Raw genomic sequence first — 141,106 nt, 5'->3', positions numbered from 1 at the left:
TTTATCCTTTGGGTTAGAATATTTTTGGAAGGTGAGCCAGCAATCAGTCCTGGAGTCAGTCCCTATAATGCCATAATTATAGCTATAACACATGGAGTCATTCAGTTAGTCTTGGGTTGGGATTTTTTTCAAGTCTAGTTTATTGAGGTATAATTGTGTTATTTTTCCCCCCCCAGTATGGAGATTGTTGAACCTAGGGATGCTCAACCACTGAACTACATCCCCAGCTCTTTTTAAATTTTTTTATTTTGAGTTAGGGTCTCACTAAGTTGCTTAGGCCTCATGAAGTTGCTGAGGCTAGCCTTGATTTCACAATCCTCCAGGCCGCTGGGATTACAGGTATGCACTACCATACCCAGAAAAATTCATCTTTTTTAGTTGTCCATTTCTATTAATTTTGACAAACTTGTGTCTTGGCCAGCATGGAGCCTATGTTCATCACCTCAACAAGATCTTTTCTTGTAGTTAATTATCCTGAGTTTTTTAAATATAGTACATTTCTAACCAGAAAGCTTATGTTAGAGTCTTTGAATTTCTTTCATTTCTTGCTGAAAAGCCAGTTGAAATTACTAGAAACTAAAGTCACCTTTGGTGTGTAAACAAAAGGAGATTTAGAACTTGGAGTGATTTTGCATGTTTGTAATTCAGTGATTGCAGAGGCTGAGGCAGGAGGATAAAAAATTCAAAACCAGCCAGGGCAACTTAGCAAGACCCTCTCTCAAAAATAAGATATAAAAAGTGGATGCAGCTTGTGGTAGAATATTTGCCTAGCATATATGAGACTCTGGATTCAATCCTCTGTACTGCCAAAAGAAAAAAAAAAAAAAAAAAGAAGTGATCTGAGTTTTCAGGTGGTCCCTGGAACAGCATCAAAGAAAAGTTAGGAAGAGCAGCTCAGAGAGAAGGGGCTGTCCTTGGGTACCAGGCAGGGAACCTAACCTGAAGTGGCGATCTTTTGAACCTCAGGGCAACTGTGTAGAATTCAGAGGTCTCTGTGTTTGAAGATTGGAGTGCTTCTGTAGTGTTCTTTCAGGTCAGAATATGTTCCCTGGCTCCCTTTGGGACCTTCTACTCCTAGATGCAGGCCCAGAGGGAAAGCTGTTGCTGTAAGCTGGCACCTACTCAGGTCTAGAGCCTTTTTCTTGGCTCCCAAATGAAAATCAACTCTGCTTCTGACTTCCTTCCTCTTGAAATGGACTTGCTAATTACCACTCAAGGTGCTTTACTCTTTGTACTGGGTATGGAGTGATCCAAAGGGATTTCTCATTGCTTTGTAGGCTGCTGAATTTAGTAGCCAAATCTATTTAAGGAATTGCCTTAATTATTTCACTCTCCTCCTTTAAATTTAAGGCTTTATTACAAAAGTGTTGCTGACAATGACTAGGTTTGCTTTGTTTTTCACTGCATCTGAAATTGAGTTTGGTAGTGATTTAAATGCATGCATGTTCTTTTCTCCCCTTTATTTTCTGTGTGCTTTCTTGCCCCTTAGGAAACCCAGGTTGACAAGAACTCAAAGTGCCTTTTCTCCGGTCTCCTTCAGTCCCCTGTTCACAGGTAAGGGCGATATCTTTTTCTTCTAACATCTGAAAGCAAGAATATTCTGAGGCCTGTTAGGAAATATATTTGCAGATCCATCACAGGGGGGCTTCAGGCATGTCTGCAGTAATTTCCTCCATTCCATACCACTGGATTTGGAGTAAGGCTATTTTTATGGTGTGGAATATATTCTTGACTTTGGATGCTTTAAACTTGGAGGTAAAGGCTGCTTTTTGGTAATTGAGTGGCCTTAGCAGTTATGCAGCTAAAGCTTAGTTCAGGGTCATCACAAATAAATTAAATGTTTAAAGTGTAAATTTAAATTTATAAGCTCACAATGCATAAAAGACTCTCAAGTCATATAATTCCCATCCATGCTTCCAAGAGAGTTCATAGATTACCTAATAAAAATGATCCATAGTATCTGATCTATTTTTAAAGACTTTGGGCATAGGGGATTACATGAGCTCTTGTCTTACCCATTTTAGGGGTGAGCAATTTTTGCAGCTGTTAGAGTTCTTCATGGTGTCTAATTTAAGTCTCTCCTCTTGCAGCAGGGAACACAGTTGCTAGAGTAGTAAGGCTGTTGAATGTCCTGTGGGTAATGGGTAACTGCTGCCTTATTTTACGGGAATTTTTTTTCAGATAGGGAAGCCTTCTGTTCTGTTGGTTGGATGTTAAGCTCCTGATTGAATAAACTATTATAGCAAAGGTCTTTACCACACCTCAACTCTCAGAAACTGAGTATTCTTCTTTTTAAAAAGCTTCTCAATTACAATCACTGGTTGTAAAAAAATCCCAACTTCAAATTATTTTGGATTGGGCTAGGGATGTGGCTCAAGCGGTGCGTACAGCCTGGGTTCGATCCTCAGCACCACATACAAACAAAGATGTTGTGTCCGCCGAAAACTAAACAATAAATATTAAAATTCTCTCTCTCTCTCTCTCTCTCTCTCTCTCTCTCTTTAAAAAAATTATTTTGGATATTATGTCCCTTAAAAAGGTGTTTGGGGAGGGCTGGGTTTGTGGCTCAGTGGTAGAACACTCGCCTAGTACATGTGAGGCACTGGGTTCAAGCCTCAGCACTACATAAAAATAAAAGGTATTGTGTCCATCTACAACAACAAAAAAAAGGTGTTTGAGGGCTAGGGTTGTGGCTCAGTGATAGAGCGCTTGCCTAGCATGTGTGAGGCACTGGGTTCAATCTTCAGCACCACATAAGCAGATAAATAAGTAAAATAAGGGTGTTGTGTCCATCTACAACTAAATACACACACACACACACACACACACACACACACACACTTTTTTTTTTAAAAAAGGTGTTTGGAAGAATTACGATTTGGGAATGGATATTTCTGGGAAGATGGTAAGCAGACCAATAGGACCCCCAATTGGGTAGACTGTGATGAGCTGTCAGAACAAGTGAGTTGGTATCTGTGTAGATATCTACTATAGTGGAGAAGGAGGTCTCTGTTCTTATTCCAAGCCCAGAATTAAACAATTGTATCCTGAAGCCAGGTGCAGTGGCACACACTTGTAATCCCAGCTGCTCAAGAGGCCCAGCCTAGATAACATAGCAAGATTCTGTCTGAAAAAAAGAAAGAAAGAAAAAGTTTGTATATTATTAGCAGTGTGTCTTTTTAGCTAATAGTTATTTTATTCTTAAAATAAGAAATGCACACATTTTGTAATTTTAGGTTCAGACAGCCTTGGTTCTGTTGAATTATATCTTTTATTTAAGAACTACATTTATAACCTACACCTCTTTATCCTGCCAGGAAAGAGACTTCTCTGGGCCTGTTGCACTGCTCAGGGCAATGAGGCTGTCAGTTATCAAGCTGTGTAATGAGGCCAGATCAGCTTCCTGGAACTTTTCTTATTTTTAACCCCCTTTAGTACTGGGCATGGAACCCAGGGCCATGGGCATGCTAGACAAGTGCACTAAACTATACCTCCAGCCCTCTGTTTATTTATTTTTAAAATATTTTTATTTGTAGATGGACACAATACCTTTATTTATTTTTATGTGATGCTGAGGATCAAACCCATTGCCTCATACATGCTAGGCGAGTGTTCTACCACTGAGTTACAACCCCAGCCCCCCCCTCTGCTTATCTTAGTGTTTAAGAACTTTGTTAAGCTGGGCGCAGTGACTTATGCCTGTAATCCCAGCAGCTCAGGAGGCTGAGGCAAGAGGATTGGGAGTTTAAAGACAGCCTCAGCAATTTAGCAAGGCTTCAAGCAACTCAGTGAGACTCTGTCTCTAATAAAATATAAAAAAGATCTAAGGATGTGGTTCAGTGCTTAATTGCCCCTATGTTCAATCTCCAGTACCCCCTCCCCCTCTAAAAGAAAAGAGAACTTTTTGTGTGTATGTGTGTTTAGATTCTGAAAACCTGCCTCCTGGCTTTTTTTTTTTTTAAGTTGTAGATGGACACAATACCTTTATTTATTTTCTTGTGGTGCTGAGGATTGAAACCAGTGCCTCATGCATGCTAGGCAAGCACTCTGCCACTTAGCACACAATCCCAGCCCACCTCCAGGCCTTTTAAAGATATTGGCCACCTCACTTTTCTCAACCTGAGTCATTTAAATACTAACCAAGGGGCTAATTCAGCCCTGAATGAAAAGAATGTGTTGGAAGTAACAGCTCAAGGGTTAAATTTAGGGAATTTTGAGTTCTGATCTGTAGAGTAGACTTCAGAACCTATCCCTGGCCATTAATCTGCCTTAGAAAATACCCTTCATTTTCTGGTGACTTAGTGGAGAGTGGTTAGGTAGAGTTGGGTGGTAAGGAGTAGAGTATATAGCAAAGAACAAACCTGCATGACATGCTGGCAAATAAGGAAAACCATGAGCCACCCCCACCAAATTCCTATACCCTCTAAGCTTATCTCTGACTTACTAACTGAGGGAGTAGTTTTAGTGTTATAAATCCACTTTCAAACTTTGTAACCTCAACTATTAGGAATGAATTGATAGTAGGTAGACTCTGTTTTAGGTGAATACTCTGGGAAATCTAGTTGTGGAAAGCCATCTAGGTGAATGTTGGGACCTTCATCTGCATGCAGCTTCCCTGCAGTTAAATTTACTAATGTTCAGGGGTGATTCTAGCCCCTGAACAGCATTAGGTTTTTAATTTTTTTTTTTTAAGGATAGAAAGAGAGAGAATTTTATAATATTTATTTTTTAGTTTTCGGTGGACACAACATCTTTATTTTATTTGTATGTGGTGCTGAGGATCGAACCCAGCGCCCCGCGCATTCCAGGCGAGCGCACTACTGCTTGAGCCACATCCCCAGCCCCCCAGGTTTTCAATTTTTTAAGAGCCATGAACCTCTAGTCAACCTTGCTTGCCCTTTTACTTTCCTCTGCTGCTGGCCTCAGCTTTGGCAAGGTGCTTCTGTAACACGCTTGCTCCATGAATCCTTCAGGTGAAACAGTGTCGCTTGTGGACGTGGACATTTCTCAGCGGGGCCTGACTTCTCCACACCCTCCAACTCCCCCTCCTCCTCCAAGAAGAAGCCTCAGCCTCCTAGGTATAGTTTCCTCCCCTATCTGCTATCTTTCTGTAGTGGGAGGGTGAGATTTAGGGCCTTGTTCTTTGTCAGGAGCCAGATAAACTTTTGAGTTTCTAATGATGACTCAATTATTTCCTGACCCTTTCTCAGCACTCCTGTCATTTCCCTAGGCATTTAAACAGGTCTCTTACCTGCATGCTGCAATATTTACTGCCCATTTGTTAATTAGCTTTTCATTTATCTTGCCCTGAATCTACTGCTATTGAGATGCTTTAGGAATATCCTTACTCTCCTGCTTTCTAAGCAGAGCAAACCAGATTAAGATGATTGTCATCCTCTGTGCAAAAAGATGGGGTGAAGGTCAGGCCAGCTTGCCCCAGAGGGCAGCCTGATAATCCTTCTCCCTTTCTTCTGCCTTCACCTCACTCATTCTGTGCTCATTTTTCTGAACCTCTTTGCTTTTGTTCTCTCTTCTAGATGATATCAGTGGGACGCTGCCTACATCCGTCCTTGTGGCTCCGATGGGGTCTTCCCTGCAGTCTTTCCCCCTACCTCCGCCTCCTCCACCCCATGCCCCAGGTTAGCTTAGCTTAGAGACAAGACTCATAAAAGTTGAAGGATGGGAGAAATCTATTTGTGGAAATAAATATGAGAAAGCTTAAATCTTTTCCCCTTTGGCTGGACTAGAACTCCTTAGAAATGAGGCCGAGAATTGTTTTTTCTAACTCGTTACTCTGTGGAGGTGGATCTTGAGTTTTTTTTAGGAATAAAAGACTATTGTATTTTTTATCTTTGCTACTATAATACTGTTTTGTGATACTTAGGTAGATATCACATAAGAAATTGTATTAATTTCAGAATAGTGAGGAGGTTTAATATGTTGCTGGTTTTCAAAATTCTGTGGTTTTTCTAAACTTTTAGTATTTACTGCAGCAGCCTTGTAAATAAGTTTTCAATTAGCAATAATCACGCCTCGGATAAACCTCATTGGCTACGATACTGCCACTGCGCAAAGCTTGCCTTGTAAATAAGTACCGAGCATTTAGTGGCCCATACCTGCTTTGCTAGCCTCCAGTACCCAAGGAATAAAATGAATGAAATCAGCATTGTTTTCTACTTGCCTGGCAAAATCGTTACTCTTCCCGGGCAAGTAAGCAAGTCACTATTTCCAAGGCTGCTTTACCGACACTTCACTTCGAGGTGGGAGAAGTTGGAATCGCTCTAGGCTGGTGAAGCCCCTGAAGTAGTCACCTTAGTCAGGTTAGTGGGCAGCTCCCTTACCCCTTTCCAGGGGTTAAATGCCCCCACCCATCCTTCACAGCTTACACAAGCCCACACAGCTTTTTGTTCCAGCCCATCCAGCTCTTTCCCACTGCTTTGGCTTCCACCTTTCCAGCTTAGCTTCTAATGCCTTGCCCCTCTTCAGTTAGCATCTCTTTTTGGGGGGGAAGGTATCTGTGGGTGGGAGCAATAATGGTAAACAAATGACCCCCACTTTCTTGCTGTGCAGATGCGTTTCCCCGGATTGCCCCCATCCGAGCAGCTGAATCCCTACACAGCCAGCCCCCGCAGCACCTCCAATGTCCCCTCTACCGGCCTGACTCTAGCAGCTTTGCAGCCAGCCTTCGAGAGTTAGAGAAGGTAGGTGTTGCCTGAGAAATGGCAGCCCACTTCTTCTTTCATGTCCACGTTCTGTGCCAAGATCCTCCTTGTTTTTAGAGGAAGAGTAGTTTTCTTGCCTTCATATTTACAGTGAAAAATACTGTGTTATTTTTGTTAATTTTACAAGAGATTTAATAAAACTGAATTTGAAGGGGAAAATGTGAACATGATGAAGGAAGGTTGTAGAGAAATGTACAACTTAAATCTTTTCTGTTTTCTTTTCTTTGGAAGGGCCTTGGTAAAGGAATTGTAGAATTAATTTTCCATTGCTTTGAAAGCCTAAATGTATAATGAGCTTGATGATTGTTGCTGACACTTGCAGTGGCTCTTGCTTACTCAAATATTTTGGAGATGGGGGGGGTTCTCCTTTGCTAAGATGGATTGTGCTGAAAACATTGATGTTTCTTAGTTCTTTTAACCACTTGTCTATTTCTTACCTTTGATAGTGTGGTTGGTATTGGGGACCAATGAATTGGGAAGATGCAGAGATGAAGCTAAAAGGGAAGCCAGATGGTTCTTTCTTGGTACGGGACAGTTCCGATCCTCGTTATATTCTGAGCCTCAGTTTCCGATCACAGGGTATCACCCACCACACTAGAATGGAGCACTACAGAGGTAAGAGATGCTGATGTTTCCCCCTTTGCCTTTTTTTACCTTTGCTACCTGACATTTTCAGAAGAAGGATTTATAAGAATGGAACTAGGAATAGGGGGCAGAAATATTATGAACTCATTGAATGTTGATATAGGTTTTAGTCTTTAGAAAAAATGTTGGACAGGTGGTTGGAGAGGGAGAAGAAAGATTCTTCCTTCCATTTATGTATTTATTGCAGTACTGGGAATTAAACCCAGGGCCTTGTACATGTTAGGCAAGCACTTTACCACTGAGCTTTATCCCCAGCCCTGAAGTTCCATTTTAAAGTCTCCTCAGCATCTTGTCTCCTAAATAGGAAGAACAAAATTACTGATGAGGCTTCTGAGAATAGAGATAGTAAAATTCTTTTGATAGAAAGTAAGAAATAATCTAGGACAATTAGACAAATTCTCCTAAGTTTTATTCATAATTACACTTACCATCCAGAGATCCTGTGATTTCTTTGCCTGATAGTGACATTTGTCTGAAAGTCACTTCCTGTCAGGCAGCATGGTGATGACAGTTTTCTCTTTTTGTCAGGTTTGTATTGTAGTCTCTTAGGAAGTTTTCATTGGAATGCTTAGAATTTGTGTGATCCATGTGCTTTAGACTCTCTGCTGTCCTCCCAGTGATACCTCTTTCTTTGTGGTCAGGTGGTATTTTGGATACCCAGAGTATCCATGAGCTGACTTGTAAATATAGCTGTTTGGATCCATATTTATATTGAGACAGTTGTTTTTGATGCAGGCCTGAAACTTGTGTTGGTCACTGGTGGTACATCAGAATCCTTGCATATACTACAAATAAAAAAGTATAGAGAATTTCGGGGAATTTCAGGGATTTGTCTTTCCTGTCCCTCACAGTTTTCCCTCATGTGCTCAACCTTAAAAAAGCTCTGCATCTCAAGAGCCTCTCATGCTCCTCTCAGACACCATGGTGTCTTCCCCAGTCTCAGCTTACAATTTGTTGGACTTATTTGCATTTGTCTTGTGAGATAGGAAGTAGCTGTTTAGGTCAGCGTGGCTGTGATTTCCTCTGCCCACCCCCTACCTTAAAGGTGCATGAAGAGAAAAGAACTTCAAAGACCTGAGAATGAATTGCATAATGAGGAAACTGCTGCCTATTTCCCTGCTGTTCCTAAAAACCAAAATGAAGCTGGGCCTGGTGGCTTACACCTGTAATCCCAGAGGCTGGGGAGGCTGAGGCAGGAGGATTGCAAGTTCAAAAACAAGATGCTAAGTAACTCAGACCTTGTCTCTAAATAAAATATAGGGCTGGGGATGTGGTTTAGTGCCTCTGAGTTCAAATCTCCAGTATCAAAACAAAACAGACAAAAACTAAAATGCAGGACAAAGCATTTCAGAGTGCTTTTTTAAACCTATGAAAATTAAAATGAATATGTTAAAGGAGTGATAAATAAATGCTTGACCTTTAAGTTTCTGGTAAGTGAGACACCAGAAATTAGAACTCTTGCAAATAGTTCTCCAATTACTTTTTTTTTGTGGGGGGGATATACTGGGGATTGAACTCAGGCATTCAACCCCTGAGCCACATCCCCAGCCCTATTTTGTATTTTATTTAGAGACAGGGTCTCACTGAGTTGCTTAGTGCCTGGGTATTGCTGAGGCTGGCTTTGAACTCGAGCTCCTCCTGTCTCAGCTTCCCAAGCCTCTGGGATTATAGGAATGTGCCACTGCACCCAGCCTTCAATTACTTTTGATTCAAAGAGACTTCTTCCTTGAATAAGTGGAGTTTTTAATAGTAGCCTTGTAGGCCTTTCAGTTGCCAGTTTGCAGTGGCATATTTATCTTTATCTTTTAAGTGATACTGTAAGAGTAGCTAGAGGGACTCAAATCACAGTTCCCTAGTGGTGTGATTAATACCCTTATTTGTATGGTTTTTTTTTTTTTTTTTTTTTTTTGGTCTTTTGAAATCTAGTGCTTTAGTTTTTGGAGTTTTTCTTTTTGTTGTTACTGTTGAAGTCGTGGGATTTCAGGTTCCTTTTTGTCTTTTGGATTCTGATATTTGAAGTAGAAACTTTGTCACACACTGGGGCTTGGGATTTTAAAGAAGGAAAAGACTACTGGGCATGATAGGTAGCATATGCTGTAATCCCAGTGGCTCAGGAGGTTGAGGCAGTAGGGTCACAGGTTCAAAGACAGTTTCAGCAACTTAGTGAAGCTCTAAGCAACTTAATGAGATCCTGTCTCAAATTGAAATATAAAAAGGACTGGGGATATTGCTCAGTGGTTAAGTGCTCCTGCATTCAATTCTTGGTACCAAAAAAAAAGGGGGGGGGACTTAGATTTTGGTTTTCTGTGCCTAACACACACATGAATGAGTGAGACCCATGAACTTCTATGCTTGTCCTTACTTAGCTAATCTGTGAATGCTTGAAGACTTAGATCTTTTTTTTTTTTTTAAGGTGTAAATGGACACAACACAATACCTTTTTTTATTTTTATGTGGTGCTGAGGTTCCAAGTCGGGCCCCACCCATGTCAGGCGAGTACTCCACCACTGAGCCACAATCCCAGCCCAAGGACTTAGATCTTTTTAACAGGGATATCATTTAAACTTGGTTTTTCTATTGGTAGTCTTTTCTTATAGTCTTTATAGGATGTGTGTGTATTTTATATACATATGTACATATCTGTGTGTGTGTGTGTGTGTATACACACACATAAGCATATAAGTATATATGTATATATATAAATATAGCAAGTCTGTGTTTTAAGGATTAAGTTCATATTTGACAAAATCTTTTATTATAATGTTTTTCGTATTTGAATTTATTATTAATAAAAACCTTATAAGGGGCTGGGGTTGTGGCACACTGGTAGAGTGCTTGCCTCACATGTGTGAGGCACTAGGTTCGATCCTCAGCACCACGTAAAGATAAATAAACAAAATAAAGTTTTTTGGTTTTTTTTAAGACTTAATTCATGTCTTATTAAAGGCAACATCTTTCTTCTCATTGGTTGTGAGATAAGAAGGAACAGGTGACTTCAGGAATCTTGAACCCAGCTTGCCCACAAACTATGTCCTCCTAAAAGTGAGAATCAGTGTAAAAATGTTCAAACCTTCTTCTTGGATCTTTCCAAACTAAATTTTGAGGTTTTTACTTTTTAATTTTCCAGGAACTTTCAGCCTGTGGTGTCATCCCAAATTTGAGGACCGCTGCCAATCTGTAGTAGAATTCATTAAGAGAGCCATCATGCATTCCAAGAATGGAAAGTTTCTTTATTTCTTGAGATCCAGGGTTCCAGGTAAGGTTACAGTATTGATTGTTTAACTTAATGTCAGTATGATCCAATATAGTATCCAAATCCCCCCCCCCCAAACAAAGGCCACACTTACTTGAAGCTTTTTCTCCCTGGCTATTAATAGCACCCCTGTTCCTACAGATTCCAGTGGTTAATATTCTCCTTTAGTATATTAGTTCTACAACATAATGAGGAGGAATCTTTGCTTTTCCAACAACCTGAATGAGAAAAGTGTTCCCACCTTTGATGTCCAGGCATCATATGAACATTTGACATTCTGAGATGTCTTCTTGTTGCTAATCCAAGCATCTTGACATTTACTGTGAATCAGAGCAGTGAGAGCTCTCAGGTCATTTCCACAGGAACAGGGAAGGTAAGATTGAGTGTTCAACAGAAAGGCAGTGGAAGGATCCAGGAGGCTAGATTCAGTTGCAGTCTGTTAAGGAAGTATTTGCTGTGGATTTGCCTTCATTGTGCTAAACTTGCTGTCAAAAAAGTAGACATTTTTTGTTGTATCTTGTTATCTCTACTGTTGTTAAAAACAAAGACTTCTCTCCATTTGGTAGCACTGGACTATTCAGCCTTGCTGGTGTGGTTATGTAGGCTTCCTGCCTACTTCATCTGTATAATCTCTGTTGGAGGGGGAAAAGGGATGGTATAGAGGAGTCTGCTTTTATTATCATTGGGTAAAGTGACAAGCACATTAATGTGAGAAAATTGTAGGATACAAACAGAACTTAAGATGAGAACTTAATGCTTTCCCATTGAATCAAATTAAGATTCTTAAATAGGGTGCCAAGAAATTGCTCTAAAATGTGGGAGTTGCCAGGGAGCTTGGGCAGAACATCAGGAATAGGATGGAGCCAGGTGACAGGATGTTTTGAATAATCTTGGTGATTTAAATAAGACATGACAAGGTGTGAACTGTTTTAATTCCCACTTCATTTAGTATTTGCCTCAGTGCTGTCAACACAGTCAGGTCTCATGTAGTTGACTTGGTTAAAAGGAAAATTTAAGGGCTGGGGTTGTACCTCAGTATCTTGTCTAGCACATGTGCGCACTGAGTTCGATTCTCAGAACTGCATATAAATAAATAAAATAAAGATCCATCAACAACTTAAAAAAAAGAGGGTTTGTGGATGTGGCTCAGTAGGAGAGCACTTTGCCTGTCATGAGCAAGGCCCCAGGTTTCTTGTCTAGTGCTGGAAAAAGAAAATAAAACCAGACACAAAAGGAAAATTTAGGTTGGATTCAATGGCATGTGCCTGTATTCCCAGTAAATTTAGGAGGCTGAGGCTGGAGGGTCACAAATTCAAGGCCATTCTGGGCAATTTAGTGAGACCCCGTCTTAAATAATTGGACAATTAAAAAAAAAAAAACTGGACAATTTCTTTAAAAGGCTGGAAATGTAGCTTAGTGTAGAGCGCCCCTGGGTTCAATCCCCAGCACCTCTCCCCACCAAAAAAAAAAAAAAACAAAACTTAGAATCCTTTCTCATAGGAATTGACTCTGCTAAGCAGTTTTTAAAGTTTGTAGCTTTGGGAGGTATTTATTTAACAAACATTTATTTTGTCATTTATTGTAAAAAATAAGCCACACCACTGCCCTCAGAGAGCTAATAGCCTCAAAAAGACAAAGGCAAAAACACATTCAACACAGAACCAAGCATCACACTGATTGACCAAGGGCAGGATAATAAGTTCTGCTTGTGGAAGAACCAGGCAACTCTCAGATAGTCGTCTTACTCTAGTCTCTCTCTGCTTGCATAGTGTTGAGAGAATTGTGGACTTTTTGCCTCCTCGAGAATAGCTCATTTCATTCTACAAATGTGCCCCATTTTCAGAAATTTAAAGATTCTTGACACTGTAGTGAGATACAAGTGTAGCTTGCTACTGTTAATATTACGAGATACTTGGTTAGTTTCTTAATTTAAATATCTCTAGAGCCAGGTGCAATGTAATCCCAGTGTCTGGGAAGGCTGAGGCAGGAGGATTGCAAATTTGAGGTCAGCTTCAGCAGTATAGTGAGGCCCTAAGCAACTAAGTAAAGACCCTGCCTCAAAATAAAAAACAAAAAATGGTCTGGGTGTGTAGCTCATTGGTAAAGCTCCTCTGGGCTCAATCCCCAGTAACCTAAGTAAGTAAATAAACAAATAAATAATTAATATCTCTAATTTCTTACAACAACCTCAAAGTTAGTTAATAGATCAATCTATTAAAGAAATATATATTTATTTTGTCTGTTACCTGAAAGGTAGCACTAATTAAATTGAAATTTGAGCTTGCTGACATTTTGGAAACTAATGAATATAGAATCATGTTTATTAGTACTGATTACAATCTGGCCCCATTCATTTCACAGTTAGGAACTAAACCCCCAACACTACACAGCATTCTCAATAAAGAGAATGCAGCTGGTTTGGCACAAACCTCCACTGCTGTTAGAGCAAACTCAAAGTACACATGGCCTTTCAAGTTGGGAAAATCTTCATCTGTGAAGTGCATGAAGAAAAAACACCTTCTAAAAAATTCACACTTAAGGAATTGAACTTATAATTACTTGTTCAATGTTAATGCCTTCCCTGTAGACCAGGGTTTCTCAACTTGGTACCACCCTCAGCAGCCTTGACATTTTAGGATGGACAATTCTTTGTTGTGGGGAGGTGTCCTGTACATTGGGGAAAGTTAAGTAGGATAGAATCCCTGGCTCCTACTCACTAGGTGCCAGCCAGTACCATTCCCCCTCAAGTTGTAATAATCAAAAGTATGTCTTCATATGTCTCTAGAGGCCAAAATCATCCCCAGTTGGGAATCATTGCTATATGCCACAGAGTTAAAAAAATTTTTATGGAATCTGGAGCTAAAATACCTTCACTCCCTGGCCCTGATTTAAATACTAATTGTATGATCTTAGGCATGTAACTGAAATCTGTCCTGCCTCAGTTTCCTTAGCAGAAAAATGGGGATAATAATAGTACCTATTTTACAGGATTGTTTTAAGAAATGCAAGAGATAATTCATGAACAATATTTGAGACAATGCCTGACACACAGTAAACACTCAATAGATGTTACTTTTTCCTTCAGTCGTCTCTTAAGATGTAGTATATCTAGACCTCTTAGTCCTGTAAAGGAGTCACTACTCAAGATATATTTGTGAATGACACTCTAGGTGGCCCCTGGGTAGCCTTTGTTGTTAATTTTTTCTCTACTCAATTACTAGGTTCTCCAGGGCAAGAACTATCTTTCCTTTTGTTATTTTATTGCCTACTAGTAAACTAAAATATTTGCTGATGAGATATTAAGCCTGTTCAGAAAAGATTATTTCATGGATGCTTGTGAAAAAAGTCAGGACTCCTTTCCTGGGGATTTGTGACCAGAGTCTCCTGGCTTCTCATGAGAAATGGTTTATCCTTGTCTTAGAGGCACACAGTGCTCCACTGAAAGGCCTCCCTTCTTTGCCCTGGTTACACAGCCCCCTCTAGCAACTCTCCTGAATGTTTGCAAATCAGTCTTACTCTGGGTTTTCCTTCTTATACCCATTTGTTTAGTATGTGAATAGTGCAGTAAACCCTCTAACCCCAGCAGCCTTCATTCAGCCTATGACCACTCCTGCTCTATCCACATTATGTGTCCGCTCCCTCATTGCCTGTTAGTATTTTCTGTTAAAGTTTACTTTGTTGAAGAATAACATATATAAATGCATAAATCAGATTTTATGTTTTGTCCTTATTATTTTGGAGCAAACCCCACATATCATATGCAAATACTTTGTTTCTCTTAAAGATTATTATTTTTTCAAAATCTTATTTTAGAATATCTGTATATTTATAGAAAAATTACAAAGATTAAAAAGAAAAATTATAGAAATTCCATACAACTCCTTGCCTAATTTCTTCCACTATTTACATATTATACTAGTCACAATTATGTTTGTCACAATTAATAAGCCATTATTAATAAATTATTAATTAATTCATATTCAGATTTCTTTTTTACCTAAAGTCCTTTTGTTTCAGAATACCTTCCAGGCTACCAGATTGTATTGTTAGGTCTTTTGGTTATGACAAGTAGATAATGTCTATTTAAAAAACATATTCGTACTCTGGTTTCTTTTAAGATCATATGAGTCTTTTGCCTTTTACTAAAGATTTCTATGGAGAGGAAAAATTCTGGGGAAAAACAAACAAATGTGTATTTAACCATGAGTGGTGATTACACATGTGTAATCCTCATCAGCCATGAGGATTACACATTCCTGTAATCCTAGTGACTCAGGAGGCTGAGGCAGAAGGATTGCAAGTTAAGGCCAACCTTGGCAACTTAATGAGAACCTGTCTTAAAATCAAATAAAAAGGACCTGGGATGTAGCTCAGTGGTAAAGTACCCCTGTGTTTAATCCCTAGTACTGCCAAAAAGAAAAAGGAAAAAAAGTATATCTGTGAGATCATTATATACCTAAAATATATAATATGTGTGTGTGTGGGGGGGGTTGTACCTGAGATTGAACTCAGAGGCACTCAACCACTGAGTCACATCCCTAGCCTTATTTTGTATTTTATTTAAAAACAGGATCTCACTGAGTTACTTAGCATCTTGCTTTTGCTGAGGCTGGCTTTGAACTCGAAATCTTCCTGCTTCAGCCTCCTGAGCCACTGGGATTACAGTCATGTGCCACTGCACCCAGCTAAATATTGACAGTTTTTGAAGAGTAGTACGATCATTATTTTTGAGAATTTTCCTCAATTTAAGTTGTTCTAATTTTTTTCTCTTATGATTAGATAGATCAAAATTATGCATTATTATCTGGCTGGGGTTGTGGCTCATTGGCAAAGCACTTGCCTTGCACATGTGAGGCACTCAGTTTGATCCTCAGCACCACATAAAAATGAATAAAGATAGTGTATCCATTTATAACTAAAAAAAATATTTTTTAAAAAACTATACATTAAAGTCATAATCCCAAAAAGCCCCCCAAACAAAACAAAACAAAAAAACTCAGCTTTTGAATTGCATATAACAATTGGTTAATGTCTCTTAAATTTTTTTTTTTCTTTAAGAGACTGGATCTTGCTATGTTGCACAGGCTGATCTTGAGCTCAAGCAATTCTCCTGTCTCAGCCTTCTACATAGCTAGTAACACAGGGGATGCCACTATGCCCAGCAAATCTATTTTTAATTTATAGTTTTCCTCTTCCATCTCTTCTTTGTTCTATTTATATATTTAATTTTTTTGAGGAGGTGCTGTGAACTGAGCCCAGTACCTCATGCGTACTAAGTATATATCATTGAGCTACGCGCCCAGCCTATATTTAAAACATTGTCCTGTCTAGAATTTACCTGTTGCACATGGTATAGTTTAATATATTCAATTGTCCTCTGAATTTCCTATAACATAGTAATTGGATTCAAAGACTTGACTGACTCAGTTTGGATATTTTTGAGGTAAAGGGGTGCAGTACTTTATAAGTGATAGATTTTTCTTTCTCCTTTTTAATTATAAAAGAGAAAAGCACACAAATCAAATGCATAGTTTAATTATATAAGATGAACACCATTCAGGCAGAAGAACTAGAACTCTGCAAAAATCCTTCCGTGAACCCCATTCTAATCTCCCTCTGCCATTACTAGTAAACATTTCCTTTTTTTTTTAATTTAAAATTTTTTTTTTAGTTTGTAGATGGACACAATACCTTTATTTTGTTTGTTTATTTATTTAGTTTTTAATTTTTTTTAGTTGTAGATGAACACAATACCTCTTTCATTTTATTTGTTTATTTTTGTGTGGTGCCAGAGATCGAACCCAGTGTCTCACACATGTAGGCAATCACTCTACCACTGAGTCACAACCCTGGCACTCCTTTTATTTTTCTATGAATACTTCTATCACCCAAATATGACCAAAATATAATCTTACTCATTTTTAGAAATTTGATTCTTCTAAATCTTTTAATTTAATCTATAGGTTGAATTGGGCTGTTAAGATGGAGAATTTCCCTGGATTTTAGTGATTGCACACTCATAATTCAACATGTCATTCTGTCCTCTGTATTTCTTTCTTTCTTTTTAAAAAATATTTATATTTTTGGTTTTAGGTGGACACAATATCTTTATTTTATTTTTATGTGGTGCCCAAGATTGAACCCAGTGCCTCGCATGCTAGGTGAGCACTCTACTATTGAGCCCCAGCCCCAGCCCTCATATTTCTTATAAGTAGCAAAATAGCAGGAGTCTGATCCAGACTTTTTCTTTATCCTTTTCACAAGACTATAGCTTCCTAAGTAGCTGGAACTATAGCAGGTACCCCACACCCTGCTCTTCTTTTTTTTTTTTTTAAGCTTTTATTTTTTATTAAATTTTTTATTCATTCAAAAAAATCATTTTTATATTGTTAAATTTGGGGAAACAAAAAAGCAAATGAGTATTTTATGACATGAAAATTACCTAACATTCAAAACTTCATTTTTGCTGAGCATGGTGGTACATGCCTGTGATCCCTGTGACTTGGTAGGTTGAAGCAAGAGAATTGTAAGCTTAACGCCAGCTTCAGCAACTTAGTGAGCCCCTGAGCAAATTAGCAAGACCCTGTCCCACAAAAGGGGATGGGGGCTGACGTTGTGTCTCTGATTAAGTGCCCCTAAGTTCAATCCCTGGTACCAAAATAATAATTAATAAAAAGGGCTAAGGTTGTAGCTCAGTGGTAAAGTGTTCTTGGGTTTAATTCCCAGTACCAAAACAAACAAACAAACAAAAAACACACACTCTGCTCTCATATATTGTATAATTTTAAACACATCCCTTCATCTGTCATTTGTTTACCGAACTCATGGAAAATTGTATAAATGCTTTATTCTTTTTATTTACCAGTTTTCAAGATAATAAACTGATTCTGCATTGTCCTTTTTTTAAATATTTTTTAGAAGTAGCTGGACACAATACCTTTATTTTCTTTACTTATTTTTATGTGATGCTGAGGATCAAACCCAGGGCCTCACACATGTTAGACGAGAGCTCTACCACTGAGCCACAATCCCAGCCCCCTGCATTGTCCTTTGAAGGTGACATTTAAGAAAAAAATTAGGAACATGTGGGGTTTATATATACTTGATGGGAACTATATTTTGGATCTGGAGTGTCCTTCAAAGGCCCATGTGTTAAAGGCTTGGTTACTAGGCTGTAGCACTATTTGGAGATGGAGAGACCTTTGGGAGGGAGGTGGGGCTTTGTAGAAGTATGTTAGGTCATTGGGGGTATGACCTTGAAAGGGACATTTGGACCCCAGTCCCTTGCTCACTGGATGTCATGAGGTGAGCACCTTCCTGCCATGTGCTTCTATCATGATGTACTGCCTCATCATAGGCCCAGAGGCGGTGGGGCCTAGCAGCTGTAGACTGAAATTTCCAAAATTTTGGCCAAAATGAACTTTTTCTCCTTTAAAGTTGATTATCTTTGGGGGGGAGGGGATACTGGGGATTGAACTCAGAGTATTCTACCAATGAGCTATACCCTTAATCCTTTTTCATTTTTATTTTGACAAGGTTTTGCTAAGTTGCTGAGGTTGGGCTTGAACTTGTGATCCTTTTGCCTCAGCCTTCAGAGTCACTGGAATTACTGGTGTGTGCCACTATGCCCAGCTTACAAGTTGATTATCTTAACATATTTTTCTATAGTGACAGCTGACTGCACAGTGGGTTTCAACCCATTACAATTATGATTATTAAAACTTAGATTGTCCTCTCTTTGGCTAATAAAAGCCTCTGCTTATTCGTGATTTCCTTCCTTCCTTTCTTTATTGAGATCTAAGTCATATAATGTAAAATTTATGATCTTTTTCTGTTTTCAGACAGGATCTCACTAACTTGCTTCGGGTCTCCTTACTAAGTTGCTGAGGATGGCCTCTATCTTACCATCCTCCTGCCTCAGCCTCTTGAGTCACTGGGATTACAGGCATGCATCACCATGCCCAGCTAATTCACCTATTTAAAGTGTATGATTCAGGGCTGGGATTGTTGCTTAGTAGTAGAGCACAGGCATTCTGTCACTGAGGTCTATTTCCAGATTCTATCTTACCATCCTCTATCTTACCAGCCACTCACTCTCCTCATTTTACAATTGGGTTATTTATTGGGTTTTAGAGTATTTTATATATTCTCAGTATAAGTCCCTGGTTAAAAGAATGATTTGCAGGCTGGGGATTTGGCTCAAGCGGTAGTGCGCTCACCTAGCACGCGCAGGGCACTGGATTCGATCCTCGGTACCACATAAAAATAAAATAAAGATGTTGTGTCCATTGAAAACTAAAAAATAAATATTAAAAATTTTTTTTTCTCTCTCAAAAAAAAAAAAAAGAATGAGTTGCAAATATTTCCTCCCATTCTGTGAGTTGTCTTTTTACTTTCTATACTTTGAAAACCAATATTTTGATTCAGTGAGTTCCTACTGAAAGAAGATGCAACTCGAGACAAATCACCGGAGAAGTTCCACTTTATTACAAAAGGCTGTGGGCTTATATAGATCTAAGGAGAGGTGGCAGGGCTTAGGTAAATGATGGGTCACCCATTTATTGGTAAGTTCTTCCAGATGTCAGTTCCAGAGCCCACAAAATTAGTTCTTATTGGGGCTAAGGTTTCCCACTGGCGGGAGTGAGTACTGGTGCCAGCAGGAGTTTTTGGCGCCGGTGAGAAATGGAAACACAAGAAGAGAAGCACCTCAGGCGCCATGTTGGGTTTTTTGGGGTGGGGCTGCCATTATACGTTTTCCCAACATTCCTCTCTTTTTGTTTTCTTAGGAATGGGGGTGTTGTTGGTCAGATCTGGCTGCTTCCTGCTGTGCGGGGGCGGTGTGGGACCTAGAAAGGGGAAGTGGAGGAATGTTCGGGGGGCAAGTCTGGGGATACCATGGCAACCAGAAATAAAATCCAGTGGCTAGGGCTGGGGATGTGGCTCAAGCAGTAGCGCACTCGCCTGGCATGCGTGCGGCCCGGGTTCGATACTCAGCACCACATACCAACAAAGATGTTGTGTCCGCCGAGAACTAGAAAATAAATAATAAAAATTCTCTCACTCTCCTCTCTCACTCTCTCTTTAAAAAAAAAAAAAAGATGTTGTGTCTGCCAAAAACTAAAAAATAAATATTAAAAAAAAAATCCAGTGGCTATAGACACTACTTCGGTAGGGGTGAAGTCTATAAAAGTTCCTTGAAACCACAAGTTATCAATGGCATTGAACAGTTCTGGGATGGAGGAGATTGTTGGTATCAGCCACTGGTCTTGTAACAGGGACTCTATGAAGTATTGGAAGCGTTACCTCAACATGACATTACCAGCACCTGAAAATGATCAGAGTGAACAAAAACAAAAACAGGATGAGGATTAAAGCAAGGGTTAGTTTTTTGCAGGAGTTCCATGCTGGGGGACTGACAGAAAAGGCCAAGGGCTATGAGGAGGCTTAAAAGGACATAAAGGCTAAAAAATTCAGGGTGGCAGGCTAAGAGGTTCTCTGGGCTCATTGTCTCTTGATGTCCAATGGCCATTGTTTTTGCATCAGGTGAGACCTTCGAAAGAGGAGTTGGAGTCATCTTGTTCAGGAAGCCGTTGGTAATCCCTGTAGCAACATTCCTCTCTGAGGAATAGGCATATGCCCCCTTTTTCTGCAGTGAGGAGATGAATTGCTCGTCGATTCTGTAAAGCCACTTGTGCTAATGAAGTAACCTGCCGCTGTAAGGAGCCTAGAGATTCAGCAGTGGTATCAAGTGCATCTTGCAGTTTTTGTTGAAGGTCATTGGATGCCCATAGAGAATGACCTATAGCTCCACCAGAGAGTCCGAGACCCGCTACTGAGGTTGTTAATGTGAAGCCTACCAGAACCAGCAGAAAGACTGCCCTATGAGTGCGGGAAGGTGGGACCAGTTGTCGGAATTCGGCGGAAGTGTACAAAGACAGCTGAGGAACTACAGTAACCAGGAAACAGGTGCCAGAGATATTGGTCGTTGAGATACTTAGAGACCTGTTACACCAGAGGAAATGTCCAGGTTGCATAAACGCAGGGCTCGATGGGGTGCTATAGCTCAAGGAACAAATGGGTAAAGGATTCATTGTTGGTGAGTGGAAACAGATGAAGGGGAATGAAGCATTGGTGGAATAACTTTCCCACAGTGGGATGTGTGCCACGTGTAGGGGTTGTCCTTTCTTTGAGAAATTATAGGTTTTTGCTGAAATATTTCCTGCTGATAATGGGACTGCTGCTAGAAGCGGATGACTAAGTGAAGCACAGAGGAAGCACAGAAAGGGGTGGAGTTTAATAATCGGAGGGTTTGGTGCAGCAAATTAAGCCATGTGGTGGGGGGGCTGAGGGAGTTGAAGGGTCTGCATCCCCTTTGGATGGGCTATGGATAAGATCTTTGAAGTTTTTGATTCTGACTCCCTGATATGCTGGATTACTTGGATGGTTGCCTCAGGTGGCATTATCAGGGAGCGGGCAACAGTCATCCATCCTGTGGGTTTGGCTGCAAATTGTTGAGCATAGATAGCAATCTCAACATAATCCCAATGTTTGGCCTTGGGGTCAGATATGTCTGGTGTATACCATCCCCCCGGAAGACCATGTGCACCATGTCTTGTGAATAATTTACCTCGATTAGAGGCTTTATATGAATGATCCTCATAATGAATCATACATGACCAGTAAGGACACCTATTATAAACCTCTGGCCACCAGCAGCAATAATCTTCAGTCTGATCAAAAAAGAAGCAAATGAAAGGCCAGTTCCAGCTACCAGGACTGAGGGATTTGGAAGGTGACATTATTAGGGACACAGAGGTGCAGTTGTGAATGAAGCAAGTTTTTTCATCAGCTGTGCGGACCTTCTGCATGTCGTGTTCCGAGTATTGTTTTCGAAGGGTGAATTTGTACATAGTAGGGAGGGGAAGGTGAAGACCAGGCCCAACAGAGCATAGAAACTAAGCAAAGAAGGAGAATTAGAGTGTTGGGAGAGCTCATTGTGCCTTTTTTAAGAAGAATTGGGCTGCAGGGAACACCGTGTGAGTCGCAACTTGAAGGGATGAGATGGATGTGGAGAGCAGGAATAAAGGGGGAGGTTCATGAGGTGACTCTTGGAGTTCCTCTGGGATGATCTTGTCGTCAGTAGATGAGACCTCTTGATGGTATGGCTTCAACCTAGAAATGTGAATCCAGGGGGTGAGACGGTTGTCTGGTAAGGAAAGTTTGGCAGCGGTGGGAGTACAGAGAATAAGGGCCTTCCCATTTGGGGGCAAGAGGCCCTTTTTCCTCCGGGGTATTATAATAGACTAAACTCCCAGGTGTTAAGGGAGGAAAGTTTGGAGAGGAGTCTGGGTCCGGAAGAAGCCAGTCCTGATATTTCCAGAGTTCCGAGCGGAGCTTAAACAAGAGAGGTAAAGATAAATCTCGTATGAGAGGTCCTTGTGAAACAACCAACCCAGGGGGGTGTATAAGAGGTCTCCCATACATTATCTCAAAGGGAGATAGTAAAGATGGTTTCTTAGGGAGAGCTCTGATCCGAAGCAAAGCCAAGGGAAGGAGCTTGACCCAGTCTAAGTTTAATTCCATAGTTAATTTGGTGAGAACCTCCTTCAGGGTCCGATTTACCCTTTACACTTTTCCTGAAGCCTGGGGGTGATATGGACAGTGGAAATGCCACTTGAAGGAGAGGGTTTGAGAGACCCTTTGTGTGATCCTAAACTCAGGGCCATTATTGGATTGTAGGGAAGTGGGCATACCAAATCTTGGGATGATGTCTGTCAGCAAGATTGAAGCTACTGTGGAAGCCTTTTTATTGGAAGTGGGAAATGCTTCAACCCAGCCAGAGAAAGTGTCTACAAAGACAAGGAGGTATTTAGTGTGCCGTACTGAGGGCATGTTGGTGAAGTCTACCTGCCAGTCAGCAGCAGGAATATGTCCCCAGGCCTGGTGGGAGGGGAACAGTTTGGGCCTTAAAGGAGTATGAGGGTTAGTCTGCTGACAAATCTGACAACTAGAGGCTATATTCTGTAGCAAGGCTTTGTCAGAGGATGTGAGGGAGAAGAAGCTCTGTAAGAAGAAGGTCAAAGACTGAGAATTAGAATGGAATAGAGTATGGAGGAACTCGAAAAGGTCCTTGTTCTTACTGGAAGAACTAGGGGCTTCAGATGGACAGTCTAAAGTAGCCATTATATGTCCCCCAGAGGGGTCATAATTGGAAGTGGTAGTGGGGGGGGGAGGCAGAGGTGAGAGGTTCACTAGGAGGGGTCCCTTTGCTAGGTCATACAGGGGTTTGGCTAGAAGTGAATAATTTGGGATCCAGGCCCTAAAATACCCTGCTAGTCCTAGGTATGATAGTATTTTGGCTTTCATATGAGGTACCGGAAGATTAGAGAGGAGTTACCTCCTATCCAATGTTATCTCCTTTTTTCCCGGTGCAAGGCGAAAACCAAGGTAGGTGACAGTAGACTGGGAAACCGGGGGCTTGTGGGGAGATACCCTATATCCCTTATCTGCTAGGAAATTGAGAAGCTGGGCAAGGACGGTCCAGATAATCTGACGAGAATGGTGGGTGTGAGGATCAGTCCATGTAAAAGCAAAGAAATCCTGAGATTCTGAGGACAAGGGAATAGAAAAGAAGGCATCATTTAAATCTAGGACTGAGAAGTGGGTAGTAGTAGCAGGGATCTGAGAAGGGTGTAGGGGTTGGGCACCAGCGGGTGAATGGGGACCACAGAGGAGTTGATGAGGTGAAGGTCTTGGATCAGTCTGTAGGACCCGTTAGGTTTCCTAACTGCCAAAATGAGGGTGTTGAAAGGAGAGTGTGTAGGCCTAAGATACCCCTTCTGAAATAAATCCTGGATGATGGGTTCTAATCCGAGGAGGGCTATGGTTGTGAGTGGATATTGTGGTTGATTAATATTATCTTGAAATGCCCCGTAAGACAATATGAATAGGACTGCACTTAGCCATAGAGGGCATAGTTGTGTCCCAAACCTCAGGGTTAACTGGTTTAGATAGTTGTGGGAGAATGTGTAAAGGAAGTGTGTCTGCCCCTAGGAACATCATGAGGAAATGAGAGGTGGGAGAAGTGTGGGGTGATATGTGAATGGTGACCTTCAGTAGTGAAAGAAAGTATGTCTCTTCGCAGAAGGGAAATGGGACAGTGGGTCATAACAAGAAAGGAGTGTGTGAAGGATAAAAGGGATCCCTGCATATAACATGATAAGGTGGGGGGGTTTCCAGGGGAAAATCTGTTTTCTTCCTACCCCAACAATAGGAGTTTTCGAGGGCATGGTAGGACCCTAATACTCCCTCAAAACCGAAAAAGTGGCACCAGTATCCAAAAGGAACGTAATGGAGCGTCTGTCCACTAGGAAGGTGACCCTAGGCTCTTATTTCTTGATGGTAATAGTTGGGAGGGAAGGCCCAGGGCTCTGTCAATCCTCCTCTACCAAGCCCAGGAGAGGCTGGGGTTGCGAGGTGGCTGACCAGCCTCCCCTCCAGGTTGTTGAACAGTCTGACCCCCAATGTCCCCTTTGGTAGCATTTTGGGCGGGGGGGGGTGGAGGATGTCCTCGGTGAAGGACAAGCCTTAGCCCAATGTCCCTCCTTACCACATTTGAAGCAAGCTCCAGGGAGCGTCTTATTAGGACGGTGTGGTGATGACCTTCCCTGAATGACCTGGGCCAACATTTGGAATTTGGTGTTTTTGGCCTTCTGCCTGCGGTGTTTGCTTTCATCCTCCCTACCATGGAAAACCTTGAAAGCGACCGCGAGGATTTCGGTCTGAGGAGTAGCAGGGCCCTGTTCAAGCTTCTTAAGTTTGGCTTTAATGTCAAGGTAGCTTTGGGCCAGGAAATATTTCATTAAGACAGCTCTAGTAACTTTTGAAATTAAGAAGTGTGAGTTCTCCAACATCGGTCTTCTTTTTTGAGATTTTTTTGGGCTATTTTGAGTCCCTTGCATTTCTTTCTTTTCTTTTTTTTTTTTTAAATAAATTTACCTGTTTGTGTATGCATTCGAGCGTATCTACTAGAACATGACATAAGTCACTTGCATTGTATTTCTTTGTACAGTACTACTCGAGATTTCTTTTTCTTTCTTTTTTTTTTTTTAAAGAGAGAGAGAATTTTTTAATATTTATTTTTTAGTTTTCGGCGGACACAACATCTTTGTTTGTATGTGGTGTGCTAAGGATCGAACCCCGGCCGCATGCATGCCAGGTGAGCGTGCTACCGCTTAAGCCACATGCCCAGCCCTGGGTCCCTTGCATTTCTATGTGAGATTTAGAATCAACTTGTTAATTTCTTCAAAAAAAAAAAACACCTCAGGGCTGGGGATGTGGCTCAAGTGGTAGCACGCTTGCCTGGCATGCGTGCGGCCCAGGTTCAATCCTCAGCACCACATACAAACAAACATGTTGTGTCCGCAAAAAAAAAAAAAAAAAACAACTAAAAAATAAATATTAAAAATTCTCTCTCTCTCTCTCTCTCTCTCTCTCTCTCTCTTTAAAAAAAAAAGAAAACACCTCAGATTTTGATAGAGTTTGAGCTGAGTATTGCCATGTTATCAATAGTAAGTGTTCTGATCCGTGGACATGGGATGTTTTTTCTATAAACTCTTTGAACAATATTTTGTCATTTTTCGTAAGAAAAATTTTGTACTTCTTTTGTTAAATTTTTCCTAAAATTTCTCCTTTGGCTAAGATCAAGTGTAAATTTATTCCTAAGTGTTTGATCATTTTTATGTTATTTTAATTAGAATTTTCTTAATTTTAATTAATTTTTACTTATAGAAATTCAGTTGCTTTTTGTATATTTATATTATATCCTTCAACTTTGCTGAATTCACTTATTCAGTAATTCAGAAATATCTGAATTATTATATTCAGATATTATATCTGAAATACTCTGTATTTCTTTTTCTCTCTTTTTCTCTTTCTTTCTTCCAGGAATGCTTTACCACCGAACTAGACGCCCAGTCCTTTTTATCTTTTATTTTGAGACAGGGTCTCACTGAGTTGCTCAGATTGGCTTTGAATTTGCAATCCTCCTATCTCATCCTCTTGAGTTTCTGAAATTACATGTGGTCACATGTGCCAACACACCTGACTTCTATGTATTTCCTTTTTTTTTTAATTGGTTCTTTTATACATGACAGTAGAATTCATTTTGATATAGTTGTGCAAGCTTGGAATATATTTTATCCTAATTAGGACCCTATTCTTATGGATATACACGATGTATTTATATATGTACATTAGGAAAATTATTTTGGATTCATTTCACTGTCTTTCCTTTTTCTGTCCCCACCTCCCTTTCCTTCATTCCCATTTGTCTAATCTACTGAGTATTTCTTCTTCCACTCTTCCCCCTTATTGTGGGTTAGCTTCTACATATCAGCCAAAATATTCAACCTTTGGCTTTTTGGAACTGGCTTATTTCAGTTAGCATGATAGTCTCCATATCCATCCATTTATTTGCAAATATGATAAAGTCATTGTTCTTTTTTTAGATATTTTCTTTTTAAAGAGAGAGTGAGAGAGAAGAGAGAGAGAGAGAGAGAGAGAGAATTTTTAATATTTATTTTTTTTTAGTTCTCGGCGGACACAATATCTTTGTTGGTATGTGGTGCTGAGGATTGAACCCGGGCCGCACGCATGCCAGATGAGCACACTACCGCCTGAGCCACATTCCCAGCCCCTCTTTTTTATATATTGATGGACCTTTATTTTATTGGTTTATTTATATGTGGTGCTGAAAATCAAACCCAATGCCTCACACAAGTGAGACAAGTGCTCCACCACTGAGCCACAACACCAGCCCAAAGTCATTCTTTATGGCTGATATTCCACTATATATTTATTTTTAAAAACATATGAAAATGCATGTAGATGTAAAAAGGCCAAATACTCTGTAAGATTATACAAGGAAGAATGAATCTCCCTCCCACCCCTACTCTCACACCCCAGAAATTTGCATTGTCAATAATTCATTACATTGCAGTTGTTTGTTTGGTTTGATTTAGTACTGAGAATTGAACCCACTGGGGATTTATTGCCAAGCTACATTCTCAGACATTTTTATTTTTCATTTTGAGATAGGGTCTCACTAAGTTGCTGAAGCTGGCATCCTCCTGCCTTAGCCTCTCATGTTGCTGGGATTACAGGCATGTGCCGCTATACCTGGCACATTGCAGTTTTTCTTAAGTTGGACAATGGAGTTGGATATTAATAGTATGTCACTGTTAGTTGAAACTTCTTTGACCCTTGGCCTTTTATTTTTTTATTTATCTATTTTGTTTGTTTGTTTATTACTGAGGATTGAACTCAGGGGCACTCAACCACTGAGCCACATCCTCAGCCCTATTTTTGTATTTTATTTAGAGACAGGGTCTCACTTGAGTTGCTTAGCACCTCACTTTTGCTAAGGCTGGCTTTGAACTTGTGATCCTCCTGCCTCAGCCTGGCAAGCTGCTGGGATTACAGGCAATTTATGGTCACCTAGCTTTCCTAGTTTATTCTCTTTATATTTACATTTCTAAGAAAATTTATCCTCTATGTTTCTAAGAAAAAGAGGACCTAGCCAAGTGCAGAGGGCATACCTGGTAATCGCAGCTATTTGGGAGGCTAAGGCAAGAAGATTGCAAGTTCAAGGCCAGCCTCAACAATTTAGTGAGGCCCTGTCTCAAAAGTAAAAAGGATTGGGAATGTAGCGCAGTGATAAAGTACCCCTGGATTCAATCCCTAGTAATGGGGGCAGGGGAAGAGACCCCTGATTGTGAAGCAAATGTGGTTCCTGATCTGATTCTAGAATTCAGGGAGCAGAACAATCCTGGGTGTTTAGGGTGCTCACACCTGGAAGATATTTTTTTGCCCTTAACTTGGCATTTGTTGGGGAGAAGAGAAAAATAGCGGCATAACTGGGAAATGGATTTGTGCCAGGGACTCCTGAAATGAGAATTAGAGGAAAGTTGCTCGTGATTAGTGTTCCACCTCACTCTTACCTTTCAGCTACACTGGTGTCTTATCTTGGATTTCTTTCCATTTCTTTTGTTTTTGTTTGTTTTCTTTCTTTCCTCATTCCTGCAATTGAGCCTGGGGCATTTTATCACTGAGCTATGCCTCAGTTTTTTTTTGAAACAGGGTCTTCCTGAATTATCCAGGCTTGCCTCGAACTGCAATCCTCCTGCCTTAACCTCCCAAGTCAAACTGATACAGATATTTGTTACCATACCTGGCCTCTTTAGGAACTTTTAAACACTGTGCTTAAAGCTCCTTTATTTGATATCTGGTAGATTTCTTAACATTTCTAACCTCTTCTGTTAACATGTTCTAGATTTATGAGAGTGCAGTAATCATTTGCTGTATTTGGGGGCAAACAGTAAAATGGTCAGGTTGACACCAATGAATATCAGAAGGTTAATAGGTTTCAAATTGCTATTTGTAAACCTCAAGGTTAAAAATAATACAATTAAATAGGCAAGTTTATGTGGTCATTAAAATCCAAGTAAGCAAACAATCAGATAATTTTGTGTTGCTTATTATCCTGATCTGTTTAAACATAAATTGTATAGCACTATATCTTTGAGAATAAATGATTAGATACATAATTACTTTTATCTCTGAAACATTATGCTGAATTTAGCAATATTATAAGCAATCCCACAAAGCTTTCTCTTTGTTATAATACCAGTGAGGAAAAGGATAAATTCAAAGAGGCATTTGAACCCAAGATAATTTTTTTTAAAGATACTTAATATGTTAAAGAGAAATTCATGTATGAATTTTGGGGAGGGGCAGGAAGGAGTACTAGGGATTGGGTGCTTTACCACTGAGCTACATTTCCAGCCCTATTTATTTATTTATTTTTATTTTGAAACAGCGTCCCAGTAAGCTGCTTAGGGCTTGCTTAATTACTCAGTCAGAACTTATGATCCTCCTACCTTAGCCTCCCAGATTGCTGGGATTTATAGGCATATGCTACCTTATTCATTCTTTTTTTTTTTTATTCATTTTTTCTTTTAATGGAAAGGACCAACCACATCAGGATGGAAGGGCTGAAGTGTTTCAAAATAAGTTGTAAAGCGTGAGAGTGATCGGGAAGAGACTAGAACATTCATGAAACAGTGCTATAATTGTCCTGGACTACCTGTCAGAGGGGCAGGCTCTCTAAGGACAGTCCTGGAGAACCCCTTCAAGAGGTTCCCTGGGCTGTGGCAGAACCACCGCCAACTCTTCCTTAGATAGAACAGGTGTTCAAGGCAGGCCATTTTTATTGGTTCTGTACCATGAGCAAGATCTCTAAGCTCAGTGAGCCTCAGTTTCTTCATAGGTAGAATGGATTGAACTTGGAGGCACTTGACCACTGAGCCACATCCCCAGCCCTGTTTTGTATTTTATTTAGACAGGGTCTCAATGTGTTGCTTAGTGCCTCACCATTGCTGAGGCTGGCTTTGAACTCGTGATCCTCCTGTCTCAGCCTCCTGAGCCATTGGGATTACAGGTGTGCTCCACTACGCCCAACTCTGTCTCTTAAGTATAGATTTGGTTTCTTTTTTTCAGTACTAGGGATTAAACTCAGTGGTGCTCTACCACAGCTACATCCCAGTCCTTTTTATTTTTGAAATAAAAAATAAAGGATCTTGCTAAGTTGCTGAGGCTGGCCTGGAATTCATAATCCTCCTGCCTCAGCCTCCTGAGTCTCTAGGATTATAAGCATATGCCTCACTCCTAGCTTTTAAGTATAGTTTTGAGTTAAATGTTTTTAAAGGTAAGTCTACTTGCTTAGTAATAGTATAGTATGGTTGGTTTTGTTTATTGAAAATGTCAGTTGTCAGCAACCATAGAAAGGCTTTTGGGAGACAGTCGTGAGCCTTTCTTCTTCTCATGCCTTTAAATAAAATATATAAATGGTATGAAACTAAGCCCCAATAGTAGTGGATATTTTCTTTTCCAAACAGTTATGTCCACGGAATTTCTTTTGATATAACAATGACTGAGAAAATGTTTTTCATTTCTGATTCTTTCTCACAATAGTTTGCTTGTTTATCTAGTATGGTCCCTTTGTTTATTGAAACCAAGATATTCTTAGTTCCTTTGAACCTGTTTCAGTGTCTCCGCCATTCTGGGTAGAGGTGTCTGTTATGTGGTATAACCCACTGAAGGCTGAGATTCCCCAACATAGTGCCTGCTGCTAGCTTAGGGTGTGGTGCTCCCATTGGGCCTGGCTGGTGTTGGTCACCCAGTGCTTTTGCACTAAGTAGCACTAATTTCAACTTTCCCATACTACAGGAGTTGTTGTTCTCTCTCTCTTTTTTTTTTTTTTTTTGTGGTGCTGGGGATTGAACTTAGGCAAGCACTCTACCAACCGAGCTCTCTCTTTTTTTTTTTTTTTTTGTGGTGCTGGGGATTGAACTTAGGCAAGCACTCTACCAACCGAGCTATGTCTCCAGCCTGTTGCTGTTCTTTTAAAAACATCTTCCTCCTTTTTTCCTCTTTCTGTTAACTCTTTAGAAGCAGAAAGGGGAGTGATGGTGGGGAATTAAAGTTGGCTAAAATTGATTGTCCTGTCATGAAGTAAATGGCTGAAGTAATAGGCCTGTGATATTTAATCCCAGTTGTTGCTTTCTACTTATCAGTCTCTCCACTACCAGCAGGAATTAAGTGGGGACCTCTCTTGTCTTAGTCTATTTTCTGTGGCTGTAACAAAATACCTGAGTCTGTGTTTTCATAAATAAAAGTTTATTTAGCTCATTGTTTTAAGATTATGGTATGCATCTTTTTGGCTCTGGTGAAAGCCTCATGGTAGATGGCATTGTAGTAACAGATGCCATGATAGTGGCAGGAGTGAGTGCAGAAGAGGGGTTCAGGGGAGGTGCTGTTTTTTTTGTTTTTGTTTTGTTTTGTATCAGTGATTGAACCCAGAGGTGCTTAACCACTGAGCCACATCCCCAGCACCCCACCTTTTTTCCATTTTTTTTTTTTAAAGAGAGAGTGAGAGAGGAGAGAGAGAGAGAGAAATTTTTTTTTAATATTTATTTTTTAGTTCTCGGTGGACACAACATCTTTGTTGGTGTGTGGTGCTGAGGATCGAACCCAGGCCGCACACATGCCAGGCAAGCGCGCTACCGCTTGAGCCACATCCCCAGCCCCTTTTTTCCATTTTTAACTTTGAAACAGGATCTCCTTAGTAAGGGCCTCGCTAAATTGCTGAGGCTGACTTGGAACTTACAATCCTCTTGCCTCAACCTCCCAAGCTTCTGGGATTACAAGCATGCATTACCATGCCCGGCAAGATGCCTGTTCTTAAAGGAAATAATCATTCCCTAAAAACCTGACCCACTCCTGGGAGACCAATTCCTTCTAAGAGTGGAGCCCCATGATGTAATCATTTTCTACTGGGCCCCTTCTTTTAAAGATTCTACCACTCTACCTGTCATTGCCACAGAGGGTCCAAGCTTCTGACACATGACCCTTTGGTGTGTAACAAACCATATCCAAACCATAGCACTTCGGAACAGTCTAAGTTCTCACCAGGGTACTGCTAGATAATGCTGAATAAGTATCTCCAGTTCCCAGTGGGGAGGATTTTGTTCCTTGCCATTCACTGAGATCATTAGGCCTGAGATTGGCACTAGGCCCTAGGCAAAGTCTCTAGCTTGACATTATTCACTGGACTATTCTGTGGAGCAAGGCACTCAACTGTTATGTTGGGGAAGCTGGGCACAGTAGTGCATGTTTGTAATCCTAGAGATTTGGGAAGCTAAGGCAGGAGGATGGCAAGTTCTAGGCCATCTTGGGCAACTTAGCAAGACCATGTCTCAAAAAATAGAATAGGCTAGGGATGTAGCTCAGGGTACAGTGCCCCTAGGTTCAATTTCCAGTATTGGGGGGTGGGGAATGATACTGGGGAGACCTTCAGGAGGGAGAATAAATCCCTTTCAATGTGAAATATGGGAGTGCTGCTTCTGCAAATGAAAATCCATGGTCCTTTTGTAACTGAACTACTTTTGCACAATACATATATGAACTATAAAGAAGCACCATTTCCCTTCCCTGGATTCTTTTCATGAGGAAATTGTTGTCAGCTGCATTGTTCCCTCTGAATATTTCCTTTTGTTTTCATTCCTGAAGGATTGCCACCAACTCCAGTCCAGCTGCTCTATCCAGTGTCCCGATTCAGCAATGTCAAATCCCTCCAGCACCTTTGCAGATTCCGGATCCGACAACTCGTTCGGATAGATCATATCCCGGATCTCCCACTGCCTAAGTACAATGGGGACATAGGATTGGGGCAGGAAGGGGTGGGGGGTAAATTACAAATGTCAGTCATACCTGCAGGCTGCTTACACAGGCAGACATTGGCATAAAATATTTATAGGCATATCCTTTCACCTTTGCAGTATTTTAACACCTAATTCTAGAATTATTATACTGTGGCCAAAAGGCCCTCTGCAGGCTCTTTGAAGAGTACAGTGGGAATGGTAAGAGTAAGGGAGTCAGGGCTGGCTCAGAGGTAGAAGAGTGCTTGCCTAGCATTCATAAGAACATTATGTACAATTAACACTATATGTGTCCTTCTTGTTTTTTTTTTTTGACAGACCTCTGATCTCTTATATTCGAAAGTTCTACTACTATGATCCTCAGGAAGAGGTATACTTGTCTCTAAAGGAAGCGCAGCTCATTTCCAAACAGAAGCAAGACATGGAACCCTCCACGTAGCGAGGGGCCCCCTGCTGGTCACCACCAAGGGTAGGACCTCTCTGTGTTAATGTTCAGCCTTGGGCAGTTACCATGCGTTGAACCTTATACTTGCCCCTCTCTGGCAGTTCCCCATGTGATACCCCTGATCTAGGCATCTGCCCATAGTATTACCAAATCTGATAGATGACCTCCCCAAGGGGGCACATGCTCCATTTGGGAGAAATGCAGACAAACATGAAAGGCTTAAAGAATATTTGCCAAGCAACATGCCAGCTAATTACAGAATATAAGTGAGGAGGACACACCGTTGTAGCTAAATGCAGCCTTCTCTCATACTTGTCTTGCCTATCTCCTTACAAACAATACAAGGTAGGAAACGAAGCAGGAAAACAAAGGGGAAGAAAACTTCATCAAAGGGAATATAAACATGCCTTTCATTGTAATGGGCACACACTTCAGCGAGAACTCCACCTAGTCTCACGGTGTGATATGGGAATGAGGAAAAACATCCTGCCCTTCTATTTGAAGTCCTCTTTGGGCCACTGCAAAGTAAATTGCTGAAGAGAATAAATTAAATGAATTAACTGAGGAATTCATTTTTCTAAGAGGCTATTCTATCATTGCTACACTGAGTTCTCTACTCTTTTATTTTCTCATGAAATGTCTTGAAATATTGGTTTGTGCATGTGAATTCTAATTTGTCTTTTAAGTTACACTAAAAAGTTAAGGCAAGTAGGGAACAGACTTGCAGTGAGCTAATTCTGGTGGTGCTGGCTAAGAGTAAGAGTTCACGTTCTATTATCTTCTTCCAGTTCACAATGTTTTTCCTCTTACTGTAGGGTGTTGTTTCTTTTTGTTTGTTTGGTTGGTTGGTTGGTTGGTACTGGGAATTGAACCCAGGGGCATACTACACTGAGCTACATTCTCATTATTATTTTTTTTTTTTAAGAGAGAGAGGAGAGAGAGAATTTTTTAATATTTATTTTTCAGTTCTCGGCAGACACAACACCTTTGTTTGTATGTGGTGCTGAGGATCGAACCCGGGCCACACGCATGCCAGGCGAGCGCTCTACCGCTTGAGCCACATCCCTAGCCCATACATTCTCATTATTTTGAGACAGGGTTTTGCTCAGAGCTGAAGGTCCCATTAAATTGCTAAGCTTGGTCTCAAACACATGATAAGAGAGAGAGAGAGAGAGAATTTTTAATATTTATTTTTTAGTTTTCGGTGGACATAACATCTTTATTTTATTTTTATGTGGTGCTGAAGATCGAACCCAGCGCCCCGCGCATGCCAGGCGAACGCGCTAACGCTTGAGCCACATGCCCAGTCCCCCATGGATTTTCTTTAGCCATGACTGAGGTCAGCCTAGCTTTGTCTTCTCTTTGCTCCAGAAATCCCAGATCCTGCGCTGCTATGGGAAAGCATGTGAGCCAGGCTAACAGGGATTAATAGGGAGAAGGGATGACTAAGAGAGACCAAGAAATGGAGACTCTGAGAGGCTGCAGAGTTTTAAGGAATCCTGGATTCTGTGTACATTCCTTTATCATACTGTGTTAGCTTTCTGTCACTCTGACAACATATTTGAGATGAACAACTTAAGTAATTTCAGAGGTTTCCATTCAAAGTTAGTTGGCTCTGTTGCTTTTGGAGCTATGGAGAGAATGCGTGGTAGAGCAAAGCTGCTTACCTCATGGTGGCGGGAAGCAAAAAGAGAAAGGGGTTAGAGTCCCAATATACCTTTCAAAGCCACCCCCCCAATGACCTAATTTCCTTCTAGGTCCCACCTCAAATAGTGCCACAGGCTGGTGACCAAAGCTTTTAACACATGACCTGTGGGGGATATTAAAGATCCAAACCATAATGCATATCTTCTATTATACAGACTGTATGCTTTGGAAGTAACTCCTAAAATGTATCCAAGTGCTCTGATGTCTAGAACCTTGTGGTGGCTTTGCAGTCAAGAATGGGGTGGGGGGGCTGGGGATGTGGCTCAAGCGGTAGCACGCTCGCCTGGCATGCGTGCGGCCCGGGTTCGATCCTCAGCACCACGTGCAAACAAGAGATGTTGTGTCCGCCGAAAAAAACTAAAATAAATAAATAAAAACTCTCTCTCCCCCCCCTTCCTCTCTCTTTAAAAAAAAAAAAAAAGAGAATGGGGTGGGAAGGTAGTTTAGAACATGGGAGTCCACCTCTGTGACTGCTCTGCTGAAGGGTAATAGAACCCTTCAGCAAAAAGCACCAATTCTGTGAGTGTTATGTCCTAGGAAGAACCCACATAAATAGGAGCTCAATCAGAGAAAGGCCTCATGGCAGTGGAGGACTCTGAATTCATCCTACAGAAAGTAACTGAGAGGACCAGAAATATGATTAACCTAAAGCAAATAAGCCTACAATTAACCTAGAGAAAGAACCTAGTAGGCTGGGGATATAGCCTAGTGGTAGAGCACTTTCCTAGCAGCATGCTCAAAGCTCTTAGTTTGATCCCCAGCACTGTTTTAAAAAAAAAAAAGCTGGGGCTGGGGTTGTGGCTCAGCGGTAGAGTGCTCTCCTAGCATGCGCGAGACCCTGGGTTTGATCCTCAACACCACATAAAAAAAAACCAAATAAACAAATAAAGGTATTGTGTCTAACCAAAAAATAAATATTTAAAAAAAATACTAATTAAAAAAAAAAAAGCTGGGCACAGTGGCACATGCCTATAATCCCAGAGGCCTCCCAAGCCTCTGGGATTATTATCATTCTGAGATTATCATTTCTCTGTGTGGAAAACTCACCTTGAAGGCAGGAGGATCATGAGTTCAAAACCAGTCTCAGCAACAGCAAGGCACTAAGCAATTCAGTGAGACCCTGTCTCTAAATAAAATACAAAATAGGGCTGGGGATGTGGCTCAGTGGTCGAGCACCCCTGAGTTCAGTCCCCAATCAAAAAAAAAACATCTATTTTGGCAATCAAGTCATGGGCTTCTAAGATCCTTTTAACAGTACCATTATCACATTCTCAGCCAGATATGTGTGGAAGCATTTGGCTATCCAGGCTTCGTTTTCCTTTTTCTGTTTTTTTATTTTTTTGAGACGGGGTCTTGCTATGTTGCCCAGGCTCGTCTTGAACTCCTGGGTTCAACTGGTCTCCCATATCAGCCTCCTGAGCAGTTAGGACTATAGGCAAGCTCTGTGACTACTCTCCTTTTGAGATATGCTTCTCCACCTCTAGCAGCTAGGTCTTTTGTTCTATCTGGGTTCTACTCTGTTGAACTGGTCTAATATATATATATATATTTTTTTTTTTTTTTTTTTTTTTCACCTAGGCATTTGGTTACCAAGCTCCAGTTTGAAGAACCAATTGAAGCTACCATGAAAAGAAGAATAGGAAGGTTTGGGATTCTATGTTCAAAGACTATGGTTTCTCCTGCAGCCCCTGGGGCTTGGAAGAAGCACACAACCAGAGTCTGAGTTGAGGACTCCACCATTCATATCCACCCATGGTATCCCAGAACTAGATGAGCTCTTTGAAAAACTGGAAGAAGTCTCAACACTGTTTGTTTTCAGAAGTTTTGTTTTCAATATTTGCATTTCTCAGTATGGAAAACTCACCTTGAAGGCAGCTGGGTTTTGGAAGTGGTGTGAAGGGTGAGCAGGTCCAAAGAAGGGCAGGGAGGAAAGGAGGCACCATTTACATTCAGTTGGTGCCAAAGGTAGAGTTAGGGTCTTCACCATGGACTTTGCATTATGGAGGTGAAGCCAGAGAAGTGCAAACAGGATTAGAAGCTGGAAGGGAGGAGAATCTGCTTCTCATTGTTAGCTTTAGTAGGAGAGAAAGGAGGGCAGGTAGTCTGGAAGAAAAGAATGTTGGATAAAAACTGGCAAATGGCCTTTGCTAGAGGAAGTAGTGACTCCCTACATCCTTTCCTTTTTAGGGTTTAGGAACCTAACTTCAGAATCACCTCTCTTGGAAGCTATATTTATTTTGTTTTACTTAATTCCTTAAGCTCTAAGACCTGAAGTTAACCCTGTTCTCCCTTCACCCTCCTTAGTCCCTTCCTCTGAGGTAATTGTACATTTCACTCCAGTCATGGGAACATCATTCCTATTGCTTTCACCAGCTGTCAAGAAAATAGTGTTTCTCATCACCTGAGTAGTTCAGAGCTCTAGTCATGGAGTCATTCCGTGTTTAATGGAGCATGCTTCCAGATTCTTCATGGAAAACTCTATCTACGATTTAGGAGTCAGCATTACCTCCATATGTCTGTCAGAGAGTGAGAGGGAATGTGGAGGAAGGTGAGAAGCAAAGCTATTGTGCTCTTCTTAGAAGAAACCTTGAATGTACCAGCCTTAATGGGATTTTCTTAGTTCAGGGGAAGAGAGCGTCATATCTTGTGTTTTTAGGTTTATCATTGTCGTGCCACTTCTATGACGGGAGGTAGCAAGGGCTTCTTCATTTTCCTGCATTCATTCTAGCAACCCAGACATTTCCTGAGTCAGTTTCCTTTGCCCTCCATTCTTTGGGAAGTCTTGTCAGATGCTAATTTGAGAATTGCCTGTTTTCTAGGTGAATATGGAAGGGGAAGGAGAAAAACTCAGTACTTTTCAGTTGTCTTTAAGTTTTTTGCACCTGATCATTGTCAAATCATAAAACATTGTGAGTTTGCTTTCCTCCAGTTATTCTATGGAGAGGTTTGCTATTGAGATGTCATAGCATAGTTGAGCTGTTGGGTCTTATTACTCTTCTACAGGAAGTGTTCCACCAAATGTGGGTCCCCTGTGCTTATTTCTGCTTCAGCTCACAAGATAAATCACATTGTCAGGTTTGTGGTCTGCTGATAGTTTGGGATGAGACTCCAGTGTCTTAGTAATTTATAGGACCGCCTCATTTGGAAGCACTGGCCTTTGACCTTATACCCTGCATAGAATGTCCAGTCTTCCTTCTTGTAGCTGAATATAGGGGAAACTTGAATCATTACCTGGCCATAAAGAAATGAGCCCAAAAGTGAGCTTTGCAGCACAAACCTCTCCTATTTCTGATATGTCCTGTGGTATACCTTTTTTCTTTGGCCTCCAGGGAAGTATTACTAACTAAATAAGATTGGGATCCCAGAGTTCAACTAAACCTCCAGAGTCTTGCCTCTGGAGGGTAAAGTCACTCTCCATCTTATAAAAACAGTCACTCCATTGTAGAGCCTGAAGTCTGGAATCCATTGATGTTCTTTGAGTGGCTAATATGCAACTGCCTGGGATTGTTTTTCTGTCATTTTAGCCACTCGTTATTATTAATAATTTTTTTAAAATTAGAGTGTATGTGGCTCTGGGCTAGATACTGTGGAAAACATAAGAGGTAGAAGACATGATCCTTACCTAAGAGAGCTTTCAGGTAACTGCCACACATGAAGCAACTGGAGAGCGACTCATTGTGGCAGAGAATCATCACGTGCAGAGTGGGTGAGTTCGGGGGAGACCAGATGGTCTAGGAAAGCTCTGTGGCAGTGAGGCTTTGGGTTGTAGGCGGGGGCAGTACCATGAGAAAAGAAACACATGAACAAAAGCAAGGAAACAGCAGTCTGTGTGGCGTGTACTGAATAGTGCGTAGCCCTACTCGGAGCAACGACATTAAAAAACCCTATTTCAGTGCAGTGGTCGGGACTGAAACTTCATAATCTTCAGATAGGTCTGGAAACTGAGAGATTATAATGATGAGGTTAGAAGTCAAAGCCAAAAGTTGGCAGGGTGCCTGTACATTGCCCAGGACCTCACTATTCTTGTCAGCTCAGGCCCTGTGAGGGAAGCAGAGCCCCTATACCCACTATGGTGCTGGGGTTTCCACTGGATAATTCATACACTCAGGTAAAAAATCAAACCAGCTATGAATGGCCTCACCTCACCACCCACCTTCTCTGTCCTCCTTGGAAAAGTATTGAACTCTGTCCATGGTCCATCTGTGCTTAGGCACTCTCAGACTATAGACTGATCCTTCTTCAATAGATTGGGCTGCAAAACAAAACTGCACAAGAGTCTCCACCATGCATGGGTATTTGACAGCTGTAAGGGTGACCTTGTGTAGAGCAAGTTAGGCAAGGAATGAGGGTGGCATCTGGGGCAGTGACAAGTGCATGCTGGCTAAAGAGTCAGCAGAGCAGAGGGAGCAGGAGCAGGGCTAGTGGCCAGTACTTGGCCTTCACTCTTTGCCAGTGCTGTGCACTACTAATTGAAATGCACTGAAAAGAAGGAACTCATTCCTTTCTGGTTGTTACAAATTAAAGTCACAAACTGGGAAAGGCTCTCTTCTCTAGGGACCCACTGTTGATTTCTAAGTTGTTTGATGTTAGTATCCTCAGGCCCTGCTTGTGTGACTTTCACCTATTTATGACTGATCTGCTGTAATCTTCCTCAGGACAGGTGTGAGCCAATGTGAGCTAGTGACAACTACTGCTACAACCTGCCATTACTTGAAATACGTGTGCTATGTTGAGAGCACAGGAGTAGGAGGGTGGCACTTTAGTGTGGGGGGCTAGATAAATGCCTGTCACTGGCCCTTAAGGAGCTTAGGACCATTGACAATAGCCTTGGCCTGGTGCCCCACCTGTGAAGATGAAGAGAATGTAGCATCCTGCAGTGGGAGCCGTGTATGTTTATGCCAGTCCCTGAGGAGAGAGATTTGGCAGGGAATTGCCTCTGAGGTTCCTCCTCCTGCCGCCTTTCCTAATTTTCACTTGGGCTGATTGTGTAAGGCTCTTATTGAGTTTGGGAGTGACGTGGAGATAGCTGCACACACTCCTCCAGTGTATACCCCAGGAGGATTGGGGGGGTCAGGAGTGGTCAGAGTACCCAGATCCAGGTATAAGAAACTGGAAAGCTGGAAGTGCCCTGGTGAGCCAGCCTTTTCAGCCCTCATCCCTGAGCCCCCAGCAGAGTATAGCCTATTAAGCACCCTAACTCAGCAGGAAATGTGGATAGGAGGAGCTTTCAAACCCCCAAGGTGAGATCTTTCCCTTCCCTGTTTCCTCTTCCTTAGCTTTTGAGCCTGGAATTTAGAGAACCAGGCTCCAAGATGTAGCTCTGTGGCTCTTAGAGGGAAGTCTACAAGTCTGTTTGAGTGTGAGTGTGTGTCTTCATTTGCCCAAGTCTTGTCACCAGTCCGGGTGTTGCAAGCATATCCACTGGAGGAGGCTGGGATTTGTTTTCCACTTCTAAGAGAATGACATGCCCCCTGTGCATAGGGGAGGAGCTTTTGAATTAGACATTTTCCCTATGGGAATCCTCTTGGTTTGGGTTGGTGGGGGGTGGATAAGTAGTTTTTATCTCTAATCGTCAACACAGCTGTTCTTACACTGAATTGTGCTATTGCATACATGTAGCCATCTTTCTTTTCACTGCAGCAGTGTTTATCAGTAGTTCAAAATGATTTATTTGCTCCTGGGGAGTAAAACCTTTTTTATTAAAAAAGAAAAAAAAAAAAAGAAAAAATTGCCCCACTATGATAGCTTTAGGATTATTGGACCTCAAAGGTCAAGTCTGCACGTCCCTGTGACATATTCTGTTTTGGCACTGGAGGCTTCATGCTCAGCCCAAAATGACAGGAGGGCTTGAGCAAATGAAGAACAAAGTCTTGGGGGTAGTGAGATGGGGTTGAACTACAGAGACAGGCACTGGGGACTCGGGTACTGCGGTTAAGAAACAGGAATAAGTCGCATTTAATATATTGATTCTCTAATCTGTCAGAGAAGGACCTTTATTCACATGCAAATTTCATATCATCTTTGTCCTTTTCATTGATTGGCCTTCCTGATAGGTGTCACCTAATTTCTTCCTGTCTCCTTTTCTGTCCTTTTTGTACCTTCCCCCTTCCCACTCTCATCTACCTCCCGGGAAGCCAGTCCTGCATGCTAAGTGTGTGACATGCCTTCACTCCCATTTCATCTTCAGAGGGTTTTAGAGGGTACCTGGAACTGCTCCCTTCCCCTCTCCTACCCCCTCCTCCAGAACATCAAGGAGCATCAAGGGGCAGGCAAAAGGCAGCCAGCCATGATGGGAAGACATGAATGTCTGGTTGCAGCTGGACTGCGATTGAAGTTGCTCCTGGAGATAGTGTGTGAGGAAAACGGGACACTCCTCGTCAGAACCCAGGGTGATCGTGTGCTGCACACACAGCTGCGCTCAGAGCTGCGTCCTCAGCTCCCTAACCAGTTCAGGTGGAGCGGGCAGGCTGGTCTGATGACTCCATCCCTGGTGCTCTGTTGAGGGAGGACCAAGGCACCGCTCTGGGTAGGCCGGTCGTTGGGGTGCCCCAAATTGGTGCTGCCCATGGCACAACCACTGCTATACTTTTTGGTTGTTTTTAAGAAACTCAAGAGGGGTGTCATTCTGGGCTCTTGTGGTTGCCAATTTTTCACCAGACACCCCTGCAACCACTCTGTCCTCTTAAGCCACCCCTGCCCTCCTCCAAGCCAAAGTGTGGCCTGGCTTTTGTCTTCCCATTTGGTTTTCCTCCTTTTCTCTCCCTTTTTGTGCTTAATTTATTAAAATAGTTGCTGTATAATTTATTTTCATAAATATAAAAAATGACTAAATGGTTAAAATAGACTTGCAGGCCAATCTTAAATTGGGTGGGAGGGTTTGAGGGTGGGATGGGGAGAGGGAAAGCTGTTTTGATATAAACAAAACAAATGCACTTTGGGTGTGTTTTGGTATTTTTCTGGGGATAGAGGGGGTGGGTGTTGGGAAGTCCCTGTAGATTAGTTCCAGAATGAGGTGTCTGTATATACTGTATTAATAGGCATGTTTGACTCTTGTAAAGGGACATTAGTAGCTGCTGCAGGTCCTGTTTGGAAATCCCATGTACAATTCCCAGTTTTTTGTAAGTGTCAGTGCGGGAGACATTTGACTCTTGTGTTTGTATCTCCTTTTTATGATTGCTGTACCGACCCATGTCTTTTTGGGGAGGGGAGAAAAGAGATTTAAAATAAAAATGTTTAGAAATTATCTCATGTTATTTGGGTCTGTGTTTTTCAATCCCTTGCCCATCTTAGGACTCCTCACCCACCCCCAAGAAATGGCAGGAGTGGGAGCTTCCTGTGATCTTAGCTGAGTAGTGCTGAGCTTATCTGAACTAGAGATGTTAAAAAATTTCTGAAGTTTTTGGCCATTGCTCAAAGCTGTCTTCTCCCTTAAGAAGTATAAGAGAGGGCTGGGGCTGATTCTCAGCAGTAGCACTTGCCTGGCATGTGTGAGGCACTGGGTTTGACTCCTCAGCACCACATATAAATAAATAAAATAAAGGTCTATCAACAACTAAAAAAATTTTAAAAAAAGAAGTGCAAGAGAATTCCAGAGAGCTCTCTGGGCAAGTGCCTTCTTGCCTTGGGTAAGCAGTGGGCTGGGCTCTACCCAGGGCAACTTCACATTTTTCCATGGGAGTTTGGAGTTATTCCTGGCATTATCAAGTCTGGCCAACAAGATTTTTCAAAACTTTAAACTGCATCCCTCCTACTGTCTTTCTAGCTCATTCCCTCACGGATCTGGCATGTTCCTCTGGTTTATACCAGTATGTACTTGGAACCACTCAGATTGCCTGTCTTCATTTTCCCACCTGGACTTTGTCTTCAGGTTCCCTGCCTACAGGGCCAGTGTACCACCTTGATGCATTTTTGTAAATGGTCTGCAAGTTCCCTGCTGCATTTGAAGCATGCTGAGCAAGATGAAACTCTGTGTGTGAAGTTGTATTTTTCAAGACTTATCAGAAGCCCCAGTCACCTCGTTCCCAAATCACAACCCCATGTTAGGATGAAACAGAATCCTGTCAATTCTGATAGTCCTTATATGAGAACACTTCTTGATAAAGTTTTCTTCCCTCTTCAATAAGTGCTTCAGTGAAGTGTGAAAAACATTACAAGAGAAAATGTTTCACTTGGTATCAGGTATAGAAATAGCAGCCATTTGGAGCAGGCAGTTTATCACAAGGGATCCTTGCTAGCAGTACCTGGACCTAGCAGATGCCATCAGTCAAGAGTAGTGTGTACAGTCTTGCAAATAAAGATGTTGGTTTATATCATTTCCACTTGGCATCATTCATATTAGTGAGGACTGTTGGATTTGTTTGACTAGTTCGGTACTAGTTGAACTTGAGACATAAAACCCATAGGATGAGCAATCTTTAGAGAAACAGTAGGCCAAGTTACCCACTTCTGCCTTCTTCACCGCTACCCCACCTTGAAACCACCTTCATTTCTTGTGTTCCCCACCTGTGCCTTCTAACTACCTTTTTTTGTTTTGGCACCAGGAATTGAACCCGGGGCGCTTAATCACTGAACAACATCCCCAGCTCATTTCTTATATTTTATTTAAAGACAGACTTTTTATATTAAAAACTCACCCTGAGTTGCTGGAATTACAGGTTATCCACCACCACTCCTGGCCCAACACCACTTTTTTTATAAATTTTTTTTTAGTGGTCAATGGATCTTTATTTTATATGTGGTGCTGAGGATCAAACCCAGTGCCTCACACATGCTAGGCAAGCATTCTACTACTGAGCCCCAACCCCAAGTCTTCATCATTTTTATTCTATCACAAATGCACTTCTATCTCATCTCTATAGTTGAGGCTCATGCACATACATACTTATAAGCACATGGCAAATAATGGTGTAGAAGATTTCCCTCTCCATTCCATGTTCCCATGATTGAAGATGAGATGTTCTTAGTTGCTTTCAACCCCTCATAGTATGAACATTTTTATTATTTATTTATTTATTTATTGTACTGGAGATTGAATGCAGGGGTTCTTAACTACTGAGCCACATCCCAAGCCCTTTTTTTAATATTTTATTTTGAGTCAGGTTCTCTCTAAGTTGCTGAGACTGGCTGAACTCACAATCCTCCTGCCTCAGCCTCCTGAGCTGCTGAGATTACAGGTGAGCACCACCATGCCTGGCTAGTGTGAGCATCTTCTGGGTAGTGATTCTGATGCATATTTGTGCCACATGGTTTTTGAAGCAGACTGTTTTCCCATGAGGCTTGTCAAAGGCACAAGAGTTCATTCCAGCTCAGGAAAGGCCCTACTGGGTTATTATTGATCTCTAATGGGGCCCTTTCCTGAGTGATTTTCAAGAGGATTTGTGCAGGGTTATGCTATGCATGGATCTTTATTGAAGCTGCTTCATTACCATATCCTTATTTGAGCAATCCTTCCCCCACCCCTTGGTACAGGGAATTGAACCTGGGGTACTTAAACACTGAGCCACATCCCTGGCCCTTTTTATTTTTATATTTAGAGATAGTCTCGCTAAGTTGCTTAAGTCCTCACTAAATTGCCGAGGCTGTCTTAGAATTCATGATCCTCCTTCCTCAGCCTCCCTAGTTGCTGGGATTAACAGCAGGTACCATCACACCTGTTTACCCAGACAATTTCAGCAATTTCCCAACTGGTCTGCTTGCTTCCTTTCCCTTTGCAGTCTTTTTAAAAGATCTTGAAAACTGAAGATGTGCTATGTCACTTCCTCAGGATAAAATCTTCAGTATCTTACCTAGAGAAGACCTAAAGAAGAACATATCAACTCAGCCTGCCTTTCAAGGCTATTTTTCCTTTCCCTGCCACACATGCTGCAGTGTGTGACCAGAAACCCCCCAGACTGATCTTCAACCACCCCTTCAACCACTTCCTTCAGATTGTTTTCTCTGTCTGGAGGATCCTTACCTGTTACTGTCTCTGCCTGCATAATTCCCGCTCATCTTTCAAGGCCTTGCACTAGGATCACTGGAATTTTTCACAAGTCATTTCTAGCCAAACAGATGGCTGTTTTTACTGTGAAGCCATGTGTTCACTACCTGCTTGCACCACGGTGACCTCTGGAGACACAGAGTCTGTATCCTGTTCATCTATCTCCTATCTCCAGAGCCTGGAACAGTTTAAAAGATGTGCCTCATGGTAGGTGAGTTGAGGAAATAGGATCAGCCCTCTTTCCCAGGAATGTTGCTTATTTTCCTTGTTCTCTAGTCAAGCCAGTCCTTGAACTTAGGACACGGGACCTAGTGCATACCGGATAACTTGATTGTATAAAGGCAGGATTTTTTTTAGTCACAAAATGTCAGTCTTCTACAGGGTTTTCTCAAAAGGTTGAATCAGTGGTTGGAGTAGGAGTGTGAATGATAGGAGACAACTGAAACAAGATATTCTGGAGGTGGGAGGGAACCACTTCCTCCTGGTGTCATAGAAGATAACAGAACTGTCACTGCCCTTTGGATGGAAGATACTGCTGATCTAGAGTCAGCAGGCTTTGTCCAGTGACCAGAAGTCATGGCAAATGCCCACTGCTTCCTCCTGAGCTCTCATTTATCAGAAGCCTGGTATATAAAGAGAACTCAGCCCAGGCACCCTTCCACTTCACATCCCTGACTCCTTAGCTCATCCCATGGGTGTCAAGGCCTGGCTTTTCCCTTACCCCTTCTGAGAAAATTGGTTTTATCTCTGTGCCTTTAAGCTGCAGATTGAGGGGTGATAGCATAACTGGAGAATGAGAGAGTAGCTGTTTTAAGCTGGGTTACAGCTAGTGGTGTTGATTTTTGCAAGAGATAGACATTGCTTTCTCCTGGATGTGGGGCCAATATTTCTTTGATTGCGGTGCTATATGTAGAAGTTGCATGAGCCTGATTTTAGACACAAACTCCTATTAGAGGGGAAAGTGGGCTCTGTTTCTTGCTCACCTCTGTAATTCCCCGCCCACCACCTAGTCCAGCACTGTGGCTAGCACACAGGAAGATGCCTCATGAGTGTTTGGTCCAGACCAGGAGGAGAGGAGGCAGTGGTGAAAGATCCTCTGGGCTGGAATACTCTGGGCCTGAGTGGGGGGGTGAGGTGGGGGCAACTATATTGGATGGAGAATGTACATGGTAAAGATTTTTGGCAATGCTGGCAAGGGAAGTACCCAGCATTTTATTTTATTTATTTTATTCTTTTTATTTATACCTTTATTTTATTTTTTATATGGTACCGGGGATGGAACCCAGTGCCTTGCAAGTACTGTACCACTGAGCCACAACCCCTACCTAGTACCCAGTATTTTAATGTATTGTGAAAGGGGAGGAGGCAGTAGGATACAGTGCAGTGGTGCCCATTCAGGGCAGGAGCTTTATGGTTTGAATCACTTGGCCAACTTTTTCACACCTGAGACACCACCCTCGGCTCTCAGGGGTGGGTGGGAAGAGGAGGTGGTAAGGACAGCAAACTTCTCAGATGCATTCAGGGCTCCTCCTACACCTATCAATACCCTGAGAGGACCTGGCCCAGGACTGGCTGGCTACTGGACTTGGGGTTCCAGCTCCATTACCAGCTGGTTATGTGATTTTTCTTTTTAAGTATTTTTTTAAAGTGTCGATGGACCTTTATTTTATTTATTTAAACGCAGCGCTGAGAATAGAACCCAGTGCCTCACACATGCGAGGCAAGCGCTCCACCACTGAGCTACAACCCCAGCCCATGGTTATGTGATCTTCAGCAGTTCGATGATTTTTTTTTAAATTTGTTTTCTCCTCTTTAAAGGGGGGGAGAATATTATTACCTGCTCCATGTGTGAGCAAGTGAGATAATGCCTGCAAAATGCTCAGTACATCTTAAGCACTCAATAAACAGCCACAAGCAATAATCCTGAGCGTTGTAATTAGAGGTCTTTTGAAAAGAACGACCAAGAGCTTTCTGCTTTCCCAAAGGCAGGAGGGAGGACGCCCAGACTTCTGGAGCCGCTCCCTGGAGGCTGCAGAGGGGCTGGCTCTAGGAGGAAGGGAGGAGCTCGGGGAGGTCCCGCCAGGTAGGGCGGGTGCTGGGGCTGACGGCGAGTGGGTGGAGCCGATGAGTCCTTGGGCCTCTCCTGCCACCTAGCGGTCCTCTGGGCTAGGCCACCCAGCTGTCTCTCCAGGTCTGGGCGGTGGGCGAGGCAAGGCTTAAATAAACAGCATCTCCCGTCCTCTTCTGAGGCCCCACTATATGCCCTGCCCCCTCGGGATCCTGGCTCATCCCACATTCTTCACCTGGCCCTGTTGGGTGGGATAAGACCCCTCTTTCCAGGTGGAGGGAGAGGGGGAAACCTTTGTTCTCTAGGCTCCCTGGCAGAGTAGAGAGCTTAGGCAGGCCCTCCCATGCCGTCCCTACCCGGGGGGCTGGTGGATGCCATCCTCTCTCCCGGCCCCCGCTAGCTAGCTTGACGACTGATAGTGGGATACGTGGGGACCCAGGCTGGCTCAGGTCGGCCTTTGGTTCTATTTCATTCTATCAGTATGTACCGTTTTGTGCATACAATTTCTCCGGAAGATTTTGCCCTTTGTCTCCAGGACCACAGGAGCAGGGATAGAGACCTGCAGTCCAAGGCCAGCGGGGGATGGGGCGCGCAGACAGCTCTAGTCTGGGTTTCTCATCATCCTTCTCCCTGCAGGGAGGTGCCACCCTGTGAGGAGGCTGCCTGCAGTGATGTCCTCATTGCATCATGTCACTCCTGTTTCCAAGGTGGCTGTGCTTATTTGGGGAGGGGTCTGGCCCCTGTGTGAGAGGCTTTGGAAGGAGGCTAGGAACCACCAGAAAGAGACACATGTTGGGCTGTTAATCCAGGATCAGGCATCCACAGCACCTTGTGTCCACCCTGCTGCCCGCCGACCTTCCCACCCTGACACCCACTCTTCCCCTCTCAGCCTGGCAGCCTCAGCTGCACCCGGCCAGGATTGCATCATCGTTGGCTTTGTTCTCAGAGCAGCAGGTGCAGGAGTGGGGCCCACAGCCTGCTGCCCCCCTTCCCTCTCATTGCCTTCACTCCCTCCTGGGTAATCCTCCTCCTTCCTCCCTTCCCAGACCCATGGCACCCCGGGATTTGTCAGCCTTATCCAGGGCTCTCTCTCAGCTCCCCAAACAGAGGGAAGGAGACTGGGAGGCAGGGAGGAGAACCAGGCTGGAGACTGCCCTCCATCACTGTGTTCCTCCCAGAGAAACACCTGGTTGAAGCCAGGGTATGGCCTCCCAGAATTGGGTAACAAGGTCAGAAATTGTCACCTGCTGATTTGAAACTAATAATAATCAACAAATTAATTACTTCAGCCTTTATGAAAGGTATTTAACTTCTGTTGGTCATTTATGTGGACCAATAACTTTCTACCCACTTATTGTCATTCCTGGTTTACAGAGAGGAAGCTAGAGCATAGAACACTTGCCCAAGACCATACAGCTACCAAATGGCAGACCTTGGAGATATATATATATATATATATATATATATATATATATATATATATATATAAGAAACATTTTCTTTATTCATTCATTTGTTGAAGGGCATCAACATGTTGGTTCCATGGCTTAGCTACTGTGAATTGAGATGCTATAGGGCTGGGGATGTGACTCAAGCGGTAGCGCGCTTGCCTGGCATGTGTGCGGCCCGGGTTCGATCCTCAGCACCACATACAAACAAAGATGTTGTGTCCGCCAAAAGCTAAAAAATAAATATTAAAAATTTTTTAAAAAAAGAGATGCTATAAACATTGATGTGGCTGCATCACTGTAGCATGCTGATTTTAAGTCTTTGGGGAATGTATCATGGAGTGGGATAAGTGTATCAAGTGGTGGTTCCATTCCAAGTTTTCTTTTTTTTATTTATTTATTTTTAGTTGTAGATGTACACAGTATCTTTATTTATTTATTTTTATGTGGTGCTGAGGATCAAACCCAGGGCCTCACACATGAGAAGCAGGCCCTCTACCACTGAGCTACAGCCCCAGCTGTAGTTTTCTGAGGACACACCTTGGATTTGAATTTTTGTAACTCGAAGCTTCACCAAGACAGGGTTGGAAAATTCAATGGTAACCAGACTTAGACATTTTCTTTAAAAGGGGCCTTTGCCCAGGGCATTCATTAAGAGATAAGAGTATCTTTTTTTTTACTTTATCAATGAGGTAAAATAAGATATACATCAAGTGACCTGGGCTGAACCCTGATGCCACTCCCTGTTCCCCACTCTCCCACCTGAGACAGTGCTATTGCTGCAAGTCCTGGTCTATGTCAGGAACAGACAAGCAAGAGCTCATTGGGGGTCCAGCCTTCCATAAGAGGAAGTACTGCAAGGTTGCACACATCTACACCAAAGGCAGGAGATGATGAATGATCCCATCACTTAATTTTTTCCAAATATTTGAGAAATATTGCTTAGTCCATTAGTAAAGTTATTCTTCACATGAAAGGAAAATATATTTGGTCTGTTTCAAGAACTCAAATCCATTCCTCGTCTTTAAAGGAACTCTGCTTGTGAAGTTTCCTGTGGTGGTCCTCAGGGTATGTTGATAAAATAGTATTGGGGCTTAGCAATCCAGCCACCATGGTTTTGGCTATTAGGAGTCTAGTCCTGAGAACCAGCTAAGCATCTGTGAGGACAGACTGTCCCTGACCTTGCAAAGCCCAAAACCAGAATTTAGGCTTTGCCATGCAGCAACTACTTCAGAGCTCAGCATACGTGGCTACTGTTGCCACCTCCTGTTTTCTTACACTTCCTAGGCACAGAAAGAGAACCAGAGGGAAGCCAAAGGGAAAGAATGGAGCCTGGCTTCCATAGCCAGGGCCCAGCTCTGCCAGGGTCTGGAAGAGGCCAGTTGGGGGGAGGAGGGGAGGGATAGACATGCTTGCTGGCTGGCACTCTTCTGTCTCCAGTCTCTTTAGTTCAGAACAGACTTCCTCTGAAAGGACAAAGGGCCCCATTGACCCCATAGCCTTGTGACCCCACCCAAGTCTGCCATCCCCTCCCCAGGCAGCCAGCAGGGCCCTTGGGGAGCAAACAGGGGGCATGAGGCTGCTTAGAGGGCAGGCAGGGGAGCTGAGAAAGGGTGCAGCCAGGAGGGCGGGGAAAATAGGGAGTGCATGGGCAGTGCCCACTGGATCCCCATCAGGGGTGGCCAAGTGTGAGGGACTTCTAGGACTCTTGGCTGTAGTCCCAGGAGCAAAGCTGCCAATACCTCACAGAGCCAAAACATGGAAGGACCTGAGGAGTCCAACTTCAGTCCCCAAATGAGCCTCCTGAGAGCTGGGGGCCTCGAGCCCACATTCCTGTCTTCCTGCCTCCAGCTTGCCCCCCCACACCCAGCCTATAAAGCCCCCTTTGTCTGGCCCACGGAGGATCTTAACTCTCCCACCCTCTGGTGGCTAAAGAAGAGGCCAGGGCTTGGTGAGAACTGGTGAGGCCACCTTCATGCCAGCCTGAACACTGGCCTGAAAGCTCAGGCGTCCCCAGGGCTGAAGACTCCACCTCTGCCCTGGGCAGCATGCCTGCCTCTCACATGCCTGTTCATGTGATGCCCCTTTCAGTTTTGCCCTGCCCTATCAGGGGCAGGACACAGGAGAAGTGGGCAGTCAGGAGCTACCCTGTTGGGAGCTGTCGGTGGGACAGGGATGCCACTTCCTTGGGCTTCATCAGAGAGGTTGCCCCACAATCCTCAGGTCAGGTTCCTCTGGGGTGGATCTGGGGGTTTAAATGCCCCTTCTCCAGTAGTGGATCAACAACAGGTCCATGTCCTCCTCCTGCTTGGCACATGACTGGAATGGTGGGCGACAGGAATCTCTGTTCTTGTTCCCCACCCCCAGGCGAGAGCCTCAGAACACATTTGAATATAAGCTGGACCCTGGCAACAAGGAGTAGCCCTCCCCTTGCTTCACCCAGGAGGGCATACAGTGTCTCCCTGTGTTCCCGGCTGTGGGTGTGCCTTGCTTCTCCCAGACAACCTCTGAAGTGACCTAAGAGACAGTAGGTCTGGGCCATGGGGTCAGCTCTGCCACCCAGCTACTTGGTGACCTTGGACAAGCCCCTTTCTGGCGCCTATAAAATGAAGGGTGGGTTCCTTCTGACTCCGATGACTCTCAGGAATAAGAAGAGGGGCTCCCCTTGAAGAGAGTCTTCTCTCCCCTGCCCCCTAGACAGGCACAAGGGTGGAGGCAGCAGGAGCTCTGGACATATGAGGTCGTGTGTGTACTGTGTGTGAGACTGAGCGTGTATGACCCCAAGTATGTGAGTGAGTGACAGCGTGTGAGCGGGCAAGTGTGCTCCTGCGTGGGGGGGGGGGGGCTGCCCCGGGGTGGGGGAGGGGGCGGGCGGAGGGGCGGGGCCTGCTGGCGGGGCGGGGCCGGGAGGGGGCTCTGGCGGCTGCCACCAGGCGCTTCTTGCGCGCGGTCGCTGGTGCAGCTGCCCCTCCAGGGCGCATGGAGGGGCCGCTGCCCCCTGCGCCCCCGGGGGCCAGCGCGGCGACGACGGCATAGTCCGGCGCAGCATGGAGCAGGTCAGCGCGCGCGGGGCGTGGGTGTCTGTCTGAGAGCAGAGGGCTGCGGGTGTTGTGACCGGGTGAGGGTGGGCGCGCCGACAGCAAGGGGACCCTGCCACATGGGAGGGGTTAGGGCGCGGGAGCTCTGGGTGGGGCCGATGTGACACGGAGCTGGTGAACACACACACACACACACACACACACACACACACACACGCGCGCGCGCGCGCGAACACGCATACACACTCACACACACAGGTGTGTATTCCCCCATCACTGACATTCAGGGTGGCGCGTGCAGAGGGTGCACTTCCCACCCCCTCTTCCCAGAAAGAGAGCACCCTCATTTAGAAGCTCCCATTCCCGTTCGGGAAGGTCCCAGCCCCTGCGCTCCGAACCTGGGCTTGAGGTGGGTGCAGGTTCTACAGAATGAAGGGTGATCAGAATGAAGGGTGATACCGGGTGGGGGATGGCTACCTGCCATACAACTGCGCTGCCCTCCAGACCCCCCAGTGAGACCTCAAGACACAGCTGCCCCTCCCCCTCCACATCAAGGGGCTTTTCCCAGCCAGGCTCCCTCCTTCCCAGTTACGGCAGCTGCAGCAGCTGCTGCCACCATTTCATGGCAGTGAGAAGATGGGGTGGGCTGGCTCTTCTCATGCGCCCCAAATACACAACTGCAGTCCCAACAAGGAGGGGGCTGCCTTTCTTTCATGCAGGCACTAAGGGTGCAGAGCTGGGCGTAGTGGCCCCCCCAGTCAGAGTTCTCATCTCTGAAGACAAGCCCAGACAGTCCCCAGGGGTAAGGGGGGGGGGGAATCTATCTTGGCTTGAAATCTCCTGCTGTAGGAGGACAGCAGATGACAGGGGGCAGAGTGATCTGGCTGTTGCTCCTGGGGTGGCCTTGCTTTCTTCTCAATTTCCACTTGGAAACTGGGGTGGCATTTGGGGTGATGAAATGGGTTTTTCTGTTACTAGGTGTGCCTTTAAATGCTGAACAGACCCACAACCTCCTCCTTTCCTTGCCCCAAGCTCTTTGAGCGCTGCTTAGCCTAAACTAGTGGCCAGTTTCCCTGGGCTCTGGGACCCCTCCCCACCAGAGCTCAGGCCTCCTACACAGTGGTAGAGGGAGTTGTGCATAGGATGATAGTAAGGAGCCAGGGGATAGGGTGATCCTAAACTCTGGGGGCTTGGGGAGAGGCACCAGGGAGGCATGAGTGTTCTGGGCATCTTCCCTGAGTTGAGCGAGATGGTTGGGGTGGGGTTGTGGGCTGCTCTAGTCTCCAGGCCTGTTTGGCATCTTGGTCATTAATTTAAATGACCAGTGGCAGCTCCTTGGAATACTAGACCTGGCAGTGGAAAGGGGACTCAATTCCTCATTATCTGAGTGGAACACACAAAAGCAAGGGGTGGGGCGTGCCAGATGCCTCTGAGTTGCCTATTATAAAATAATTAATTTTATGTTATGTGACCTTCACCTAAATTTAAAAATAAAAGAAAAAAAAAAAAGTAGGCCTAGGGGCCACCACTGTTTCCTGTCTCCTGCAGCTAAGGGGCCCATGTGCCCCGTCATTAGCCTTTACCAGCCTTCCCTACCTGTCCTGGCAGTCAGTCACTTTCCTTTCCCACAGGACAGACCAGACCAAGCCTGCACCCCAAGCCCTCCACTGAGAGGAAAGTCAGGACATCCAGCTCCTGTTTTGGCTCCATCAAGAATCTCTGGGAGACAGTGCACACCTGTAATCCCAGCTGTTTGGGAGGCTGAGACAGCAGAATCACCAGTTCAAATCCAGCCTCAGCTGGAGCTGGGGTTGTGGCTCAGCGGTAGAGTACTTGCCTAGCATGTGTGAGGCCCTGGGTTCGATCTTCAGCACCACACACACATAAATAAGTAAATAAATAAAGGTATTTTGTCTGACTACAAATATTAAATATTTTAATTAAAAAAATCCAGCCTCAGCAACTGCAAAGGCATTAAACAACTCAATGAGATCCTGTCTCTAAATAAGATATAAAATGTGGCTGAGGATGTGGCTCAGTGGTTGAGTGCCCCTGAGCCCCTGAGTTTAATCCCTAGTACCAAAAAAAAAAAAAAAAAAAAAAAGAATCTCTGGGAGATCAGGCAAAGTGGCTCAGGCCTATAATCCCAGGGACCCAGGGAAATGGCAAATTTGAGGCCATCTTGGGCAATTTGAGACCCTGTCTCAGAAAAACAAAAACAAACAAAAGGCTGGGGAAGGCTGGGGATGTAGCTGTAGCTCAGTGCTAGAGCATCCCCTGGGTTTAATCCCCAGTACTGAAAAGAAAAAGAAAAAAAAAGTTACCAGGAGGCCTTGGATATGCATTCCCTTTCCAGATTGCTGTGAAATCCCTGCCAGCTATGCCTAGGTTCTTTTTTTTTTTTTTTTTTTTTTAAAGTGCTAGGGATTTAACCCAGGATTATTTTACCACTAGGCTATATGCCCAGTCCTTTTTATTTTTTATTTTGAGACAGGGTCTCACTAATTTGCTGAGAGCCTCACTAAATTGATGAGACTGACCTTGAACTTTCCATCCTCCTGCCTCAGTCTCCCTAGTGACTAGGATTACAGGTGTGGGTCACCATGCCTGACTCCTTGCATGTAAATTTTACCTTGTTTTAAAAAATAAGAAGGATTTTGATTATCTACATACTTTGGTATGTATGGATGAGGTAAGGTTATGAGAAATGGCTAGAATGTATGCAGAAGTGATTCCAGTGCAAAATCACACACAGTGGGTCTCCATCTATTCTGTGTCCATGGATTCAACCAACTGCAGATTGAAAATATTAGTAAAAAATTATGTCAGTACTGAACATTAGAATTTCTTTCTCATCATATCTTTAAAAAATTTTTTTTAGTTGTAGACAGACACAATACCTTTATTTTATATATTTGTTTTTTTGTGGTGTTGAGGTTAGAACCCAAATGCTCAACAACTGAGCTACAACCCCAGCCCTCTCATTATATCTTTTCTGAAAAAAAATTTTTAGTTGCCAGGTGCAATGGTGCACGCCTGTAATCCCAGCGGTTCTGGAGGCTGAAGCAGGAGGATCATGAGTTCAAAGCCAGACTCAGCAATGGCAAGGCATTAAGCAACTCATTGAGACCCTGTCTCTAAATAAAATAGAAATAGAGCTGGGGATGTGGCTCAGTGGTCGAGTGCCCCTGATTTCAATCCTCAGTACTGGGGGAAAAATTAGTTGCAGATGAATATAATACCTTTATTTTATTTATTTATTTTTATGTGGTGTTGAGGATGGAACTCAGTGCCTCACATGTGGTAGGCAAGTGCTCTACCACTGAGCTACAATCCCAGGCCATTGTCATAAACAATACAACAGCTACTTATACATTTGTTAGGCTTATTTATTTATTTAGGAAATAGGGATTGAACCCAGTGAGCTACATCTCTAGACACTTTTTTTTTTTTTTTTTTTTGAGACAAGGTCTCAAGTTGGTTAAGGCCTGGATAAATATCAGAGGCTGCCTCAAATTTGTGATTCTCCTGCTGCAGCCTCCTAAATCCATAGGATTATAGGTATGGAAGCTCCACCGGGCTGTATTAGGTTTTATAAGTAATCTAGAGATTATTTTTTTTTTAATATTTATTTTTTAGTTCTCGGCGTACACAACATCTTTTGTTGGTATGTGGTGCTGAGGATCGAACCTGGGTCGCACGCATGGCAGGGGAGCGCACTACCGCTTGAGCCACATCCCCAGCCCATAGAGATTATTTAAAGTACATGGGAGGAAGCTGGGTTTGGTGGCACACATCTGTAATCCCTAGTGGTTTGGGAGGCTAAGGCAAGAGGATTGTGAGTTCAAAGCCAGCCTCAGCAAATTAGTGAGGCCCTAAGCAACTCAATGAGACCCTGTCTCTAAATAAATTCTTTTAAAAGGGTGGGGATGTGGCTCAGTGATTAAGTGCCCCTGGGTTCAATCCCCAGTACAAAAAAAAAAAAAAAGTATGTGGGTCAGGACTGGGACTGTAGCTCAGTGGTAGAGCACCTGTCTCGCATGTGTGAGGCCCTGGGTTTGATCCTCAGCACTGCATAAAAATAAATAAAGATATTATGTCCATCTACAATTAAAAAAAATTTTTTTAAAGTATGTGGGTAGATATGCAGGTTATTTGCAAATACTCATATGCTCCCCCCCCTTTTTTTTTGGTACCAGGGATTGAACCCGGGGACGCTTAACCACTGAGCCACATCCCCAGGCCTTCTTATTTTTTGAGACAGGGCCTAGCTAAGTTGCTTAGGGCTTTGCTAAATTGCTGAGACTGGCTTTGAACTTTTGATCCTCTAGTCTCAGCCTCCTGAGCTGCTGGGATTACAGGCGTGCACCACCACACCAGGATCTCTCTGGGTTCTTTCCAGAAGTCCTAGGATAACTCTGAGCACAGTAACCCCGCCTTCCCCCAGCCTGCCCCCTGGATTATGAGGCCCCACAGGTGTTGACTCTGATAATCTGCAGTTTAGAGGTGCCAGGCTCCTTTGCTTAAGGCCCTGGAGGACCCCAGCCCTGCGCCCGCTGGTGTTTTCTGATTGTGCGGGCAACGTGGTGTGTATGGTGTGCTTGGGAAATCAGAGCTGCTTTTCATGACACTGGGGAAGCTCCTATTTTAAGTTTCCCATGTGCTGAGCCCTCTTGTAAAGCAAAGAATCCTTTTATAGTGCAAGAGCCCTCCCTGATGCGTCTGTATGGTATGTGTGGATTTTGGCATGTAGGGTTTCCTGAAAGGGGGGTATGTCTGGAATCTCTCATGGGGGTTGGAATTGCTGGTGGAGTGGGCACTGGGATGGAAGGGTTCCCCCCATGGTTGGCCCTACCCCTCTTTTCTCCCCATCCAACTCCCATCACTCTGTCCAGGGCTGGCTCAGGGCCAGACAGAGGAGAGGGGAGCAGCTGCTGGGGATTTCCAGAGCTTCCAGGGGGAGGTGGGAACCACTCCTGACCTACTTCCTCCCCTTCTCTTCCTCTCTTTCCTTCCTCCATGTCCCCCTCTTTTCTCCTCATTCTCTTCTCTCTTCACCTGTCCAGAGGGGCAAAATAGAGAATGGAACAAACTCATCCTATGTGAAGTGATGTATGGGGACTAGGCAAAGTCTGGGGAGGCCAGTAGCAGAAGCAGGAGGAATCAATCTGCACATAGAACCATAAGATCTAGCATCCAGGAGCTGGAAGGGACTACCTGGCCTGACCTCTCCCGGAGGGAACATGTTGTGGTAGAAAGAGCAAAGGCTTAACATCAGACTTTGCTTGAGTCCTGAATCCCAGCTGGGAGATTCTATACAAATTACTTAACCTCTAAAGATGGTGACGTGTAATAGGTGCTCCACACATTTTGATGCCTTTCCTCTCCATCTTGAGGTTTCTAAGCTCCTGCTAGGGAATGTCATGGTCCTCATAGGTCATCATTTAGCCTTGCCTATACATGCTTGCCCATGCAATCCGTATCACTGGCCAGTGGCACATAGGAGCCTGCAGAGATGCAGTCCAAGGTCTTTTCCTCTCTCCAAACCATGACATAGTTTCCCAAAGATGAGTGTCCTGAGGGACAGCATTCCCAAGTGGCGGGGGTGGGGCATCTCTCTTTTGCCTCCTGCCTTGACATAAGACCTGGCTGGGTGTGGCTCACTATCCCAGCTGCCAGCCCCATGGAGCAGCAATCTCTAGTTCCCATTGAGCCAACTGTCCAGAGGTTGCTGGGCTGGGGGATCCCAGAAGTTTGGCAGGTTCCAGTGGCCTTTGGCTCCAGGTAGCCAGAGGGCTACCTGGTGGGTAGGATGGGGATTTTAATTCAGGTCTTTGGACTCTCATTCCAGAGCTCTTTTGATGACACAATAGACCCTTCACCAATTCCTGGGACAGGCCTGACCCCTAACCTCTACCATGCTGCTCTTTGGGCCTTTCCAGGAGTCTCTAGTCTCCCTCTCTAAGGGGTGTTCAGGTAGGATTCCTTTCATGGGACTCTTCAGGGACCTGGCAAGAAGAATGAGTGGGGACTAGCATCATCCTGAGTGGACCACTGCCCCATCTAGCACCATTAAGGGTGCTCTATGAAGAACAGTTTATGGGATGCTTGGGACTGTGCCAGAGCCTGTTTCCTCCTCAACTTCAGACAATTTGCCAATTGGAGGCCTTCATCAAGGTCTAGGTCAAACACTGTTTCCCAAGGTCCTTGCATTCTCCCCTGGCTCCTGGAGGTTTGTTCTTGTTTTGCTTAAACCTATGCTTGTACCACCATTAAAGCATCTTCCCTATTACCCTTTGTGGGATTCATTGCCACCACCACCCCCAGAATAGGGGCTCATTGATATACCGGATTCATTAAACTGTCTCCACCACACCACACAGGAATTTGCATATAGTAGATGATCAACAATTGTCTCTTGACTTGATGGAACTGGATCCCAACTCTTCTGGAGATGCAAATTGGAGGAGTAGTGTTGCCTTTGGGGAAACAGCAGAGGATCTTGGGGCTCTTCAAGAACAGCTCTCCCCTCTACTCTTGCCCTCCCCTCCTTCTCCACCAGGGGTTGCTCTCTCCCCTTTCGTGAAAGGACCTGTATTATGGCCAGATTTATGGCCCTGTAACCCTCATTTCACACATTATAGACATCCCTGACTTATGGTGGTTCAATTTACCACTTTGAGACTTAACAATGGTGAGAAAGCAATACAAATTCAGTGGGAGCCATACTTTGAATTTTGACCTATTACAGGGCTGGTGATATGTGCTAGATCCCAGGCAGCTCCACCATCGGAATGACAAACAGTCTGTAATGTGCTGTGTAGAGAGGTCAGGGGTATTACATGCATTTGTGACTTATGATATTTTCAACTTGTGATGTGTTTATAAGTACCTTGCAAAATTCCACTATGAAGTGGAGAGCACCTGTCTTGTTCTTCCCTTCAGCTACCAGAGTATAATGAGTCCTTTACCAAATGTGAGCTTCAAATCAGAGGCAGGCTGAGAAGGCCCAGTTGTTTCTATCTTACAGAGGGTGAAACTGAGATTCAGAGAATGTACTTGACCTCAAAGCCAGAGAGCTACCTGGGTGGGTAGGATGGGGATTGGAATTCAGGTCTTTGGACTCTCATTCCAGAGCTCTTTTGATGACACAATAGACCCTTCACCAATTCCTGGGACAGGCCTGATCCCGACAATGGCTCTGGCCTGGGGATCCCCTAACCTCTACTATGCTGCTCTTTGGGCCTTTGTCTTGCCCACTCCCCTTCCACCTGTGTCCTCAGGCTCCCACTCAGGTACCTGCCTCTCAACCACTCAAAGAGAAATGTGCCTTGCCTGTGGCTCACCTGTACTTCCGGCTGCCCTTTCCTGCTCCCTCTGTCCTTGGACCTGTTCCACTTCCTCACTCCTGTGGCTCTTTCTTATTGAAGTCTGACCTCTGCCCCTACTGACCAGCTGAAGGTACCCTCTCCGCCCAACACTTGCACTGGCTGCCTGCTTCCCCTGGGTCTTTTTCGGTGTTTCCTCCTCTTCTTTCTGTCCATAAAGGGCTCATGCTCCTCTGGACACTGTCCCATAGCTGGTCTCCTCATTCTTTACTCTCTCAGGAGACTGAGCCACAGCCCTGGTCTCAGGCACCAGCGGACTTCCACAGCTGAGCCTCTAGCTCAAGCCTGTCTTCCCTCTAGTGTTTAAGTAGACAGTTCCTACTCTACCAGCAACTCAGCCTGAAGGTTAAGTGTGGACTTGGAGTCCAAATGCCTGGGTCCAAATTCTGTGTGGACGTGCATTCTCTGGACCTCAGTTTCCTTACCCATAAAACAATATCTATTTCACAGGTTTTTGAAAGGTTTAATTGGAATAATGCATATAAGGACACATCTTAGTACCTGACCTGTTCCCTAGACGGAACAACCTAGACAGCTGGTCTACCTGATATTTACAAGCCATGAAGTTTTTCTAGACTCTTCCATCTTCTTCCTCCTACCCAATAGGTCACCAAGTCCCAGAAACATTTGGTATTTGTTGTTCTCTGCCCCTTGCCCTGGTGAATCCTCTCTCCCCCTCTCCTATCTCCTTGCTGGCTGCCCTCTGTTCTGGTTGCCATCACATGCCAGAGGGGGCCTGGCACATCTCTGTTTAAAGTCTCTATTCAAACCAGGATAGAATCTAAGAGCCTAGGCGCTCCATAGTCACATCCCGCCTGGCCTGTTTCCTTCCTCATCTCTCCACACTTCCTGCCCACAAGCCTGCTCTCCCCCTGCCTCCCTGCCTTTGTCCATGCCTGCTCCCAGGAGTGCCTTCTCCCTGTCCCCACCCCACCCCTGACCCATCCACTAAGCTCCAAGGAGCTTAAGGCACTTCCCTGCTGGCCCCCGGCTCCTGCTTCTCCAGCCTTCCGCCACTCCCCTGGGATCTCACTATAGAGGGGTGATTTGTAAAGACCAGGCCTCAGCTAGGGAGAGAGCTCAGCCCTGTCTCTACATCCCCAGGGACAGCCTGCCCTGCTCCCCTCACTCCCTACTCCCTCCCATAGCAGAGCTCCCAAAATGCTTTTGTGAGATAAGGAGGGTGATAGGCTGGGGTAGGAATTGGGAAGAGAGGGAATATAAGGAGGGTTGTTGGTAAGGGGTATGTTCCACCTTATGTTGGGCTCTATTACCGCAAACCCCAGAGAAAGAGCACACAAGGAGAAAAATGGGTTTTGGGGTGGATGGTAGGATACAAGGAGTGGGACACAGAGTCTGAGGAGCCACAGTAGACAGGAAGGCTAGAGCAAGAGGGCCTGGAGTAGATGGATGGGAAGGGCCTGGGCAGGATGGGGGTACAGGTCAAGGTGCAGGAAGAGGTGGGAAGGGCAGCAGGGTGGGGGAGAGTCACAGTTTCTGGGAAGTGGGAGAGGGTGGGGGAGGTATGTGTAGTGCATTGTGGAGGGAGGAATTGGACTGCCGGTCAGCGTGAGCTCATTTCCTCTCATCGCCTCCTGCAGGGTCTGAGGGCATCAGGCCCTGGAAAAAGTGAGCCAGGGGCCCTCCAGGGCTCCCCGCCCCTGCCCCACAACCCACAACGTCAGTTCAGTCTGGCTCTCAGATGCCAACCCTCCCCCTTACAGAGACAGCCCTTTGTTTCCATTGGAAAGGACCCCTACATCCAGGAGGTGGCACACCTTGGAGCTACAGGGCAGAAACAGACAGGAACAGGTACTGGGTTGAAGATAATGCAAGAAGATCCAGTAGTGTGATGGTTTACAGTTAGATAGCAGGAAGGACTTTCTAGAAGTGGGAGATACTTCTGGCTGCATAAGACCTTGATGAAAAGGGGTGGAGAAGGAAGAAGAGTCATTAACTGTTCCTCCATCATTAGAAAATTATTTTCTGCTGACTGCAGAAGAATTAAATAAAGCATTTGATTTAAAAACCAGTCAGTATCTCCTTCTTCAGGCTCAAGGGAGGAGGATGGCCTAATTGTTGTCTGCCCTACCCACTACACCTGAATTCTAGACCCTGATCAAGGGGTAAAGGGTGGGGCTCGGGGCTGATCAGTGACCCCCGAGGTGGCGAAGCAATCTCTAAGTCTATTCCTATCTATCATTGGCTTCTGCCTTCTTTTCCTTATAACCTGAGAAAAGGAATACAAGAGACTTTAAAACTGCAAGAAAACATGAAGAGGGGGGCTGGGGATGTGGCTCGAGCGGTAGCGCGCTCGCCTGGCATGCGTGCGACCCGGGTTCTATCCTCAGCACCACATACCAACAAAGATGTTGTGTCTGCCGAGAACTAAAAAATAAATATTAAAAATTCTCTAAAAAAAAAAGAAGAAGAAAACATGAAGAGGAGGTCAGTGTAGACTGTAGTAGGTAAGAAGGGGGAAAACTGGAAGTTAGACAGCAGAAAGAATTTTCCAGTTCAATGAAGGATGAGCCCCTCCCTGAACTGTCTAGGAATGAGCTGAAGGGGTCCTGTTGGCAGGAGGGGAAAGCTGGCTAAGGGGGCTGGGGATGTGGCTCATGGGTATCCCACTCACCTGGCATGCTTGCGGCCTGGGTTAGATCCTCAGCACCATATACAAACAAAGATGTTGTGTCTGCTGAAAAACTGAAAAATAAATATTGAAATTCTCTCTCTCTCTCTCTCTCTCTCTCTCTCTCCCTCTTAAAAAAAAAAAAGAAAAAGAAAAGAAAGAAAGCTGGCTAAGACCCAGTATGTCTCATGTCTGTCTGTCTGTCTCTCTCCCCCTCTCCTCTCTCTTGTTACCAGGGATGAACTCAGAGGTGTGTAACCACTGAGCCACATCCCCAGTCCTTTTTATTTTTTATTCGGAGACAGGATCTCGCTAAGTTGCTGAGGCTGGCTTTGAATTCATGATTCTACTTCCTTAGTCTCCCAAGCCGCTGGGATTACAGGCGTGTGTCACCTCACCTGGCTCCGGGGCGTCTCTTTGCTCTTTGAGCCCAGCTCAGAGTGAAGTCAGAAAGGGTTCACTCTCAGGATCGCCAGCAGAGCAAGTCCGTGGGCAGTCTAGAGCCCAGAACCACAGGACTCGCTTGAGCTGGGCCAATTAGAAGAGTTGATGCACCTGCCACACCCTCTTTACCAACTTTGTGTCCCCAGCCACTGTGGGATCCTGGCGGGGACTGTGCCTGGAAAGGGACCTTCCCTAGATTGAAGGGCACCCCCGACCAGTGCACCATAACTGTTCTTGTACCTCAATTTCCATTTCCTAAAGTGAAGGCACCCTAATCCTGCATACTCTTTCTCTCTCTCAGATCCAGCGTCGCCTCTTCGTTGTCTCTGACTTTCGCGGCCTCTCTCAACTGTCTTACCATTCATGCTTTCTGGGTCTCTGTTTCCATCCATCTTTGGATGCCCGTTTCTCTCTGCTTCCCCCTCCCTCCCTCCCTTTCCCTGTACTAGTTCTAGGTTCAGTGCCCTTGTCCTCTTTCCTGGGTCCGGATCACTGTCTATCTAGGCCGGTTCCCTGGAGGCCGGCACTAGCTGCCTCCCTGGGACCACTTCTCTGGGCCAGGCTGCGTCTGGCCTCTGGCTGCGCCGCCCGCGCAGACCTGGGTCTCAGCCCGCTTCACCCTCTAGGGACCCTGAGGAGAGGCCGCGGGTGCGCCCCGTCAAGAGCGCGAGTGGTGGAGAGGAGGGGCGAGGGGGCGGGTTGCGGGGGGGGAGCTGCACTCGGCCCCGCCCCGGCCCCGCCCCTCCCGGGTCCCGGCCCGCGCCCCCAGCAGTGCCCCGGCCGCAGAGCCGCCGCTGCCACCCGATGAATGGAGTCGCCTTCTGCCTGGTCGGGATCCCGCCGCGTCCGGAGCCCCGGCCTCCCCAGGTGAGGGCGCTGGGCCACCGGAGGGGGCGCGGCCGGGCGAGGCCAGGGAACGGTGGCTGGGCCGGGGTCGCTGCGCCCCCGCTAGGCAGGCACCGCCGGGGGCACACAGTGAGGGCACCGCGGGCACCGCTGAGGGAACTCCGGCTGGTGCGGGCTGGGCAGGGGGTCGGAGGGAGAGCTGCCCCCGGCAGAGGGGCACGAACCAGGGAGCTAGGCAGCGGGCCGGATGGGCCTGGGGCTGCCAGGGCAGGGGCCACTGACCCGGACGGTGGTGCCAGGCCTCCTGCGACCGGGCAGCGGGGGCGGGAGGCCCGCGCCTTTTGTCCAGGTTTTTCAGGCGGGGCGCCTGCCGCCGTTTCCTCTGCCCGAGTTTTCGTTTTCCGTTGGCGAGGCCCCGGCACAGCTGGAGGGAGAGGGAGTGGGGGAGGGGGTTCCCGGAGCGGGACGTCCTTGGCCACGGAGGCGGGACACCCCCCTCTCCGCGCCACTCTTGCTCCCTGCTGGGCCGTACCGCACGACGGGCTGCAAGGCTCGGGTCTGCAGCCCTCCTGGGTGCTGGAAAGAGACATAGGCCCGGGACCCCCAGTTCTGCAGGCCGGCTGCCCTCCTCTGCTCTCTCCAGCTGGCTGTGGGTGGGTCTGAGCGCGGGGTGCCAGGGGCATTACTCAGCGCTGAGTTGCTTTGCTTGGGTTCTTTCATCTGCCAGCTGCTGAGGCTAGGGAAGGGCCAACAGGGGCCTCCAGCCCCCATCCCCCCTGTCAGGGCTATTCCCCGGACCTCTGAGCCTGGCAGCTAGTCCTACTGAAGCATCCCAGCACACCCCCCAGGGCATCCCAAGTTGAAGGGCTGAACCCTGTAGGGCAGCAGTTTTTCTGAGCTTGGGATCCAGGTTGGATCCAGGCACGTTGGGTCCAGGCTGAGGCCTCTTCCTTTTTTGATAGGGCTGAAGGCTTAGGGACCTTCCTCTCCAACCCTCCCCACCATGTTGGCTATGGAATCTGGTGCTTTGTGAACTCTTTCTGTGACTCTCCTGTTTTCTAGAGCTGTATGTATTCAAGTTCTCACTCAGTCAGCTTCTCTCTTCCGTCACTCCAGCCGAAGTTTGTTTCCTAATTATAAACTTGAAATTCAGGATGGACAGGGGGTGGGGGTGGAGGTCATTAAGCATGAGTCCCTCGGATTCTCCCCCAACCAACAACACATACTTCATCTCCATCTCCTTGTGTCTCCACCCCCACTGGGCCCAACTGGGGGTGGATGGCTTTTGATCCCACATGGTTCTCCCTTCTGCCAGGGCACCACTCTCAAAAGTGGCCAGCTCTCACAGAGATGTGTTCATCGGTGTGTGCTTTGAATCTTGATTATATAACCAGTCATTTCACCTCCCAACATGGCCCAAAGGCCCCCAGCCCTGGCTGCCTCTTCAGCTTGCCCACAGTGTGGTTGAGTTTGCCCCATGGTGGCTGGGAATGCCAGAGTCCATGTCCAAGTCCAGTCCAGTCCTCTGCCCTCTCCTTGTGAATGATGGGTGCAGTAGATCCCCTACGTTGAATGCTGGATTCAAGGGCCTAGAACCCCCTGTGAGTGGGCAGAGAAGGTGTTAGTGTCCCATTTTATGGAGAGGGCCTGACCCTACAGTGACATTGCCTGAGCTGGCATCCATGTTTCCTGATAGTAGTCAGGGCACAAGATGACACCTGAGAGGGAAATTATGAGGGATGTGGCTTTGGGATACCATCTGAGATGGGGCAGGCTTTTGTGAGTCCAGCTCAAGCAGAGGGGCACTGGATCTGGAAAACAGGTCTGTGTGTGACCTGTGTGTGCACAGCCTGGTGGGGCCTTCTGTGTCCCCTTATTCAGGCCAACCCTGAATTTCTGGGGAAGAAGTACAGCATTGTTGTCATAGGTGGGAGCAGGGATAAGGGCGGGTGCTGGTTAGAGCAAGGCAGTGCAGGAGTGGTCAGCAGACTGCTCTATTCTTCATTGCAGGGATGCTTAGAATGACTTCTTGTTGTGTAAAGTTAAAAGACTACAAAGCAGGAGATTGGTATAACTTACACTGTGATGGATTGTAGTTAGATACTTGGGAGAACTTCCAGGAAGAGGTTTGTGAGCTATACTTCAGGGAAATTTCCTCTAGTGTAGTGGACCAGGTGAATTCCTGTGATGTTGGATCCCAATATAGTAAGTAATTCAGAGAGATTCATATGGCATGCAGATATATTCTGAGCATATACATCAGTGCCTGGAAAAATTTATTTTAAAGAAAGGGGAGTTGCTTTAGCAGTATAGCTGATAGCTAAGAACAGGATTTATACAGATTGCCTCATTTAATGCTCACAAGAACACCACTAGGGAGATACCATTATCCTCATCTTATAGTACATGGAAGCACAGAGAGCTAATAGCATGGGCCCAGTCTCATTGCTAGTAAGTGGCTGAGCCAGGGTAGGAACCTGAGGATCTGGCTTTAGAGTTCTGCTCTCTCCCTTACTTCCTGGGACCCTCCTTGTCCTGCTGTCACTCCCACCCTGAATCTAGATTCATCTCAGACACAGCTCAAAATCAAGTCAACCTCTTGCTGGATTGGACCTTTGTCACTTGTCTTTCTGCCCGTCCGTGGAGACAGCAAAGCCCTCTCTGGTTTGCTAGGTGGGGAATCAGTCCATTTACCCCTGTAGCACCCCCGTCCCACACGTGCCCACCCACAGCACTTGGGCCTGGCTCTGTTCATCAACACTTTCCTTCCAAAGGCGCGTCAGCCCTGCTCTGCTGGCCGCAGAGGTTCAAAAGTGAGGTATTGGCTTGGTCAGGGATTTGGACAAAGCCTGGTTTTAATTATCCTGCTCTCTCACCCTCCCCAGAGAACACCATGAATAGGGCCTGTGGGAGCTGGCACTGCCTTTCCCTGGGCACCCCCACCCTCTTCAAACAACCCGCCCTTAGATCCAGGCCCCCTATTTCTTGTGAAATTGTGCCAGCTTGTCAGCAGGGCAGTGCCAGTCTGTACCAGGCGGGCATCTCCTCTCCCACTGCCTCAGTGGGATGTCAGGCTGTGATGGTCCCGGGACTTGACTTTGGGGCAGGTGGGACATACTCATCACCTGTGGCCAGGACCAAAAGGCCATCGCGTCCAATTTCCCCATGCTGCAGTGAGGAAACTGAGGCCAGAGAGCACCCTTGTCCCTCAGCCCATGGGTGGTGGAGAAGAACCCAGGTCTTCTGATCCCCAGGCTCCAAGGCCAGCCTTCTCCCTTTGTGGTTCTGTCCTCGGTGGCCCCTCCAGTACCAGGTGCTGGGACCAGGCCCTGAGAGGGAGAAGGGAGGGCAGGGAAGAAGCCCAAGTGGACAATGTGTCCTGTTCATCTCTGTGTCCCCAGTGACCAGCATGGTGCCTGGCACAGAGCAGTTCTCCATAAATGTTTGTGAAGTGCGAGTCAGGAATGGCCCCTCCCCTGGCTTCCTGGGGTGCCCAGAGCTGGGCTCTCTCTCTAGCATTGTGACCATTCACTTACATGTCAGTGTCCCCCATCAGACTGGAAAAATAATAGTAGCGACATGTACATAGTGCTTACCACTAGGTAGGTACGTTACCATCATCCTGTTTGACAGGATGATGAAGAAACTGGCACAAAGAAGTTACATGGCTTCCTAAGACCTCACAACAAGTAAGTGGCAGAGTGAGGACTTGACTGTGCCTCTTGAATGAACATCATTCCAAGTGGCTTCCATGGGTCATGTTTGTCTTGTTGTCCACAGAGGCCTGGCATCCTCCCAGTACTCAGAGAATGTTTGTTGACAGACTGACTGACTGAATTCATGAACAATGGCTCAGTGTATGGCAAAGTCACAGCCTCCTGTAACCTAACCCTTTGGAAGTCAGTGGGCCTGGGATTCTTTTTGTTTTGTTTTTATTTTGGTACTGGGGATGAAACCCCCGGGGCACTCTATCATTGAGCTAGTTCCCCAGCCATTTTTACTTTTTCTTTTGAGACAGAGTCTTACTAAGTTGCCTAGGGTGGCCTTGAACTTGTGATCTTCCTGCCTTGGCTCCTGAGTCTCTGGGATGACAGGTGTGAGCTACCGTGCCTGGGGCTGGGGTCTTGGAAGGCTGCCTGGGATGCTTCACTGAGCAAGGAGGGAGGAAGGACTCTCTCCCCTGCCCTTGTTACCTCTGCTCTCCGAGTCTTACAAAAGCCACCCAGGGCTCTCCCAGACTCCTGGCTTCTCTCTCGTTCTTCCCTCTTCTCTTCCCCTGAAGTTTTCAGGAGATGGCACTAATGAATGGGCCTGTGGGAAAAGAGGCCTTTTCCTTTTTCAGTTCTTTGGTCCTGAAATGTCCAGTTTCAATGCATCACCTTGTGGTGGAAGGTTCTGTCAAGCTGGAGTGGCCTGAGTGGTTTGGGGCAGGGCCTCTCATAGCTGTTAATTCTTTTATTTTATCTTAGTGGTGCTCAGACGGAACCCAGGGCCTTGTAAGTACTGGGTAGGGGCTCTACCACCGAGCCACATCCCCGGCTCATGCCATCAGTTCTCTGTCCTACGTCAGGAGTGCTGGATTTCCAGCCAGCTTCAGTCCTTCTGCTTTAGGCCCAGGGACATCCCCTTCCATCTCCTCCAAGTCTTAACGCACCTGGGCAGGTGCCCTGTTCCTTTTTGCTCCCCACTCCCTGGTTTGAATTAACATCAGTCAGTCACTGTCCCCAGGCCACAGTTCATCTGCTGATAAAAGCTGATGGGGATCTGGCAAGGACAAAATTGGGCTGTGATCCAGGCTACCTTCTGACACAGACAGGCCAGCCATGACAGATGAGTGGCCTCGGCCTGGCATGGGAGGCAGGAGCACCCTGTGGGTGAGTCCTGGGGCCCTACTTCAGCCTGCTGAGGTTCAGATTTCGCTCGGCCCCTTTTTCACTGTGTGGCTTTGGACAACTTAATTGTTGTAGCCTCAGTTTTCTTATTTTTTTTCCCTTCAGTTCTAGGAATTGAACCCAGGGGTGCTCTACCACTGAACTAGATTCCCAGCCCTTTTAATTTTTATTTTGAGATAGGGTCTTGCTAAATTGCCCAGGCTGGTCTCAAGCTTTCAATCCTCAGCCTTCCAAGTCACTGGGATTACAGGCATACGTCACCAAACCCAGCTTAGGCTCAGTTTTCTTATCCCTGAAAAATCCCTCAAAAGCATTGAGGAGCCAGGCGAGGTGGCACACGCCAGTAATCCCAGCAACTTGAGAGGCTGAGGCAGGAGGATCACAAGTTCGAGCCTCAGCAACTTAAGTGAGGCCCTAAGCAATTTTAACCCTGTCTTAAAATAAAATGGGGATGGGATGCAACTCAGTGGAAAAAGTACCTTTGGGTTCAATTCCTAGTACCCTCTTCCTCCAAAAAAAGAAAATTATCGAGAGGACTAAGTGAGGTGGTACAGCTAATGTGACTGATATTAGGTAAGCTCAAATATTGGTAATGACTGTATTAAACAATAATCAAAGGATGGAAATAACATCACACTTTTGGTTAATATAAAGGGTCCTTTATGGTCAGAAGAGGAAATGAGCAGGTCCTGGGGGTAGTGAGGCCTCCATCTTTGGAAGTGGGCAAGCTCAGGCTGGGCAATGATGAGGACTCTCTACAGAGAGTTCAGGCACTGGGTGAGAGGCTGGGCCCAGAAACCTTGAGGTCCCTGCTTCTGACCAGCATTGTGTAATAGGCAGCTGGAGAACTATCTCCTGGTTCTTGCCATTGGGGACCAGGTGGCAAGGGGGACAGACACCCAGCCTCTTGAGGCCTTCTAAGAGTGGCTGCTTTGGTTTGGGCTGGGTGACTCTTCAGAGGAGAGGTAGTCCTAGGAGATGGGTATGGATCTGGTGAGTGGGAGAAGACGGGGAACTATTTCAGGCCTGGAAGGGCTTGGTGGCTGAGGGGCCAAGAGGAACCTGGGTCCAAACCTGGGCCCCTGATCCTGAAGTTGGCCCCAAGGCTGCTTTGTTATCCCGTGGGCCCCAAGGGGTTGGGTACATGGTGGTGGGGATGGGGAAATTAGGAGTCCCCTCTTCCCCACCCCCAGCCTCTCCTGAAGGAGGGACCAGGGCTACTCCCTATGGCAAAGAGCCCGGGCCTGTGAGGAGCGGAACTGGGGAAAGAAAGCCTTCTTATGCCCAGTGCATTTGGGGGCGTCTGAGGGTCGGGGGAACAGTGGGGCCTTTGTCCCCAGCTGCCAGGAATCTGGCCGAGGAGCCAGCCCTAGGTCTGGCTGGGCCTTCCACAAGCAGGTCCTCTTTGAAGTGACCCTTTCAAAGCTCACCCTGAATCTCTGGGAAGAGAGACAAGCTCGGGCAAGGCAAAGGGATGACAGAGCCCCGGTGCTGGCCTCAGTGAGGCCGGCAGGCCAGCAGGAGGCATATGGGTCAGAGGAATGTGGCTGCTGGGGGAACATGTGGGAGCCATGTGGGAGGACAATCACCCGGGGTCTTGGCCACGTGGTGGTCAGCGTAGGGAAGAGCAGAGTTCATTTTGGCTCTGAGCCTGATTTCTATCAGTGTCCAGTGTGATTCTGTTGATGCTGGGCTCCTGAACTTGCAGCTGCTGCTTCTTGGTTCATGTCCTCAAGGGGCGCAAGAGCTCCTGGAGGAGTTGGGACTCGGAGCCCTGGGAGGAGGAGGGTGGGGACCTGGCCCATCTGGATGCTCCTCAGCGCCTTTGAAGGGCTGGAAAGGGTGATTGAATGGAGACCTCCACCCTCCACCACAGCTTCCTCATTTTCAATGTGGAGAAACTGGATTATTTTGCAAAAGAGAGGGAGGGAAGATGGAGGTCAACTAGAGAGGCCACGTCTTTGTGTATTTCAGCTGGAGGGAGTGGAGACCAGCCTGCCCCTGTCTCCTTATTTGCCCTATAGGGAAACTGGCCCCTATAGAAAGATTAAGCCCAGGGAATGGGGCAAAGGAGAGGGTCAGGCAAAGGTGGAAGGAAAAGAGAACAGCAGGGAGGCAAAGGTCTCTCCATGCTGACCTGCTGGAGGCCAGGAAGAGGGGGAGGAAGGAGTAGTTTTCTGTTGGTAGGTTCCCAGAGTTTGAGGAGGAAGGGGACCTCTGGGATTTGGAGCTGAGCAGGGAACAGGGGAGCCTTAGGCAGCCCAGGTGAGAACCCTGCTTCACCCTGATGCTGTTTTCTAGTTCATGCCCCCACAGCCCATCTCTCCTCGGCATCATGATACTGTACCGTCACGCGCCATGTCACCTTTCCATCAGTGAGATAATACCGTGTGTGTATGTTGATAGTCCCGTGAGATTATATCGCTTGGTGACATTCCAGATGCCTTGTTTTGTGTAAGTACAGTCTGATGTTCACATGGTGATGAAATCACCCAGTAGTACATTTCCCAGAACATAGCCCCGTCATTAAGTGATGCATGACTGTCCTTGCTGTACTTGGGAAGAGTCTTCTAATCCCCCTTTTGTCTTCCAGAGGCATGCCCCCCCTCCACTGTCCTTCTTCCCCAAGAGTGGGGGAGGAGCTGCGGGCATGAGGGTGGAGGCTTGGGGGGCTGGGGGCTAGCATCTGCAGAGCTGCGCCCTCCTTAGCTCTAATGAAGCCTAGCCCCGAGCCCCTCCAACCTGCTGCACCTGAGGAGTGTTGCAGGGGCAGCTGAGGTTGGGCCCAGAGCCCTGGGGAGGGGGAACACAGGGAATAGGGCCATACTACCAGGCTGGGGCTGCTGGTGAGAGGGAGAAAGCTCCTCTTCCTTCCCCACTTGGCCTTTTCCTCCTTCAGTGGCTTCCAGAGACTCAGGTCCCCAGTGCTAAGGAAAGATTGATCTAAGAGACCAGGTGTGGCCTGGGGGTGCTGAGAACATTCCCAGGCAGGGCTGGTGTAAGGACTCCCTCCTGCTCTCTCCCTAATTCCAGCCAGGGAGTATAGGAGGCAGCAGGGTACTGTGGGTAAGTCAGTGCAAAAGGGTCTTTAGTGGGTGGGTGACCTTGACTCCCATCCCCTCCTATTCCAGGTGCTTTCTGGCTCCTGCAGCCTGGATGAATGAGACCCAGCCCTGCCCTCACAGTGTTCCTTTTCTGCTTTTCCTACTGCCCCAAAGCCAGACAAAAACTCTCCACTCAGGCTTTATAAACATGGCTTTCGAGACTGCATTTCCACTACCTGCCAATTCAGAATGCTTCCCGGGGCTCCCCTTCCCAAAATGTTCATGTCAGAAAGGTCCCATCTGTCTGGGGAGACAGTCTCAGGGCTGCAGATACAGGCTGCTGTCTTCCTGAGATGTTGTGTGAGCCAGAATATGGTCACAAAATGTTGACTGAAGTTTAAAGATGGAAGCAGAGTCACTGAGTCGAACTGCCATAGAGGTTGGTTAAAAAGCATTTGGTGATATGATTAATCTCCTTTCCTCATCTCCTCTTTCCAAGTTTATATTTAATTTGAGGATACCCCCGCTCTGTGTTGGAGATCAAACCCAGTGCATTTCACATGCTAGGCAAGTGCTCTGCTTCTGAACTACACCCCCATCCCCCAAGTTGAGAATTCCTTTTTTTTTTTTTAATACTGGGATTTGAACTCAGGAGCACACAACCACTGAGCCACATCACCAGCCCTTTTTTGTATTTTATTTAGAGACAGGGTCTCACTGAGTTATCTAGCACCTCCTTGTTACTGAGGCTGGCTTTGAACTCACAATCCTCCTGCCTCAGCCTCCCAAGCAGCTTTGGGATTACAGGCGTGAGCCCCTGTGCCAGGCTCCACATTGAGAATTTTTTAGTGAAACACCTTCTGATCAATGTTCAAGGACCATCATGGGGTGATTACATATTTACAGACGCATGAACAAAGATCTTAAGAGGGTAAATAACTTCAATCAAGGTCATCTGAATTTAAAACCGGGTTCCAATTAGGTGTAATGACACACACCTGTAATCCCAACTACTTGGGAGGCTGAGGCAGGAGGATTGTAAATTTGAGGCCAGCCTCAGCAACTCAGTGAGAACTTTTCTCAAAAGGAAAAAATAAAAAGGACTGAGGATATAGTTTAATGATAGAGTGCCCCTGTGTTCAATTTCAAGTACCACAAAAACCAACAAATAAATAAATTCTAAAATGGGATAAAATGAAATAAAACAAAACTGGGCCTTTCTGAATACTAAGCCTGTCCTTGTGGTCTCTGCTCTATTCCTTGATAAGAAAGAACCTGGGAGAACAATGCCCACCCCAAAATGGTGGACCTACCTCTCTTGAGATGAGCCCTGAAATTCAAGTAGGGGTGGGCATAATGAAGGAGAGGGGAAGATGTGATCAACGGTGAATGTAGACTATGATTATGTTCTGCTTCTCTGTGAGTCCGTGTGCAGTTTGGGGTTTGCTCTTGAGTAGTATGGAGGACCCCAGGGCTCTATCAGTCATCATGGACTGAGCCCTTCCTACTTTGAGATACTCCAGCTCTGGGGATAAGAGACTTCACTGAGGAGATGAAGCTTGCCAATGCTTGAGAGATGTTTGCTGGGATGTCCTAACAGACAATAGTAACTTGGCCAAAGACACAGCTAGAAATTGGGACTGAGTTGGAACTCAAACCCAGGTTACTCCTAATCCTGTTTAGGAATCCCCCCACACCCCCCACACTGGAGATTGAACGTGGGATGTCATGCATGCTAATGCGTGCTCTGCCACTGACTATATCCACAGCCCATGTTTAGGAACTTTTTTTTCCCCCCCAGCACTGGCAATTGAACCCGGGGACACTCTACCACTGAACTATACCCCCCAACCCTCTTTATTGTTTATTTTGAGACAGTTTTGCTAAATTACTTCAGACCTAACTAAGTTTCTGAGGCTGGTCTTTTTTTTTTTTTTTTTTTTTTTTTTTTTTTAAGAGAGAGTGGGAGAGAGAAGGGGATAGAGAGAGAGAGAATTTTAACATTTATTTATTTTTTCTTAGTTCTCGGCGGACACAACATCTTTGTTGGTATGTGGTGCTGAGGATCGAACCCGGGCCGCACGCATTCGAGGCGAGCGCGCTACCGCTTGAGCCACATCCCCAGCCCCTGAGGCTGGTCTTGAACTTGTGATCCTCTTGCCTCAATTTCCCAAATGGCTGGGATCATAGGTGTGCCCTACCACACCTGGCTGTGTTTGGGAACTTTTTTGAGGGCAGTGCAGGGGAGGCACCAGGGATTGAACTCAGGGGCACTCGACCACTGAGCCACATCCCCAGCCCTATTTTGTATTTTTTATTTTAGGGGCAGAGTCTGACTGACTTGCTTAGCACCTCCCTTTTGCTGAACCTGGCTTTGAACTCTCAATCGTCCTGCCTAAGCCTCCCAAGCCGCTGGGATTACAGGCGTGTGCCAAGGTGCCTCGCTTGAGTAGGAACTTTTAAACACTATGCTCTACCGGTTCCTTTATTTCATGCATGTCTTATCTCTTTGTTCTTTATGAAGTCAGGAGCTGCCTTTATTAATTTTTAAAGTCCTTTGTGGACTGCTGTACTAGGTTTGTTTAGTGACTGCCATGTGCTAGGCATTCAGACTGAGTCCTCTCAAAGATTCCTTTTACAGCTGAGGAGACTGAGGCTTGGAGAGGGAAAAAACTTGACCACAGGGTCACCCAGCTGAGACCTGAACTCTGCCTGGATTCTTTGACTTCTTTCCCTAGTGTCCTGTCATGCCCATCCCCTGCCTAGTGCCAGGCCCTTGGTGACGTCCAGTCAGTAGCTTCTGAGCTCACCGTGTGTCCCATTGTGGTCATTGATGTGGAAAAGGGACCGGGGCAGCTGTGATTTGTCAAGCGCCCAGTTGTGTATCAGAACTGGGAGCTTCAGAAAGTGAGTCTGACTCTTGATGCTGGGGGCGGGGGCGGGTCAGGGATGGTGTCCTAAGAAGGCAGAGCCTACTAGGGCATTGACAGAGAGAATGAGGGGATCCCAGAAACCATACTGCATGGTTGGGATTTCAGCCATGAATGATCAGAAGAGATCTTCAGGCTTGGGGAATGCAGCCACGCTGGGGTAGCAGGGGCCTGCCTGGTGACCCAGGGCTGGGCACTGCCTTTTGTTGAATGCCAGCTCTGCCTACGTTCCAGGACCGGCAGGGATCCTCCAATCAGAGATGCCTGCAGCTCTTTATTTGTGTCTCATTTGCATGACCACACCCTTCATCCCCCAGCTCAGCTCCAGTCCGCAGAAGTGCGCTTCCTAGGCACCCGGTGCAAAGCCCGCTTGGGAAGGTGGGGTGGGGGCTGCGGGAAGGGCGCCCTGGGCTGCGAGCCTGGCGGCACTATTCATAGCTCAGGGGCCGGCGTACTTCGCATAGTTGGCGTTTCTGCCGTCTGGGCGGCTCGTCCTCCTCCCACTCCGCTCCTCTCTCTTCTTTTCCCCTCTCTCCTCCCCGCCGCCACCTTCTCTCCCACCTTGACGCCCTCAGCCAATTTTCTTGAAATCTCAAGTCCTAGCGGCCACATCGTGGCTGAGTGCGCTTAAGGAAACCGAGGTCCCGGAGAAGGGCGTGCCTTCGGGCCCCTCCTAGAGGGAGAAACTGGTAGCAGTGAGGCATGAGATGAGGTGGCCAAGAGCCCCGGCCCTGCCAGAGTACCGCACGGAGACACACCTATGTGTCTTCTGTGTCACTAGCTATGGGACTCTGGCAAATTCGTCAGTTTGCGAGTTGGGGAAGCTGTTCAGAAACTGTCAGGCTGAGCTGTAGCGGCTAGGAGATCAGCTAAAGGCAGAGGGGAGCCTGGATGTGTTGGGCAAACCCTGAGTCCCAGGCAGGGTGTGGCATGTTTGAGACCCAGCAAGAACCGCCAGGTGGCTGGAGGGGGCCGCTGGGGTGAGGCAGAGAGCTACAGGGGAGAAAGCAGCGGCTCTTCTCTCCCTTGTCCTTACTCCCTCGGTCCAGAACCCCTACTTCTGCACAAGTTCCTGCTGAGGAAGGAGTGAGGATGCAAAGAGTGGAAGCTCCCTGCTCCAGGTAGACCCTCCTGGGTCACCTCCCACTGATCGGCTTCTTCATTCCCTTATGTTCAGAAACAGTGTGCTGTGCCCTCCTGTGCTCTGTGCTAGGTCCTTGGCAAAGCAAGCATGGTCCTGGCCCTCCAGGACTCACCGCTGAGGGGGAGATATTGGTCAAATAGCCTCATAAATGCATAAACACTAACGGACATGGTGGCACACACTTGTAATCCCAGCTACTCAGGAGGCTGAGGCAGGAGGGACCATATGTTGAAGAGCAACTTAAAGAGACCCTGTCTCAAAATAAAATAGAACCAGTGCTGGGTGCAATGGTACACACCTGTAATCCCAGAGTCTTGGGAGGCTGAGGCAGGAGGATCGCGAGTTCAAAGCCAGCCTCAGCAAAAGTGAGGCACTTAGCAACTCAGTGAGACCCTGTCTCTGAATAAAATACAACATAGGGCTGGGGATGTGGCTTAGTGGCTAAGCACCCTGGGTTCAATCACTGGCACCAAATAATAATATATTAATAAGTAAAAAATAAATTTAAAAAGAGGGGCTAGGGATAAAACTCAGAGGTAGGGAGCTTATCTAGTGTGCTAGGCTCTGGGTTCAATTTCCAATACTGGAAAAAAATATGTAAACACTGATAATGAGAGGGTGTGCCAGGACCTAACCTGGTCTGAGGAATTGTATCTGGGATGTATTTTTGTATGTGAGCTGTATTTTTGCTGAGAGTTCTAGGTTGGGCAACAGTTAGACTGCCCCTTGGTGAGGTAGGGAAGGAGTTGGAGAAGGTAAAACAGCATTCCAGAAATAACATGTGCAAAGGACCTGAGGCTGGAAGGTCTGCCTAGTCCTCACAAGAACTGGAGGAAGCCAGGGTGGCCAGAGCATGGAGGAAGGGGGAGTAGTGGGTGTGAAGGCTGGAGGCGTGTCCCACAGAGCCTGGTAGTCATAATAGTAAAAAAAAAAAAAATCATTGGACTGTCAAAGACCAGAGGGTGTCACACACAGCAGCTTGGTTGGAGTAAGGTGGTGAAGTAAAGAAATACGTGGGCTTGGGAGACATTGGGAAGCAGAGCCTTCCTGATGCTGGGACATAGGACTGGCGCTGTGAACCTCCTCATTTATTAGTTCTTAGAATATGTTCCTGGTAATTTGGCCAGGCTGCTGTCCCTGCCTTTATTTTGTAATTGAACAAATAAGAAAATCCGTGTGAGCTTGAGTGATGATCTTGATGTCCCACAACCAGAAAAGGAGCAGAGCCAGTAACACTGGCAAGTGTGGCCCTTTCTCAATGCTGGGACAGCAGGCCTTAGCTGCTTCCTATCCTCACCCCTCCATCCCCTGTGGGTGAGCCTGGTGTTCTTACCTAGCCCTGGACTGGGTGGGGGCCAAGAGTTCCAGGCAGTGGGAAGGCTGTTTTAAGAGCCTTCTGCTGTTGACAAGGTAGTGCCTGATACATAGCAAGCACTCGGTTGTCTATTTCTTCTTTTTTGGGGGGGCGGGGGGTGCTGGGATTGAATTTAGGGGCACTCGATCAATCACTGAACCACAGCCCCAATCCTGTTTTGTATTTTATTTAGAGAGGAGCTCACTGAGTTGCTTAGCACCTTGCCATTGCTGAGGCTGGCTTTGAACTTGGGATCCTCCTGCCTCAGCCTCACAAACTGCTGAGATTACAGGCGTGCGTCACCACGCCCACATCAGTTTTCTATCTCTATTGTGCCAGGTATGGGACCAGGCAAGCTGATGCAGGGGTTTGGGTGTGGGCCAGAGATGATGTGTCTGTCCTTTTCTGACGACAGAGCCTAGCCTAGAAGCCATCCCAGCTCCCACCTGCAGAGCCACCATCCCCTTTATCTTTTCAGCTGCTTCTGCTGCATCACAGTTTGGATTAGGGGGAGGTTCAGTTCATAGGTAGGGCCATGTGTGAAGGGGAACCTGGGCAGGTCGGGCAGAGCTAGGGTGAGGGGGTGGGTGGTTTCAGGGGTGGGGCTGAGAGCCTCTCCCTGCAGGGAGCCCCATGTGCCCTGGGGGAGACTTTCGGAATCTGCTGAAACCTGCCCAGGGAGGGAATGTGGTCTCTGCTTGACTAGGACTGAGCTGAAAGAAACCAGTGGGTGCACCTGTTGCCTCTGACCAGGTGGTCAAATAATAGGAAGAACTTCTCGAGGGGGACCAAAGCATGCTTCACATGCAGAGTTCCCAGTCTCCTCTGAAATGAGACATCCAGCCTGGGGAATGGATGTGATGATTTGGGATAAGCATCATCACAAGCAATCTCCTGCCTCTGGAAATAACTGCCTCTTGCTCCATCTAGTCTAGACCCTAACAAGGGTCTTTGGCTTCCTCTTCAGTATACCTGGACCAAAGAGAGACCCCAAGTTTCTACTGTTGATCTATGCTTCTGCAGGGGACATATCTCTGTGGGAGGTGGGGAGAGGAGATGCTGGGGCTGAGGGCCTAGAGAATGCCATGTGTGGGGGGAGCACACTCAGGAATGAGGATCCCTGGCTGGAAGGGCAGAAGGTGTGCCAGAGTTGGGCCAGCAGGGGGCTCTGTGGCCCACAAACCTGCCCGCCCTACTGGCTGGATGACAAGAATGTATCCTTCAGTGTATGGCAGTTTCCTTGGAGCCTGTGAGGACAGGGACAGGTCTCTGCTGGCACACCCTTTGTGTATAAGGTACAATGGTAACTAAGCTTGTGGGGGGTTGAAACAGATGTGTGTGTGTGCTCCGTGGGTTAGGTCAGGACATGGAAGAGTTTTTATCTCCCTCCACCCAGCTGATGGGTGATAGGTCCCCATCAGTCCATAGACCTCCTGTGCAGAAGTTCAGATTTCTCCACAGCCTGGGAGCTTCTCCTGAGCAAGGATCCCTAGGACCCTGAAGATGACAACAGGGGCAGTGTGAAGGTGCAGACTGAGGGGTGGGAGGGACAGGTCCTTCAGGCAGGCAGTGTTCAGCTATCCTGGGCAAACTCTGTAGGCAGGGCCTGCTCCTGGTGCCAGGCAGAGTCCTGTTCATTTGTTCCTACTTCTGCTCCCCCCTGCCCTTTAGTGCTGGGGATCGAACCCAGGGGCACTCTACTACTGAGCTACACCCCTAGCCCTTTATATTTTTTATTTTGAGACAAGGTCTCACTAAGTTGCTCAGGCTGACCTCAAACTTGTGATCTTCCTTCTTCAGCTTCCCAAGTAGCTGGGGTTACAAGTGTGCACCACTGTGGCTTCCTGATTTTTTAAATTATTTATGAATATTTTCTATTATTTATATATTATTTATGAATATGGAATTTACTATGTCACACACACCCCTTTATTTTTTTTAACAGTGCTAGAGATTGAACCCAGAGTCTACATCCTGAGCCTGTTTTTTTTTTTCTTTATAATATATTGTAGTTGGGCACAATACCTTTTTTAATTTATTTTTATGTGGTGTTGAGGATTGAACCCAGGGCCTCACATGTGCTAGGCAAGCGCTCTACCACTGAGCCACAGCCCCAGCCCTGTTTTTTTTTTTTAAAAAAAAACAAAACAAAACAGGGGCTGGGGCTGTGGCTCAAGCGGTAGCGCGCTCGCCTGGCATGCGTGCGGCCCGGGTTCGATCCCCAGCACCACATACAAACAAAGATGTTGTGTCCGCCGATAACTAAAAAATAAATATTAAAATTAAAAAAAAAATCTCTCTCTCCCCCTCTCTCACTCTCTCTTTAAAAAAAAAAAAAAAAAAAACAGGGACTGGGGATGTGGCTCAAGTGGTAGCGTGCTTGCCTGGCATGTGCAGGGCATTGGGTTCGATCCTCAGCACCACATAAAATTAAAAAATAAAGATATTGTGTCCACCTAAAAAAAAAACTAAAAAAATAAATATTTTTAAAAATTAATTTTTAAGTGTATAGTCATATGGCATTAAGCATATTATGTCATTGTGCAAATGCACCACCATCCATCTCCAGAACTTTTTTTATCTTTCCAAACTGAAATTCTATAACCTTTGATTACTAAGTCCCCATTCTCCCTTCTCCCAGTCCCTGGCAACCAGCATTCTACTTTCTGTCTCTGTGGATATAAATGTCTCATTAAGTGGAATAGTACAATAATTGTCCTCTTGTGTCTGGCTGATTTCATGTAGTATGATGTGTTCAAGGCTCATCCACATTGAAGCATGTCTCAGAATTTCATTCCTTTCTAAGGCTGAATAATATCCCATTGTACGGCTCTGCCATGTTTCTATCATGTGCACATAACATTTTTGTTTATCTACTTCTCCTTAGAAGTGGAATGGCTGGATCATATGGCAATTCTATATTTAATTTTTCTCCATCCACAGATAATTTTTGAAAATCACATACCACTAGAGCATATCCATTTTTTTTTCTTTTGCAGTACTTGAGATGGAACCCAGGGATGCTCTACACCTGAGCTATATCCCCAATCCTTTTTATTTTTAAGATAGGGTCTTAAAAATTTTAAGATAGGGTCTCGCCAAGCTGACCAGATTGGCCTTGAACTTGTTATCCTCTTGCCTCAGCTTCCTGAGTGGTTAGGATTACAGGTGTGTGCCACTGTACCTTAGCAATCCATTTTTGAAAATCAAACAGCTGTTGTCTTTAGAGATCTGTCGGTACAGTGGAGGGTACAGAGGCCATGCCCTGGAGCGGTCTCCAATCTGGAGGAAAGACATAGGCCATGCATGCCCTCCAGGAGACCCAAGAGTGATGTTTGGTGCGTGGGGAGAGCTCTCATTCTTAGGGAGCTCCCAGTCTGAGGGGGAAGGCATAGCCTCTTCCATTTGGGGAGTGCACAGACAGGCCCAGAGACTGAAATGGATATACAGAGGGCCTAAGACTTCCCAGAGTCTCCTGGGTGGAGTGAACTGGGGTGGAGAGGGTCTGGGGCGGGCTCTGTCCCATGGCCGCCTGTGGTTGCCCAGCAATGACCCTGGTGTTTACTTTGTGGCTGGCTCCAGGCTCACCCTCTCCTGCAAGTGCTCATTTCCCACCATGAGCAAAGATGCTCCCCTTTGGTCTCCCCTCCCTCGGCGTCCTTGAGGCGGCCACCAGGCCTCCTGTTGGGTGGAGGTCCAGCCAGTCTGGCACTTTTGCCATGCTCCTTGCCTGCTAGGAGCAGCCTTATCCTGAGTTCTCATGTCAGCCCACTCTTCCCACGCTCCCCAAAGGCCTGTAAGCCAGGACTCTGGGTTTGCAGAAGTTCTACTGCTCTGAACAGGAAGCTCCTGAGGATCCGGGTGCTTGGGAGGCATTGGCATGGCAGGAGCCTGTGGGAGCCTGGGATTGGAGGGAGGTGTGGCGATGTCTGTGCTAGTGACTTTGCCTGGGTCTGTGAGTGCCTGGGTGTCTGGATACAAGCGTGACTGGGTATGAGACAGTGATCATCCAAAAGGCAATCAAAACCCCTGGCATTTGTTAAATCCCTACTATGTGCTCTGGGCCTGTGTGATGGCTTTGACTTAATCCTGCCAATGACCTTTGAGGTGGAAGGCAGCACCATTGCCATTTTATTGGTGAAGAGTCAAGGATCAAGGAGGTTGGGTAACACACCAGGGTCTCACAGCTAAAAGGTGGAGACTGGGACACAGAGACTGGGACATAGGCCCTGGGGTCTTGGACTCCAGAGTACTCCAGAGGCCACTGCTAACCACTATTTGGGATTGTCTCAGCCCTGCCCCAAGATGGTGATGGGATGTCTCACATGATGGGTAACCCCTGCTCAGCCTTCTTTGGCTCTGACCCACTTTGAGGGAGAGAGAGTGGAATGTCACATCCTATCCTAATCCAGGGCAGGAGTAGCCCCAGAAGGGGAGAGCATGGGGTCTGTGGAGACCATTTGAACCATCCACTGCCCACTGGTCAGGCCCAGAGCAGGGTCTCAAGCTCTCATGATGCAGGGTTTTGTGCACATTGAGGCTGCTGGGGAGGCAGGCTTGCTTGGCCGGCTCATCAGCTTGGCCTGTTGGGGCATGTCAGGTGGGAGCCTGTAGCCAGCAGTGCTGGGAACCAGGCATCTGAATGGGGCTAAAGGGTGGAGGAGGGCTGAGGAGGCGGCTGCCCTTGAGGGAGGAGACTGGGGCAGGGGTCAGAAGCGTGGGCAGGAGGGCATGTGCTGGGTATTGCAGGCCTGCATGCTTGGGATGGCACAGCCGGTGGGTTTGCCCTGTCTGTGTGTGAGGTCATGGGGCGGTTAGGAGTTGGTGTTTGGTGGTGTTGGAGACCAGTTGAAGCTTCACCAATTCTGGATGATTCTTTGGGGATGGGAGTATTGTTGGTCACCTTGTGGTTTGGGGACTACATTCTAGGAGAAGGTGCTGAGCAAGCCAGAGGAAGGAAAAGCAGGCTGAGTTAACCCTGAACCCCTCTCTTCTGCTTCCTGAATCACACTCCCTGTGGCAGTATCAGTTTTCCTTTTTGTCATATCCCTGACCCTCTGGCTCCAGGATGTTCTCCTCCCCTTCCCCAGTTCCCTGTAGCCTGGCTCCCCATGGCAATTGCAGGCTTTGGCTCCTCCAGGCCCCCCTCTCCTGGGAGGCCTGGGCCCACCCTCACACTCTTCCCAGAGGGAAGAGGCCCTGAGCCTGATGGAAGGACTCGCTTGGTGGAGGCCAAAGCAGCTGGCTGGGGGGCCTGAGTCTGGAACTTAAAGACCCCTACAGGTTTTAGGACCTGGAAGACATTCCTGAAAGAGCTATAAAAGTCTCGGAAAGAGGGCAGGGACCGAGACTGCCTTAGTCTCCAAGATGTCCCAGCTTCTGACAGGAGCAACACCACTCAAAATGTGATTGAAAGGATTAGCAAGAGGGTGATGGAAAGAGATCTGGGTTAGGGGTTAGAACCCTGGGACAGGATCCCAGCTTCATAAAAGTGAGGCCTTGAACCAATCACTTGTCCTCTTTGAGCCTCAGTTTCTGTAACTAAAAAATGGGTATTAAGAACAATCCCTGGAAATCCAGTGTTTAGAGTACAGGTCAAATGAGAACAAGCGAAAGTAGCTTCCAGTATTAAAGGGTGATATCTCTTTGGGAGATAGGGAAGACCAGCATGGGATGCCTTCCATTTGGGGGTGCAGCCTCTAAGCACTTCCCAGAGACCCTTAGAAGAAGAGGTTGAACATATTTTGCAAGCTGGACAAACTAGAGGGGGATGGGAGAGACTGCTCAGCTGGATAGTTCCTGATGGGGGGGAGGAAGCTGGGCAGGGTGTGGGGGGAGGACTCGCTGGGCAGGAAGGCTTGGAATAGAATCTCAGCTACGCCTGGTATTTCCCAGCCCTTGGCCCCCTCCCCCATGGCCCTTTGGGGCCCACCCCACATTCCTTTCCCAGAGTAAATGGGGGAGGGAGCTGGCTCCACAGCCCTAGAGGATCATTTATTCAAACCATGTACCATCTTTGAGGCCCTACTGTGTGCACCCACACCCTCCAGAAGGAAGTCCCTGCTGAAGCAGCTGGTTGGAGGAGGTACGGTGCCCTGGGGGAATCTGTTGCTTTCATGGCCAGGCCTTTCTGCCCCTGCCAACTCAGAGGGCAGGAGGTGGACATGGTATATGGCTCATCCGTTCAAGCTCCCCGTAGGCATAGCACAGAAACCCCAGGTCCCCTTTCCACCTCTCTCCTTCCTGCAGCCCCCAGAACCCTCTGCAGTCTTGATAATGTTCTCTAATCTTGAGGCATAAGCAGCACATGTTGGTGCATGGGTCACAAGAGACGACAGTCCTTCACTTCCTTAGGTCTAGGGAATGGATTGCAGCAAGAGAAAAGATGACTGAGGGGCAGGGAGAGGGTGGGGATGGAGATCCTGTGTCTTTGCTGTCCCAGACTACCCTCGATGTCCCTGACTCCGGTCCTTTCCCGCTTGCCCCCTAAGTCTCCTGACTCAGCTGTGGGCAGCCTTGCTCTTCCCGTAGGGCTTCCGCCAGGGTGGGGGTGGGGGTCCAGCTCCTGCATGGGGCCCACAAGCAGCAAACAGGAAACAGGAGAACAAAACCGCTCCCTGGCTGACACAGGGACCGCCCCAGGCCTCACCCTCACCCTTCCGCCTCTCTGTCTCCCTCAGTGATCCTACCCACCCCAGGGTCCTCCCTCTATCCCCCTTCCTCTCCCTCCACCTCCCCTCTGCTCCCTGCGTCCCCACTCTCCTCTCTCCCACTGTTCCAAGTTCACCTGCCTCTTTCTCCTCCCTTAGCCCTTCCACCTCCCCTTCCCTTTCTAGACCAAGTACCTCTCATGTGGGCCACCATCCTGGCAGGTCTTCCCTGGAACAGTGGATGACAGGATGGGGGTGGGAAGAGGGAGACTCTTGGGTTTCCCTTCTGGTAGCTCCTCCCAAAAGGCTCAAGCCTGTGACTCTTCCTCTCAGACTCCTCCTAGATTTGGGAGCCGGGATGGGTTGGAGCCATACCCATTCCTTGGCCACTGGCTAGGATTCCCCAATAAGATCCAAAATAGAAATGAGTGGCTTTGGGGTTGGTGGCCCTGTACTGTCATAGCAAACAGTGTTCTTGGTTCTTGTTTTCTTCTCTACAAATTGGGCCACAGCAATGGCCCTGGGCCACAGTGAGTGGCTGTAGTGCATGTTGTTTATAAACAGTCAAGTGTGATAGAAATGGTGGTGATGATTCCACACACACTAGCCAAAGCCCCTGCCAGCCCACCCCAAAAAGGGGAAAGGGCCTGGGAAAAGAGAGAGAGCCAGGACAGGGGAGGAGGCCAGGGCCTGGCATTCACATGGGGCTTCTTGTCTGACACATTTGGAAGGTGGGCTAGGGGCCAGCTTGGAGTCCATTGTAGGCTCAGTGGTGGCCCCTCTGCTACAGCTAATGAGCAGGGGTCATAGGGAAGATGCATAGAACAGTTCCCCATGGAAGTGAGGGGGTGGGGGCTCCACTTGTAGCCTTGGGGTATACCTAATCACTTTGGCATGGGGTGTAGAGTGGGCACAGTGCTCAGTGCTGGGCAGTGTATGTGAGAGACCTGAGTGGATGTGACAGAGATGCATGGAGTAGTGCGCTCTGCAGGACGTGCCTGTCAACCGGCTGACTGCATGGGGTGGGTAGGTGGGGTCTATGGGGGCTGTTGGGTCTGGTGTATCTTCAGGAAAATAGTGGGTATGCTGACCAGTGTGTTTCTGTGGGGTATGTGGACAGAGGATATCAGGGCGATAGGTGCGTGGCGAGGCCTGTACGAAGAAGGGAGGATGTTGACGTGTGGTGTGTGCAGCTCTGTGAGGCACCTGCAGTGCACGTGTGAATGTGCTTCTCTTCTCTGGGAGTATGAAGCTGGCTGTGCGAGTGTGTTCTGAAGTGTTCAAGGTGCGTGGTTTGGGTAGTGTGTGAGTTTTTGTGTGCGCGGGAGAGTGTCGACTGTGAGTACGTGCATGCCTGTGCGGGACCGTACAGTGCTTTTGGCGCGTGTGGGTGTGTGAGTGTGTGAGTGTGTGGGTGTGTGGGATCAGGGCGGCCGCGCACAGGGGCCGCCCCGGAGGGGGAGGCGTCTGCCCTGCGCTACTCGCCGGCGTGTCCCAGCTCCGGCGCCTTCAGCCAGGAGGCGCGGGAGGCGCGGCGCCGCTCCAGCCGTCCTGCCGCCATCCGCGCGGGCCGTTCGTCCCCTCGGGGCTCCGGGGCCCCGGGCCCGTGGCTCCGGGGGGCAGGCAGGGACCCCCGGGGTCCGCCTGCCGCCCGGGGGGCCGAGAACGCCTCCCGCTGGGCGCCGAGCAGCGGCCGTGGGGCCCCGCGCGGCACGCCCCGCTCCGGAAGCCAGGCCCGGGGCTCGCTGGGGCCGGGGCGGTGGCCGGGCACGAGGGTCCCCGCTGGCTGCGGCGCTCGTGGGCAACGCCGTGTGGCGCGTGGAGCGCGCGGGGGCCGGGGGCTGGCGCTGGGAGCGCGCCGTCGGCGTGGACTGCAGCGCCCCGGAACCGCGCTGCCTCTGGCTGCCCTACCTCGGCCACAGCGACCGCCGCGCGCCCGGTTCGCGCGGGGCCAGGGTGAGCAGGGTGGGGGACCGGGGCCAGGGCCGATCTTGTCAGGGCTGAGGGGCCAGCGGGTCACCCCCTTCCCTGAGACCTTACAGCGGTGTGTGCCTTGCATTCCGGGATTGAGGTCCTTGGACTGGGGAGTGTTTGAAGAGTTGAGAGATCGGGTGAGAGTGGCAAGGTTAGTGGCGTGGAGCTTTTCCAGAGGTGCTAGATGAGAATCGACAGTGTGGATGGTGGCCTCCAGTTGTCTCAGCCCTTTAGGTTTGCAAGCAGTGGAAGGATGGTAGGGACCTACTTGTCGTAGCGACTACGGAGCATCTAGGAGCGGTCAGGCACCGCTAACAGTGGTCACCACCCCACTTTTCCCCGAAGGAACCTTGAACACGGGGCACACTGGGATTTCCTAGTGGGCAAGGAGGCTGAGGTGGCAGAATGGGCCCCAGCAGGTAGTGAGTGCTGTCAGTGTGAGGCCGGTGGGGCTGGGGGCAGTGTTTCTGATGTCCAGGATCTACCGGGCTGGTAGGGCATGAGTCACAGTGGGCACCATGCCCAGCCTGAATACTGTGCTTTCTGCAATGACCTCTTTATGCTCCTGGGGGGAGGAGCAGGACTCCTGGGTTCTAGTTCCTAGTGTTGCCAACCCACCACTCTTGCACTTGGGTCTAATCTGTAGCCTAGGGCCATCTGCCTTTCTATCATTAGTTGGTATTTCTAGATGTCTCTTTCCTGACATGAGGGTGGCTGTGTTTGGAAATAGATTTGAGCCAGGGGAATTTAATCAGTAGTGTCCCTGGGCCCCCTGAGTGTTTCCCTCTTCTTCTCCTTGTCTCTGTGGCTGCATTAGAGAGATAGAGTTGGGGTTGTTTGTGAGCAAATTCAATTGCCTTTCTAATTTTCATTGCTGGGTCTTTCTGTTTTTATATCTATCACCTCCCTTCCCCCAGTGTTATCCCGGGTCAGAGGGGAGGTGAGGAAATATGTATGTATAATGCATGAAGGATTGCGGTTAAATCTAAGGAAGAACTTCCTATAGGGGAGTTGCCCGTTCTAGCAGGGTCTGTGGTGTCTCCTCTTCAAGCTGGGGTGTGGCAAGGGGATTACTGACATTCCCAGGGGCCTAGTTGGAAGAGGTGGAGGAAGGGGGCCTGGAAGGAAAGAACAGAGGAAAGAGAGAGGCAGAGATAAGGGAGGGGGTGCCAGTTCTGCTTGGGTTAGGAGGGAACTGTGAGAGGAAGGCAAGCCCACTGTCCTGGATTACAGGCAGGTGCCCCCAGGGAGTGGCACCCCCAGGCAGCTGGCAGCTCCAGGCAGGATATGTACAGGGTAAGAGGCGGGGGGCGTGTGGGGACCTGTCCCAGCCACTTCTCATCACCGGGGCAGCTGGTGGCTTAAACCTTAATCCAGGACACTAGCAAAACAATGGGCCCTGCAAACAGCCTCAGCTCTGAGCCTGGGTGAGGGGTGGGCAGGGGGCCCGCCCACACTGGGGAGGAACAGGGGTTTCTGTAGGAGGGGCAGCGAAGGGGCTGGTCCCCCAGGTCCTCTTCTCTCCCTGATCAGTTCCTTGCCAGCTCAGCAGAGATAGGAAATCCAGGGGATTTCAGACAGCAGAATTTCCAAAGAATTTTCTCTTTGTTCCCTGGACCCCCATGGGGTGTGGGAGTCAGTGGAGGAGACCAGGCTTTAGTGACAAGTAGGAGCTGATGGGACACCATTGGATTTCCTGTCTGATTCTGGCTTCCTGTACTGGGGTGGACCAGTTTTTGCTTGGACTCTTCTGGGGATGGGGAGCTCACCACCCCAAGTCTGCGCCAGACTGTATCACATCTCGTATTAGATCACGTGTTAGAAACTCAGCCTCCTTGTACCTTCTACCTGGCTCTGTCATCTGGGATAAGGGCTGGGTACGAGTGCTGGCTGGGCCTCAGTGGGATGTGTGAACAGGAAGGTGGGTTGAGGCTTGGATGAACTTCTTAGCATACCTGCACTGGGGTGGCAGGTGTTTTGGGGCTTCCTCCAACTATTGGAAGGGGAGTTTTACAATGAAGTGCAACCTCCTTTCCCCAGAACTGGGGGGCTTCTTTCCTCAGTCCCCAGGCCCCCAGTCTTTCTCCCCTTAGTGCAGGCTCCTGCTAGAGCCAAGGACTACTGAGGATGCTGAGGAGGTCGAGGGCTGCTAAGGGTATGGGGGAGGCTTTTTGCTACTTAGGGCTTTGGCTGAGGGGTGACAGTTTCTGCTGACTGACGAGGGAGGGCGGGCGGGCAGGGGGAGGCCTCCTGGCTTTTCCTGTGACAGCTTCTCCTCGGCTCCCTTCATCTCCATTTGGTCACCCTGTGTAATTTCTCTAATGCCCTCCGATCACCCACTGGTCTCTGTGTCCAAGAAGAAGACCTGAAGGGAGTCTTCCTCAGACAGTCTGTCCTCCTCTGCCTTCTGCCCCAGAAACAGCCCCTTGTGCTCCACTAAAGCCTTGATTTCAGATCTTGGGGAATCCCAAGTACTTTAGCAGGTTGGAAGAGGGAACCCCCCCTCCGCCTCCGCCACTTTCCTGTGAATAAGCCAGGCCTGTGGGCTGGACTCTGGGACTTCAGGAAGTCCCTTCAGTTGTCTGATGTCCCGTCTGCTCTCTTGCAACTCTTGGTCCTCATGTGTTCCCGAAGCATATGTCTGTGTGTTTGTCTGTGTGTAGGTGTGTCTCTGGGCTTTGTGCATGAGTAAGACTGTGCTTTTGTGCCTGTGTGTGTGTCCATGTAAGCATATATGTGTGCTCATCCACGTGTGCATTTTCATGTGCGCTTGTCTGTGTGTTTGTGGCATGTTCTATCTGCACAAGGGTATGTGACTGTGTGTAGGTGCATGTCTGTATGTGCCCATGTGTCTGTGTGTATGTGTGGGTGTGTGAGAGTTGCAACTGTTCAGAGAGCAGCAGACCTCTCCTGCATGGGAAGGCTGTGTGTGCAGCACCTGGTACATAGTAGATGCTCATCAAATGTTTGCTGAACTGAAAGAAGGCCTGGTTTACAGCCAGTTATTCCCCTAGGGGTAAAGGCATCAAGAGGAGGCTGAGGTGAAAACAAGGAAGAACTCTTGAGCTGATGGTGGTGGGAGGGGAAGGAGTCGGGGGGTAGGAAGAGGTCAGGCAGAAAGGCTTTCTGGGGCTTCAGACCCTGACAGTCCCTCTCAGGTCCTGGGCTGGAGGCAGGGTGCAGAGGTCTGAGGGCTGGGCATGCAGCACTCATCCTGTCTCCCTGTGCTCCCACAGCTGCCTTTGGGCCCACGAGATGGGTGCTCTCCTGGGCGCCCCCTCCCCTGGCAGGGGCCGAGGACACTGCTGCTGCACAAAAGTCTCCAGGATGGCTTTGGTTTCACCCTGCGCCACTTCATCGTGTACCCACCCGAGTCTGCCGTGCACTGCAGCCTGAAGGTATGCCTAGCTCTCCGCTGTCCTCACTGTCCCTGGGAAGCTTGATGGGGGAGAGTGATTCCTTTGCCCACTAGTTCCTCTCAGAGAAGAAGTCTTTCCTGGGACTGCTGACTCCCTTCTGCTGAGGCCTGGGAGGAAGGCTGCTGGGAGGCCGTGCCTGCTGGGGCTGGGACATTTGTACCATGGGACAGTGGTCAGAGCTCCTAACCACTGTGGCCTGGGTCTTCTCAGGAAAAGGGATGGTGGGGAGCCATAATGCTCCCTGTCCTACCCCCAGACCTGTTCTCTGGAAAGTGAAGAAATGCCTTGGGAAGATGGAGTTCCTGGGATTCTTGTTTCTAACCTGGGTCTGCTGTCCCTGTTTCCAGTCTGTGCCATCAAGGAACCTATCTCTCAACACATTTCCTTTTTTGAGGGGGTACCAGGGATTGAACCCAGAAGTGCTTAACCACATTTGGCCACATCCACATTTTGATGTGGCCAAAGAGCCACATCCTCAGCTCTTTTTTGCATTTTATTTAGAGATAGGATCTTGCTAGTAGCTTAGGATCTTGCTCGTACTTAGGGCTTCGATAAATTCCTGAGGCTGGCTTTGAACTTGTGATCTTCCTGTCACAGCCTCCCAAACCACTGGGGTTACAGTTGAGTGCCACCATGCCCGCCTGGCTCAACACACTTCTGAGACTCCTCCCAGAGTGCCCCAGACCCATGTTGGCCACAGCTCTATATGCTGGAAAGGGAAGGTGGCACAGGATTTTAGTCCTTGTACAACTCCCAACTCATTGTGGGGTCCAGGCTGTCTCTCCTCCCTGGCTCTTTCTCCTGCAGTAACCTTAGGGCATGTGTTGCCTTGATCACTAGGAGCCCTTCTCACTCTAATATAAATGTCAAGTTCAGAAACAAGCCCCCTCAGTCCAACCCAAGGCTGAGGGCTGAGAGGGAAGGGCCTGGAGAGTGCAGAGGAGTGGAGGAAGAGTGTAGAAGGTGATCTAGGCAGCAACCAGGGCTCAGCACCAGAGCCCTGCCCCTTCTTCCTCCTCTTTTCTTATAGAGGGGGAGACAGATTTATGTCCAAGTCAATGAACCCCTTTCTCCCCTTCCCCCAGGGCTGAGATCAGCCTGTACAGCTGTTGAGGGCTTCTCCCTTGGGGACCTTGGTCCCACCTGCCAGAGAACTAAGGCATTAGATTTCACTGTGTGCTTCCATGTCTCTGTGCATGCGTGTGAGCATGGTGTGCTGGGCATAGACTTGCACGTGTGTCTCTTGGTATGCGTGTAGGATCTGTGAATCCATGGCATGTGCACATGTCACTGTGTAGCTCTCACTCATGCCTGAATCTGGGGTGCCTGCAGAGCCATTATTGGCTGAAGCTGCATTGGGCACAGAGGTGGGGGCAATGGTGTGTGGCACTGCTCTATACTTTGAAGCACAAGAACACCAGCCCTGTAATTCCCCAGAACCCCCATCCTTCCTTCCCTTCTTCTTGGCCCCTGCCACCTTCTCCCAGGGGACCCTGCTGAGAGGTGACAGCAGCAGAAGCATGTGCAATAGTCCTTGTGGTGAGCTCTTCCTCCCCTGGAGGAAGACCAGGGGCAGGACCAACGAGGGAGGGCTCCATCCTTTTTCCAGAACCTGCACAGGGCTGGGAGGGGCCCTTGGCCTGGAGGCAGGAGGAGGCCGAGTGTTCCCCACCTTCCTGCTGCTGGCCTGGGAGCCTGCAGGGAGCCCAGCCGTCCAAACGCATCCGTCTGCCTTTGCCACCGGCCCTCTGCTGTCAGCTCACATCAGCTGGCATGCACCCCACCAAGGAGGCAGGGCAGAGGACCTGCTCTCCAGCAGCACCCAGTGGCCTTCCTGCGGCCCACTGTGTCCTGGCTGGGTGCCAGTGAGTCCTGAGTTCCGACTCTGACTCTGCCAGTGAGTTTCTGATTGGCCTTGAACAAGTCACAGCCTGTTGTCTGTCAAATGGGTGTATCTGTGGAGAGTCGGACAAGATGGGGCTGAAGGCCCAATCCAGCTCTGAAATGCCATATTTTGCTGGTTTGGCCTTTCTGACCTCCTTTCCCTCAGTCCTAATTCTTCCCCAAAGCCACTGCCCTGTCACCTCCATAGGATTTGGTTCCCAGGGCCTCCCAGTGGACCCCCAGCACCTAGCTACCAGAATTCTCTGCCCTGCTGGTACCCATTCTCTTCCACAAAAGCACCCTCACCAGTTCCCTCTTCTCACCTTTCAAACCTGAATGTTTTAGTCTGATCTCTGTCACTTGTTGGTATTGACCTTCTCCTTTAACCTGGTGGATCCAGCCCTCACTTGCGCTTGTTGATTCCTGCCACCAAGCATTGCACACTCCATTCCCCTCCCCCAGAACACTTTCTCCCTGCCACTCTCAAAGCTGTCTTAAGATCCCCTGTCCCAGAGAACTGCTAATCAGTCCTTCCTGCTCATTCTGCCCCATTCTCTGAGAGCGATAGCACTGTTTGCACTTGTCACCCCCACTTATCTGTGTCTGCCTGGGTCTTCTGTGTTGAGTGAGTGGAACCTCCTCCCTTGACCTTGGATTTTCCCAAGGGAAGGGGACATGGGTCCCATGTGAATTGGGGTTCCCAGACAGCTAGGATGCTGGGGTGGTGGATTGGCCAGTGCTGGTTTGGCATGTTTCTGGGGAACTTGGCCTGGAAATTGGCACTCCAGCTGATAGCCCTCCCACCCCCTTGCTGCTGGCTAGTTGAAAGGAGATAAGAGGGAGCTTGGAGGGGCCCACCCAGTGAAGCTGGCCTTCCCTTGTGCTGCCCCTGCTGCTGAGGGCTAAAACCAGGGCCACACCCATTTCTCTGTTCCTTGCAGGAGGAAGAGAATGGAGGTCGAAGAGGGGGAGGAGGAGGAGGAGGAGGTAAGGAGGCCTGGGGGCGGGGCTGGCTGGACTCAGCCTCCAACATCTATTTCCCTTCTGTTCCCCGCAGTCCCCCCATCTGCCTCACTTCCACTAATGTTCCCGTCTTTCTCTTTTCCTGTGTTCCTGGCCTGGCCTACTCTGGGTCTCTTCTCCTCCCGCTCTGCCTTCTCTCTTTCCTCATGCTCATCTCCCTGTGGGCCTGTCCCTTCTGCAGATGTCTGATACCGTGGATGGCAGATGGGTACCTGCCACCTAGTCCCTGTCCTCCCTCTAGTTGCTTTCAACACAGACCAAGGCCCAGGTGGGACTGCAGGACCTGGGGACCAGTGGTAGGGTACACCAAGAAAAAGTGCTTCCTTGTGGATAGAGTGAGGTCCTGGAAGGAGAGGCGGGGGTGGGGGTGAAACCTTTGTTAGATGGGGGCTGAACTCCCTTGCTGTCACCCTTGCTTCCCCAAGGGTACCTTGCCAGATTCCAGGCTCCCCCCAGTATTTAAAGCACAACTCCCTAAGCAGGCAAACTTCCTGCCCTGCCCTGGGCTTCTGCAGGCAGCCGTGGGGACACTGTCTTCCTGAGTCAGAAGGAAGACATAGGCTGTGGGGGAGGAGTCAGCTGCTCTAGAACAGGCCTACAAACAGCAGAGAGTGTAGCTGCAGTGCAGCGCCCCCAAGCCCCCAGGGTTCCCAACCCTGGGGAAGGGGTGGTTGGGTGGGAGATGTGTTGGTGTGTCCCTAGGCCTGTGGTGTGGACATTTCTCTGTGTGTGTGTGTGTGTGTGTGTGTGCGCGCGTGCATGCGTGTCTCCCCTGCCTATATCTTCAGGATCTGATGATGTGGGCCTTTTACACGTCACCCTTTGGTTTGTCTTGTGATGTGGGTGTGCGCGTGCACGCGCTGAGGGGAGAGACTCTGTCTCCCTAAGTAGACAGTAGACAGTGAGCTCTGGAAGGTCAAAGACTACATCTCCACTTCCTAGGTAGCTTGGTTTCTAGAACATGATAGAGATGTGGTGGGCATTTAAGGGGCTTCTCTACGTGTTCGTGAAAGTTTTCACTCTCCTGCTGCGGCCTCTTGTCTGGCTCTGCATCTGTGGCCCTATTCACAGTGTCCTGTGGATGTGTGAGTCTGTGTATGCTTGTGTCCATGTGAATGTGATCATTCTCTGAGTGTGTGTCCCCTGTGTGTGTAACTGTGCATGGGTGTGACCTTCAGCAGCCACCCCCAGTTAACCTGGCTGATGCCCACCAGGACCCTCCTCCCGGCACCGCCTGGAGCCCATGGATACCATCTTTGTCAAGAATGTGAAGGATGATGGCCCTGCCCACAGGGCCGGGCTTCGCACAGGTGAGCTGACCTAGTTCCCTGGCTCACTGTACCCTCACTGTGGTTAGGGTGGGATTCTTGGGTCCAAGTTGTTGCGGAGGCCCTGTCCTCCCATTGTCAACCATACCTTGCACAGAGGTAGTCAATGGGGCCATTGATACCCCTTGACTCCTTACACAATCCCTACTCCTTGTCCATAGGAGATCGGCTTGTGAAGGTGAATGGGGAAAGTGTCATCGGGAAGACCTACTCCCAGGTCATAGCTCTAATCCAGAATAGGTGAGCATCCCCCGTCTTCCTCCTTCCATAGGAGATCCCAGCCCACCCTACCCCCTTGGTCCTAGTGGGCTAGGAATCCTGTTTTCCCAGAACTTCTTGTCTGACCCTCTGCCCTGTCTCTGTAGTGATGATACCCTGGAGCTGTCCATCATGCCCAAGGATGAGGACATCCTCCAGTTGGTGAGTCCTGTGGCTGTGGTCTGCATGGAGGCATCTGAGGCCAGAGGCAGCATATGGTCCTTCTCCTTAGGCCCTCACTCCTGCATTAGCCCCTGTGAAAGACAGAAGGAAACATAGCCTGACATTGCCCAATTGGGGCTGCTAGGCCCATCCCTGGGCTGGGGCTTGTTGTTGCTTCATTCAGGGATGCTCTGAGCTAGGGAGAGGGGAGGTGCTGGCCTTGGCAGGCAGGATTGCTGCCAGGGTATCTGGAAGGAGGGTGGCCTGGCGGGCTTTGCCAGACTGGCATGTTCTCATTAGCTCCTATGAGAGACGCCTGTTGCCCATGTCCCTCCCTGTCTGGCCCCAAGTGAGAGTATCTCTGTAGGCATTTACACATACACACACCAAATACCGCCCCCCCGCCCCAGTGCACTTATCACACTCCACCCTTGTCGTGGGCACCATTCATACACAGGCAGAACATACCAGGTACACAACACAGCTGCACAGTACTACCCTTCCTGTAACACACCATACTTTGCAGTATGCCGTGACACACATGCACCCCTCCAGGCCCAGGCCACAATATAGACAATCCTCAGTGCCACCTCAGTCCACCCTCAACATCACTATCTGCCACAATCCCTCTGCCTAATGCTCAAGACCTCACGACACACTTACTAGCACCTCTGTTCCCTGCGGCACAAACACTGCTGATTATCACAATGTATATATTTGGACTTCTTGCCACCATGACACAAATGCCCACTGGCGTGTTATCACAACATGCATATCCACGAACATGCCCAGCCCACCTCAAGCACCTGTGCTCAGCAATATTGCAGGATCCAAAATTGACACGCTGAGACTGCTCAGTAGTAGAGTACTTGCCTGGTGTGCTCAAGGTCCTGGGTTCAATCCCCAGCATCTCCCCCTCCATAAGAAATAACATAAAATAAGAAACTCAAAATTTGTACACTGGGGATGTGCATTCTGACCCGTCCCCACCTCAGTGTACCTGGAATGAGTACAACACAGAGCTGGTCACTGTGGGGGATGCTACAGATGCTGCATGGAGCACACTTGGAGTCCTGTGCCCAGACCCAGGGCAGTCCTCTTTGTCCAGTGCCCAGTTCCCTGGTCTTATGGGTCCCAGCCAGATGCCAGCTTGTTTGCCCCTGAGGTCTCTGCCCCCCAGGGGCGGCTGAGGGCCAAGCTCCAAGGCCTGGGCGCCGCCGTGCTGGCTTCTGCCCTGGACGTGCTCTTATAATCACTGTAATCACAGTGTCACATTTGGCATCATGCCCCTCCGGGAGCCTCCACCCTTGACCTCAATTGTCCCCTTGCTTTTCTTGGGGAAGGGGAGAAAAGAATGGGGTCTCAGAGAGACGGGTGACTCACCCCAAATCTCAGTGGTCCAGCCTCCCCCAGGCTGAGGCGAGACCAGTTTTGAAAGGGCCACAGGGAGGGACCTAGGGGACACCCCCCACTAGCTGGCAGGGGCAAAGAGTAGGAAGTCTTGAGCTCCCCTATCCAGGCTTCAGTGGGCCGGCAGCCCCAGATGTCAGCATCTGGGGGCCTCCACTAGCCGCCCCCATCTCTGGCCAGCCAGAGGGTGGGGCCCAGGCATTCCTGTGGTTGGGAGCCAAGGCTGGAGGCCAATCAGGCAGCGGCAGCTGCTGACGCCACAGCCAAGCTCGGCCCCTCCACACCCATCCTCCCTCGCTCCCTCCTCCTGCCAGCCCGCCTAGAGAGCCGGTGGGGGCCGGGGAGCCGCCGGCCGGCTGGGAGGGCAGACAGAGGGGACCAGAGCAGCAGCTGTGTTGTGGGGGGGTTAGCCAGCCGGGGGGCGCAGGGCGGGCAGGATGCTGCCGCTGCCGCTGTGATGCAAGGAGCCCCGGGAGCCGGCAGGATGGCAGGAGGGAGAGGTATGTGTGTCCCCAGCCCTGTGTGTGCCGGCTGGAGGGGCTGAGTGTGCGGGGGTGTGGTTAGCTGGTCCTCATCACATGATGTTTGTGTCTGGGACTGGAGGGGTAGTTATGTGTGTGTGTGTCTCATTGTGTTGGCTGTGCGAGTGTCTCGGGGTGTGTATCTTCCTGTGTCTCCTTGTGGTGTGGTGTGTGTGTTTGGGTTTGCCCTCCTTTGATAGTTCACCCTGAGATAGGCCCCTGGTCGCTGAGATAGGTCCAGGGCTGGGCTGGGCCAGGGCCACAAGGCTGCTGTCCCTGGGGGCCGCCTCCTTTTTTGGTCGGGCCCAGGCGCCAGCCCTGTCACTCCTCAGCAATGCAGCGTCAGCCTCAGCAACCAGCGCCAAATTCCAGGCCTAGGGGTGGCAGAAGGTGGCCTGAGGCCCCTTAGCCAGTCGGGCTTCTCCTCCAAGCTGGCCTTGAGGGAGCAGGAGATGGGCAAGTTCATCTTTACCCTGGTGGCCTAGGAGCCTTTCCCAGCTCCCCATCCATGGGTTAGAGGGACCTCAGGCTCTCTAGCCTCCACCCACCCGCAGCCCACCCCACCCTGGACACACCCCTCTGCCTGCTTTCTTCCCTGACATCTGCCACCTTGACTAGTCTCTACTGGGGCTTCCCAGCTCCACCCAAGGGGCTGTGGGCATCACTGAACATAAAAGAAGCAGGGAGGAGGCAGTGGCCAGGCTGGTGGGAGGACCCCAGGAAACAGTTTACGGCTAAAGTCTTTCCTCGTCATAGGTCTTAGAGAAATTCCAGCTCTCTTTCTGGAGAGAGTGTGTGTCTCTGTCTCCAAGGCCTCTTCTTTGTCCTCCCTGGGCTCTCGAGCCCACCCTCCTGCTCTTACCCACTCCACATGCCCCTGCTTAGTTCTCTCCCTTCAGTGCCCTTCTGAAGACCTGGACCTCCTAGAGTTGCAGGAGCCCTGCCTAGTGGGACCTGTCTGGCTGTGCTCACCTGCTTCTGTGTCTCTGGCCAGGCCTACTCCCAGGACGCCTACCTGAAGGGGAACGAGCCATATTCTGGAGAGGCCCGCAGCATCCCAGAGCCACCCCCACTCTGCTACCCTCGAAAGACCTACGCCCTGCCGGCCCGGGCGTCTGCCTGGGCCACTATGGTGCCTGAGCCCATCTCAGCACTGCCCAGTGACCCTCGGAGTCCTGCTGCCTGGAGCGACCCAGGGCCCCGTGTCCCACCTGCCACCCGTGCCCATCTGGACAACTCTTCCTTGGGGATGAGCCAGCCCCGCCCCAGCCCTGGTGCCTTCCCCCACCACCCCTCGGAGCCCCGGACATCCCGTGCCTTCCCAGAGCCTGGCAGCCGGGTGCCCCCCAGCAGACTGGAGTGCCAGCAGGCCTTGTCACACTGGCTGTCGAACCAGGTACCCCGCAGGGCGGGGGAGAGACGGTGCCCAGCCATGCCACCCCGGGCCCGCAGTGCCTCCCAGGACCGGTTGGAGGATGTGACTACCCACCGCCCGTGGCCCTGCTCCACCTCCCAGGATGCCTTGAGCCAGCTGGGCCAGGAGGGCTGGCATCGAGCTCGCTCAGATGATTACCTGAGCCGGGCCACCCACTCTGCTGAGGCACTGGGACCAGGAGCACTCGTGTCACCTCGCCTTGAGCGTTGTGGCTGGGCTTCCCAGCGTCCATCTGCCCGTACCTCTGCCTGCCCGACTCGGGACCTGTCGGGACCCCAGGCTCCACCCCCACCTGGCCTGCAGGGCCTGGACGACATTGGGTACATTGGGTACCGGAGCTACAGCCCGTCATTCCAGCGCCGGACTGGCCTCCTGCATGCACTCTCCTTCAGGGACTCACCCTTTGGGGGACTGCCCACCTTCAACTTGGCCCAGTCCCCTGCATCGTTCCCACCAGAGGCCTCAGAACCACCCAGGGTTGTCCGGCCAGAACCCCACACCCGGGCCTTGGAGCCTCCTGCTGAGGATCGCCGTGATGAGGTGGTCCTGAGGCAGAAGCCTCCAACGGGCCGCAAGGTCCAGCTGACTCCCGCCAGACAAATGAACCTTGGATTTGGGGAGGAGTCCCCAGAGCCAGAGTCCAGTGGGCGAGGGGAGCGCCCAGGCAGGAAGGTGACCCCTTTGGCCACTACTGAAGACTCCCTGGCTTCCATCCCCTTCATTGGTGAGTAAGGGTGCGGGCGGCTGTCCGTGTGCTGCTGTACCCCACCCACCTGTCCACCAGGCACAAGGGTCTGGGCTAGGTGCTGATAGGATGTTGTGTTTTCCTGGTCCATCCGTCCATTCAACCCTCTGTCCATCCACTCTTCTGTCATCCTTTTTTCCATTCTACCTCCCATTCATTTATCCTTCCAGCCACAATTCCATCCGCTCTCCCACCTCCCTCCTTCCTTCCATCTGTCTATTATTTCCTTCCCTCCCTCCCTCTCTTTCCTGCTCCCATTCATTCATTTGTTCCTTTCTCCTTTTTATCCACTCATTTGCCATTCTTTCCTTGCCCTTCTCTTCCTTCTTGCTTCCATGCTTCCTTTGTATCTTTCATTCTTTGTTCCTCACCTTTACCTTCCATCTTTCCAGCGAATATTTGTGTCTGGCCCTGAGCTAGGCTCCAGGGTCTCCTGGGGGACTAGAGGGTCAGACAGAACCAGCCAGAGGTGGGATGGGTGTGGTCTAGGGAGTCCAGGAGGACAGGGAAGGGCTGTGTGGGGTGTGGTAGGCACAGAGAGAATGTTGGAAAAAGGACTTTTTTTTTGTACCAGGGGTTTTGAACCCAGGGGCGCTTAACCACTGAGCCACATCCCAGCCCTTTTTTATTGTTTATTTTGAGATTGGTCTCACTAAGTTGCTAAATTGCTGAGGCTGGCTTTGAACTTGAGGTTCTTCTGCCTCAGCCTCCCCAGTCACTGGGATCACAGGTGTGTGTCACCACACCCAGCGGAAAATGGACATTTTGACTAAGATTTGAAGGATGAGGAGTTAAGTGTATGGACGGAGGAGGTTCAGGGAGAGAGACGGGAATATGCAAATTCCTCGGGGTGGGAAAGGCAGGATGCTCTTCCTGCAGCCTTCTGGTCCAAGATGTCTTGTCAGTTGTCAGGGCTTGGACTTCACCTTGAGAGCAGGGGAGACACTGAAGTCTACACCCCCATATTGGGAATGGGGGGGGGCAGGAAGAGCTGGAAGTCAGGGACTTTTTGGATATGCCGGGTTGCAGCTGAGGGAGTGAGGGATTAGTGGCCTGAGGCAGGGTGGAGAGATGCCTTCGGTAGCTGTCAGCCAGGGAAGACGAGGGACTGAGGGCAGCTGTCATATTCTGGGTCTGATGGGGAGGGACAGCCTCTGCCCTGAGGAGCTCCCAGTATGAGGGGTAGCCACACCCCTGACCTGGGGGAGGCACAATTCATGCTTTCAGAGAGACCCTTAGTCTGATGGGGAGACAGAAGTCCCTGAAGCTTCCACTATGAGAGGGGAATACTGGCTCTGCCCTCAGAACCTGTTCTAAGGAAGCGGCTCCTTCCCACCTCAAGGTGTCCTCCACATGAGGCAGAGGCTCAGCCCCTGCTGAGGAGAGAGAGTCCCTAATCGGTCTTGTGGGCCGGTCGCCCTGGGCGGTGGGTATGGTGTCAGCACGGCCTGCAGTGCTTGCGGAGCCTGTGAGTGTGCTCTGAGCCTGCCGCACAGGGTGCCGGGGTTGAAAAACCAGGGTGGGACAAGCAGGTCAGTCTTCTGCCCCCTTCACATTTCCCTTCCTTCATGCACAGATGAGCCCACCAGCCCCAGTATTGACCTCCAGGCCAAGCATGTCCCCGCCTCTGCAGTGGTCTCCAGTGCCATGAACTCAGCCCCTGTCCTGGGCACCAGCCCGTCTTCACCAACCTTCACCTTTGCCCTGGGCCGCCATTACTCCCAGGATTGCAGTGAGTGCTCCCTGCTCCCCGACACCCATCTCCCCAGCGGCTCAGTCCCCAGAGGCCTCTGCTGGGCCTGTGGCCTGGTGTCTGTTCTCTTCCATCTGGGGCCCCATGGGGAGAGTCACCTCCTGGCCTGGCCCAGAAGGGAGGGCTCTAGGGACACTCCCGACCTGCTGCCCCTCTGACCTGAGGCCCCACGTGGGTGGCTTTGCAGGCAGTATCAAGGCTGGCCGCCGTTCCTCATACCTGCTGGCCATCACCACGGAGCGCTCCAAGTCCTGTGATGATGGGCTCAACACCTTCCGCGACGAGGGCCGGGCACTGCGGTGAGGCTTTGTCTAGGTGTGGGTGGGGCCGCCACAGCCACCCTGGCCATCTTCTCCTGAGGCTAGACCTTGGGGTCTGGTGGGTGACAAGAGAGCCAGATCCTTCCTGTGCTTCCCACACCTTCACCTTCGATCCTTGTTCCCCAGGCGCCTGCCAAACCGTGTACCCAGCTTGCGGATGCTTCGGAGCTTCTTCACTGATGGGGTGAGCAGCAAGAGTGCGCGTGCGGGTGGGAGGGTGTTGGGGAGGGCTGGAGGCCTTGGCATGGGTTCCAGGCCTGTGCCTCCTGTGACCTGAAATGAGCCACTCTGGTTCCTTGTTCCTTGCTTCCTGCACCCCTGACTGTCCCAGCACTCGTGTGACCCACCCTCCTCGTGCAGCGTCGTCACTTAACAAGACTGCACCTCCCACCCGAGGACACTGCTCTTGTCATCGCCCTTCCCCCAGAGAGCCCCTTTCTCATCTCCCCTTAACTGTGTGACTCACTTTTTCACTCTCCTCCAGATTTTTTAGGCCTGCTCTGAACTTTCAGCCTCCGCCCCTGGCATTTCACGTCTCCCCTGGCGATACTGTGTTCCTCAGCACGGGAGCATTACCAGTGCCCCCTGTCTTCTTACCTGCTGGGCTACCAAGCTAGCTCCCGAGGGCAGGGCTTCCCGCTGGGTCCCCGTATTACCTGCCACTGTCCCTGCCCAGAGGCATTGCTGTTGTTTCGTGGTGTCTTCAGGGGACCCAGTGAGATTGATGGAGAGGCTGGAGTTGCCACCCTCTACACCCGGGAAGACAAAGGATCTGGTCTGTTGCGGCTGCTTTTTTTTCATTTTTTGGATACCATGGATTGAACCCAGGGGTGCTGTATCACTGAGTCACATCCCTGGCCTTTATATATATATATATTTAGTCATAAATGGACACAACACCTTTATTTTATTTTTATGTGGTGCTGAGGATTGAACCTCATGCCTTACATGTACTAGGCGAGTACTCTACCACTTGAGCCACATCCCCAGCCCCGTTTTTATTTTTTATTTTGAGGTAGGGACTCTCTAAGTTGCTTAGGGCCTAGCTAAATTGCTGAGGCTGGCTTTGAACTCTTGATCCTCCTGCCTCAGCCTCCTGAGCGGCTGGGTTTACAGGTGTGCGCCACCGTGCCTGATTGTTTATGAACTGGAAAAGCCATTGTGATCTCAAATTCTTGTATCTTTGGTTAGTTCAACACCTTGCAGATATTGCCACCTGGCTTACTCTTTTATCACTTCCTCAGCTTACTTAACTCTCCCTTGACTTGTCACTTCTGATGCTGGAGTCCTGTTGACACTATCGCTTCCTCTGTTTAACTCCTTGTGGACATGGCAACCTGCTCCTCTCACTTAGTTCTTTGTTGCTGTTCCCACTTCCCCTGTTTACTTAACTCCTTGTTGACACGATCTCTTCCTCTGTTTCCTTAATTCCTTTTAGGTTGTAAAGTTAAAGGAGGTTCCAGATTGGCTTTTTTAGCGTGGTGAAGCATGTGGTCTGGTGGCGTGTCACACACAGCCTTTCCTCCTTTCTGGCTTCTCCATTACGTCTCATGACCTCAACACAAATGGCCCAGAGAGAGAGGAAGCAAGGCCTCTGGGGTTACAGCACGTCAGAGTGTAACCCGGACATACGCCAGGCCCTGGTGGCTGCAAGTGCTGTATGGGGTTCCTGAGATGCTGGTACTGTGGGAGCCACCCTAAATCGCCCTCTGTTGTGTCCTTGCAGTCTCTGGATAGCTGGGGCACTTCTGAAGATGCTGACGCCCCTTCTAAGCGACACTCAACCTCTGACCTCTCAGATGCAACCTTCAGCGATATCAGAAGAGAAGGCTGGTTGTATTATAAGCAGATCCTCACCAAGAAGGGGAAGGTGAGATGGGCGGAGGAATGAGCTGGGGCGGATGGAGGCTGGCTCCTGTGAACTCTCCAGCTCCTCGACACCTACCTGCCCTGCACCACCCTTGGAGCCAGGAAAAAAAAAAAACAAAAAAAACAGCTTAGATTGTAGCACGAAGGATGAAGGTTAGATGCTGGGAAGGATTCTGGGTATGGGGGGGTACTTAAAGAACTCATAAAAAAGAGATTAACAGGAGAGGAGGTCTTTGTTGTGGGATGGATCTCATCAAATGATGTACTACCAAAACCATCCTGAACGATCCTTGGTTGGCAGACAACCCTGCAAATGGCCACTGGGGCTCACGAAAAATGAGGAGCCAAGGCCAAGGTGATCCTTATAGGGAAGTTGAGGTCGAGAAGAAAACAGAGGCCAGCCTTTTCAGGGCTTCCTCGGACCTGCAGAGGGTTCAGTCTCTATCTTAAAGGCAATTGAAAATCCCTGGGGCTCTTCAGGGAGGGAGTTGCAGCTTTAAAATGACCGTTTCCTGGGGACAAATAATAGAGGGGCCACCCTGGAGGCAAGAAGACCATTAAAAGCCAACGCAGAGATCCAGGTGAGAGACAGGGGGATCCGTACTGGGGGTCTTGGGGAGGTGGTGGGGAGAGTGCTGGAGGGAGAACAGGTAAGAGCCTGAAGAGAGAAGGTGGTTCCCAGCTCCCTGGGGCATGAGCCTAGGTCGGTGCCCTGAGCTGGGAAAAAGCCAGGAGGGAAGGTGGTTTCTGCAGCCCTTAGCTGTCCCTGTAGTCTACCTGCTCACAGCCAGGACAAACCTAGTTTTGACTCTCGATGACACTGCATATTACTCTGAGGGCTTGGGACTCACCCACCTGTGACTCAGTGTCCTCATCTGTAGGTGGAGTTGACAGTAATCTCCACTCCTACATGTGTCGCTGGGGATTAAATGAGCTGATCGAAGTTACGGGTTTACCCAGCACCTGCACCTGGGAGCTGCTGTTCTGCCTTCCTGCCGTTACAGGCCTCTCGGTGTCAGAGGGGAAGAGTCCAGGGCCTCTGTGAGTGCCAAAATACAGGGGTGTTCAAGTCCCTTATATAGAATGGAGTAGTGTCTACATATAACGTACACACATGCTCCCAAACACTTTAAATTCCCTCTAGATGACTTATACTGCTTAATACAATATAAATGCTATACAAATAGTTGTTATACTCTAATTGTTTATGGAATAATGACAAGAAAAAAGCCCATACATGTTCAGTATAGACACAGGTTTTCCTTAAATATTGTTGATCCACGGTTGGTTGAATCTTTGGGCATGGAACCCGTGGATATTGAGAGCTGACCGTATTTGAATTTTCCACCCTGCCCCTGGGGATCTTGTGGTCCCTTGGAAAGAGCATGAGCTCTGAGACAGACAGACTCTGAATTTCTGCCCAGCCGTGTTATCAAGCATATGGCTTTGGCACCCCTTTAACTACCCTGTGCCTCCCTTTTCTAATCTGGAAGATGGGGACAGATTATTCTACTCCAAGGGAGATTGTGAGGATGGAGTGTGACGTATGGTCCAGGCAGGTCTGATACTCACTGCTGGTGAGCACTAAGCACCCTCTGCTTGGGGATCTCTGTTGAAGTTCTAGAAATTTAGGGTGAGGGAACCCTCCCAGCCCTGCCCTCCCAGGGTTCATGACCATCCAGCAGAGAAAACTCACGTTGCCAAATAGTGACAAGTGTCTAGACTGTCAGGATGGGGGGTGTAGAGGCCTCTGCAGGGTAAGGTGGGAGTGGGGGCAGGTTTCCAAAGGGCTGAGACATGAGACATGAATCCATGCTGCAGAGATGGGAGGAGTGGCCTGGGCTTAGACGCCCTCTTGGCAGGTCTGGGGGAGAGGCGGGAGGTGTGCTGGAGCAGGCTGCCTGGAGCGCCCAGGGCAGGAGGTGGGAGATAAGGTGGGGAGTTGGGTGGTTGCCAAAGCACATGGGGCCAGACACCCAGGGAATGCCTGTCTTGGGTTTAAGGTGGGCATGGAGTGGGGAGATAGGGGACAACAGTTGTGTCTGTGACAGGAGACAGTGTTGTTACTGTTATCTAGGTGAGCAAGGGCCCTGTTCGAGTCCAGACATTGGGTCAGGAGGAGGTGACCATTTAGAGAGAGATTCTAAGGGAAGGGTGGCCTGGGCTTGCTGATGGCCTGGATGTGCAGAGGAAGGAGGAGGAGGCAGGTGGCTCCTGGCTTCCTGGCTTGGGCTGTGGGAGAGGTGGAGGGTGTTAGGACCCTCCCCTGAGACACTGGGCATTTGAGGAGCAGGTTTGGGGAAAGGGGTTCTGTTGAGACCATGTGAAGTCTGAGGGCCCTGGGGACATACCCTGGCCGGCCAAGGTGTCCTGGGCACAGATGTCCTGGGCACAGAGATTCTTAGGAGACAAGTGACACTGGGGAGCTCCCCTGGAGGGGGCCTTTGTCTATCCTGTGTACACAGGTGCCTGTGGCAGTAGGAACAGGGAAACAAGGCAGTGGACCCATCTGAGCCTTGAGAGATAGTGGGGGGGGGGCCGGGGGGCAGGCCATGGAAACCAGAAAGAGCCAGCAGGATGGCAGTTAGACCAGGAGGGGGGACCTGGGAGGGGGCGGGGGCAGCTGCGTGAGGTGAGCAAGAGGAGCTGTGGCGACAAAGCCTTTCAGAAGCCACTTGAGTGTCCTCCTGAAAGCAGCTGGCTCCTCCTCCCAGGTGCTCTGTCCCCAGCTCCAGGGCCCCTGGCAGCCCAGTTTCAGAGTTTCCTGGGCAGGCCTGGGAACTGGCCCCTTCTTGTTCACTGACCAATTCTAGAGGATAGGGGCTTCTAGTCTCTTGTTGGCAAAAACCCAATGTTGCTTGTCTCCTGGGTGTCATGACCTGGCAGTTAGGGGAAGGGTCTTTGAGTCAGCTTCAGGCTTTCCGTCTGTCCGGGGCCTGATGCCATCTGCTCCAGCAATCCCAGCCTCCTCGTGTACCCTCCACCTCACCCGCTCACCAGTTCTCAGCCTCCTGCAGAGACCACTGACTGTCAGTATGGGGAGGGTGTGACACATCCTTAAGCCCTAGAGCTGGCATTTGAGCTGGATATGGCCATGGAGGCTTGTCAGCGTAACCCTCAGGTATTCTCAGGGTCACTAGAGCCAGGGAGGGGGCTTGACTTGTCCAAAGTCATCCAGCTGGTTTAGTCCCCTGGTGATGGTGTTGGGGGCGGTCTTGGTTCCACCTCATTCTTACAACTAAAATCCTTCTTGGAGGAGAATTCTGGCAATTTTATTGTTAGGACTGCCATCTCTACTTTGAATGTCCCTGTCCTGGCCCAGCAGTGCTGGATGTTGGGCAGGTTTGCAGCTTGGGATCAACCCTAGGGGAGTCAACCCTGCCTTGGTCTGATGGAGCACCTGCCCTCAGGCTGTGCCAAGGACCATTGATTTGGTAAATACTGATGAGCACTTGCCCTGCACCAAGCCCTGGGCTCTGGGCTGTGAGGCATGGAGGTGAGGAGTCAGAAGAGCTCCCTGCTCCTTGGAGCTTGCCATTTACCGGAGTAACTGGAAACCAGAATGAGCTGAGATCGGAGTGGGTGCTCAGAGAAAGTGAGTGGGGGGGAGATGGTGTGTGTGGGGTGAGTGCCTTTAGAAAAAAAATGGCCAAAGGCAGCCTCATTGAGGAGGAGATGTCTGTTATCTTGGAGCTCAGATCTGAGGGGTGAGAAGGAGGCAGTGACATGAGAAAAATGAGAAGAAGGGGCCCAGGGAAAAGGAGCTGTCAGTGCAAAAAAGTCCCCCCAAAAGGAAACGCAGGACGGCTCACTGTCGAAGCCCTATGTCTTGTGAGTGGGTTTGGTGGGGGGGGTAGGACCACACTGCAGAGGACCTTCAGTTTGGTTCAATGCTCTCAGGAGAGAATGTTTTACAAGGAGAGACATCCTTTCCTTCACCTTTGGAAACGACCATGCAGCTAAGGGCTACAGAGTGGGCTGAGGAGGTGAGTAGGGCCTGGAAGGTCTTTGTTATGGTCTAGAGGAGAGTTGTTGATGACGTGGACACAGTGGTTGTGGCAAAGGCCATAGCACAAGTCGGGCGCAATGGTGCACACCTGTAGACCCAGCGACTTGGGAGGCTGAGGCAGGAAGTTTGCATGAGCCCTGGGGTTTGAAACCAGCCTTGGCAACATAGTGAGAGCCCCATCGGCAAAACAAAGCAAAACAAGCAAACAAACAAAAAAGTAGCAATGTGTGACACTCTTGAAAGCTGAACAGTCTTCTGATGAGTTTGATGTCAAGGGTGAGGGAAAGGGAGGAGTCAGGGGCAACTCCCAGGTTTCGAGGCAACTGGGTGGATTGACTGAACTGGAAAGATGGGGGCGGGTGGAGAACAGGTTTGAGTGTTTGGGTCACGTGCCCTGTCATAGTGAGCAGGGAGCGTGTGAAGTGCCTGTGGGACTTGTAGGTGGAGATACTGAGTAGGCTGTGGGAAGTTCAGAACCAGGCTGGGGCAGACAGACGGCGGGCCAGGGCTAGACATTTTGGAACCACCATCAACAGATGGACTGGGTTTAAAGCCAGGGCGTGGATAGTGGCCCTGTGAGCGGCATGCAAGGAGAGGAGGGCCCAGGAGAAGCTCAGGAGCTCCTCGTCTGAAGGGCAGGTCTCTACCTTCCATTCTGCTGATATTTGGGCCAGAGACAATGCTTTGTTGTGGGGGGCTGTCCAGTGCGTGGTGGGGTGTTTAGCAGCATCCTTGGCCTCCACCCACTGAGTGCCATGCCCCTTTCCCCCACATTTGTTCTCCAGACAAATGTCCCTGGAGGGTGTGTGATTGCCTTGGTTGAGAACTGAAGGTTTGGAGGATGTGGGGAGGGCCATAGAGGAGCATAAGAAGGAGCCAATAGAATCAGGAAGAACCAGGGAACTTGGTGGTCTCCCATGCCCAGAGAGGCCTTGAGAGGGAAGGCGGGGCCAACAGTGTCAGATATCACTGACAGGTTAAGACAGGGCTGGCCACAGCGACTGACTGGCCACTTGGTGGTCCTGGGTGACCCTGAGAGCAGCTTTTGGGCAGCGGATACGGAGTGAGGTCTTGAGTGAGAGACAAAGAAGTGGGAAGAGCAGCTCCCCAAGTGTGTGGGCTGCTCTGGACCAGTTTTGCTTTGAAGGGCGGGTGTAAGGGTTGGGGTGTGGACCAGGAATGGCTTGACAAGAATTTTATTTGAGGGTGGTGCTGGGTAGGGGCCTACGTGTCCTTACAGAGCCTGGTATTGGTGTTCTTGTTTAGAGAGGGGGGAGGTTGGGGTCCTGCGAGGGGCTGAGAGCGCTAGGCAGGTGGAGCTGCTGCAGAGTCGCGGGCTGTGGGCGGGAAGCTGCGCAGAGGCAGGCAGGTGGACGGGCCTCCTTCGCAGTCGGCAGCCCCTGCAGCTAGGGGCCGAGGGCAGGCCTGATTCTCACATTTCGCCATCTCTCTCCCACCCCGTGTCTCCCTGCAGAAAGCGGGCAGCGGCCTGCGCCAGTGGAAGCGGGTGTACGCCGCGCTGCGGGCGCGCTCGCTCTCGCTGAGCAAGGAGCGGCGGGAGCCCGGGCCGGCGGCGGCGGGGGCTGCGGCGGCCGGCGCAGGTGAGGACGAGGCGGCGCCCGTCTGCATCGGCTCCTGCCTGGTGGACATCTCCTACAGCGAGACCAAGAGGAGGCACGTGTTCCGGCTGACCACCGCTGACTTCTGTGAATATCTCTTTCAGGCTGAGGACCGGGATGACATGCTGGGCTGGATCAGAGCGATCCGGGAGAACAGCAGGGCCGAGGGCGAGGTGAGGCCCGGGCGCCCCCGCCGGGCCACAAGGGCAGGGCAGGCTGCTTTTCAGTTGCTGTGACCTGGGGTGACCCCTCTGAGCCTCATTCCCTCTCCTGAAAGAGGGGCTAGCAAGCGTCCTCCCCTTGCCCACCTGGGTTTTGGTGTGAGAAGGGCACCAACGGTGGCTCATAGCACCTGGCGTCCTCCTGGGCAGTGACTGGCAGTAGGGAGACTAACAGCAGTGGTGATAGTAATTACTATTATTGTGGGGACCCCCTTGGGCAGCCTCTGGCACAAAGAGAGCAGCTCCCGGCCAATCGCAGCCTGTCTCAATCGCCTGGGGGCGGAGTCTTATGGAGCGTAGCAGAACAGGTGCTCCTGCGCCAGCAATCGCTGATCCACAGGGGATGAACAGAGCGACTTTCCATGAGAGGCCAAGAAGCTCAGCTTTTGATTGCAAGTGGACAGGGGTTGAGCCTAGCACTTTGGAAGGGATTTGGGGAGAAATCTTGGGATAGCTGTCCTGGGTAGCTATCATCTCTCTCCATGGCCCTGAGCTGGGTCTCCATTCCCCTTGCACCCTTGGGCCAGGTGCCTGGACACTCCTGCCTAGTTAGGTGGGGTTTTAGGCTTTGAGGTAAGGCTAGTCTCTGCCAATACAGAATTGTGCCTGGAACTGGGTCCAGGTGGCCGTCTCCTTTGGTCATGGGAGAGGGGCATTAGTGCAGAAGGGCCACAGCCTTTCTCACCAAGGACATGTCTTCTTGCTGATTGGCCCTATCCTCCTCAGGAGAGCATCTTTCCTCATGTAGGAAGGGAAGTACCTGGAATCTGGGCCTCTGCTCTGGAGGCATGGTTGGGCCATCTCCAGCAGGGCACTGTCGGGGGCCCTAAGTCATCTTCATTATGACGATAGCTGTGCCTCATGGGACGCTGCCTCTGTGCCCACCAGGACTGATGAGTGCCATGTACACAGTTCTGCACCCAACCCTGATGTGCCTTGTTAGTCCCTCATGTTTATCACTGAGGTGACTGAGGCTCAGAGAAGTGTCATACCCAAGGTCACACAACTGATAGGGTTACCCAGCAGTCCAGCCCTGGTCTTTTTCACTGCAGGGTCTGTGCTGTGTACCTGGAGATAGAGGAGGGGGATGCAAAGTTGAGATAGGGCCAGGAATAAGCCCTAGGGTGAGTGGGCTGTGGGCACTGACGTGGCTACTCTCTCCTCTCTTTCTTAGGACCCTGGCTGTGCCAACCAAGCTCTGATCAGCAAGAAGCTTAATGATTACCGCAAAGTGAGGTGAGGCCCACCCCTCACAAAGTGGTCCCTGCCGTGGTTGGGGTGGGGAACTCCAGGCAGAGGTCATTCTCTGGGCCTACCTCCAAGTTGCAGGCCGGGCATTGAGGGTCTCCAGGGCCCAGACAGGAATGGGTGGATTGGCTCAAATGGACGGGAGGTCCCAAGTGGCCAGAGGCCAGGGTGGGTGACATGCTGGGCCACCCCAAATAAAAATCTCTTATTTCCCCCTTTTCCCTTGCAGCCATAGCTCTGGGCCCAAAGCTGATTCCTCCCCAAAAGGCTCTCGGGGCCTGGGGGGCCTCAAGTCTGAGTTTCTCAAGCAGAGTATGGCACGTGGCCTCAGGACTCAGGACCAACCTGCAGGGAGCAAGGGTAGGAAGGTGGCTGCTGAGAGGGGTGGTGTGTGGGGGGGGCCTGTGGGTCTGCAGGGAGGGGAGGGTGTTCCACGTGTGTCTGAGAGGGCCCAGGGGCTCTCAGAGTTTCAGGGCTGGATCGGCTTGGGCCTCCATAACACGCATGCTAGGTGGGCCTTCCAGCCTCTGCCTGTGTGCCTTTGGAGTGAGAGGCTCGCTCTTTCCAGAAGCGGCTTTGGCCATCTTTTTACACTTTTGGGTGTTAGGAAGTTCTTCCTTTGATCATAACAGAATCTTTGGTTCTTGGTTCTACCTCACAGTTTGGTCCTGAGGCCCACAGCAGTCCTTACATGGCCCTGAGCCTCTCTTCTGTGGAATGGGCCTTCTCATCCCCCTCAGTATCCTGGCTGCTTCTGTGATGGAGTCTTCATAATGTCCCAGTGTGTGAATGTGACTCTGAGGGCATTTGATGCCCCCTGTGCTCTCCTGGCTCACCCTCTCTCTCTCTCTGCCTCCCCCAGATGACAATGCTGCTGCCCCCAGAACACCCTGGAGCATCAACATCATCAAGAAGAACAAGAAGGTCACCCCCAGGGCATTTGGGGTCCGGCTGGAGGAGTGCCAGCCAGCGACAGAGAACCAGGTGAGTCCCTGCTATGCTTCCAGAGCAGATGGGCTGGGGCAGATCCAGACATAGAGGGCCAGAGTTGCAGGGATCATGAGACCAGCTCTGTACCTCACACAGACATGGCTGGGGAACGGCCCAGAGAGGTCCCCTCCCCATCCTTCAGGAGAGCGCAACAGAGCTAAGGCCCAGCCCTTCTCCTTTTTGGTCTATGGCAAGGCTCTGGCATTACTTCTGGCCTCCACACTGGAGGCAGGAAGGGACTTTCCTCCTGGGGCTCCTGGCAGGCACTCTAGGTCTTGTGCTGCCTCTATTTTAGCTTCCCCATCCCCTCTGGCCACATCCACCCTAACACCTCTGCCATATCCATGTGCCCAGCGTGTCCCCCTGATTGTGGCTGCCTGCTGTCGCATCGTGGAGGCCCGGGGACTGGAGTCCACAGGCATTTATCGGGTGCCTGGCAACAATGCAGTGGTGTCTAGCCTGCAGGAACAGCTCAATCGCGGGCCCAGTGACATCAACCTGCAGGATGAGGTGGGTGTGGATAAAGTGGGTGGGAGTGCTCTGCTGGGGAGTCTGTGGTCTACTGGGCTGTGTTCACTGTACCCTGCCATGTGCCATGGTGGCAGGAGAGGAGCTCCACACAGCTAGCCCTGGGGGACACCTGCCCCAGGCTGAAGCCACACAGAATGCAGTCCTGGCCTGGGAGGCTCTGAGACAGATTTTCAAAGGTGGCAGTTTTGTCTGAGCCTTTAGGGTTCACTAAAAAGCAGTGAAAACCAGGCAAGGGACATTTCGGTAACAGTGTAGAGTCAGCATTTGCAAGTAACTAGCAAATTCCCAGGGGAGGGGCCAGCTAAGTAAACACTGTAGGCTTTGGTTTCCCTGTCACATAGCTTCCTCCCGCTTCTCTGCTTCCTCTCCTTTGCAATTTTTTTTTTAAGATTTCTTTTTTAGTTGTAGATGGACACTATAACTTTATTTTGTTTATATATTTTTTTATGTGGTGCTGAGGCTCAAACCCAGTGCCTCACACATTCTAGGTGAGTGCTCCACCACTGAGCCACAACCCCAGCCCCTCTTTGCAGTCTTTTTAACAATGTAAAAACCATGCTTAGCTCAAGGGCCACACAGAAAGGCTGCTGGCTGGGTTTAACATCTGGGAGGTGGTTTGCAGACACCTGGCTTAGAGGAAGGGGACCCTTGATGTTTTCAGGATGGTCACTTGGGTGGCTACACCATGGAAAGAGAAGAGAGTGATCTGATGAGATGAGATCAGCCCAGTGTGAATATGGGCATCACTAAGGGTCAGGAGGAAGGGTATTGACAACCATGCTTAAGAGTCAGGACTGGCAGTTCTCAAATGGTGTTCCCCAGAGTCTTAGGGTTCTTGGAGGTGCCATGGGAGGCCAAGAGTATGTCAGGACCCCTTGTCCTTGCTAGAACTAGAGCTGCCATGCTTTGCTCTGCCTGTTATCTTGAGTTTTCAAGTATGAATTTATTTGACATAAGGAGCTCTGGTTAAAAAAAAAAAAAAAGATTTTTTGGAAAACTCTGCATCTGGCCAGTGAAATCCCATGAGTCATTTACCTTAATGTCTCCTGTCATACATATTCTCATCTTTGGCAATGGGAAGAGAAGGCAAGTAGGTGAGAGATTGTGGACAAGAGAAAAGGGTGATCTGCCATCGAATCAAAGCATGTGAACAGAGGGCGAAGCTGCTGAGGGCTGGAGCAGGGGCTGAGTCTTCTATCATTTTGTGGTGGTACTGGAGATTGAGCCTAGGTCCTTACACATGCTAGGCAAGTGCTTTACCACTGAGCTACACTCCCAACAATTTTATTTTATTTTGGTACTGGGGATTGAACCCAGGCTGCTTAACCACTGAGCCACCTCCCGAGCCCTTTTTGTATTTTATTTTGAGACAGGGTCTCATTGAGTCGCTTAGAGCCTTGCTAAGTTGCTGAGGCTGGCTTTGAACTTACCATCCTCCTGCCTCAGCCTCCAGATCCAGTGAGATTACAGGTGTGTGCCACTGTGCCCTTAAATTGGGAAGGCACAATTGTGAGTATAATCTGAGCAAAGGCAGTGCTTCAGGACGTGCCTGATGGCTGCAAATGTGGAAGACCTGGAGCAGGTGGACAGGGGAAAAGCCCTGATGAGAATGTGGGCATCACTAAGGGTCAGGAGGCCTTGATGGCCTATTTTAGTCAGCTTTTTTGCTGCTGTGACTAGAAGACCCAACCAGAACAATTATAGAGGAGGAAAAGTTTATTGAAGGGCTCACGGTTTCAGAGGTCTTCAGTCCATAGACAGCCAGCTCTACTCCTCAGGATTCAAGGTGAGGCAGGACATTGGAAGAGTGTAGTGGAGGGAAGCAACTCACATGATGACCTGTAAGCAGAGAGGGAGACTCCACTCTACAGATACAAAACACACACACACACACACACACACACACACACACAGTAGCCACGCCCCAAGGAACCACTTCCTCCAGCCACACCCCACCGCCTCCAGCCGCCACTCAGTTAATCCCATCAGGGATTAAGCCACTGATTAGATTAAGGCTGTAACCCAATCATTTCTCCTCCAAACCGTCTTTCATTCTAACACATGAGCTTTTGGGGGACACCACACCTAAACCATAATATGACCCCAGGGGAATGGGGATGAGGGAGCAACTCTAGGAACCGGCTGTGCGAGGGGCAGGAAGGATGACCAGGAATATTAAAAGTTTGAGCTGGGGGTGGAGTCTCTGTCCCTGGCAGAAGTGAGCGATGAGCAGCTTTAGACTTTGGAGAGAGGTTGGGTCAAATATGGCCCCATTGGCTTTGGGATGGCAGTAAGTCACCTGCATGGAGTGACAGCATCATCAGTCCATAGGCTGAGATGGACTGGGGAGTGGCCTGAGTTTATGCTGGGACTGAATGCGGATGACTAAGGGGACAGGGTGGGCAGCAGGAAGTCTGGGTCTAGCTCAGTGGGGTGGCAGGAGCGGGATGCCCAGGAAGCTGGGGCCGGGGGCACAGGAGGAGTCCTAAGCATCAGCTAAGCTCTTAGACCTGGCAACTGGGAGATGGGAAGAGCCTGCCTCTTATCCCTCCTGGAGCCTGGAATGGGGTGGGTAGGAGCCACGCTGGGTGAGGGTGGGCATATGAAAAGCACATCACTCTGCCTCAGCCAGGGAGAGCCGCAGGGCGCGCTGGTTGGTCTTAGACACCGCTGGTGGTGGGGGGTGCTGGAAGTGCCTTGTGTGGAGCTGGTGGGGAGTGTATTGTTTGCAGGACTGTCCGGCATAAGCTGTGGGTCCATTGTGACGAGTTTGTATATATTGTAATGATTGAGTTGAGTCTGTTGAGGGTGCTTTGAACCAGCCCCATCGAGGTGTGGCTCCTGACTCTACCGAGGTACAGGGTGATGCCGCCCCCCTGTGGACAGAAGGGGTTGAGACCTCTCCATTCATTCTATTCAACCATGATCTATTTAGACCAGGGTTTCTCCACCTTGACACAGTTGGCATTTTGGGTAGAATAATCGTTTGTTGGTGAGGTTTCCTTTGCATTGTAGTAAATTTATCGATGTTCTGGGCTTCTATGCACTGGATGTGAGTGGCCACCCCCAAGTCATAAAAACCAAAATGTCTCTGGACTTTGCAAAATTTCTTCAGGGGGCAAAATTGCCCCCTGTTTGGATTCCTGTGATCTAGTCAGCTGCTCCCGCTCATTCTTAAGAATAAGGTAGACAGGAGTCCTTGCTCTCACAAAGGACACTGTCCATGGGGAGATAGGCTTGAACAAGGGAGCAAAAACAGAACAATGACAGATTTGGGTAAGTACCATGGAAGAAGCAAAGGTGGGGCTGTGGTCCAATCAGCATGGCAGTGGTGTCCGTGGCTACTTTGACTGCAGCAGGTAAGCAGGATGAGGAACCAGTCACATACAGAGCAGAGCTTCCAGCTGAGGGAAGAGCAGGTGCAAGGGGCCTGAGGCAGAAAGGAGCCAGGCATGCACTGCTGTGCCACGGACGCTTACCCTCTGGGGAGGAAGGGGTGTCTGAGGATGACTCTTCAGTGGATGGGGGGAGCACTGGGAGGCAGGAGCTGACTGGTCCAGCAGGGTGCAGAGAGCAGGCTCTGTTCCTCATGGTGCCTGGCCCAAAGAAGGCCCCTGGTCCTTTCCTTGATGGGCAGTGCTGGTGCAGTGGGCTCACTGGAGCAGGGAGGAGCTGGGGCCAGGTGTGTGCACTGGTGAAAAGGTGTGGGCAGCTGGCCTGGGGGTGTGGGTTTGGGTCCCTGGGGTGGGTCCTCCTGTGGCCTGACATCTTTGCCCCTCCCTAGCGCTGGCAGGACCTCAATGTGATCAGCAGCCTGCTCAAATCCTTCTTCCGAAAACTGCCGGAGCCTCTTTTCACCGATGGTGAGTAGGAGCAGAAGCGGGAGTGGGGGGCAGCAGTTCACCTGCCCTGGGCGCTTTTCAGTTAGAGCTGTGGGTTATAGTCTTTTGATAATAAAAAAAAAAAAAAAAGGAAGAAGAAACATGTAAGAAACTTAGCTAGCGCGAAGAGAATCAAGTAACCAGCAGAGGTCCCTGTCCTTCCTGCGCTGCTTTCCCCAGAGGTCACAGCTGATACCTTCTGGGCACTTGCTGTGTGCCCACTCCCTATGACGACTCCTGAGCCAGGTCCCGTGGACCGCTTTACACAGGAAGCAGAGGCTCAGAGAGGTAGGCCTTCCCAAGGGCACACAGGGGCGGAGTCTGCCCCAGCCCAGCTCATGGTCATGAGTCTGTCCTGTTTCCTTCCTGACGCTCTTACTCACATGAGAAAACCCCTAGGTCGCCCTGGTTTTGGAGTCGGAGCTCAGTGGCGTGCTGGCTTTCCGGGGAAAAGCCTGGGTGGGTCGTATTTTCCAATTACCATGGTGTAAATACTCCCACTGCGGCTCATTTCAAGCCACTGACTTGATGTCACCAACAGAATTAGGAAGAGAAGCTCACAATTTGGTCTCAGGATCCGGTGTGAACAGCTGCAGCACACTGTTGATTGAGTTGTTCTTCTTTCTTTTTTTGGGATTGAACCTAGGGGTACTTAGCCACTGAGCCACATCCCCAGCCCTTTTTATTATTTTGAGACAGGGTCTTGCTAAGTCGCCTAGAGCCTCACTAAATTGCTGGGGCTGGCTTTGAACTTGCGATCCTCCTGCCTCAGCCTCCCAAGCCACAGGGATTACAGGTGTGGGCCCCACACCTGGCTTGAGTTGTTCTTAATAAAAGTAGGGTTATAATTGGGGATGCACTGGTGTCACCGCAGAGAGCCCTGCCTCACTCTCCTCCTAAACTACATAGTATCACATAGTCCGAGTAAACTAAATTCTCTATGGACGGGTAGAGGCAAATATTGTCTTCAAATATTTGCTATTACAAACCCTGCTTCAGGGACTCCTTGAACATGTCCTTGCATGCCTAGATAGATTCCTGGACACAGCATTGCTAGGTCAGTGTCCCTAAAGAGCATTGCAAGCTGATGTGAAATTGCAGAGGAGCCCCTAGTTCCCACCACCACTAACAGCATGGGTGAGTGTCTCCCCACATCCCCATCAACATTGGGTGTTATCAACTTTTTAGTTTTTGTTTTATTTTTGGTAGCACTGGGGATTCAGCCTGGGGCTTCACACATGTTATTATTAATATTTTAAATTTTTGCTAGTCTACAGGAAATAGTATTTCTTTATTCTCATTTTTATTTTCCTCATTACTAGAGAGATTAAATAAATCTCTTCTGTTTTCTTTCTCTCTTTTTTTTTTTTTTTTTTACAGCCCTGAGGATTAAAACCAGGGTCTCACATATGCTAAGCAAGCACTCTACCACTGAGTTACATCCCTAGCCTTTTTTATTTTTATTTATTTTTTTAAAAGGAAAGTTCAGAAACAATTTATATATAAATATGATTTATTGAGGTGAATCTTTTTGGTGGTGCTGGGGATTGAACCAGGGCCTTGTGCGAGTGAGGCAAACACTCTACCAATTGAGTTATAACTCCAGCCCTTATTTTTTATTTTGAAACAGTGTCTTTCTCAGGTGCCAAGGCTGGGATTGAATTTTTGATCTGCCTCAGCCTCCTGAGTAGCTGGGATTACAGGCATGTGCTACTGTGCCTGCCTAAATCTCTTTTTATTAGTTTATTGGCTTTTTTGTTTGTTTGTTTTTTCTATAATCACTTATCCGTATTGCATGCCCAGTTTTCTGTTGGGTTCTCTTTTTTTGGTATTGGCCCATGGGGACAAATTCTTCATATCTTTAGCTTAATCTAATGGGTTTTTGCAAATATTTGCTCTGGTCTGCCATTTCCCTTTAAATCTTTCAGTTTAGAAGTAGGGCGCAGTGGTGCACCCCTGTAACCACAGAGGCTCAGGAGGCTGAAACAGGAGGATGGCAAGTTCAAAGCCAGCCTCAGCAATGGCAAGACACTAAGCAACTCAGTGAGACCCTGTCTCTAAATAAAATACAAAATAGGGCTGGGGGTGTGGCTCAGTGGTTGAGTGCCCCTGAGTTCAATCCTTGGTACAAAAAAAAAAAAAAAAAAAAAAAAAAACCTTTCAGTTTAGAACTGAAAACAATTTTTTTAAAGAAGTATTGAAATCATTCATCTTTTTTTAATAGATTCTGCATCCCATGTTTAAGTCTTATGATTTTAAAACTATTTTATTTTTTTTCCTCAATGATCTTTTAATTTATATATTTGACTTTATCAAATAACTTCATTTGTATATTATGTGAGATAGAAATAGACCTCCTCCCAACCAATGATGGCCACTTGGACATTTATCAACCCCCATCGGATTGCTGCCTTTGTCATGTGAACAGTCCTCCACTGCCTCCTCATCGCCCTGTGTTTTCTGCCAAAGCCCAAAGCTTGTGTACCTGGGATCCACAGGGTACATCTGGCCCTCACCATTCTTTTAAAAATTATCCTTGGGGCTGGGGTGTGGCTCAAGTGGTAGCGTGCTCACCTAGCATGCATGAGGCACTGGGTTCAATTCTCAGCACCACATAAAAATAAAATAAAGATGTTGTTTCCACCTAAAAATAAAATAAAATAAAATAAAAGTTATCCTTGACACCGGGCACAAGGCTGCATGCCTGTAGTTCTGGCAACTTGGAAGGCTGAGGCAGGAGGATCACAAGTTCAAGGCCAGCCTCAGCAACTTAGGGAAAGCATTTTTTTTTTTTTTTTTTTGTCTCAAAAGAAAAAAATAAAAACACCTGGGGATGTAACTCAGCATGCCCTTGGGTTCAGTCACTGAAAACACACACACACACACACACACACATCTTGTTCTTATCTAGGTGAATGCTATATTATTTTTTGGAGCTAGGGAAGGAACCCAGGCCTTGCACCTGCTGAGCATGCACTGTATCTCCGAGCGACGCCCCTAGCCTCCCTGATGAATTTTAGAATAGACTCACTATGTTCCATTTTTTAAGGTTCCCCATGGGCTCTAGGAACTTCAGGAGTTGGGGGACTCCTGATACGGTTTGGGGTGTCTGGAAGCCTCCTCCCCTTTCTTCTGACCTGCTGAATCTTGGTGTCCTTGTCCTACAAACTGAGGCAAGGACCCCTTTCTAATATCAACATGTAGTTCAGGTCTTTATTTTTTATATTTTTGGGGTGCAGGAGATTTGAGCCCAGGGCCTCAACATGCTAGACAAATGCTTTGCCACAGAGCTACCTCCTCTCCACTTCTTATCTTTGAGACAGGACCTCGCTGAGTTGCCAGACTGGCCTCAAACTTTCAATCCTCCTGTTTCAGCCTCCCAAATTGCTGGGATTATAGGCAAGTGCCACACATTCGCAGCTCGGGTCATATTTTTTCCCACACAAACTCACCTGGGCTGTCAGGTCCGTGCACACCTGATTTGGCCCTGGAGCCCCAAGGTGCAACCGTGGGCGCGGAGCAAGGCCCTCGGGGCGGGGCCTCCTCCGTGGGCTGAAGCAGCTCCTGTCCCCCCTGGCCTGGGGACGGGCCGCCTCCCACCTCTAAGGAGCCCTCACTCTTTTCTAGACAAATACAATGATTTCATTGAAGCCAATCGCATCGAGGACTCGAGGGAGCGGATGAAAACCCTGCGGAAGCTGGTGAGGACGGGCTGCCCTTAGGCCAAGGTGACCGAGGGCGGGCAGGGGCCGAGGGGAGAGTCCAGCCTCCCTGGGGTGGGGACAGGTGGGGTGGGGGGCTGTCACAGCCTGACCCTGGCCCTTCCTCTCCTCCCCAGATCCGGGATCTCCCGGGGCACTACTACGAGACGCTCAAATTTCTCGTGGGCCATCTCAAGACCATTGCTGACCACTCGGAGAAAAACAAGGTGGGCGGGGCTCCAGCACGGCCCAGAGGGAAGAGTAGGACTTCTGGGATCCCCTGTGCTCTAAGTCCTCCTCCCTACGGCCCTTCTATCCCTCACGCCATCCACTGTATGCCAGCCAGGGCTTTTTCCCCAGAGTGCAGTTTCCTGCGTCTCTGCAAGTCTTCCAGAAGCAGACAGCCATGGTGTGGTAGAAATGTGTCCTCTAATCTAGCTCAAAGCCTTGCATTGCATTTTTCTAATCGAATTCCTTGTCTTTTGGTTCTGCAGGGGGGAGAATGAGGGGAGTAACAGGATTTTTCCTATTTCTAAAATACCCTTGGGATCTCCCGACACGTCTCCTACTCCAAGGTCCCCCACTGCTGCACTAACCCACTCTGGGTGACCCTGTATAGATGTTCAGGTTGACATTGCTCATGGCTGTTAGGCCTGGGCATGAGTGGGACTGAGATCTGGCCTGCGCGCCACCTGCCAAGCTCCTGTAAGCCCATGCAAGGAGATGTCTAGTCTCAAGGTGGGACAGCTCAGGATGGGGCTTAGAGTGAGAGAGGACTAAGAGGTGCTGGGTTCAGAGCTCAGTGCACTGATCCCAGTCTGCTTCCCTCCTCTGCCCAGATGGAGCCCCGGAACCTGGCCCTGGTCTTTGGGCCAACGTTGGTGAGGACATCTGAGGACAATATGACAGATATGGTGACCCACATGCCTGACCGCTACAAGATCGTTGAGACGCTGATCCAGCACGTAAGCAGCCTGTTCTGTGCATGTGCCCTGACAGCGTGGGGACCCGCCATGTCCTTAGCACCTTGCACCTGCCATACTCAGTGACTGAAGAATATGCGGCTGGGGTGGCTCATGCCTTACCAGCAACGGGATGCAGAACAGGAATGAGTGGTAGAATCCCTACCATTCTGGGTTGTCTGGTCCTCAGCAGGAGAACCAGGAGGCCCCCAAGCCTCCAAGATGCCAGTGAGAGGGAGAGGGAGGAGAGGCAGGGGGCCACTCCTGGCCTGGAGGGTACAAGTGATGAATGCAGGAGGGCCTCAGAGGTGCCTGGGAGACACAGGTGCAAAGGCCTCACTTGGGCATCAGAGGCCTGGTCTCTAGTGCTCCAGACGCCCCCCCCCCCCCCGGCCCTGGGGTAAATAAGGAAGAGGCAAATGGGGCAGGGCACAGAGGCTTGAGACAGGACCCTGCCCTGGTGCACTGTGTGTCTCCTGCTGACTGACTTCCCTTCTGGCTTCCTCGACACCTTGAGCCTGGCCCATGCAGGCTGAAGAACCCAGAGGGGCCAGCAGAGGGCGCAGGAAGCCTTAGTCTTCCACAGCCAAACCCAGAGGCAGCACCACTGGCTTCTGGGGGCTCAGGGATGATTTTATGAATCACTGAAACCAGTGGGGTCTCTGGTCCCTTCTCTGTGCCTGCGGCCGAAATAAGATTGGCAGCTGGTTATCAGAGGAGGTGCAACTAGAACATTCCTGCACTCATAGACACTTTTTGGCTAGGGTCTGGGGTAAGGGGGTGTGCTGGGGATTGAACCCAGGGGCGCTTAACCGCTGAGCCACATCCTCAGCCCCTTTTTATTCTTTATTTTGAGTCAGGGTCTCGCTAAGTTGCTTAGGGCTTCGCTCAGCTGTTGAGTCTAGATTTGAACTCCTGATCTTCGTATCTCAGCCTCCCTAGCTGCTGGGATTACTTTAGAGAAGAAAAATCCAGGTCCTGTTACCCCCCATTTAACAGATGAGGAAATGGGCTCAGAGAGGCAGTGCCTGGCTCAAGTTCACATAGTTAATAAGTTTTGGTATTGAATAACACCCCATTGTCTGGATGCACCCTAGTTTGTTTATGCATTCACCTACTGAAGGACATCGGATGAGTCAGCTTTCTGTCACTCTGATGAACATCTGAGATGATTAACTTAGCGAGAGAAAAGCGGGCGGCTCTGTAGCTCCAGTTCACGATGGAGTGGCCCGCCTGCTCTGGGCCTCTGGCAAAGGCTGGAGACGGGGGTGGGGGGTGGGGGGGGGCTCCTGGGCTCACAGTCCCCCTAGGGCAAAGCCAGTGACCTAAGGACCTCCCACTAGGTCCCATCACTCCCAGTAGGGCCACCTGGGACCAAGTGGGGACCTCTGGGGGAGGCTTGTCCAAACTGTAGACTCATGGTTGCTTCCAAATTTTGGAAACTTCCTGGGTCTCTGGGATTACAGGCGTGCGCCTCCGGCCTGGCTTCATTTGTTGTTGTTTAATATATATATTTTGGTTGTCAATGGGCCTTTATTTTATTCATTTATTATGTGCAGTGCTGAGAATTGAACTCAGTGCCTCACACATGCTAGGCAGGCGCTTTAACCACTGAGGTCCAGCCCCAGCCCTTCATTGTTGTTTGAATTTGGGTTTCTCTGAAGACCATGATGTAAAGCATCTTTTCACAGCTTATTTAATGTTTTTTTTTTTTAAAGAGAGAGAGAGAGATAGAGAATTTTAATATTTATTTTTTAGTTTTCGGCGTACACAACATCTTTGTTTGCATGCCAGGCGAGCGCGCTACCTCTTGAGCCACATCTCCAGACCTTTCACAGCTTATTTACCATCTGTCTTTCTTCTTTGATGAGGTGTTCAAGGTCTTTGGCTAATTTTTTGATCAGGTTGTTTGATTTCTGATCGTTGAGTTTTAAGAGTCCTTTGTTTGGACGACAGTACTTGATCAGATATAGACTCTGCCGATAATTCTCCCAGTCCGTGACTTGTCTTCTTATCCTCTTAGCTTGTCCTTCACAGAGTTGAAATTTTAATTTTAAAGTTTTATCTCATTAATTATTCTTTCATGGATTGTTGTTATATCTAAAAAGTCATTTTATATGCAAAGTCATTGAGGTTTTCCCCTCCACAGATTTTTACCTGTAGCGCTTTCATTGTGATTTAGCTCTAGGTATTTTATAATTACGCTATGATTTCCTCTTGAATGCAAAATTACTCCATGGTATCAGTGCTATGTTTCCAGACATGGGAAGTCTTGAGGGGTTGTTTAGGTTTTTCTAACTGTTGTTATTTCTCATTTTATCCCATTATGAGCAGAGAGCATAGTCTGTATGATGCTGATTCCTGAGGAGCTATTGAGAGTTCCACTGTGGTTGGTTTTGAATGATTCATGTGTGTTCTAGAAGAATATGTTTAGTCATTGAATGAAAGAGTCTAGGTGTGTTCACTAGGTGAGACTGTTCATTGTGGCGTCCACAGCATCTTTCTTCTTATTTTTTTTTTAACCTACCATATTAATTTTTCTAGTCCTTGTAGTTCTATGAATTGTTTTTTGATATATATAAAGAGATGTTAGCCAAATGCAGTGGCCCACACCTGTAATCCTAGCAGCTTGGAAGGCTGAGGTAGGAAGTTCACAAGTTCAAAGCCAGCCTCAGCAACTTAGTGAGGCCCTAAGCACCTCAGTGAGACCCTGTTTCTAAATACAATTAAAAAGAAAGGACTGGAGATGTGGCTCAGTGGTTAACACCTGATATCAATCCCTGGTATGAAAAAAGAGAGAGAGAGAGCTGGGGTTGTGGCTCAGCAGTAGAGCACTCACCTAGCATGTGTGAGGCACTAGGTTCAATCCTCAGCTCAACATAAGAATAGATAGATGAAATAAAGGTATTGTGTCCACCTACAACCAAAAAAAGTTTTAAAAAAGAGAAAGAAAAAGATGTTAGATGCATACATGCTATGATTTATTATGTTTCTTGATCTATTGTTCCTTTTACCAGTATAGAATATTCTTCTTTGATTAATGACTTTTCATACTTTCTGTGTTGTCGTGTTTAAATGTCTCTTGTAGACTATATGTGGGTATGTTATAAACACACACACACATGTACTTAATTTAAAAATGTAACCCTTGGTCTCTAACTTTTTATTTATTTATTTATTAAATTTCTTGGTACCAGGGATTCAACCAGGGATGCTTAACCACTGAGCCACATCCCCAGCCCTTTTTAAATTTTTTATTTAGAAACAGGGTCTTTCTCAGTTGCTTAGGGCTTCACTAAATAGCTGAGGCTGGCTTTGAATTTGTGATCCTCCTGCCTCAGCCTCCAGAGCCGCCAGGATTACAGATATGCACCACCATGCTCAACAGTCTCTCACTTTTTTTTTTTTTAATTTTTTTTAATTGGTTGTTCACAACATTACAAAGCTCTTGACATATCATATTTCATACATTAGATTGAAGTGGGTTATGAACTCCCAATTTACCCCAAATGCAGATTGCAGAATCACGTCGGTTACACATCCACAATTTTACATAATGCCCTATTAGTAACTGTTGTATTCTGCTACCTTTCCTATCCCCTACTAACCCCCCTCCCCTTCCCTCACATCTTCTCTCTCTACCCCATCTACTGTAATTCATTTCTCTCCTTGTTTATTTTCCCATTCCCCTCACAACCTCTTATATGTAATTTTGTATAGCAATGAGGGTCTCCCTTCATTTCCATGCAATTTCCCTTTTCTCTCCCTTTCCCTCCCATCTCATATCTCTGTTTAAAGTCTCTCACTTTTGATCAATGAATTTAATTCATTTATTTTGTTGTAATTTTTAGACCATTAATATTTATTTCTACCATCTTAAATTTTGTTTTCTGTTTACTATATTTTCATAGTATATTTGTTCATACTATATTTGTTTCTTGTCTGTCCTTCCTTGTTTTCGATAGACTGAACTATTTATTTTCCTGATATGAAATTATACATTCTATTTTTATTCAGGAAATTACCACCTACTTGTAGAAACCTATACTTAGACTTAATTGTCACTGTCAATTTCCAAAGCTTATCAGTGTCTACGGCTTTCAAGTATAAAAGCCAAGTGCATTACTGTCTGGTCTCCCTTCTGAATTTGAATTCCAGTTGTTGTGCATGCATTTCATATGTTTGTATATGTATGTGGGTTTCACTGCTTATTTTCATAACAGAACTCTTTTCTATGCTGTTTATTCATCTTTCTCAGAGCTTACTTCTTCAGCCAGGATTTATTTCATTACTTGCTCAAGTACTCAAGAGAATCTTTGTGTAGTGAACTCCCTGATGTCTTAGAATAGCTTTATATTCATGCAAATTTAAATGAAAGTTTGGCAGGGTATAAAAATGATTTTCCTTTAACACAGAGGAAATATTATTTCTTTGTTTTCCTATGTCTGTTGCTGCTGAAAGCTTAACATATATGTGATAGTTGGACATTTGTAAGCAATCTGATTTTTTTTCCCAAAAAATACTTTTAGAAGTTTTTTCTTTAAGATTCTCAAATTTCCCAAGATATATTTAAGTGTGGGGGCTTTTTTGTTTGTTTTTTTCTTGCTAAATGGCCAAGGCTGGCCTTGAGCTTGCCATCCTCCTGTCTCAGCTTCCTGAGTGGCAGGGATTACAGGCATGTGCTAACCAGCTTTTTAGTTTGTTTTGGGGTTTTCTGGTTTGGGTTTTGTTTTGGTTGAGGTGCAGATAGAACCCAGGTCCTTGCATATGCTAGTCAAGCGCTCTACCACTGAGTTACAGCCTCAGCAGGTGTGAGGCCTTTACTTTATCCTCCATCCTGTTACTTGTGAGAAAGCTCTTGCTTTCTTTTTCTGGTCAGGGGACTGAGTTGTCCGCATAGCCTCAGGTGGTGCAGGTGGTGCAGGGCACACTCAGCTCCAGCAGCCATGTTTGGCCTTCTACCCCCAGTGGCCCTGGCTGCCACTAGAGGGCTCTGTTGCCCCCCCCCACCCTGACTTCAGGACTGTGTTGAAAAACAGGCAAAAGCAGTGTCCAGGGCCTGTCACCTGTCTGTGGTGGGCCCTCTTCCACCCAAGTCTGAAATTCCCTGCCTGATATACGGGGGTCCTGCCTTTTCTCTCCCTAAGGGTTTCTCACAGTTTGTAGGGTTAGTTTCCAGGATCCACCAACCTCCCTCTGAGCCCTCTTCGAGCAGCCAGGCCAGAGGGGCCCCTTGCACCAGGTGGGTCCTCGGGCCAGCAGGTTGAGAAGCCGGCGTCTCACTGTCTTCCCTCTCCCCATGTTGACTTCATTCCTTCCTTCTTCCTCCTCTGCAGTCAGACTGGTTCTTCAGTGATGACGAGGACAAGGGGGAGAGGGTAAGTGATGCAGAGGGTGGTGGGGCTGCTTTGAGGTGGCCCTAGGGGCTGGGTGGACAGCAAGACTCAAGCAGGGGAAGTGCCTTCCCTGGGGGAACCCCCGGTCTGAGGGAGGAGGCACAGTCCTTGCCTTGGTGAGCCCCCAGTCTGATGGGGGAGAGAGGCCTTGCTCTGGGGAAACCCAGTCCTGGAGCAGAGGCGGTCTCTGCCCTCCAGTCCTTTGTGAAAGACTTAGGAAGCTCCAGTCCCGGGGGTGGGGGGTGGGGAGAGAGCTCTTGACCCCAGCTGATGGAGCCTTTGGGATTCCACCTTGTTGGCGAAGCACAAAAGGGTCCTGTGGGGACAGTAAGGCCTGCTCCTCAAGGTGCCTGCCTAGTGAGGGAGACCCTCCCAGCTGTGCAGAGCCCCAGTCTGATGGAGGAGACCTGGGCCCCACCTGCTGAGGGCTCTGAAGTCCAGCCACCTGGGGGCCCGCTGGCTGACCCCTCCCTTCTGTTTACAGACCCCTGTAGATGACAAGGAGCCTCAGTCAGTGCCCAACATCGAGTACCTCCTGCCCAACATTGGCAGGACAGTGCCCCCTGGTGACCCAGGTTCAGGTGAGTGTGGGGCCTGGAGGGGCATGGGGGGGTGGGCTCTGCCATCCTGAGGGTCCCAGAAACCTGGCCAGATGCCCCTCTTTCCTGTTCCCACCCTGGAGAGTGGGCTGTGGCCGGCCTTCTCCCTTCTGGGGGCTCCGGCCTCCTGTCGCTCAGCCGCCCCACCGCGGGCTGTGCAGAGGCCGCTCACCCTCCTTGCTGGTCTCTTTCCCGAGCCTTTGATTCCTCAGGGGCCAGCTGTGTGCTTCTGGCAGGTTCCTCTTTTTAATTTTTCTTCCTTTTCTCCTTGCACCCTGCCCTTCCCTCCTCTTTTCCCACACTCTCCTCCCACCCCTCCTTCCTGCCCTCTTCTCTTCTCCCGCCTCCCTCCTCCAGCGGACCTGTTGGAAATTTAAAGGGTACAGTGCGGTTTCGCGGCCTCGGTCACTAACAGTGGCGGGTGATTATAAGAAGGCTGGGCAGGCATCGGGGCGGGCAGAAATGACCCTGGCAGTGAGGACCCTACCCCACATACCAGTTGCCCATGCTGGTTCCCAGCCCACCCCTCAGCCCCCAACCCTGCCCTTCCCCGGCTACGCTCCTTCTCTGGGGGAGGAGCTCACCGGATCGGGACCCTGGCTCCCCCTTACCTGGAAATCTGGCCATCAAGTGGCTGCCCTTCCCAGCTCAGACTGTGGCCGTCTCTCTGTCATCCAACATGAGGGAGACTTGACTGAGGACCCAGCCCAGGGACCAGTGATGCCCCTGAAGCCTTTCTATGACTGTAGCTTCTGCCTCCATTTAGGGCTCTGGTCACTTGGTCCCTAAGTCCTGTTTCAGGGCCTCTGGGCCCCTCCTATCAGAGGAGAGATTAATTCCATGCTCAGAAGCAAGTGCATGGCCACTCTCTTCTTGGCTGCAGCCACTGTCTATCTCCCCAACACACACAGCATGTCCCATTCCTGTCCCAGGATGCAGCCCACATAGTCCTAGTTGGGAGAAGGAGACGGGAGGGGCCGGAGGACCTGGTAGGGGGATGGCAGAGGAGCCCCCTGTCTCTTCTAATCACCTGCTGCCGCCGCCCTGTGTGTGTCGCGTGTGGTCAGCCCATCCTGCTCTTCTCACCGTGTGCAGGGGGAGGGGGCTGGGGGACCTCTAACCTGCCTGCCAGAGAGTGTGGATTAACCGCACCTGCCCTCTCCCCACTTGGACCCTGGGAGGCCCTTGGATCAACCCCCTGGCTCTCGCCTTAGAGAGGACACTGCCAGGACTTGTTTCTGGTTTCTTCTCCCCCGCAGTGATATTAAGGGAGTGGTATCCTAGTCACACAGACATGACTCCAGATGTCAACAGAGACCTTGCCCCAAGGGCAGGTGCACCTTGCACTGGAGGTGGAACCTATCGGGACCCTTACCACCAGCCCACTGTACCCCTGTGTCCCACTCACTTCATTTCCACCCCTTTACTTCGTCATTTAAATGGTCCCTCTTCCTTCTCATGTCCTGGGGGGTGCGGGGCGAAGAGTGGATGTAGGCCCCCACTTTTCTATGCACCGTGTGGTCTCCATTTCTCCAGAGCATCTGTGATTTGCTGTGTTTCTCTGTTGTGGTTTCCATGGACTGCATCTGGTGTTTGGCATTTTCTCTCCAGTGTTTTAGAGTAACAGGGACAGGTGGGGAAGGGGAGCGAAATCGGGCAAAGCACCCCTTTGCCCTTAGTCCTGGGCAAAAGAGGAGGGTTCAATGGATGGAAGCCTGTGTCACCTCCTTCCTCTGAAGGAAGTGGTGACTGATATCATTTTTGCTTCATCCTTATCCCATAGAAAATGCCATCAGACTCCATCACACTCCTAAGGCCTGGGGAGATCTCAGGGTTCTGAACTCCCTGGGTTCTGAAGCCTTTGAGGCAAAAGAATTGTGTTCACAAGGCTCGGCCTTCTCTTGCCCTCTCCAACTTTCAGTTTTCTTTGTGTCTCTCACCAGCAGATTCCACCACCTGTAGTTCAGCCAAGTCCAAGGTAAGTGCCCAGGCAATTCTGGGACTTTGACCGCCCCCCACAAACCCATCCGCTGTCTTTTGGTTAAGAGAATTAGAATGGCAGTTAGACCAGGAGGGAAGTGGAAAGTTTCTGGGAGGGAGGGAGGGAAATCCTGAGAGTCCAGGGTGAACAGAGTAGCCCCACTCCTTGCCATGTTTGGTGAGGCATCTGGTGTAGTAGAAAGATCCGGCTTGGGAGTCCAGCAGCTGAGAGGCAGCACGCTTCAGTGGTTAGAAGCATAGGCTCTGGATTCAGACTGTCTTAGGTTTTTTGTTTGTTTGTAATATTTTTTTGTTGTTGTAGTTGGACACAATTCCTTTATTTTATTTATTTTTATGTGGTGCTGAGGATTGAACCCAGGGCCTTGCACTTGATAGGCAAGCACTCTACCGCTGAGGCACAATCCCAGCCCCAGTCTTGGGTTTGAATCCCAACTCTGCTACTTGGTGGTATGGGGATATTAAACAAGTTACTTAATCGGGGTTTTTTTTGTGTGTATGTGGTCCTGGGGATTGAACCCAGAGCCTTGTGTATACAAGCCAAGATATCTACCAACTGAGCTATATCCCTAGCTCCTATTTAATCTCTTTCTGATCTTTGGTTTCTCATCTATAAAATGGGCTTAGCAATAACTATGTTTGCTATGATAAATATTCCTTAAGGTCTCTGGGGAGCCTAAAGCAAGCAAAAGGAAAGAATTAACAAAACTAATTAAGAGCAGAAATCAATGAAATTGAAAACAATTGAGAAAAATCAATGAATCCAAAAGTTGGAAATAAATAAATAATTAAATAAGATTGGTAAGCCTCTAGCCAAAGTGACACAATAAAAAGAGGAATGACAGAGCTGAGGATATAGTTCAGTTGGCAGAGTGCTTGCCATGCAAGCACAAGGCCCTGGGTTCGATCCCCAGCACCACCAAAAAAAAAAAAAAAAGAAGAATGACAGAAATTACCAATACCAGGGGTGACATAGGGACATTCCTGCAGACTACCCAGTCATTAAAAGGATAATCAGAAAATACTGTGAGCAACTCTATGCCCTTAAACTCAAAAACTTAGAATAGACCAATTCTTTGAAAAATTCAAGCTACCAAACAAAACTCACATAAGAAGAAAGAGATAACCTGAGTAGTCAGACAGCTAGCTTATTAAAGAAATTGAATATATAATCAAAAGCCTTCCAATAAAGAACACTCCAAATCTGGACATGATGGTGCATGCCTGTAATCCCAGCAGGGGACTGTGAGTTCAAGGCCAGCCTGGGCAACTTAACAAGACCCTGTCTCAAAATACATTTTTTTTTTAAAAAAAAAAAAAAAAAGAGGGGCTAAGAGTGTAGTTCAATGATAGAGTGCCCCTGGGTTCAATAAAATTGGTCAACCTTTAGCTAAACCAATCCCATACATACATACAAAAGTATAATTTAAAAATAAAGATGGGCAGGGTGGCCTGTAATCCCAGTGACTAGGGATGCTAAGGCAGGAGGATCACAAGTTCAAAGCCAGCCTCAGCAACAATGAGGCACTAAGCAACTCAGTGAGACTCTGTCTCTAAATTTTTTAAAAAAGGGTGGGGTGGTGCTGAGGATGTGGCTGGGTGGCCCTGGGTTCAATCCCCAGTAGAAAAAAAAAAAAAAAACCCCACTACATAATGTATAATGACATTTTGGTTGACAACCACATGTGACAGTGGTCCCACCCTGCCTAAGTGTGTAGTGGGCTGTACTATCTGGAATTGTGTAAGTACCCACTGTGGTGTTCCCACATCGATATCATCACCTAATGATAGGTTTGTCAGAATGTATCCTGAGATAGATACAACTATAGTATAATATTTAAATTATAATTACTTAAATGTCATTTAAAAAATAACATTGGACTGGGAATGTAGCTTAGTATTAGACTACTTGCCCTGAGTTTGATCCTCAGCAAAAAAAAAAAAAAAAATTCTCCCCAACTCCTCCAGAGAATGGAAGAGGAAGGAACACTTTCCAACTCATTCTGTGAGGCCAGCATAGCATTAGCCTGTTAGCAGAACCTAACAGTGTGTCTCAGGATCAGCTTATTCATTTAGTGACACCACAAATACTTACTGAGCGTCAACTGTGTCTTCACTGTGCTGGTTACTGAAAATAGAATACTGAGCCAAGCAGATAGGTTCTGGACCTCACGAAGCTTACCTTCCAGTGAGGAGAAGACGGTAAGCCAATAAGCACATGACTAGCCACCCGGGGGCCTGGGGTACAGTGGAGGCAGAAGCCAGGTGGAATGAGTCTACACACCGGCTCCCTGGTGAGGGAGGGAAGAGAGCATGTGCAGACAGTTCTTTGAGAAGCCTGACTGTGAATCATGTTGAGAGCAAACAATGCAAAGCTGAGAGGTTGAGGGGAAGCTTGGGTTAAGAGAGTTGGAACCGGAGCCCCCAGGCAGGAGCCAGCCATGCTGAAGAAGGCACCTCCCCAGGGAAACGGAGAGGGAGGAGACAGGTGCACAGCTGGTGGAGGGTGGCTGGGCGCTCCCAGCGGAGGGCTGTCCTCAGTGAAGCAGGTGAGTCCTCAGCTCAGAGCAGAGGAGGTGGGAAAGGTTTGAGCAGAGTGAGGGAAGTCTGACATGGATCCCAAGAAACTGGGGAGTGTCTGGGCAGGGAGGGGGCCTCTGAAGGCTGTGACCCCTTCTCTGGAGTCAGCTCATAGCCCAGCAGCCCTATCCTGCCATGCTAGGTCTGGCCTTCCCCACTCGCAAGACAGGCCCCTAGCCAGAAGGGTGACCACACCCTGAGTGCAGTAGATACAGCACCAACCTCCCAGCAGCTCACAGACCACTTCACTAGAGGTTCCAGAAAATGTGAATCCTGCCTCCCCAGGCACAAATAGGTTCTGGGCCTATCTGCCTCCTGCATTCTCCTGGGGACCCCTTAGAGGGCCCTCTTTTTAGTCACCATGCCTTTCAGAAAGTGGGTCTTTATTGTTATAGACTTACTCAGTCTTCACTGTGACTCTGATGAGTTACTCAGAATCAGAAGGGTGAGACAAGAAGTGAATCCACATTTCTTGAGCAACTGCTAGATGCCAGCAGTTATGCAGAGAACTTTATACTAAGGTCTATTTCATTTTATCCTCACAAAGGACCTGAGTTTTGTACCTTCCCCATTTTATAGATAGGAAAACCAAGGCTCAGAAGGTTCAAATAACTGGAAGTTTGGGCGTGTTCTAAGGCATCGAGGCATAGGGAACTGGTTAAATGGTCTCTTTCCTTGGAGAATGCTCTGGGGCATGAGTTCTGATTCTCCACTTTTGGGCTTGGGGTGATTCTGGATTTTCTGGCACAGAATTAGATGTGTTCTTGGCCTTAGCCTAAGTCAGCCAACCAAGCCCCTGAGAAACAGAGGCACAGATGGCTGTCGGGTTGTTAAGTAATAGAGAGGAATAGCCGTCAAGGTGGCAGATGTTGAGTTATATGTGTAGCGGGTGGTCTCAGTAGTCTGACCCATGAGATGCTGGAAGTCAGTCTGGTAGGAGCCACCAAGCATCTAAAAACCTGAGGTGTCTCATTTCAGCCATCTGGAAGGGCTGCCTTGGGCACCAGGGCCTGGCCCCCACCCGGCTGTGAGCCGCCATGGGTGGGAACGGGCTGGAGACACTACAGTCTCTGATTCTGTGGCCTGACTAAGGTGGGCGTTGTCAGCTGCATTCCTGGGAGCCTCTGTGGGGTCTTCGCCACCAGCAGGTGCACAGGAGGCCATGGGGCTGACTGGGCTGCTCCTCTTTTTGTTTCTGACTCAGCTGAGATTCTAGGGAAGATTCTGTTGGAATAGGGGGCTCCCAGGCCTATCACACACCACTGCTCTAGACGCCCTGTCTCTGTTCTGTCCCCAGGACACCCAGTTGGGTCAGTGCCCTAAATTACAATCGCGCACTCATGCCGCCTCCCTGTGAGGATGGTCCTGGCTGTTCCTGATGTGACAGTGGCCAGCACACATCACAGGCCACTGCTAGTTCCACCGTGGTGGCTGGGGCACACCAGCTTAACACCAGAAGGCTCCTCTGCTACCTTAATTCTTGGGGAAGGAGCACCCTTTTGTCTTCTCTGGTGGTTCCTCACTCCTGTTCAGCTCTCTGTGCAGCTCAGTCACCGGCCAAGGTCCCACTGGCGCAGGGGGAAGCTGGGCTCCTGGTTTTACCCTGTCTGGCTTCTCCCACTGTCTCAATCCATTTCACCACAAGTTCCTCATCCTGTCCTAAGTAACCTCCTCATGACCCTGCTCCCGAAAGAGAACTATCTGGCCCCATGAAAATATTTGTGCTAACCACAGACAGTGGAAAGCAGGGATTCCCCTCCACTTGGGGTCTTAAGGCACCTTCAGAAATCACAGGACAGGACAAGTGATGTAGATCAATGGTAGAGTGCTTGTCTGTCATGCACATGACCCTGGATTAGATCCCCTTTACCTCCCCAAAATAAAAATTGCTGTGTAAGCTGGGCATGGTGATGCACACCTCTAATCCAAGTTACTTTGGAGCTAAAGCAGGAGGATCTCAAGTTCAAGACCGGTCTGGGCAACTTAGCAAGACCTTGTCTCAAAATAAAATTGGAATAAAATTGTGTGTGTAGGGATGCAGCTCAGTGGTAGAGAGCTCACCTAGCATGTGCGGGGCTCTGGGTTCAAGCCCCAGCACTGCCAATGAGACAGGAGAGCCACACACCCCTGCTCCGGAAAGACCTTCATACAAAAATCCTGTAGCAAATTCTTTCAGAGCCCTTCTCTGGAGGCCCAAGGCTGATGATTAGCTTGCTGGTGAAGGCAGCAATTCAGCTCTCACTAATGATGCCCCCTGTTTTCACTGATTGCTGAGTTTAAAATCCCTAACAATATCAACAGCTGCCATTTTTTGAGCACTTGCTACATTACTGTGCTCAGAATTATTAATCCTATCAAGTGCCCTGTGAGCTAGAGATAGCATCAGCCTTATTTTACAGTTGAGGAAAGAGGCAGGGAGAACTTTGGTAACCTGCCTCAGGTCTCAGAGCCAGCTAGTTGCCTGCTCCAGTGCCTGCCCTCTGAGACAGAATCCATTACAACAAGCCTGCCCCAGACAGAACCTTCCCCCACCGCAAACCCCCACCACCACCCCTACCCACAACTATTAGAGTAGAGCTGACTGCCAGGGCAGGTGTCTTGGCTCAGGCTGCTACAACAAAATACTGTGGCTGGGTGGCTTCAATAACAGACATTTCCCCCAGTTCTAGGGGCTAAAAATCCAAGATCAAGGAGCCAGCATGTTGGTTTGTGGGGAGGACTCCCTTTCTGCTTTGTGGAGGGCCATCCACCTTATCACTGTATCCTTATAAGGCAGAGGAAGAAAAAGGGAGAGAAAGAGAAAACCACATGCAAACTCACTGGTATCTCTTCTTGTAAAGGCATTAATCCCACCATTAGGGCCCTGCACTCAAACCTCACTGAAGCCTAATTTTTTAATGAAGGTTTCATCTCCAAATACCATCATATTGGGGGTTAGAACTTCAACATAAGTTTTGGGAGGGACACAATTCACTCCATAGCAATGGGTAAAAACAGCTAGCTAATCAGTAGCTGGTTAAAATGGGCTCATTTCTGCTTAGGTCTCGTAGCACTGGCCAGGTTCCAAATACACACGTGTGATATCTAGCAGGTGCTCGGCATGGTGAATACACTGGACCAAAGAAAGGCTGCTGGAGTCTGGTGCAGGGGTCTCCTTTACCTCTCCAAGGGAGCCGCTGCTTGTACACCTTAGTGACAGAGGGCTCACTCACTCATAAGACCACTTTGGCAGGGGAGAAGTTGATTACCATGACTTACATCCAGCTCTGGTCATTGGCACCCATTGCTTCTGCTAGCCCCAGTTTCTAGTAGCCTCCTCTCGATTGTCCCCGTGACCTCTATGTGAATGTGCTGGCTCAGCATTCCCTGAAAGAGATCATTCTGACTTCACTGTGCTAGAACCAGATTGCATGAGAGAGTAGTTTGATCAGATGATCTACCAAATAGGGCCAGGGGACATTAATGGTTGCCAGAAATGTTAAAGGGCATGTGACTCAAAGGGTTGGTAGGGCAGTATCACCAGCGTAAAGGCTGGGTTGGGTCCAGGTCAGGGCACTATCCTGGGGAGGTTGGGGCAACTGTGAAGGGCCCCATGTGTACCCCAGGAATTGTCCCAATGAGGGTGGGGCCATGCAAGTCTGGATCGAAGCTGAGAGGAGATCAGATTCTTGCTTCAGAGGGCTCTGGAGGAGGGGAGATCAGGTGGAGCAAGGATGGAGTCAGGAGCCGTATTAGGAGGGGAAGAATGGCCTGGAAAAGGCAGAGTGAGAACATACAAGAGGACACTGAGGATGAGCTGGCCATGGACCCTCCTCAGGAGAATTGAGAGGAGCAAAGAGAGGGGGGAGTCACAAGGCCACCTTAAGGTCAGGAACAGGAATGGAGGCAGTTTGGGGCAGGCAGAACAACATGGACCCAGATGGGTGAGTTTTGAGGTGCCAGGAGACACCCAGGTAGAGATGGGTTTGCAGGTGGAAGAGGAATTCTGGAGCTCAAAGGAAAGAGTGGAGTAGGACAGTGCGGCCTTGTGCAGTGTTGTTTGCTAACATTATTTTCCAGGGGAGTGGAAAACAGAGTTCTGGAAACTCCCCCAAAAGGAGCAGGAGGCCAGAAAGGGAGGATGAAAAGCAAGGTCCAGGAGGCTACTATGGTGGGCAGCATAGGTTACTCTGGGAGATGGTGGGAGGCCCTCACCAAAATCCCCAGGGTTCAGCAGGTGGGCTGGTGGAGGAGAGGCCAGTGGACCCAGCTGGGGGTGGAAGGAGAGGCTCCCATGCAAACTGTCCACTGTACAGGATTCTTCAGGCATTTTTGGCAGCCAGCTGGCAGTTGGATTGATCTGGGCCTGGGGATTGGCTGGGTGGGAAAAGGAGAAAGTGTATTTGAGCCCTGTGTAGGTGGAATTTGCTGTGTAGGTGGAATTGCAGGTTTCCCAAACGGGGTGATGGAGAGGGAACTTGGGTGTTTGCTTGGCACGGGGATTAGTGTTCAGGGAGCTTTGGTGATTCCAACCAGGACTGTGTATGTGAACTGGGCTCCAACTGTCAAGTGTTAGGCACTGTGGAGAGACTATAGCAGGGCTGTGTCTAAAAAGGTTTATCTAGGGATGGATATAGAACTCGGAGGCGGGTGGGGGACCCGCCCCAGTTCCCTGAAAAATCTGCGATCTGGATTAAGGTGCTGGGAAGGCCTCGGGATGGCGGAGGGGCTGGAGTGGTCTCCGCAAGGATGGTGACCATTCAGCTAACACAAGGATGGAGGAGAAACGTCTTATATGTTGAGGAGGGTGTATGGTGTGAGTGTAGAGGGCGCTGAGGCCATCAAGCCCCGACTCCTCACCTTGATCTGTCTCCCCTTACAGGGCTCGTGGGCCCCCAAGAAGGAGCCATATGCCCGGGAGATGCTGCCGATCTCCTTCATCTCGGCGGTCAACCGCAAGCGGAAGAAGCGGCGGGAGGCGCGGGGGCTGGGCAGCAGCACCGACGACGACTCGGAACAGGAGGCACACAAGCCCGGGGCGCCGGCGCCGGGACCCCCGGAGCGGCCAGAGGGGCAGCTGCCTAGCGCCACTGCCCCCGAGGCCCCCGGGCGCCTCAGCCCCCCGGCAGCACCCGAGGAGCGGCCGGCCGCGGACACGCGCTCCATCGTCTCGGGCTACTCCACCCTGTCCACCATGGACCGCAGCGTGTGCTCGGGCGCCGGGGGCCGGCGGGCGGGGGCGGGGGACGAGGCGGACGACGAGCGCAGCGAGCTGAGCCACGTGGAGACGGACACGGAGGGTGGCGCGGGCCCGGGGGGTCGCCTGGTGCGCCGGCCCTCCTTCAGCTCGCACCACCTAATACCCTGCGACACCCTGGCGCGGCGCCGCCTGTCCCGCAGCCGCCCGGACGCCGAGGGCGCGGGCACGGGCGCGGGCCGAGGAGTCGCCCGCGCCCCGGAGCTACCGGGCTCGGCCTCGTCCAGCAGCCAGGAGTCGCTGCGCCCCCCGGCGGCCGCGGCGGCGCTGGGCTCGCGGCCCTCGCGCATGGAGGCGCTGCGGCTGCGCCTTCGCGGTACGGCCGACGACATGCTGGCGGTGCGGCTGCGGCGGCCACTGTCGCCTGAGACGCGGCGGCGCCGGAGCAGCTGGCGCCGCCACACGGTGGTGGTGCAGAGCCCTCTGACCGACCTCAACTTCAACGAATGGAAGGAGCTGGGTGGAGGTGGGGGGCCGGAGCCCACGGGTGCGCGGGCACACAGTGACAACAAGGACTCCGGCCTCAGCAGCCTAGAATCCACCAAGGCGCGGGCCTCATCGTCCGCCGCCTCATTGCCACCAGGAGACCTGGCGGCCCTGCAGAGCCAGCCCCCACGCCGTTCGACCGCCTCCCGTCTCCATCAGTGTCTGTGACATCCTTTTCCCTTTCGCACGCCCCTCGGACTCCAGTCCTCCCCGAGCCCCTTGGGGAACTGGGGTCTCCTTGGCTTGCACCCACTCTCCTGTAGCCCCGGGCGCCGCCCCGGGCCGCAGGCGTCTCTGGTTTGTGTGCTGGAGTTGAGGAGCGGTGGGCAGGGGAGAAACCCCAGCTGGACCACTGGCGGGAGCCGGCGGTGGGGAGAGGAAAGGGGCTGCTGAGGTCCGTGTGCCCTGAACATGTGACTTGAGTGTGCCCTTCTGGGCTTGCTATGGCTTCACTTAGAGACCCTTGTTGACCATGGGGTATGGATTTAGTCCGAAACCCCCAAGTTTCAGACTAAAGGAAAGGTCGCGGGTGACACTGGCTTTTTGCTTCTTTCCTCTGCGCCTCCCGCCAATAGCTCGTAGCTAAGGGAGCGGGGTGTATGTATGTATGTCTGGGGAGAGGAGAGGGGTGCCCCTGGGGGGAAATGGGCGTCTGTGGTGTGTGTGTGTGTGTGTGTGTGTGTTACTGTCCAAAGGTGTTTCCAGTAGCAACTTCTGCCCTCACTCCCACCTGTCCTCCCATGTGCCCCCAGGGTCCCTGCCTTTGGTGCCCACAGGGATCCTGCCCCTGCTTCTCAGAGCCAGAGAAGGGTTTGGGGCCGTTCTGCAAAGACGGGACTGTAAACCCTCACCAGGGGTCACATACCCTACACACTCTTGCCAACCTCTTAAGTCACCCCCACAAGCTCTTTTATCACCCCGGGGAACTCCTTGTTGCCCAGTTTGAGGAGGGTCCTCGGACCCCTGCTGGTACCTCCCTCCTTTTTGTTCTTCCAGCTGTGCCTGTTCCTTCCACTGCTCAGGCGCAGACCCCACTTTCTCTTAAGGAGGGGAATATTCAAGAACACCCCTGGTGTCTGTATCACTGATTTTTGGGTTCTGAACTGAGCTGTTCCTGCAGGATGGGCGGGACCAGCCCTCACAAGCCCCTTTCACATTGTAAATAAACCTCAGATCACCAGGCCCCCCACACCCTCTCTCATTCCAGGGAAGCCCAGGTGGGGTTGTGAGCCCCCGCAGCCACCTCGGTCAGTCCTCTTGTTTTATGCAAAAATTTGCTGTAAAGTAGATTTCTGTCTCCTCCCTCTCCCAGCCTTTTATTGTAAATATTGTCTCTAAATGTGTAACATATTATAAAGAATTTATAAGGATTTTTAAAGATGTTTTGCTCATTTAAAAAAGTGTTGTAACAGTGTTGGATAAAGCCCTCCCCCCACTTCCGCATGGGTCCTTTCACTGTGTCCTTGACACACTTCTCTAAGCAACAACTAAGATTTCCTGCTTCTGAAAAGTCCTGTCTTAAAAGTACAGTCTATATCTTGGAAATAAATGACCTTCCTTGAGGCACAAGTCATCAGTGTCACTTGTTTTGGAGGGAGGAGTGGGACAGAGCAGGGCTTGCGATGGGGGACAGGTGAGTACCAGGCCCAAGAAAGGAGGGAATGGGCTGGACCAGGTGGAGGCAAACCTATTTCTCCTGATGGCTTTTGCAAGTGTCCAGGGAGACTAGTATGAGCAGTGACATAGACACAGACACAAGTTGGAGGGGCAGCAGTTTTCCTCATTGCTGCCTCGAGCGTCTGTCTGCTCTTTTTTTCTGTAGATTATTTCTCAGGTTGGCCCGGACCTTCAAAATGGTCTCAGGTGCTGCCCGGCAGACAGGAGGTTTGGTCCAGCTGTCATGGGCACCCCGGGCCTGGATTATATTGGGAAAGGACTGTGTGGGGCTTGCCGGTTGTCCAAATCACATGTATAAGCTTATAACGTGGGTGGCTTTCTTCTGTCATGGCTCTCTAGTTGCCCTGTCATTTATTTCCAGGCTGCCTCTAAGAGAGGAAGAGCAGGAGAGGGAATGTAGACTGGGGGAAGCTCAGTCACTGAATCCCCTTGCCCTCCCCCAACACCCCAGGGCTTTAATGGTGAAACCAATCCCCAACACCCCTGAGCTCAACACCATTGTTATCTCCGTTTTTCCATGTGAGGAAACTGAGGCTCAGAGCAGTGACTTAACGTGCCCAAGGTCACTCATTCTTCAAGGAAGTGGGTGGATAAGTCTTAAATCCAAGCTGAAGACACAGGGGTGCTGTTACCTCCCACTGGGCCAGCTTCTGCAGACTGTGGTAGGCTTTGAATGAAAATAGTTCAAACCCTTGTTCTCTGTCTTTTGAAAATAAAGGAGAAATGAAGACATCTCATAAGAATTATTGCTGGCAGGTCTGCCATATAAACATGGTGAGTGAACCTTTGAGCTAAAATGGAGCTACCAGAGAGTAACTTGAATCCACATGAAGAAATAAGAAAAAAAAAAAAAAAAAAACCAGTAAGGTGGGCTGGAGTTGTGGCTCAGTGGTAGAGCGCCTCCTAGCATGCATGAGGCACTGAGTTCGATTCTCAGCACTACATATAAATAAATAAATAAAAAATAAAGGCCCATCAACAACTTAAAAAAATTAAAAAAAAAAACATAAGGATAATTTCATAGATATTATGAAAGATGGTATATTTTTGTTGTAATTCTGTGTTCAACTATGTCTTTAAAAGACGATTGCATAAAGCAGTAGTTATAAAACTGTGCTGTCATGTAATGGTGTAGTTTGTAATGACAGTATGAAGGAGTGGGGACAGAGTGCAGCCAAAGGAGCAAAGTTTTTATAAACTATTAAAATTTATTATTGGCCTGGGGATGTGGCTCAAGTGGTAGCGCGCTCGCCTGGCATGTGTGTAGCCCGGGTTCGATCCTCAGCACCACATACAAACAAAGATGTTGTGTCCACCGAAAACTAACTAACTAAATAAATGTTAAAATTTACTATTAATCCAAGCTAGATTATTTTAGAGTTTAACTAGAAATTAAGATGCTAATTGGGATCCCCAGGGCATCTACTAAGAAAATAACTAAGAAAACACTGTAAATGAAACAAGAAGAGAATTTAAAAGATACATTAGAAAATATCTATTTTAGGGCCAGGTGTGGTGGCTCACATCTCTAATCCCAGCAACTTTGGAGGCTGAGGCAGGAGGGTCCTTGAGTTCAAAGCTGGCTTCAGTAATTCAGTGAGGCTCTAAGCAACTTAGACTCTGTCTCTAAATAAAATATTAAAAAAGCTGGGGATGTCGCTAGGTGGTAAAGCATCCCTGAGTTCAATCCCTAATACCAATAAATAAATAGGTAGATAAATATAAATTTAAAAGTAAAAATAAATATGAGCAAATGATTTAAAAAGATACTTCTTCAGAGAAGATACACACAATAAACACATGAAAAGATGCCCAACATCATTCCTTATAAAGGAAATGCCAATCAAAGCCACAATGAGCTATGAGGTCACACACTAAAGATGGCTGAAGTGGAAAAGACAGACAATAACAAGTTTTGACAAGGATGTGGAGAAATTAGAACCCGTGTACATAGGTGGTCAGACCACAAAGTAGCAGCTGCTTTGGAAAACAGTTTGGCAGTTCCTCAAAATGTGAACTAAGAGCTACTATAAACCCAATAATTCTCCTCCTAGATATGGACCCAAGAGAACTGAAACATGTCCACACACACACACAAAAAAAAAAAACCCACCTTGTACTTGAACATTCACAAACTAGCAACCTAAATGTCCATCAATTGATGAACATAAAAGAAAAAACTTAAAATGGAAATCCATACAATGGAACATATTTAGCTGCAAAAGAAATGAAGTACAAGTCGGGCATAGCAGCACACCCCTGTAATCCCAGCAACTCAGGAGGCTGAGACAGGAGGATCAAAAGTTTAAGGACAGCCCCAACAACTGGGCAAGGTCCTAAGCAACTTATTGAGACCCTCTCTCAAAATAAAAAATAAAAAAGGACTGGGGGCGTGATTCAGTGGTTGAGCACCCCTGGGTTCAGTCCCTGGTACTAGAAATAACTAACTAAGTAAATAAATAAGGAGTGAAGTATTGATTCATGCCATGACATTTGAAAACATGCCAGAAAGAAGCCAGTCTCAGGAGCCAGGCACGGTGGTGCCTGTCTGAAATCCCGCAATTTGGGAGGCTGAAGTAGGATTGCAAATTGAAAGCCAGCCTGGGCAACTTAGAGACCTGTCTCAAAATAAAAAGGGATGTGGCTCAGGAGTAAAGCACCCCCAGGTTCAATCCCCAGTACCAAAAAAGAAAGAAGCGAATCACAAAAACACATATGTTGTATAACTCCATTTGTGGAAGTGTCTGGAATGTGCAACTCCAGAGAGTCAAAGTAGATGAGCAGTTATGGAGGCCTGGGGGTGGGGACCAGGAGGGGGCAGAGAGGAAGGAGCTGGAATGAGGAATGATTGTTAAGGGTCAGAGTTTCTTTTGGGAACGTTGAACCTGTTCTAGAATTAGATCTTAGTGATGGCTGCACATATCTGATACTAAAAACCACTGAACTGTAGGTTTTAAATGGGTGAATTTTGTGGTGTGTAAACTATATCTCAATAAAGTTGCAAAAGACAAACAACAGACTGTGCTCTAAAACCAGCTCTGCCTGTCCATCGAGGTCGATGCTTCAGGGGAAGAGTTTTTTTTGTGGGGGAGGAAATTCCAAACCTACTAGAGTTGAAGTAAAGGACTAAGGTGTTCTCCTGACCTTCTGGCAGAAACCTATAGAGGAACCATAACTATCAGCCTGAGCTAAAGCAAGGTGGGGACATTTTGAGATTTCTGGGGTGGTGACCAGGGTTGTGGGATGGGGCCTCCTGCCAGGTGTGCCGTTGTGGTGTCAATCTGTCAACATCAGTGACTTTCAAGGAACCTGTTGCCTGTTAAGTGGCATAGAAGCCACAGGCCCAAGGCTTTAACCCTGTGGATAGAGCTCACTCTGAGTTCAGGGATTGCTTATGACACTCAAATATCAAAAAGGGAGAGACTAGCCTGGGTGTGGTAACCACAGCTATAGTCCCAGCTGCTCATGAGGCTAAGGAAGGAGGGTTGCTTGAGCCCGGGAGTTGGAGGCCAGCCTGGGCAACATAGTAAAACTCTGTCTCTTAAAAATAAAAAATAAAAAAATAATAATAAAGTGGCACATGCCTGTAATTCCAGCCTCAGCAAAAGCAAGACATTATGCAACTCAGTGAGACCCTGTCTCTAAGTAGAATACAAAACAGGGCTGGGGATGTGGCTCAGTGGTTGAGTGCCCCTGAGTTCAATCCCTGGTAATAATAATAATAATAATAATAATAATAAACAGGAAGAAAATGCTGAGGGTGGGTCCCAGGGGAGATGTACCCAAGATGGCCTTCCCAGGCTCCTATTTTTGCCCAGCCCATTAGAACTGGAGCTCTGAGGCCTATCTGATCTCGCTCCAACTCTTGCTTTGCTCGGCTTTCTCCACTAGTAAAATGGAGATAACACGATCTCCTGCCCAAATCATTAGATTAAATGAGCACTCCCTAGACGGCCGAGATTAGTACCATACAGTATTATTAATGAAGGCCAGCTGCGGGGAGGAGGCGTCCTGGGTTGCATTCTGGCTCCGTTGCTTTAGATCTACAACTGACCCTCTCTTTGCCCTTCCTCAGCCCCAGGGTTGTCAGCTGCATGGTGGCTTCCTGCTTTTACCTGCTCCTCCTCTCCATTGCTATAGCCAGAGGGAACTTCTGAAATACTTGGTCAGATAGAACACTTTCCTACGGAAAACCCTCCGATCACTTCCCATGGCTCTGAGATGAGATCCACCTGCCTTACCCCAGCCCACAACCGAACCTGGTGGGGCTTCGACCCACCTCCTGACCTTCCTGCTTGGCTTTTTGGTTCATTTTCTTAGAACCCATTCCTCTCCACCCTGGGGCCTTCAGCCTTGGACAGACCCTCAGCCACCAGCTCCTACAAAGTCACGCCTCATTCTTAAGGTCTCCACTCAGATGTGACCTTGGCCTGGTCATCCTGAGGACGTTGCCACCACTCACTGCCACAACTGTCACAGGCCTGTTCCTTTACAGGCCACTGCTTGCCACCTGCCACAATTGGCTAGGTGTGTTCCTGCTTTCTGGCTGGCTCCCTGTAAAGACCCCATGGTTCCAGGGAGCAGGGAATTCACCTGCAAGGGCATCTGAAGGCTGAGTGAAGTGTCTGGCATAATCCCTGGCCTGCGGCTGAGGGTTCCATTTGTTCTGTGATCTTGAACTGTCCCTGCATGGCGTGATGATTTGGGGAGCTAAAGGAGGGAGGCATTGGCTACTGTCCCAATTTTCTGGGAATAGGATAGAGAAGGAAGACAGGGTCTGCTGACATGCTAAAGAACACAGGGATGAGCCGGGTGTGGTGGCACACACCTGTAATTCCAGCGGCTCAGGAGGCTGAGGCAGGAGGATCTCAAGTTCAAAGCCAACCTCAGCAAAAGCAAGGCACTAAGCAACGCAGTGAGACCCTGTCTCTAAATAAAATACAAAATAGAGCTGGAGATGTGGCTCAGTGGTCGAGTGCCCCTGAGTTCAATCTCCAGTACCAACAACAACAACAACAAAAGGGATGAGCTGTGGGTAGGAAGAGGTCTGTAGAGCTGCTGGGGGCCTTGACAGGAGGGGTCTCACGCAGTGGGCATTCCCAGCAGACAGCAGATTCCCAGCCTCTGGCTCCAAAGGGGACTTTAGCAAAAAGAAAAGACACTGGGGCTTTAAGGAGCTCAGGATTGCAAGACACTGTCATTACCTTATGAGACTAGTCATGGGTTTTTTTTGTGTGTTTTTTAATATTTTTTGGGGGTGGTGGTGATGGACCTTTATTTATTTCTACGTGGCACTGAGAATCGAACCTAGTGCCTCACACAAGTGAGGCAAGTGCTCCTCCACGGAGCCACCACCCCAGCCCCAAGTCATGTTTTTTTTTTTTTTTTTGTCTGTGTGTGTGTATGTGCGTGTTTTTTTTTTTTTTTTTTTGCGGGAAGAGGCAGGTAGAAGAGATCCAATAACGCCAGACTGCAGCCAAGTGGGACAACACCTAGAAGGGCAGTCTCCAGGACACTTAGAACATTGGTGCAACCTCTGGAATCCAAAAAAAAAAAAAAAAAAAAACCCAACAACCCCAAGTAGAACATCCAGGTAGTTGACAGTGTTTGCTCACGCATGCGCACACCCGCAGCATGGAGGTGGAGATGAAAGGCGCAGTATTCATGTTACAAGTACAGAAGTCTGAAAGCTGCTGCTCTGGAAAAGATGGGGGAACCCCATGAAGGGTCATCCCACCAGAGGACAGGAGGCTGAAACCCACCCAGGGGTAATTCAATCCTACTTGGTTTCTTGGAGAAAGCACTGGGTTTGGGAACAGGCAGAGCTGGATTTCAATTGTGAGCCTATGTTTTCCTATTGTGTGATGCAGGGCGAAATGCCCAACAGCTCTGAGTGCTGGCTTGGTCACTGGAATGTAAGGAGCACCCAGAGCTACTTCACCGATGGTTGAGAGGATTTGGGGG

General features: G+C 48.8%; 2 protein-coding genes, 1 long non-coding RNA gene, 1 other non-coding gene and 1 pseudogene across 12 annotated transcripts in view; 3 read left to right on the top strand and 2 right to left on the bottom strand.

The window, feature by feature from the left end:
- Window positions 1-41,293, top strand: part of Socs7 (suppressor of cytokine signaling 7) — a 48,602-nt gene extending 7,309 nt beyond the window's left edge. The window contains exons 2-10 of one of the 3 annotated variants that reach the window (XM_005321749.4): window positions 1,490-1,554; window positions 4,974-5,078; window positions 5,538-5,639; window positions 6,571-6,701; window positions 7,169-7,337; window positions 10,495-10,623; window positions 31,750-31,885; window positions 32,217-32,367; window positions 35,629-41,293. In XM_005321749.4, coding sequence (XP_005321806.2) covers window positions 1,490-1,554; window positions 4,974-5,078; window positions 5,538-5,639; window positions 6,571-6,701; window positions 7,169-7,337; window positions 10,495-10,623; window positions 31,750-31,885; window positions 32,217-32,337 — 958 coding nt within the window. In that variant the 3' untranslated portion in view covers window positions 32,338-32,367; window positions 35,629-41,293. The remainder of the gene's footprint in view (window positions 1-1,489; window positions 1,555-4,973; window positions 5,079-5,537; window positions 5,640-6,570; window positions 6,702-7,168; window positions 7,338-10,494; window positions 10,624-31,749; window positions 31,886-32,216; window positions 32,368-35,628) is intronic. The other 2 variants (XM_013357107.3, XM_078042135.1) reach the window with 2 other exon arrangements.
- LOC120884702 (U4 spliceosomal RNA) lies at window positions 5,964-6,077 on the bottom strand (annotated as a pseudogene).
- On the top strand, window positions 14,719-14,835 carry LOC120884706 (U5 spliceosomal RNA). The gene has a single exon (XR_005727117.1). It is a non-coding gene; the product is annotated as a U5 spliceosomal RNA (small nuclear RNA).
- Window positions 41,294-50,454: 9,161 nt separating the features above from the next.
- Arhgap23 (Rho GTPase activating protein 23) lies at window positions 50,455-135,034 on the top strand. 7 transcript variants are annotated; one of them, XM_078042129.1, is made up of 24 exons: window positions 50,455-50,601; window positions 87,118-87,279; window positions 90,126-90,171; window positions 91,422-91,517; window positions 91,697-91,775; window positions 91,901-91,955; window positions 94,881-96,045; window positions 97,643-97,798; window positions 98,007-98,118; window positions 98,266-98,323; window positions 99,866-100,009; window positions 105,492-105,809; window positions 107,032-107,093; window positions 107,335-107,465; window positions 107,968-108,089; window positions 108,450-108,605; window positions 112,411-112,489; window positions 116,135-116,208; window positions 116,346-116,435; window positions 117,048-117,173; window positions 122,507-122,548; window positions 123,051-123,147; window positions 125,109-125,143; window positions 132,605-135,034. In XM_078042129.1, the coding sequence occupies exons 1-24, from the start codon at window positions 50,593-50,595 to the stop codon at window positions 133,631-133,633; spliced, it is 4,443 nt and encodes a 1,480-aa protein (XP_077898255.1). In that variant the 5' UTR covers window positions 50,455-50,592; the 3' UTR covers window positions 133,634-135,034. The 7 variants fall into 7 exon arrangements, with proteins under 7 accessions (XP_077898255.1, XP_077898257.1, XP_077898254.1 ...); XM_078042131.1 differs by lacking the exon at window positions 50,455-50,601 and adding an exon at window positions 61,765-61,914 and having other exon boundaries at window positions 105,741-105,809; XM_078042128.1 differs by lacking the exon at window positions 50,455-50,601 and adding an exon at window positions 61,765-61,914 and having other exon boundaries at window positions 125,112-125,143.
- On the bottom strand, window positions 54,560-62,606 carry LOC144376048 (uncharacterized). Its single transcript, XR_013436054.1, has 3 exons — window positions 62,176-62,606; window positions 60,607-60,677; window positions 54,560-59,889 (listed from the first exon to the last, which is right to left on the bottom strand). It is a non-coding gene; the product is annotated as an uncharacterized LOC144376048 (long non-coding RNA).
- Window positions 135,035-141,106: the final 6,072 nt, after the last annotated feature.

The sequence above is a fragment of the Ictidomys tridecemlineatus genome, chromosome 3 (assembly GCF_052094955.1).
Source record: "Ictidomys tridecemlineatus isolate mIctTri1 chromosome 3, mIctTri1.hap1, whole genome shotgun sequence".
Lineage (NCBI taxonomy): Eukaryota > Metazoa > Chordata > Mammalia > Rodentia > Sciuridae > Ictidomys > Ictidomys tridecemlineatus.
This window is presented reverse-complemented; position numbering and strand designations above follow the sequence as displayed.

What these genes read in the sequence shown, in the direction of transcription:
- Arhgap23 (XM_078042127.1), top strand. Translation starts at nt 61,852, where the DNA reads ATGAATGGAGTCGCCTTCTGCCTGGTCGGGATCCCGCCGCGTCCGGAG. An exon ending in TCCTCACCAAGAAGGGGAAG is followed by an intron (nt 100,010 to 105,491) that starts GTGAGATGGGCG and finishes GTCTCCCTGCAG; the next exon opens with AAAGCGGGCAGCGGCCTGCG. An exon ending in CCAACCTGCAGGGAGCAAGG is followed by an intron (nt 107,466 to 107,967) that starts GTAGGAAGGTGG and finishes TGCCTCCCCCAG; the next exon opens with ATGACAATGCTGCTGCCCCC.